Source organism: Rhinolophus sinicus, chromosome 1 (assembly GCF_057876585.1).
Source record: "Rhinolophus sinicus isolate RSI-liver-muscle chromosome 1, RSI-T2T, whole genome shotgun sequence".
NCBI lineage: Eukaryota > Metazoa > Chordata > Mammalia > Chiroptera > Rhinolophidae > Rhinolophus > Rhinolophus sinicus.
The window spans coordinates 203,103,633-203,247,811 of record NC_142501.1 but is presented as its reverse complement, the minus strand read 5'-3'; positions in this window follow the sequence as shown (position 1 = coordinate 203,247,811).

Below are 144,179 nucleotides of genomic sequence, written 5' to 3'. Positions count from 1 at the left end.
GTAAAGTTTGATTTTGTTAAAACTTCTGGTTTTAAGTTGTGATGTGTTTGTTGTACCATTAAGTGTGGACATTCTCATGAACATAACCAAGTGTCTGAGTGCTTACCTTTATAAATGTTATATATTTCATGGTGGCTTCATAATTTATAGATGAATATACTTATTTTTGAAACTAAAAGTTATTGCAGTGAGATATTATGTGAGGCAAAACCAAATGTGGATAAATCTTGAAATACTCTTTTTTTGCTATCACCCTGAAAGAGCAGAGTCATATCTTCAGCACAGAACACATCCTAAGAACAGGGAGGAAATTGGAGTCTCAGAATCAGTGAGACCATGCAGGACTTATGAGAATCAAGTAAAGAGGCTTTGAATAGATAGTAATTGAAACACACATGATCCACGTAATATTAAAGAGCCGCTGATGTCCTAAGTAAAATTCCAGTACATCTTGAATCTATGATTCAACGAGGATTACTAGATATGCCTCTAGAGGAGCTATTCAATTCAGTTCAAAAACAGGTTTAACATTTGGCAGCATCAATTTAAAAAGCAGTCATTGACAACTCAATGTACTGGGGTGGTTATGAAAATCATCTTACTATGTAATTATAAGGTATAGTTTCAATAGTTAGGAGTTCAAAATAAAATTACAATCATTTTCATATAAAAATAAATATTTATCCTACCTTCAATCCCCCCAGTGAGAAAACTGCATATGCCTTTCCGTTATTCTTCCCTTTCCTCTGACTCACAGATCTAATTTAAATTACCTGGATGCAAATCACTCTATTAAAAGGACTGTATCCACTGATGGTGCCATTGTCACCAACTTCAACTCATCCTGTAATCCTCAGCTTCAATGTCACTTCTGCAAGGAACTCTCTCATGACCTTCAAATGATGATGAACTCCTCAGCTGTGTCTCTCGTACCACCCTAAGATTCCTCTTGTCCCTTTTCAGCGCAGCCCTACCCTTGTAATTTTGTTCATTTGGTCAGTCAAGTTGTTTACCGAATGTTGATTACATGTCAGGCATGTTTTTAGGCTCTCGATATACAATGATGAGTAAGAAGGACTAGATTCTTGTTCTCATGGAGTACACATTCTAGTGAGGGTATTCCAAGCCATCGGGGATCTTAGTGGCTGTTTTTTTTTTCCTCTTGATGTTTGCTAAACTTCTATAATAGCTGTTCATATATCGTAGGTGCTCAATACATATTTACTGAATCAATGAATGAATAAATGGAAGTTATGAGGAATAAATGAATTTATAAATGAGGTATTGATAAGTGCTCTGTAGAGAATTAATACTGGGTGAAAGCATTACTGCTGACTGACGTATCCAAAATTAATTGTTCATGGAAGACATCTCTGTGATCCTGACATTGAAGCTGAGATATTCATGATAGAAAGAGTTAATTTTATGTACTACCTGGAAACAATCATGCTCTGAGGAGTCCAAGCAGTAACGAGTGGCCTGGAGTTTGATAAATCTTAGAGGGAAAGCAAGAAAGAGAAGGGAGAAAGGGGAAAGGGAAGAGGGGAAAGAAAGACGAGAGGAGGGGAGGGAGGGGAGGGAAGCATCAAGATGTACCAAGGCAACAAGCATGAGTAAAGAAGCCATTTGGAAGTGGATCTTCCCCCCATAACTGTCACTATGTAGATAAGAGATGAATCATCTGAATTCCTTTCCCACAAAATTGAGAGCAAGGATAAAATGGACGTGTTAAATCACTGTGTCCCAGAGTTGTTTCACAACAACAAGTCATTGAAACGTGTTTTTCGTGGTCACTAAAGCATCTACAGAGCTCAGTTACTGGCCAATACTAAGTGAGAAAACAAAACTGAAGAAAGAATAATTACATGAAGTGAGGAATCACATCACTAGCTGCTTCTTAGACTCTCTAAACTGTAATGTCTTCACATGGAAAGTAAGGATGCTATATAATTTTATGAGTGCTTGTGAGTGCTTGAGAGAATTAAATGAGGATATATATATATATATAATGTTTACTACTGTGCTTGCACACTGTAGTTATGTAAGTAGTTGAAGTACTTTGTTCATTTCATTTGCTGTTTGAAACACAATTCCTAAAGCATCATCTATCACATGGAGTCCTCGCTAGTATTTTTTTTAATGAATGAGGGAATTAATGCATAAAGTAATCAATCAGGCACTGTTCAAATCCCTAGGACCATAACAAATAAGAAGCTCAGTATTTTGCAGTTGCTCTGGATATGTTTGAATACAACTGACTGAGCCAAGAATGGAGCATCTGATTTTGCCCGGAGAAAGTCAGGAAATATTTTCCTAATGTAAGGACTTGGAGTCTTAGAAGATGCCTAATTGCTCATTATGAATACATGAAGTAAGGACATTCTTAAAAAAGGACATTTTGTCTTTGAAGAAAGACAAAAATTAGACTGATATGTGACATATCAAGAGATTCTGAGGGACTTGATTATTGAACCTGGGCACAGGATATACTGGGGCTGCCAAAAAATGTATACAAGTGGACACTTGGGTCAGTGTTGCTCAAGCAGTAGTTTGCCATAATCAGAAGTATCTGGACACTGATTGTAACCACTTTGAGCACCTCTTGCCCTTGCAGAAGTCAAATGTGACTTGTATTTATCTTTGTTACCTGTATATATTGAGTATTACAATTTTAATATAGTTTTCCTTTCTTAAAATGTGTATACATTTTTTTTGGCATCCTCTATATGTGGGAGAATGACATGGTCATCAAATAAGCTGAAGTCAGATGATGAAGAGCTGTGTATGCCACAACTTTGTTTGACCTACATTGTTTAGGCAATAGACAGACTGTCACACATTCTAGTCAGGGGTCTGGCACTCTCAGACTTGTGTTTTAGGAAGGTTACTCTAGCTCATTGTGAAGTATGGATGGGGAGGCTTGACAGGATCCAGTCCAGCTGAAAGGCTGTGTTATTACAAGGAGAAAGATGGTACTGAGGCAGGTGATTAGTGAATAAGGACAAGTATGGATAAATTTAATAGGGGTCATTTGTAAGACCTGGTTGACTATGGAAGTTGAGGAAAATCATGGAGTCAAAAATGATTCATTTTGATTTGTATGCCTGAGAACATAATGATACACAGAAAATACATTTAGCATAATTTGGATATTGTATAATAGTAATCAGATATGGCCTTCCATGATAGTATATAACAAATAACCTAAAAATCCCAGTGACTAATGAAACAAACATACATTTTTATTGCTCACATGACTACATGTCTACAAGGGATTGGCTCAGCTGGACTGCAGACTGTGAGTAGAGCTCAGGTCTGTTCTATTGTCATTCTCTCTCCTTAAACCAGAGGCTTCCTGGAAGATGTATGTCTCATAGAAAATGCAGGAGCCTAGGAGAATAAGCAGAAACATGCAGGGACTCTTAAGGTTTAGCTACATAGCCCACACACCACCATTTCCATCTACATCCCATTAACCGAAATAAGTAAAATGGCCAAGGCCAAGGCAGCAACATACATTCTGATCATATCAGGAAACACGACATAGTCATATCATGAAATACATGGATATACAATTCTAACATATGGAAGGGAGTCAGGAACTGGAAACAATGACCCAATTGACCACAATAGTCATGTTGGTACATCAACCAAGTATATCCACGAGTAGAGCTGGAGGGAGAAATATTAGAAATTTCCATACTGAGTATCTTTCTTGCCACAAAGCTTAATTATTCACACTTCATGGTACTTTGAAATCATTACTTCATGGAGCTTCCATCCTATACTAAGTTAGTTTTCGCATCACATTTGATTAATTTGGGAGATATTCCATGTAAAACAAGAGCTGCCATCATATATATATATACATATATATATATATATATATATATATATATATATATATATATTTTATATATATATATTTCAAACCAACCTTCTCCAATACTGATGAACTAACATTAGCAAGTACAGATGAATGTTGACACTTAACAGTCTTAAAGGTTAGTCCCTAGGAATAACCTTTTCCAAGGAAATCAATGCCATTTAGGCTTCAAGCAGCTGCTGTTTTTCCCAAGGCATAACTTAGGACTCATAACTGTTCTCTTACTGCCTACAACATGATGAGTACAATGAGGGAGTAGACAAAATTTTGTTGAGGGTTCAGTAATGACAAAAGGTAAACAGTGGAGGAAAGTATCAAGATAAATCTAACTCCTCTTCATTTCATGATCCAAGCAGAGACCTTTTTATGTGGGTCCCTCTACCCAGCAAAGGTAGTTATATATGTGTACTGGAGAGTTCACCAAAATTAGTTGAACTTCATAGTCAAGAGAAGAGGACCCAGAGGTTCTTGGTCAACCTTTCTGGTAGACAGAGTTAGGGTTTCTCAAGAACGTTTGTGTCCTAATTGCCAGAACCTTTGAACATGTTTGGTTACATGGCAGTGGGGGAATTAAGGCTGTAAATGTAATTAATTTTACTAATCAGCTGACTTAAAAAATCAGGAGATTATCCTGCATTGTCTTAACGTAATCCCAAGTGGGTCCATTAAATTAGAAGACAAGCAGAAGAAGAGATCAGAGTCAGAGAGATCTGAAAAGCCTGTGTTACTAGCTTTGAAATTGGAGGAAATGTCCACAAACGAAGGAATGCAGCGGGTCTCTAGAAGCTGGAAAAGGCAAGGGCCAGATTATCCCTTAGAATTTTCAGAAGAAACGCAACCCTGCTGACACCTTGATTTCAGCCCAACAGGATCCATTTCAGACATCATATCTCTAGAGCTCTAAGATAATACATTTCTGGGTTGTTTATAGGCTGCTGAATTTGTGGTAATTCACTACAGTAGCAATAGGAAATGAATGCAGCCTCCAAATCTTTGGCTGATGATCGATACTAGAAATACCAAACCCCATTAAAGACAGAACTCTCCAACAGGGCATTAAAATTATCCTGTGGATAACTATATCAGAATGCATTAAGATAATTAGCTTTCTGAGAAAGATACAGCCAACAAACTAATATAATTTTCCCCCTTTAAACCATTTACCATCTATTCTTCTAGAATTTCTGCAAAAATACTGACACTGAGGCAAAGACAACAAAAATGATAGCCATTTATTGGTTTTCTTTCCATCTGGTAGGAGATAGGATCTACTAGGGGAAAAATCCAATCTTCTTCAACTAAGGTACAAAGTTAATTTACCCTATGGGATTGTAAACTACGCCAGTTGAAATAAATAAAAATATAGATTGCATTTTTGTATGCACCACAAGGCGCGGATCTATGCTTTATGCACAGTGATAATATTTATGTCTTAACACCTCAATATCATCGCTATTCTTATCTCATTTCACTGTCAATGAGCTCAGATTGACCGTCATTTCATTTCTGACTCTCTAGAGTCCAACAAACAGGCCTGGCATAGAATGCCCACTGAATAATTATTGCTGGATTAAGTAATTAACATTAAATGCTTGTTGAGTCGCCCCTTAGCACTTTCTGTTTTATAAACAAGCCTGAGAATGAGCCTTTGCAGACCAAATCCTTTTGAAAGATAGTCAGGTAATATGGATAAGGCTGTTAGCAATATTAACGTATCCACCACATTAAATTGCAGGGAAAATAAAAGATAATAACTAAAGGGAGGAAAAAAAATATCTGTGGGCGCAGTTTTAAGAACAGGATGATTTATTAGACTATATTAAAACTGATTGGCAATAAGTGTTTACATAGAGCATTTAGTTACTTTTAACTTTTTTTTTCCATTTTAATTCATTTTCTTTGTGCAGTATTCTAGAATAAATTTTCAGTGATTCTTTTTTCTTTTCCTTAGAACTATGAAAGGTAAATGAATATAATCAATATGCTCAGAGGACTAGTTAGTGATAGATATCTTCAGGACATTCAAAACTAAAAATACTACAATTGAAAAAGTGAATATACTGCAAGTGGTATTCCAGGAGTGTTATTAGAGGAAATAAAAGCCATTTAAAACAGACTTTTTGGCAGTTGAACACGCATGGGTTTCATCTATTTGGTTTGACTAAGTTAAATTTTCCAAGTACAATAAAGACTTGGCTGACATAATGTACCCCCAAGTTCTCATTTGCTATTTCCAGTCCTTGAATGTTTCAGGATCTATACAACTTACAGGACTCACAGTAAAATACTAGATGGTAAAAGCAGGTAATGGCTGCCTGGGAATCATAGAGCGATTGGACTTGATTCTAATAATATTACTGTGGCTGAAACATTTACATAAAATGAATGCAGTTAAATTATTTTAGATTAAACAAAACTATTTCTGACTTTGTATGAGGGATGCTGCGCCATACTCTGTAAGTCGAGCGCTCCCACCCGATGAGAAAAAAGGAAGACATGCAAATATTTTGGAAAGAGAGACATAGTCTCTGTGCTCATATACAACACATGAACAAACCCATCAAAGATTTCAGTAGCAAAGACATGGACTGGCCTTTTCTTTTTATTGAGGTTGCAGCTGTCCATCACCCAGTCGCTCACAATCTCTCACAACAGGATGTGAACAGCTGAGGCTCAAGGGGGATGGCACCAGATTGAAAGACACAGTGGCCAAGATTTAGTAAAACAAGGTGATCTGTAGATATCTGTGGGGGCTGAGACCTGGGAATGGAATCAGAAGAAGTGGTACCACACGGGCTGTAAAAATGACAGTGAAATGGGGAGTGATACCAATGTCATTGGATAGTCTCCTCAGATTTTGCTTAAACAATGTAGAGTATGTTAGTAGAAAGGCATTAAATGGAAGTATGGAAGTGTGTGTGTGTGTGTGTGTGTGTGTGTGTGTGTGTGTGTGTGTGTGTAATCACCTTGGCTCTTGACTATATCAGTTTGTAATTTGGGCAGGTATTTTAATTTCTGTTAGTCTCATGAGAACACTGAAAACTAATTCTCAGAGTTGGATTTTGCCAGAACCTGGAAGAATGTTCTAATTATAGCAGTGACCTAAGAAGCACAGCTGGTTGCCAGTGCATATTTTGCCATCAGAAATGGAGTAAACCTGCTGGGCTAGAAGGAGGGAAGGAGACATGTTATTTCTCCTCCATTTTCTGCACATCTCAGAGACTAAAGGACTGTGTGTACTTTTTTTTTTTTTTTAGAAGGTCAGAGTATAGTATTCTTTCTTTTCATCAGTACTTATTGTTCTAAGAATATTTAGTGACTTTCATTTTAAAAAAGAAAGAAAGAAAGAATCTCAGGATCAGAAAGAGGATTAAAGGAAGGGACTGTGTCTCATTGCTTCTTGAAATGTACATTTCCAGAAAAAAAGAATTAGTGAAGCAAAAACCAAAACCATTCTAGAAGTAGTGTAAGCTGTGGAGTGTAACATGAAATTCATATTTCTATGTGTACAGAATAAGAGAATGGGGATAGAAAATGGTCCCTCTTTTATTTAGAAAGTCTCCTTTAGATAAATTTATTTTCCCCGCCCCCAGCTTTTTTGAGATTTAAAGGACAAGTAACATTGTGTAAGTTTAAAGTACACAGTGGGATGACTTGAAACACATATATATTGAGAACTGTTTACCATTATAAGGTTATTTAGCACATCGTTTACCTAACATAATTACCATTTTGTTGTTGCTATGGTGAGAACATTTAAGATCTACTCTTACAGCAACTTCCAAGTATACAATTCAGGACTGTTAACTAGAGTCAGCATGCTGTACATTAGATCCTCAGGACTGATTCCTCCTCTAACTGGCTGTTCTCCACTTTGACCAACACGTTCTCATTTCCCCCACCCACCTCTCAGCTACTGGCCGCCTCCATTCTACTCTCTGCTTCTATGAATATGAAAATTTTAGATTCCACATACAAGTGAGATTGTACAGTCTTTGCCTTTCTCTTTCTGATATATTTCACTTGTAATAATACACCCTAGTTTCATTCATGTTGTTACAAACAACAAGATTTTCTTATTTTTTATAGCTGAGTAGTGTTCTGTTGTGTATATACCATTTTTCTGTGTCCATTCACTGTCAGTTCACATTTAGGCTGTTACCATGTCATGCTTCTTGTGAATAATGCTGCAGTGAACATGGGGGAGCAGATATCGTTTCCATATCCTATTTTCATTTCTCTCTGATAAATACCAAGAAGTGAGATTGCTGGTTCATAAAGCAGTTCTACTTTAAAGTTTTTCAGGAATCTCCGTACTGTTTTCCATAGTGTCTGTACTAGTTTACATGCCCACCAACAGCGGACAAGGTTTCCCTTTCTCCACAGCTTTGCCAATACTTATTGTCACTTTTCTTTCTAACAGGGGTGAGGTGACATTTCACTGTGGTTTTCTGTTTGTTTGTTTTTGTTTGTTTTTATTAGTTTTAGGTGTACAAAACAATGTAATAGTTAGACATTCAGCAAGGCTATCGTTTAAAATTGAAGGAGAGATTAAAGAGCTCCCCAGAAAATAATAAGTAAAGGAATTCATTACCACCAAGCCAGCATTGCAAGAAATGTTAAAAGGGCTTTTTAAGCAGAAGAAAGGGGAAAACAAACTAACAAAGGAAGATCAGAAATACGAATAACAAAATGGCAATAAATATGTACCTATCAATAATCACCTTAAATGTGAATGGACTAAATGCTTCAATCAAAAGACATAGAGTAACTTCACTATGGTTTTGATTTGCATTTCCCTGAGATTAGTGATGCTGAGCACATTTTCATGTTTTTCTTGGGCATCTGTATGTCTTGTTTGGAAAAAAAACAAACATTTATTCAGGTATTTTACCCATTTTTTAAAATCCAATTATTTGAGTTTTTGCTATTGATTGATATGATTTGCTATTGATTGATATGAGTTTCTAATATATTTTGGATATTAACCCTTTATCAGATATAATATGGGGCTATATCTGATATGGAGTTATATCAAATATAATTTGCAAATATTTACATTCCATAGGTTGCTTATCATTTTGTTGATTGTTTCTTTTGCTATGCTTACTAGTTTGATACATACAATCCCACTTGTTTTAGCTTCTGTGGCCTGCGCTTTTGGTGCTACATACAAAAAAATCATTGCCAAGACCAATATTAAAGATTTTTACCTATGTTTTCTTATAGGAGTTTTATGGTTTCAGGGCTTATTTTTAAGTTCTTAATTGATTTTGAGTTAACTTTTGTGAGTGGTATAAGATAGGGGAATTTTCATTTCATTCTTTTGAATGTGAACAGTTTTCCCAACACCACTTATTAAAGAGCTATACTTTTCCTAATGAGTATTCTTGCCTCCCTTGTCAAATATTAGCTGCCTATGTATGCATAGATTTATTTCTAAGTTCTCAATTCTGTTCCATTGGTGAATGTATCTGTTTTTATGCCAGTGCCACATTTTTTGATTATCGTAGCTTTGTAATATAGTTTAAAATCAGGAAGTTGTGATGCTTCCATCTTTGTTCTTTCTCAGGATTGTTTTGGCTATTTGCAGTCTTTTGAAGTTCCATATGAATTTTAAGATCATTTTTTTCTATTTCTATGAAAAATGCCATTGGAATTTTCATTGAGATTGCACTGAATCTATAAGTAGCTTTGGGCATTACGACTATTGTAACCATATTATTTCTTCCCATCAATATGCATTGGTTATCTTTCCATTTATTTGTGTCTCCTTCAATTTCTTTCAATACTATCAACATCTGACAGTATTCAATGTATAGATCTTTTACTTCTTTGGCTAAATACATGTCTAAGTATTTTATTGTTTTTGATGCTATTGTAAATGGGATGGTTTATTTTATTTCTTTTTCATACAGTTCACTGTTAGTGCATAGGAAGGCATCTGATTTTTGTATATTGATTTGGTATCCTGAAACTTTACTGAATTTATTATTTCTAAAAGTTATTTTATGGAGTCTTTAGGATATTCTATGTATAAGATTGTGTCATTCTTCCTTCCCTTTTTGTGTGATTATTCTTAGGTTTTTGTTCCATTGTATTGCTGAAAATAGACACATAAGCTTTCCCAGAACTGTTTTCATTCATGGATAGCTGTCTAACTATTAATCTTTGTGGAGGACAGTGGCCAGGGTTTCCTACTCTGCTCTCTTGGTAAATTTATTCCTGATGATTTCTATAGGACTATCTTTTTAGTTGAAGCATCTTGCATCTGCAAATCTGAAAAACCTAAAAGGCTAGTGGAAAGTAAGGTTGATAAGTCCTATGCCATTCTCCTTTTATGCAGGTAAAGTATTTTTCAGACATTACTTTGTCTATGGATCACCTATGGATCCAGCAAAAATACAGACCTTGGAGGAGAGCCTGAGGTGGAATATGTCTAATAAGCTTCCAAAGTATGGAGACCATACCTCGGTGTGGGGAGCCACAGAAAATTAGGTGGACTCTCTTTTAGGATGAATGAACAGAAAAAAAAAAATAATTAAAAAAGAGGAGGGGGGATATGACCAAGAAATATTGTTGGATAGAGGACACAGTACATGAGAAATACTTAATTTATTTTCGAAAGAGGTAGAATGTTAGAAACTTAAAAAGTTAGAAAGTCCGGAAGGAAGGAAAGCTGTAAGTTAGGAAGAAGAAGAAGAAAAAAGAGGACTAGAGGGAGGAATGGAAAGAAGATAGGGAAATTATATCAAAAAGACCAAGGGAAAACATAGTCTGGAAGAAACAAAAGACAACCCAAGGAAAACTGTACCTTCCTAAAGAATAGTTCATTAAAGATTAGAATTTTTTTTTTAAGGTTCTGATCTAAAATAAATAAGCACTGCACAGTGAGATGGCAAATTGAGAAAATGGGTTGAAAATAGTGACTGCAAAACAACAAAAAATTAACATAAAATATTACTACTGAACAAGGGTGTCAATTAGACACAGCAAGGGGCAGAATGGACACGAGCAAAACAAAACAAAACACAGTACAGGACGTGTAGCTGAACTCGCCTTGACTTGAAACCTAACTCAACCACTAACTAGCCGTGTGGCCTTGATCTAACCTCTCTGAGTCCCCATTTCTTTCTCTGAATCATGGCAATAAGAATCGCAACTTGTTCACTGGGTATGGGGGGAATTTTAAAAAGAGCTTCCTGAAGACATATAAAAGAGTAACTGAAACATGAAGTCCATCCCTGTCTGTCACTCCTTTGCTTACAGTTCCCCATCACCTCAAGTACAAAGCCAAGCCCCTTCCCCTTCTGAAGGTACTCGCTCCCTCATTCTGCTTCAGCCAGCGTTGGCCTTGCGTGCCCCAACTCGAGGCCTTTACGCGGATTTTTCCCTTTGTCTGAAACGTGCTTCTCCTGTTGCACACATGGCTCCCTAGCTCATCTTTATGTTTTTGCACACAGTTTATATTTTCACTGATGGCCACTCCCTCTAAAACTGCAATTGACTATATATTTCTAAAATTACAGTCTTCCCATCTTTGCCCTAATGTTACTCTGAATCTCATGGACCTTCATGTATCAGCATAGTCACAATACTGTGTTCATATTTGTTTATCATCTGCCTCCCTTTCACTAGAATATAAGTTCTAGGAGGTTGGGGCTTTGGCTATTTAGGTCACTGCTGTATCTCTGGCACCTAAACAGTATTTAAGACTTGACAGATATTTATTGAAAGAATAAATATTATGCATAGAGTTAGTATTAGGATTCAAAACGAGAGCACACTAAACTTTGTCACATACATACACACACACACACAAAGACATGGTCATTTATTAATGACCTAACACGTGCTTCTCGATTTATTAGATACTGCGCATATAATTTGGTTTAATTTTAACAGCAAATCTGAGACAGGGTTTATTGTCCCCATTTTTCAGGTTTAGAAACTACGCCTCAGAAAAATGATGCCACCTGGACTGAGTTGCACAGATAACAGTAATTCTTAGAACTGGGTCTGTGAGATTCCTGCCCATTCTGCTCATTCTTATACCTTGCCTGATATGCGCATCTGCACTTGATCTAAAAATGAGTTAATACATCTACTCTGACTCTATAAATGAAGTCCGTCCAATTCACACGACTAATATGCACCCATTTAAACGTGAGTCTTGCTTAATTCCTGGCATTGTCCTTGGTCAGCAGAGCTCATCACCTGAGATTGCCTCCACTGCCTGACCAGCTTACTTTCATCAGAACTATCTAAACAGTTACAAAACAAAGCAAAAATTGGCTTTTTTTTGGGCAATTGTTTAGGTAGCACGTACCTATTTTTTTGAAAACGAAATACATTATAAAACAGCAATTGTCATTTTAGTGTAAATTAGGTACAAGTAATAGTTCAGTAGAAAGATTTAATTGTGATCCATTTCTTTTCAGCTTATGAAAACTCTCAGCATCTCACTCTGATTTGATTTGGGCCCTTGCTCACTGACAGGACAGGTTGGATGATCACGTGTGCGTATTCCAAGACCTTCCTGTTTAACAGAAGGGCACTGTTCCCTGGAACACTCCAGTCACCTCTCATCCACTGACCTTTCCCCTGGAAACATTTATCACCCGTGACACTGACTGATGAGCAGCGTGACCCCCTGACCTCCAATTTATTCATGTTGATGGTCTTGACACTCCTGAGTCTCCCAGGCTCCACACAGCTGCCTGATACCATCAGTGGATCTTTACTTCCCAGAAATACTTTCTATTTCCTCACTGTAGGACACTATTACTTCCTTCTCCATCCAGCATGAACTGTCACTTTCTTTTTTTTTTTTTTTCCACTTATTGCTTTTCAAAACCTTCAGACTCCCTTCCAGGCCCACTGACATTGCTCGGTCTCTCTCATTTAGTTACCTACAGTTTGTCTGTCTTAGGGGGTCATTTTCTAGGCAAAGGGGTATTCTTCCTAGTAGAATATCATCATCTATTGGGTGAGGAATTCTACATAAGTAATAAAGGAACGATTCAACTTAATAAGAACCCACCCATTATAATTACCATTTTCATGACCTAACTATTGAGATCTACTGTTATTAATTCTGTGTCACTTCCTGAAGAAAGTTCAGCAATTCATTCTGCTAACAAATATATTATTACTATTAATAATAGTAACTACTATTTTTTTAATTTATTTTACTACTTTTCAAAAAAGAATGAAGAAATAAAGAAGTTTAATATTATCAATAATCAAATACCTTTCTGGAACACTTACCATGTGTTAGAGACTCTGGTCAGTAGTTAGTATTATCTCATTTAGCCCTTCCATCAATCTGATGACGTAAGGATTATTACCATCCTTTTTTGAAAACAAGGAAACTGAAACACAGTGAAGTTACCAATAGGCAAATAATGTGCCCAAGGTCACATGGCTGGTCACCGGCAGAACTAAAGTTTCGTTAGGTAATTCAGCAATTATTAGGGATTAACACATTTGATCAACCAAATCTGGTTCAAAGAGGAAAGGCTATTAGTGATATTGATGATAATAGTAATGATGATAATGATAAGGAAATACTACTAATAAAAGCTGCTCTATTTAGTTCTTAAAACAAAAGCACAAAGTAGTCATCATCAGGCCTAGTTTTATAGCTCTTGTAATTGAAAATTGGAGACGTGAAGTATTTCTCCTGAGTTAGTGGAAGTGATTCTAAGCAGGTCACTTAGAATCACATAGCTTGTGCTGGTGCTAGTGGGACAGAGTACGGCTCATTACAGTGAGGAAAACGTTTACCAGCAGTAGCCGCTGATGGGCAGTTTGATCAGGTAGGTATTAATTGCCTCATCTTCCCTTTAAATAGACTGGAAATTTCTTGACAGCAAGTACTCTGTTTTCTGAGAATCTAGTCCATTTACTCTCAATAAATACTTGTTGAGTTAAATGGACTGAAGGAAGGAAAACTTAGGGAGGGTTAGGGACTTGACCAGGCTCCCGCGCTGCGTGGTGGATGAGCCAAGACCCAGGGCCCTGACTTGGGTTCTGATGCAGTCACCTGTGACGGATGTACAGATGGAGAATTAAAGTAAGAAATGGAAAATATGCTTGTGTGGTAGCTTTTCAATGGTTAGAAGAAATCAGAATATGGTCTCCTAATTTCCACTCCAGTCTTTATTTCTTTACTGTTTATCTACAATTAATTATTAAACATGACATTTATCCTTTATTCATAAAATATTTATCACTTTTCTATTTCTATGTTGTCTTCTCCTTCAAAGCACTTTGTCACAGCTCCTTAATTATGAAAAATATAAAAATGCATTCATATATTTCTAAAACATGTGGCTTATTTAAGTGTCGATTTTGAAAGACAATAAATCTGATATGTGTTGCATATTTTGAAAAAAAACAACACAAACTTTCCCTTTAAATATTTTTCTCTTTGGAATGGATGTAATAAATGAATTTGTCAAGTATCCCAAAGATGCTTATAATCTCTTGTGTGATCACTGCTGATCACATTGTGAAACACACTGATTGTTTTATATTCCCCCAGAGAATTTCATTATACCAATGACTGCTTTTCATTGATAACTAAATACTGGGTATTCTACATTGTTTCATCCATTGTAAAACATAAATGTTTTGTCTTAAATATGTCCTCAAGTATTTAAATATTAGGATATGGAAAAATTCACATTCATCAAACCTTATTTTCCTTGACTTTTCAGAAAGCACTACTATTATGTTCTTAATATGTATTCTGCTTATCTTGATCCTTTCATTGTATAGTCCTCACATCAATTACATTCCTACCAGTAATAGTTTTGTAAGTCTTGATTATATTTCATACTTTTTTCTTCCTTAAAAATTGCCTGAGAAATGACATTAACAAAACGGTGGCATAGTAGTTGCTAGTGCATGTCTGCACCCCTCCCCTAACATCAATTTATAGAACTATCCACACATGAAAATACATTCACAAGGGCTAAGGATTCTAGGTAAAGGATTACAACACCCAGGTGAAGCATAAAAATAAGAAAAGCTGCATTGAGGAGGGTAAGAAAGATATATTCAGATATCCCCATAACGCCCCACACCCAAACCTGGGAAGCTCAGTGCAGAGAGTAATAAAATAAGCATTTGACTTCACCATTGACCCCAGAGCTGGGACATCTCTGCACCATGCCAACTCCCATTATACTAGGTGGTTTCTTGTGGGCGCCTGTGAACCCAGGCCCCCAGCTCCCCCCGGTACTTATAAACTCTCTTGGCCCCAAGTGGCTCCCATGACATTAGGACCCTGGAAAACTCTAGTAATTCTAGGCTTCCAGTCTACCACAGTGCCAGCCAACTCCTGTGCCCTGGGTGATTCCTGGGGTCTCAGACTCCCAGAAAGTTCCCACAAATCCAGGCTTCCGGCCCACTCTATCATTGGCTCACTCCCAAAGCACCAGTCTCTCAGCAGTCTCCTGTCAACCCAGGATCTCAGCTCATCCCAGTGCTTGCTGGCTTCTGTGGCCCTGGGAGGCTCCACTGGCACCAGACTCCTGATGGGCTCCTGGTAAGCTCCCATGCTCCAAACTTCCAAATAGTCTCCATGAACCCTGAATCCAGGCAGACATCCATGAATCTAGGCTCTTGGCTAAGACCAGTACCAGGCCTACTACCATGGATCCAGGCTTTCAACTCGTCCCAGCACCAGGATGGATCCCACAGACCCAGGCTCTGGGCCTACCTTAGTGCAAAACAAATACAATACCACAATGAAAAGATAACACACCAGGATCAAGCAGAATTTGTCTCTGGAATGCAAAGATAGTTCAACATTAACAAATCAACAAATATGATGTATCACATTAATTGAATAGATGATTAAAATTATATGATCATCTCAATAGATTGCAGAAAAAGCACTTGAAAATATCCTTTTAAGACAAAAAAACTCTCGACAAATTGGGTAGAGGAGAAATATACCTCAACATTATAAAAGTCTTATATGACAAACCATAGCTAACATCACACTCAATGGGAAAAGGTTCAGTTTCCCCACTAAGATCCCACTGAGATGTGTGCCCACTATCACTACTTTTATTCAACATAGTACTGGAAGTTGTAGCCAGAGTAATTTTGCAAGAAAAAGTAATAAAAGGCATCCAAATCAGAAAGGAGGAAGTAAAATTGTCTCTAATTACAGATGACATGATCTTATATATAAAAATCCTAAAGACTCTAGAAAAAAAATATTATTAGAACAAAAAAATTCAGTAAAGTTTCAGGATACAAAATTAACATACAAATATTAGTTCTGTTTCTAACACTGAACTATCTGGAAAAGAAAATAATTCCATTTACAATAGCATCAAAAATAATGAAATGCTTAGAAATAAATTTAACCAGAGAAGTGAAGGATCTATATACACTGAATACTATCAAACATTGATGAAAGAAATTGAAGAAGAGACAAAAATGGAAAGATATCTCATATCTATAGATTGTAAGAATTAATATTATTAAAATGTCACTACTACCCAAAGACTATAAATTCAGTGTAATCCATATTAAAATTCCAATGACATTTCTCATAGAAATAGAAAACAAAAAGGTGATTCTAAAATTCATATGGAACCTCCGAAAACCTCAAATATCCAAAGCAATCCAGAGGAAGAGGAACAAAGCTGGAAGCATCTAATTACTGATTTCAAACTTTATTATAAAGCTCAAGTAAAGAAAACAAGATGGAACAGGCATAAAAACAGAAACTTTTATCAACAGAACAGAATAAAGAGCCCAGAAATAAACCAATACATATACAGTCAACTAAAATTGCACAAGGAGCCAAGAAACTGAATGGGGAAAGAAGAGTCTATTCAATAAATCATGTTGGGAAAACTGGCTATTCATAAGCAAAAGTATGAAACTGAACCCCAATCTTATATTCTCTTATAATTAACTTGGTATGTGTTAAAGACTTAAATGTAAGACCTGAAACTGTAAAACTACTAGAAGAAAACATAAGGAAAAGTTTCTTTGACATTGCTCTTGGCAATGATTTCTTGGATATGGCACCAAATGCCCAAACAAAAACAGCAGAAATAAACAAGTGAGATTGCATCAAACTAAAAAAAAACAAAACAAAAAAAAAAACACCTTCTACACAACAAAAGAAATAATCAACAAAATGAAAGCTAGTCTTGGAGTGGGAAGAAAATATTTCCAAACCATATATCTAATAAGGAGTTACTAAGCAGACTATATAAACAACTCATGTAATTCAATAGAAAATAGACCCTGATTTAAAAATAGCAGAGGATTTGAATAGACATTTTCCCAAACAAGATATATGAATGGCTAAATGGCACATGAAAAAATGCTGAACATCTCTAATCATCAGGGAAATGCAACTCAAAATCACAATCACCTATCACCTTACACCTTTCAGGAACAGCTATTATCAAAAAGACAAGAGAGAGAAAAAAAAAAAAAAAAAAAAAAAAGACAAGAGACAACAAGTATTAATTAAAATTCTTATGCACTATTGGTGAGAATGTATATCGGTATAGCCACTATGAAAAACAGTATGGAGATTCCTCAAAAATTTTAAATTAGATCTACTATATGATCCAGCAAACCCACTTCTGGGTATATGTATGAAAGAAATGAAATTGTTGTTTCAAAAAGATATCTAAACTCTTGCATCCATCGCAGCATTATTCTCAGTAGCCAAGACATAAGAACAAATATCCATCAACAGATGAACCATAAAGAAACTGTGTGATATATATATATATATATATATATATATATATATATATATATATATATTACAACCATAACAAAAAAAAAGGAAATCCTACCTTTTGCAAAACCATAGATGGACCTTGACAGAATTATGCTACGTAAAATAAGACAGATAAAGATAAATACTGCATGTGTTTTAACTTAAATGTGGAATCTAAAAATGCCAAAGTCATAGAAATATAAAGTACAATGGTGGCGCCAGCGGCTGTGAAATGGGGAGATATTGGTCAAAGCATACAAACTTCCAGCCATATCAGGGTAAGTTCAGGGGATCTGACATACAGCATGGTGACTATAATAAACAATGCTGTGTTATATAATTCAAAGCTGTTAAGGGGATAAATCTTTAACACTATCACCACATATAAAGAAATGGTAATATGTGAGGGGATGGAGGTGTTAACTACCCTAATTGTTGTAATCATTTCACAATATATATGTGTATCAAACCATAAAATTGTATACTTTAAACTTACATATGTCGTATGTCAATAATAGTTTAATATAAAAGCTGGGGAGAAAAGAGAATTACCTGAATAAAACTGTATAGTTCCATTAACCTATCCCACTCAAAATCTACCTGCATATGTATCAGCATGGCTTCTCTATTTCATTTTCCCAGTTGCACTCCTAGATCTTGATATTCTCTCAGGGACAATTAAACTTCACATGGAGCCCTTATGCAGCACAATGGAATTGATTAACAATGATTATAAATTACAGAAGGAACATTTAAATTAAGTGATAGTATGCTTTTGGAGGTGATGCAACATAGAAACTTAATGTGCCTTGTCTTTGTCATTTGGTCTTTATTGGTCACTATAAATACCAGGTGTTATTCTAGGTGCCAGGAATATAATAATGGCTAACACTCTCATTGCTCTACAGAAGTGTATACGCCAAAGTGGGGGTGCAAACACATATACAGAAAAGTTCAATATGAAGTGAAAATTTGTATGTGCAGGGTGCTTGTTGGGAGATTTAGCAGTTAGCATCTTAGGCAGGTTTTGGGGCCAAGAAGTGTTCCTCTGATAATATATTACCTCTACCAAGTTATAAATAGTGGTTAGGAGATAGCAAGCTGAGAAGGGTTGGGGAAATTAATCTAAGTTGAGAAAAGCTAAAGGTGGAAAAGCTAAGCAATAGAGAACTGGACATTTCACGGGAGTTTTGAGTAGATCTGACCAGAACAGACAAGGGAGGAGTTAGGGTTTGAAGAGAGCAATGGAGGGAAGGTTATTATGCAGGCTCCATTGGAAATATAACCAAAGGTAATAATGACCATGGAGAATGTAAGTTAGGAAGTGACTCATTGAGTTAATTTGGATTAACACTGTAGCACATTTTTAAGCAAAATATTACTCTCACTGTAATTTAGCATCTGATAAAAGCTTTTTGTGCAATATGATGGCAAAAAAACATAGGTATCTTGGATCCTTTTTTTCCTACTTTTTATGTATACTTAGCATGTGAGGATGAAAATAGGAAAAAATACACACATCTATCCAAAATCTAAGAATAGAAATATAGTAGAAACAAAGAGAAATCAGCCTGTTTTAATTTAATCATTCCACAAATATTTATTTAGTTTTCATTATGTGCTAGATATTGTGCAATGTGAGCATTTAGTGATGGACAAAGCATGTTATGTCTTCCATTCTCATGGAACTTACAGTCCAGTCAGTGGGAAAAAGAACCATGGATAGGTGCTGTATATAGCAGGCTCTCCCATAGAGATGAGGACGTTTACTGGCAGAAAAGCAAAACAGTCACAAATTCCAATGTCCACAGATGTCAAGCTAGGTAACGTGAATGCATGAACAGCCCAGGGGCCAAGATTCTTTTACTACCATCAAGACTAATTCATGTCTAATAATATTGTTGTTTGAAATACCACACAAACTAAATAAAAAGTCAAATCAAAGCCTGCTCCTTACCGGAGTTCTAAATTTCCTGGCTGTATGATGTGAGAAAGATCTTACAGAGCCCATCGTGGAGGGACCATGACCCTAGGTCATTGAGATTGGAAGACAGAAGTACACAGAAGCCCCCAAACTCACATTGATGGAGAATAACTACCACATCACTCAGAGGAAAAAGGTGCAGTAGAGGAATATGTTTATATTATACTTCAGCTCAAGAGGGCAATTGAGAAAATAAGATTAAAAAATAACCATCTAGTCTAAGACAATAATCATGAATTCAGGCAAAAGAGAAAAACACTTTCTACACCAGGAGATTCATAACAATATTTAGAATAATAAGTGGAGAAAATATAATAGTCTGAAAATAGTGACCTGATGAGCAATGTACAGTAGATACCCATTATGAGATATTAATATTATGCCAGAGTGGAAACTCTTCAGCTCCAAATGCCTTTAGAATAGCTGGGATGTTGGCAACACTTCTGTTGGTAGCCTCATTTTCTAACCTGCACCAACTTTCTTCTTTTGAAACTGTTGGATTTTGTTTGTTTTGTCTTGTTCCTGTTTTCAGTAGCGTTCACCCTGCACTTTTCTCTTAATCCTCTCTGCCCTATATCCTGTTGTTCTATCCTTATCTAAATCCCTCTCCTGAAAGTTAAAGACTCACTTATCAGTGACTCATAATGACTTATCTGCTCAGAGAGAATTACATCCTAATGGCTATTCAAGTCTTACGCTTAAAATGGCAGCATTTGAGCCATCAAGGAGTAACAGGACATTGATTTCTGGAGATGAGTCTATACCATTGAACCTGAAAGCACCATAGCGTGCAAGCAGTTTTACACACAACTGGCCACCCTTACTTTCCTTTTTGACCGTCATTCTGTCCTCATTTTATAGATGAGGGAAGTGAGGCACAGAGAGGTTTAGTACAACTGAGAGCCAAAGTTAGGTAGTGTGCTTACAGCTTGTATTCTCCGGCCCTACACAGTGGGGCCTCCCCATCATTTCTTTTGCAATCATTTCTGATTGCACCTTACTCTTCAAATGTGCTATTTGGTGTTGGGTACCACAATCCTGTTCACCATATTTCAGATTTCCTCTTTTGATCCGCTGCTCGGGAATGCTACAGGCAGTGTCTATCCCTGGACATTTCCAACTCTAACATTCTGTGTCTGAAGTCAAGTGTCTTACATTTATATTTGTTCTGATCGAGATTTTGAAAAGGAAATGTTGATCTCTTGAAGAGAAACATCATACCTTTTATATGTTGCCTGGGGCCAGTCTGATTCAGTTCAGATTGAAATCCTTTACTATCCATCTCAATAGCTTTTAATTTCCAGAAAATGACTAACAGCACTATAGAATCATGGCCATAAAGACGTTTTGGCATTTTCAGTACCCAATTATAGTTTATTGAGTCTCTAATATTTGTTTCTTCTAAAAACTGCTGCCTGAAATTAATATTCATTCTAAACGAAAACTGTAGCATCATTTTGATAAAGTAAAATATATCAAATGGTGTTTCTAAGTCTAACCACTGAAGCCAGTGTAGAGGAAGACCAACTTTTACACAAAAAGAGGCCCTGTGGAGTGGCATAGAATGGTTTCCTTGGTAAGAAAAGAAGATACATCTCCTGAGACGACATTAAGACCATGGAAATTTAAGTAATCTCTGTCTCCATTTGGAATGCGTAGTTTTTCATCTCAGGCTTACTTTTATTTCTTTTTCAATTAAATTATTATCTTTTTTTCAGGGTTAAGTTCAAAATCAACTGTCTCCTTGTACCTTTTACTATCATTAAAAAGTGCATCCTCACATGAATGATTTAGTAATTGCTTTTATGTCCATGTTAGCCTGCATTGATTAACCTTCAAGATGGAGACTATTGATTCTGGTGCATGGCAGATGTTATGAGCAAACACTGGAGATTTTTCTCCTTCTGAGTTCCTAAGAAGAGTGTATGTTCCTGCTCCTGAGTTTGGAGTGGCCATAGGATTATTTTAGCCAGTAAGTTTTCAGTAGAAATGACATATGTCATTTCTGGGCCAGAGTATTTAATTGCAAGTATGAGACTCTATAGTGTTCTCTTGCCCTGGTATCATGGGTAGTTATGTGGAGATGGAATAGCAAGCGGATGTCCCTGGCAGGGTATGACACACAGAGTCCCCCTGGAAACCTACCTACATTAGACCAAGAGAAAGAGCAAGATAAAAACCTGTATTTTATTGCTTGTTTTTGTTTGTTTGTTTGTTTTTTGTTTTTTTTTTTTTACTTTGTGTTTTCTGATCAAGTACTATTGTTTTTGTTGTTCAGGCTATTCTGAAATATATTGGCTCACCTTTGATTTCATTATAATACAACATTTCATCAGTGCTTACAAAGGGTAAGCATTCAAGACATATTTTGAATGGAATTTTTACTCACATGTTACCATTGCTTATTTATTAATTAGGTTATACGATGTACTAAATTTTAGGGCAGGGCATTTGTTTTGCAAACTTTAAGAGTATTATCACCATTAAAAGGATTATTTTTTGAATGCCATAAACTATATATTAATTTATTTTGATGTAGGCACATGGTCTTCTTAGACGGTGTGAGAATGTTACCCAGGCATTTTTTTTGTTACTATTTCCTTGTCACCTTAACCAAAAAGAGCAGCTAATACTTCAATTTTTTGTATTAGAATCCACAATTGTGACATTCTTTTTAGAAATAAGAAAAAATAACTTTATTATAAATCAAAATACTCTTAAATGTTCATAGCATTTATTAGATGTCAAAATATTCCACAGTAAAATTCAGCCTCACTTAATGAAACATAGCGAAGGCTGCACTCCAAATTTTTTTTTTTTTTCAGTCACGATTTGCCTTAAGAGTTAATCATATGAGGCTAAGAAAAACTTCATCCAACTGCGGAGAAATGCTGGGTGCACATGTGTAGTTAAAAATAATCTTGATAAACTTAGGTACTCAAATACTCTAACAAGACCTTCGCATATTGTATGTGGGAGGTAAGGTCTGTCTCACTGGAGTACTATGTATGATCACCAAATTCACAATCCCATAGGGATAACATTTATTATCATAAAAAGTACTATAGCATTTGAAATCTGAGGTTAAACATTTACTACCAGGTTTACGAGGAGACTATGAATCTCATGTGAATTGACTGCATGAGAAAAGTGAATTTATTATCAAGGGCATGAAAGGAATCAGTCTTCTGAATGCTTAATAACTCTGTTAAAACCTCATAATAAACTGGTCACCTCATTGCATGCTATTCCAAAGTCTGCAATGCACGACGTGTCTAACCTCTAAAGTAGACTCCTTTTAAGGCCCTGCCAATAAGGTAACTAATTCACATATATTCATTATGAAAAAAATCTGCCAAAGAATACTCAGCATTATACCACTGATGTTCCTAAGTTACTTGGTAATAACTTTTACTACGAAGGGCTTCCCTTTCAAATATGTAGTGTATATCACATACAGAGTGTTTTAAATCTCAAAATATCATAAATTATCAGATATAAAGTGATGGGTGGCGTTGATAATTTTTCAAAGCATCTTGGAGGGTGCAAAAACCATTCTGGATGGTTCACAAATACTAAATTGGTTACTACATAATGTGCTGGATTTTAAAAGATATCATTTTCTCCAAACTTCAACCTTACCACAGAAAATATCAATGAAACTGAACTGGCGATATTATGAAATATTTGCTGGAATCTAATTAGCATTAAGTTCACATTCTGAAAACATTTTGTTAGACTGACAAGAGAGTAGAAAAGAAACAGATGATATTTGAGAAAGTTCTTTTCCTCCTAATATATATGTATAATTTCCAGTATGTATAATTAGAACTTCCTACATGGAACAGTGAAAGAATAAACCAGAACATATTTTCTTCCTCCAAAAGCAGCATTTTAGCAGCAATAGAACAGACTGCTAAGGTCAGGAGGGTCCCGGAGCTAGACAGTGTTTGAGAAGCCAAGGAACAGGTTTTAGTGTGAAAGAAATTCCCCGTGGCCAAATGATGGAAACATAAGGAAATTATTCTGATGAATATGAAACATGTTAAGCATTATTTACTTCTTATCATAAGACAGTATAATGGGCTTTCATTTTACGACATGTAGCTTTGGAGACATACATTTCCTCAACAAATAACAAATGGAAAAGCAAGTTGGAATCAGGCAAGCCTTGGGGATGGCAGAAGGGAAAACGTCCACCCAAGCTGTGAGCTTGCCACTGAGTTGGTGCTGCTATCAAGTAAATGAAAATCAGAAGCTGCGAGGAATAAAAACACTGTAAGTACATTTGTTTAGATGATACTTATTTTGGTCCCTGAGTTAGAACCAAGCATGTCTTTTTCTTTAGAAACTCTGATACCTTTTAACACAAAGGCAAATGGAAAGAAAGCAGGTGGCAGTATGTTCAGAAAGAATAAGGAGACGCTTCTTACTTATCTGACCCTCCAGTACCAGACTTATGTGCTAATTGTTCTTATTTCTAGAAGAATTGTTATGACGTCTATTGCAGTAATTGTTTCACAGACTTTCTCCCCTACCCTCACTCAGTAGTTTTCCTTCAGAGGAGAAGCTGTGTTTTATCTTTGAATGCCCAGAACCTGATACAATAACTTATGCACAATAGACCCTCAACTATTGTTTGTTAATCAAAATAGATTATATCGATTTAATCCTTCGATTCTAGTGCTTTGGTAGACAGCAATGAAAATACAGAAAATATTAGTGTCTTGCATCCTACAAACCTTTGCACTTTATACTATTTTTGGTATAAAGCAGAACAAAGGTTAATTAAATGAGTAATGAGTTTAAACAAAGGAGGCATTTTAAAAAACAAATCCAAACAGATTATTATGAAAAAAGGATGGTACATTTTTACAAGGAACAGTTTTTTATTAAAATTCTGCTCAAAAGCAGCATACCCTACTGAATGCTGTGTGGACAAGGGAAAAAAAAATGCTGAGCGCAAAATGAGAGAAAAAAAATCTAAAAGAATAAAATGGACAGACTGAGACTAGTACTGGTAGTTGGTCAGAAGAATCAGCAGAGCACCTACCTAGTATGTCAAGATAATAAAAAATGAAATAAAAGATAATCAAGTAATCGACATTGGAGTGTTTTGAAGAACTGGAGACCTAAGCCTTGTTTTCAGGTCATGCAACAGAAAAAAAGTGAGTCTCAGAGAAAAATATTACAGGATTTTACTAGGTAGGTATTACAGTATACTATAGCCTACTTTACATAATAGAACTTCAGAGAAACAAAGTTTACAAAGTGTGAATGGACATAAGCAAGACTGATGTAAAGAACATGCATATATTTGGGCCCAGAGTTAGAAATGGGTATAAAAAGATCTGAGAAATAAGAGTAGAGAATACCCAGATAAAAAGTGCAGAATCAGAAACATCTAGAAGCCAGACCTGTGGAAAAGTAAGAGTAGATAAACACAGTACCAGGGTTAAGCAGAAAACTCAACAGTTGGAAGCAAAAGGCGACATGAGTGCAAGTTTATTGAGGAACACACACATAGGAGTGGCAGAGGTCGGCAAGTGCACAGACCACCTTGTCCAGGTGCATTATTCTGGAGATGTGACTTTTGCCCCCATCAGTGTTTTAAATATTGGAGGCTGGAAAGCATGTGGATGTATGGTAAATGACTTATAGATGAGTGGTAACTGGCAACACCCCATTCCTCTGGCTTGGGGGTAGGTAGGGAGGGAAGAATCTAAAATAAGGTCATGGAGAGAATGATGAAAGCAGGTTGAAGGTACTGCGTTTCCCCGAAAATAAGACCTGGTCTTATACTATAAGACCGGTCTAATGTAATATAATATGATATAATACCCAATCTTATATCAATGTTTGCTCTGAAAGACGCATTAGATCTGAGTGTCCGGATAGGTCTTATTTTCGGGAAATACAGTAGTGTTGGAGAAGCTGTCAGAGTGATGTACATGTTAGTTATAGAGCTGGCCATGAATCGGAGATATCCTGATCTAGGAAAAGCAGAAACACTAGTCTAAAATATTGTAACATATTTTGCATGTTACTCTTACCTGTTGGGTTATTCACAATAGCCAAGACGTGGAAGCAACTTAAATGCCCATTAAAGGGTAAATGGATAAAGAAAATATAGTATACATATTCATACACAGGAATATTGTTCAGCCTTAAAAATAAGAAAATCTGGCCACTGTGATAACATGGGTGAGTGTAGAGGATATTACACTCTGAAATAATCCAGACAGAAAAACAACTACTACATGTTACCACTTACGTGAGGAATCTAAAATGGTCAAACTCAGAGAATCAAAGAGTGAAATGGGGAGGGGGAAATGGGAAAGTATTAGTAAAAAGTTCGGGTTATGAAAGATGAATGTCCTAGAGACCTATTCTATAGCATAGTTTACTACATTGGATACTTTAAAACATGCCATGAGAATAGATCTTATGTTCAGTGTTCTTATCCCAAAAATAAAAATAATCTGAGGGCAAGAGGAAACATTTGGAGGTTATAGATGTCAGAGGTTATGGTGATGGTTTCAAAGGTGTATATTTATCTTCAAACTCATCAAGTTGCATACATTAAATATATACATCTTTTTGTGTGTCAAAATTAATACACATTCATCAGGAAACAGAACTGTTCTAGTCATATAAAATAGGAACATTAAGGAGTATTAGCTGACCAACCAGTGTGGAAGGAAGACAGTCCTAGGGTGGCCCAGTATGGGGCATAAATTCTGCAAATCCTTAGTACAATTGATCTTCCGAACACTACGCCTAAACCAAACCAGGATCAATGGTCTAGACTTGAGAGGGAGAGAAACCAAATCTATAATGCTTTTTATAATTTCTTTCATCTAATGGTTTTGCAAATTTCTAACACTTGAAAATACGCCATTAACAGTTTGGATGATTCATGACATAAATCCTTCCTTCCCTGGCAGTACTGGAAACATAAGGTGTCATGACTTACACAGCCTATTCGAGGTGAATACCTTGTAAGTGCTGAATTACCCCGACAGTGGAGAATTTATATGCAGAGAAAGCAGAAATCAGCCGAAGGTCCTGGCACTCATAAGATGCAAATGAAAAGGAATCATAAAACATACCCATGTTTCTCCAGGGAAATGATCCTTTGGGTACAGAGGGGAAATGTCGTGGTTGTTGAAATTTTGTGCCTGTGTGAAATTATTAATGCATGATTGATTAGGGAAATTTTTCAGTGAAATTATCAAAACTTGTCTTGGATATGGATTTTGGTTGTCTTGGATATGGATTTTCGTGTGCTAAGGCTATGAGAAACATGGCTGAACACATTTACATTTTGTCATTTTGACTTTCATTTTCTCCTGAAAATCATTAATTACCACAGAAGTTTCATGAAGAAAAGTCAGATCTCTGACCTCAATTCCTCAAAGGAGTAGGCAGGGTAAGGTTGTGGAATATCATCCTAAGGTTTTTTCATTTCTAAAAATTTATGTTTCCTCCCTGGAATCATCTTGTAATTAAGACTGGGCCGAGGGGTTTAAGTTTATTGCCATAGATAAGAGGCTGGCAGACAGCCTAGGGGGGAAAAAAAAAAAAAGTCAATGCTCAGCATTGAATTTCCAACTAAATGCCCCAGGTTGAGTTCTTTGGAAACAGATGTTGAGATAAAGTTTAGCATGTGAGAAATTTATTACGGATGAATTCACACCTGTGGAAAAGAGTGAGAAGAAGAAGGGATCAGGCAGAGGGAGAAGTGGAATTGCCATGCAGGTCAGACAAAGCCTTGGATAGGTCAACCCCCAGTGAGCTGTGGGTGTAAAGCCCCCTCAGAGGTTTATGTGCAGGCCAACCCATGAGAGTAGGGCAGCTCCCTGCAGCCCAGGCAGCTGCTGACACATGAGGCTACAAATTTTTCCTTGAAGAAGAATCTGACAACGCATCGCTGAGTCATTCACTAGGCTTTTATACAAGCTCAACTGCAAAGTTTACAGCCACATTTTCAAAGCATATAAAGGGGGATTTCTTGGGCATCCTAAAGCTGGATTTTTACATATCAATAACCTAAATTTAGAGGATTAATTTCAAAGTAAGCCAAAAGCTAGGGGAAATGCCAGCTTTAAGGTGGAGAAATTTACCTCACCACTGATAAAGTCTGTCCAAGACTCACGAGGATAGCTGAGCCCAGGGAGAAAGAAAGAGTGAGGATTGAACCATGATCCTCCCTTGGCTAGAAACTCCAGTGTTTTGGGGGAATCTCTCAAAACTTCAGTGCTAGTTCTCTGCTTCCTGACCTAGACTGGAGATGCCAGCAGCCCTTGGGACAGTCCTGCTTTGTATGGCCTGGGAATAGTAGAGTTGCCTTGGCTGGAGAAAAGCCTAGAACTGGACCCAAGGGCTTAACTCGCAGGGAAGTGCAAACACCAGCCTCTGTAGTAAAAGCAGGTGAGATTTCTTTATTCTCAGGAGTGAGGAACCAGCGATTTTCCTGTTTTATTTTTTTGTGAAACAGCAAATGTGAATAGGCGTGGGGTCAGAAGACGGTCACTCGCCATAGTCAGAGGCAAGATCCACAGTCATGAAGTACAGGTATTAGCACAATTTCTAACTGATTGGGAGAACTACCACTCTTCAGCAAATACCATCACCAGGACCCTAGGTGACCAGAAGGGCTAATTACAAAACATAGACTGGACCTAGTTACCAAACACAGGACTCAGGAGAACAGAGGCTGAGTTCCAGAAACGAAGGATAATGGCACACCTCAGATAAGGACCAGGTGACATTCCCACAATACGATGAGGATACACACACAGTCCTCGCATCCCCACTACACTCTAACTCTCAGATGTTATCTTGGTGATAGGACAGAAGAAGAGAGGACAGGGACAGTAGTGAGAACAAATTCAGAAAGTCTTAAAATGGGTTTAAAGGGAAGAAAGGATAGAGAGTCAAATTTTTATTGTTGTTAACTTAGTTAAGGATCAGCTTATGAAGCAAATAATAACAATGAGATCCCTTCTTGGCCATTAAATTCATATAATACAATGGATAAAGCAAATATTTTCTTTTCTTCTTTTTTAGAAAGAGCAAACTTTCTCATACTTAATTTAGTTCCCCAGTCCAAATAATACACATAGATTTTGTTTCTCAAGTTTATAATTCTACCACTACCACCTCCGTGAGGTTCAGATTCCTATATCCAAAACCTTTCATTTGTACTTCAGAACTTCAAATTTAAACTTCCCGAAATAGAATTTCAGAATTCCACCCCCTGCCCCCCCCCCGCCCCCCCACTCCAAGGCCTATTCCTTCAGAAGTAATCTTCATTTTATTATTGTCAGAATAACCCATTTAGTAACTCAGGTCCAACTTTTAGGACTTACTTTTAATGCTCTTTTCCCTCACCTCCTACATTATCCAGCTCACTAAAGCCATGTTGGCTGTCCTTATAAAATAGCTCCCAAATTTAACATTCTTTCCTTATTCACTACTACTCCTCTAGTCCAAACCACCATAATCACATTTCTGAACTTCTGCAATAGCCCCTTAGTTCTCCTTCTTTCATTCTTGTCCTGTTTTAGTACCTCTTCCAGATAGCAGCCAGAGTGATCCCCGAGAAAGGTAAATCAGATCGTAGTTTTCAACTGCTGAAATGCTTCCAGTGCTTCCTCACTTCAACTGGAATTTAATTCAGCTCCTTTTCAGAGTCTTCAAGACCCTACTTGTCTATTCATCTCTCAGCCCCAACTTACACCATTTTCCCCTTCATTGATGTCTTTTACTCACACCTGATTTCTTGTTATGTCTTGAAAATACCAAGCTCTTTTCCTGCTAACACATTTAACTTTCAAATTATTATTATTATTATTTGCCTCAAAATTCTTCTTGCCACAGATATTTAAATGTTTGGCTCTTTATTATCACTTTTTAAGGAAGTGTCAGAAAGACAAAGGAGACAGTTTGAATGGACTTTCACTGCCCAAGTCTAGGATAATTTGAGCATCAAAAATAATGGAAATAATGGATTATAAAATTCATGTGTCCATATTGAAAGACGGAAAGAAAAACAGAAAAAGCTCTCTTTTATACTGAAATGCCAACAAATGCAGAATAAATGGTAGAGTTTGAAAATTTATCATTTTTCAACTATTCACAGAAGAACTGGTTGCATAAAGAGCTAGAGAAGGATGCTAAAGCTGGTAGTAAAAGTTTGACAAGAAACAGGATAATTCCATAATTTCAGTGTATTTGCCACAAATTACTTGTCAATTACAAATGGTAAAATGACGTTAGAGTGAAAACCTGGCAAACATCACCTTAATCAAGTTATCCAAGTTAACTTCACCAATAATGGGTGAGACCTATATCATGTGTTTTGTTATAAGATGCACTAATAATAACACAATACAACATTTATTTTATATGTAATTGGTCAGTATGCATAACCTGAATCTCATCTCTCATCACAAGGAAGCAGCAAACTCAAGCTGATGAACATTCTATAACACAAAACAAAACAAAAAAATTACCTGCACTCTTCAAAAATGGTAAATTTCGTGCAATAAAAAGAAGTCTGAGAAACTGTTCCAGATTAAAGGAGATCAAACACATATGCAAAAGAAAAAAAAAAAAGTGGCATTCTGTCTACAGTTCACTCTGAAAAGGTCCAGATATGTGTATATCAGAATAATTGTGAATTTCAAAAAAAAATTGCTTTGGACTCAGCTTCTCAAATTCTGCCTTGATTCATTTGAACCACATTTCCCACCTCCACATCATACCTTACCTTTTTCTGGGCAGATTTCTGATAATTCAATAGGCCTAATGCATGTTCTAAGAGAAGTTTTTCTATTATAAAATGATTGATATGCCAGAGAGGTAAATCAAAAAAATGCCTATGTATCGAAGCCAAACATATGGCAACCACCTGAAAAGGAGGTCAAGAAAGTAATCCCAAGTGTGACTACTGCTACAAGAACTTTAAAACTATCAGTATTACTTTCTGGCCTATAAAAATAATGAAGGTTGAAAAACTCTACAGTAAATATTTTGATGATTGCTCATACAACTTTATAACCCTATTCTGTTTAGAACTTCAAAGAAACTGTTTTGCAGTTTGCAATGTTTGTTTGTTTTTTCATATTTTACCAGTTGTAAATGAAATTCAGCTTTTCTATAGAAATTGCCAAGCGGCTAGATTATAGATATTTGTATGTGCTAATAACTACATTGAATGTTATGCAATGCTGAAGGTTTGATTTATAAATATAACATAAAAATGTAGTTTAAAGATGTACTCATTTAGAAATCAGATATTTTTTTGTTAAATTGCTGTGGAAAATACATAAGAAGGTTAAGAAAACTAAATGTCTAATCGATATTATGATTTAATTATTACAATGCATGTTATAAGACATAATATGGTATGTACTTAACACAAATGTTAATCACCAATTATGTGATGAGCTATGAGTTAACTGTGACCTGGCATATATGCGGCTTTCTAAGCTGAAGACGAAATTGCACTTTAAGGCCTAGAGGAGAAGATGAGATGCTTTATTCTTAAATGACATTTCCATTTTCCACTACAAAATTCAAAATTTTAAGGAACTTAGGCAAATAGAAAAATTCCTGTAGAACACCATTCCTTTGTTTACATACAAATGTTGACACAATAGAGTGAGAAAATGAAGCCATGTTTCTGTTTATATCGTGCTATTTTTCAGACCTTTCAGGTTTGGCAAGATAGAGCACGTGGTCCTCTAAGCACTTTCCTTCCTTAATTTTTAAACCCAGACATTTTTCAAGGAAATTCAATCCTTATGCTCTTCATTCCTTTCCACTTATCTCATCAATGAGTGGCTGTACATGAGATATTTGACATTCAGTATAAATTTTATTTTATTTTTTCTTAAACATCAGAAGCTGTATTTTTGCTATGGGTAAACAAATCAAAATGTTTAACTTCAGGTTGATTTCATCAAGTGGTGTATATGCTTGCGTGCCTATTGTGTGTATGCTATTTTTGGCGAACCAGATTTCTTCCTCTGTTCTAAAAACTTTATTGACGTGGTAACAAGTGAATGGAAGAGTAAGGAAAGAAAGGATACACGTGACGTTCAGCATGAACAAACGTAATCATTCTTGAAGAAATTGTCGAGAGAATGTGTACAACACACATAAATAACAGATTCATCTTGTAATCTATTTCCTCCACTGCTTAAGTTTTATTCATTGGTAGTAAATAATTAATAAAAAATTCATGTTTCAGGAAAAGTAACATCTAATACTTAATAGAAACCATCCATGGTATTTGTTTGGTATATTCAGATTGCTTAATTGTCATATAATCTTGAGAATTAAGAATCATTATTTACATTATACAAATGAGACATTTAAGGCATTAAAAGTTTACCTGTCTTCCTCATTTGCACACTTATAATTAGGTGCTTGAGACAGGATTCATAGCCAGTTCTCTGGATTGTAAAATCGAGGAATTTTAGAATACTTTATACTTTCTCATTCTACTTGGCATATGAAGCACTATTGTTCTCTAATTTATTTAAAATAAATAAATAAGTTTGATTTGGTTCAATCGGCATTGCACTTCAGTTCACCTATATTAGAAACATAAAAGATCACCTATTAGTAAAATTTTATGTTTCTCCACATGATTTTAAGCAGCTTGTGATAGCATCAAAATGGGATCGATTTAAGAACTGTTATATTTAAGCATTATTCTTCTTTGCCAAAGATTAATAACATCTTGAAGTTAAAGAAATCTATTATTAAACTTACTAATAAGATATCTGAAATCATAAATACTGAATGGACATGACTGGTAAGGAGCCAAGGGAGTTCACTTGATAAGCATTCCTTATCTAGAAGTTCCCATAAAAAAATTACATGAAAGATATTTTCCATAATATTTCTATTTAAATGTGATTAAGCAACTAGATACAGAAATCATCTTGCTATTAAAACTTGATTTTGCTACATTTGATTTTCATAGTAGAAACTTAAAAAAAAAAAATATATATATATATATATATATATATACATTGACTATAGAAAAGTTGAGGGCACTTGTTCCTCATAGAAATGAAAATTGAGTTGGGTAGGGTAAGTATGTAGAGAACTTTTTTCTTTTCTTTTTTTCTTTCTTTCTTTTTTTTTGCCAATTTTTCACAAGAGCATGGAAATTTTTTTTCCAAAAATTAAATGTTAGCCTTATTAGTATATTAGAAAATCAGAATGCGATTTCAGCTCTCTCACTGGTGATGATGACGCAGTCAATGATATGCATGAATATGCATATCTGAGTATGTGACAGAGTTTACAAGTATAAGAGACTAGCTTTAAGATACTCATATAGGCAAAACAAATAGATGCGTAGGAAGGATAAAGCAAATAGAGTATTTAGTGCTTCAGTTTAACACAAAATTTAGCATCTCCTGCTGAATTTCAACATTTTTCATTGTGGCTGAATAACATATTTGATAAAATTTACAAAGAGAAAGCTTTCAGTTAAACTTTGAAAAGATTATTTAAGGGAATAGAGCCACCCAAAAATAAGAAAAAGGCCACTAGGGGTATATATCTCACCTCCAAGAATACCTGTATTTTTTTATTATTTCCATATTCCTACTACAGTACCAGTTGCAACATATTTTTGCAATTGTTACTTCTACCTGCTGGATCTGTCCGTTTTTGAGAGAGGGTGCTGATACATCCAACAGAGTGGATTCATCTATTTCTCCTTGCAGTTCTATCAGTTTCCCCTCATCGAGTTCGATGCTCCATGGTTAAGCACATCTATAGTAAGAGTTATGTCTTCTTGAAAAATTGACTGCTTTACCATTGTGTAGAGCCCTTCTTTATCCCACTGAAGTTTTTAACTCTCTGACTTGTCCATTCTCAGCCTCTAGCAATTTGTCAGTTACAGTTCAGACTTTCCTACCCCAGCGTTGGTCCCGTGGAGGCTTCTGCTCTTGAGGCTCTGCTCCAGTAAGTGAAAACTCTTTGTATTGGCATGGCTATCTCTCCAATTGCTGATTTTTCAATCTGTTCAGCTTTCTACTTTTTAGGATGGAGTGGTTACTTCCAAGCTCCTTACATGCAAATCTAGTAAAAAGAAGTCCGTTGGTTAATCCCAAATCTCTTTAATAACACTGCAATTTTCCAAAGGACAATCACCCTGTTTTATTCAATGGAAGGCCACCACCTTATAAAAGTTGTTCAAATTAAAGAATTATGGTTAATTATAGTTGAAGAATTAAATTGCTAAATCATAATTATGACTTCTTCCTTCTACTTGTCACACATTATGACATCATCCTCTGTGAATGGGATGAAAGATTGGATGGACAAGAAGTACTCTGGAATATCATAGTAAGGACTTCCAAATATCTACTCCTCCAGAAAAGCAACAAGAATATTAGCAAAAATGTCAAAATTATGGCTGACTTCTTAAATATATTGGATGCCAGGAAAGAAAGGAATGGCATCTTTAAAGTTATTGGTGGGGGTGGGGTGGGAGGAATCTCAACGTTGAATTCTATATCCAGTGAAAATATCCTTCAAAGAGATGGTTGAAAAAAATGCTTTCCAGATAAGTGAATATTGAGTGAATCTGTCACCAGCAAACAACTGGAGCATAGTCATAATAAATGCTCATATAACTCATCATGCAAAATAAGAAACTATATGCTTATATGAGTAAATAAATGGATACAAATACAAATGCGAAAGAAAGGAACACTTTTTCTTACAGTATAATGCCATTAATATAGAAAGCATGATGAATTAGGAAATCATCACTTGATGCTAAAATTTGTTGGTGAAACATTAATGAGAAAGAGGATAATTACATAGTCTTGTGATCTTCGTGGGTTACATATTAACACAATGAGCAAACCAGTATCTATATATTGGAGAAAATTTGCAGACACCTCATTAACTACATTAACAAAGTTATTACCAATATTGGGAGGATAACAATCCTGTGCCTCCTACTATTATGTACTGAGAAAGAAATGTGCATATAACTTCTGTGGCATTTCTTCCAAAAATGCATTTCTTTAATCTCAACTTGAGAATACATCAGGAAAGCTTAAAATGCAAGACATCCCATAAAATGGCCAACCTGTAATCTTAAAAAAAATATATCAAGGCGATGAAAAATAAAGCATGAGGGTGTCCTCCAGGTTAAAGGAAACTAATGAGACATTATAGCTAAATGAAATGCATGATCCCAGATTACGAGATCCCAGAGCATATATCCTGAACAGGGGAGGCAGGTAGCTTTATATCTGCAAAGAATGAGACATCTGGATATCAACTGTGGATTAGTTAAGAGTATTTTTTCAATGCCATATTTCCTAATTTTTGTAAATTAACTGTGGTTTTGAAGGAGAGTGTCAGAAAATACCAAACTATTAAAGGGTAAAGGGGTACAATTTCTCCAATTTATTCTTAATAGTTTACACACACACACATTTTCAATATGCATTTTAAACTGTCAAAATCTACTCTCGAATAATATCATACCACTTTATATATAATATAAAACCCGACAGCGATATACGTTGATGTCTGCCCTATTCTTTGTATTAATGCTTTTATACGTTTAACTTCTATATATCTGATAAACTGCATAATTCATCAACATCATTTTTGTTTTAAATACTTATTTTTAATGGTATTAAAATTCAAAAGGAATTTTTTTTTTATCTACTACACATTTATTATTCTGTTGCTCTTCTTTTATTTGTGAAGGTCTGAGTTGCATCATGTAGCATTTTTCTCTGTCTGAAAACTTTCCTTTAATGTGCTCCATTGTGCAGGTCAGCTGATGATGAAATCTTTTGTCTTTTGCTTGTCTGAAAAGGCCTTCATTCCACCTTAAAGTATCAAATATATTTTGATGGACGTAAAATTTTAGGTTGATGTTTATTTTCCTTCAGGACTTGAAATAAGTCTCTGGCTTCCATTTATTTCAATGAAAGGGCAACCATCATTCTTACGGTTGTTGTTCTTTGTGATGCTCCTCCATGCTTGATCACTTTGCAGATTTTTTTCTTTATCACTACTTTTCAGCAATTTGATTATGATGTGCCTGGGGTGGTTTATGTTTATCCTGTTTAGGCTTTACTAAACTTCTTAGATCTCCAAGTTTCTAGTTTTCTTCAAATTTAGATATAATTTCAGCCATTATTTCTACAAATAATTATTTTGCACTCCCTCCCACCTGCCATTTGACCCTGGGACTGCAATTACATATATATTTGACTACTCAATATTTTTCCACAGGTCGCTGATTTCCATTCCTATTCTCCATTGTTTTCTCTCTGTTTCAGAAAGCAGTTTCTAAGTCTTTGTCATCATGTTCACTGATCTTTTTAGCATTGTTTTATTTGCTTGTAAGCCCATTCCATGAGTTTTCTTATAAATTTCATTGTACTCTAAGCTCTAAATGCTAAATTTGCTGATTTTAGTTTCAATTTCTCTTCTAACTGTATGTTTTCCATTCATCCTTGAGCATATTAATAATAACTGTAGAAAGTTCTTTTCTTGTAGTTCCATTTTCTCTGTCATTTCTAGTTTTGTTTCTATGACTGTTTTGTATCCTGACTTTGGTTCACATTTTCGTGCTTCTTTGCTGGTTTAATACATATTGGTTGGGTGCCAGACATTGTTTGTTATGTTACTGAATACAAGTATTATGTTGTTCCTTCAAAGTATGTTGAAAGGTTTTTTTCTTTGTGGGGGATAGATTCTTAAATTACTTACAGATCATCTTGATTCTTAGGAAGTTTGATTTTAAACTCCATTAAGAGGTTTCTAGCACAGCTTTTGCTCTCCTGCTACTTTAGACTTACCACCAAGGTGTCACCTTCCAGGATCTCTACTGAATTATCTGAATATTAATACCTTCTCTCTACCATGACTAGTTGGAATTCCAATGTCTTCCAGCCTTGTATATGTTTGGGGGATTTTTCAGGTAATAGTTCCTTGATAGATTTTGGTTGGTTGGTTGGTTGGTTTTGCCCAGCCTTGTAGCATTTGTCTATGCACATGCAGTTTAGTATTCAGACAGAGACTCAAGGGGGCCCCTCAAATTTCTGGAACTCTTTCTCGGAGTATCTCCTTCATCTCCAGTACATTGTCCCTCAAATTCCAAATCAATGGCACATTTGCTAAAAGGTATTATCGTGGCTTAAACAGTGACCTCTTTCCTCCTCACTTAATGACTGTCTTAACCTCAGAATGTGACTTCATTTATGTCTATAAAGAAATAGATGCTTTGAAGATACAATTAGTTAAGGATATTGGGATAAAATATTCCTAGATTTAGGGTGGATCTTAAATCCAATGACTGGTGTCCCTATAAGAAGAAGAAAGGGAAAAAAAATAAAGAAGAGGGGACAGAGACACACCAAAAAGAAGGCCATGTGAAGATGAAGAAGAGATTAGAGTAATGCAGCAGCAAGTCAAGGAATTGGTGAGGACCATAAGGAGCTGGGAGAGGCAAGTGACAATTCCTTCCTAGTACCTTCAGCAGAGTATGGCTCTGCTGACATTACTTTGATTTTGACTTCTAGCTATGAGAGGGATGAGAAAATAAATGTCTTGTTTTAGGCCACCTAGTTGTGGTAATTTGTAAGGGAAGCCCTCAGAAACTCATATAGGTATGTTTTAAACAATTCTTTCATATGCCCATATTAACCTAAACATCTCTAAAAATCACTTACAAATATATTTCTGATGACAAAACATAGAACAAATATGAATATTTCTAAAGAAAGAATTAACTAAAACACAGAATACATGGTCGACTTAAATTCTGACCACATATCCTGATGTGGGGTTTTGATATATAGCTGATGTCTGGCTGATTTTACAGCTGAACGACCATGGTGGACCTATGAAAATGTTGAGATTGCCATTCAGTTACCTTTAACTCTTTGTTCTTCCCCAAAATGATTTATGATGAGAACTCTAATTACAGTCCATTTCATCATGGGATTTTTCTGTGTGGGCATTTTATGTGTGAGAGAGGGGCCATTCTATTTTTCCCATCTTTCCAAGAATAAAGAACTCTGTAATTGACTCAATAGACTTAAAATTACTATATCAAATACTATGGCTAAGTGCATCCATATATGATACTATTTGAAGGAGAAACTAGATTTTGCTACCATCTTATTATCTGCAGTGAAGTGATCACCATCCACTAAAATAACATTACTTAAATTGAAAACTCCACAAGATAATAGTAGGCATTCCCTCCAAAAAAGGGTTCTGTGGTGAAAAATCTGTAGTTAAATAAATTGAAACATGTTTCTTTAAGAAATCCTTATCGTCTTTAAGAAACTAGTATGTACAATGAATCTTTATTTAGAAACGTATGCAATATTTTTCAAATGTGTTTGCCCTTTTAATAGAATACAGTTTGCCCTTTTAATAGAATACAGTTTTCATAGAACACAGCAACTCTGGGTATCTGGGGAGTATAGTTTGAAAGTAACACTCCAATGATTGGTGTTATCAAGGGCTTTCACAGTAATAACGGCATGATACTTACCCTAACACAGTACTTTCTTACTCTTTAATCATAATGCTAACTCTTACATTCTTTGTTGCAGGCACTGTTACATTCTTTGTTGCAAGCACTGTTCTAGGCATTTTACTTTCATGATGTCCTTTAATCTTCTCAACAATCTCATGATGTAGGTAATATTAATATCTCCATTTAACGTATTTAAATAACACACCCAGTGTATCACAGCTGGTTAGTGTTAGATTAGGAATTGGGAATCCCGACATTCTAGCTACAGGGTTTGTAGGTTTAACCTGCAACAAAACTCTTGGGCAAAAATTGAAGTCTGATAAGGCAAGAATAAACTAAGACAGAAGCAAATCAGTGTTTCTTAACTATTTTTGGTCATGGGCTCATTTGGGAATTCAAAAAAAGCCACAGAATCTATCCTCACAAAAATGTATACACAGATATCCATATACAAGTATAACATTTCCAGAGCACTGACAATCTTCTAAAGCAGGGGTGTCCAAACTTCTCTCAATGTTTTTCACCAAGGACCATATGCGGTAAAATACACAAACAGCCAGGCCACTCACTCGAGGTGAAGTACGTATTGCCTCACCTGGTTTATTTAAGTAAACTAAATATATTTTTGGAATTTGCTGCGGGCCAATTAACAATTGATCACGGGCTGCAGTTGGCCCGCTGGCCATGGGGTCAGGAATGGCTTCAAGACTGATTTTGTTGTTTGCTCTGACAATTCCTGTCCCTTTTCTATTCATTTTTTCAAGAATTCTTTGGATAACTGATTATCTTTAATCTGAACCAAACTAAATGTTAGTGATCTGATTGGATAGGATAGACCTCTGGTTTACTCTTTTACTGTGATTTCTTTAAGTCTATGTGGCTTGTTTTATTTGATTTGACTTGGTTTATTAATTTATTCTTATAGGAAAAATGTAAGTTAAAATTCTGATGCACTTTGCAAATCAAAACACTAAAATTAAGTTCAGATAAAATTAAATAGGTATTTTTCGATATTCAATTAAGGAAGGGATCCTAAAAATGAGTTATTTTAATTTAAGTGGATGTTTTTGGAGAATAGGACTTGACTATGCCAAAAACATAATTCATTTATGGTAGACTAGTTAATATTTTTGGAAGAATGGCTGAAATGTGGATTATTTGAATGCAGCCTGCCATTGTGAAATGACGTGGAAATTGGAGGAAGACAAGCCTGGGTTCAAAATAATTTGTCTGTTCAACAAATATCCTTCAAGTATGTGTTGGGTGGAATAAATCTTATGCTACTGAGAGCGAGATTACATCTTGTTTTCCACTGTATCCTTCCAATATCCTACATTTAAATAGTTTACCATATATGACCTGTATTTCCTGGGGAAAATGACTTGACTGCTTAATGATCTCTTATAATTACTTGTTTATATAAATCACATGAAAACATACAGCAACTCATCATGGTCTAGCACCAGGTCTGTGGTTCAATAAGAATATGCTAAATAATTGTATAAATGAAGAAATATGTGGGTTTTCTGTGAATTGATAAATGTTAAATGTGCTATGGACTATACCAGTACCCAGGGGATAGTAATTGCTGAAAATGTAGTTCTTATTTTTTGCTCTTTTTCTTTCTGTATAATTTTACAATGCCCAGAAAATCTCAAGTTAAAAATGGGATTTCATGTGCATGATAGTTACTAAAGTTGAGGTTAATGAACACCTCAGGGCAAACAGTATATTTTTCTGAATGTCACTTCAGTGCTTGCTTTCCTCTTGTATGCAGTGTTCCCATATTATATGTTCATGTGTGAAAGAAACAGTGATTTATCAAGTGCCCACTCCACAAAGGACATTGTTTGGAGTGATATTAGCAGTTACAGCACAGAGACGACCACGTTCCTCTCAAAAGGAACAATAGTTTAGAGGAGCAAAACAAGGTTAGTCCTCAAAAATCCTAGCTAAAGAAAAATATAACCAAATATGGCTTTGTAGAGCTAAAAGGGATGCCAGAACACTGAAGTGCTTGGAACCAGATGAACTTATCATGGAAGAGATTAATGGAGATGAAACTGTTTCTTTCCCCATTAAATATGATATTTATGTATTGTGTAACTGGTGCAACACAAGGTGTTTTATATATGATACTTTGTTTAATTCCCACAATAACCACAGTAAGCATTCCTTTATAGATAACTAAACTAAAACTCAGAGAGGTTAAATCATATTTTCGAGACCACATATCTTAAAATAACAGAGCCAAGACTTGAGCTTGTATTCCATAACCATGCTGCAGCCATCAGCTTTGCTTAGATGCTTACAGTTGAATATAAGTGGAAACCTGCCTCAAACTAACATATACAAATTTATTGGTACTACAAATTGGGATTCTGGAAGTAGGGAAGCCTGCATGACTGGTAGATATAACTGGCTTTGGGATGTCATAAAGGATCCAGTGTCTTTCTTCCTCTTTGCTCATTTGCCCAAGGTTATTTTTTGGTGTCTTTTTTTTTGTTGTTGTTGTTGGTGGTGGTGGTGGTTTTTTTTTTTTTTTTTTCCTTGTGTTTGTAGGATGATTGACAGCAGCAATCAGTGTTAAGGTTTTCAGAGATAGAGATAAAGAGAGAGGTTATGTTTCTAAGACCACCTATAAAAGCCTTCAGTCTTGCATTGCTAAAATCACCGTTGAACAGATTTTTACGGCAAAACACATACAGGTTGCTGATAGTCTTAGTTCAAGAGACCTGAACTAGTCACTGGAAAGGTAGATGGGATTACCTTAATTGTTTTAGACCAGTGAGAGTTCACCTCTAGATTTGGGTGTACGCTCAATCCCACCCAACAGCAGGGCAGCTACACAATGTGGAAAGAATGAAATGGAGGATAGGGAAAGAACCACTGAACCACTAAATCCACTACAGTGAACACACAATTTGTTCTTATTTGATTAGTTGAAAAGTTTGCAAATTAAAAAAAAATAATGAGAAATTATCTCTGCTTTAATTAATAAGTGTTGTTTTTTTTTTAATCTCTCTATTTCATATGTGGAAGACTTTCAATTTCAATTGGCATATCAAGAATCTAAAGCAATCCAGGTCTCTCCACATATATCAATAGCTACAGAATTCATAAACTTAATCACATGTTTTGGGAAAAAGATGAAAGAAATGATAAGTTTACTATGCTAAGGAGGAAAAGGGTAAATCTGAACACCCTAGCAAGATTGAAAAAACAAAATTTGAGAAAGTAGATGTGGTAAGCACATTATTTAATTTACACCATCCTGAGACAATAGTATTTCCTCTGGGTTACTGACAGGAGTACCGATACGGCATTTTCCAGAATACAGATGAGTTGGATGTCATAATGATATAGATTCAGATATGTCTGTGCTTGAGTTCTTACGATGCCATTTTCTAGCTGCATCATTTTGGACAGGTAACAATTTCTCGCTCCGTTTCCTCATTTGTAAGGTGTTCCTAATAATAGTAGCTGCTTTGCACTGCTATAAAAACGATTGAAGGAGATAATATATATAATGCTCAGTGAAATGCCTGGATGCTTGCTATTAATTTGCTTTGCATTAATCAATTGTTAGACTCTGTAAGATTTTAAGCAAATTTAGTCTGCAGAGCCATTTATCTGCTTGTTATTTCTGATATGATTAAATTATTCTTATTCAGTGTCATTGTTTCTATCTGTGAAGAATTAAGAGGAGTGACAGGAACAAGGATAAACAAGTTGTTTTGGCATCCTTCTAAATAAACTCTCATCTTTGATTTGCTTTTCTGTTCCAGGCATTTTTTTTTATTTGCATAAGGACAAAAATAAAAGCCATTGAGGGCTGACTGCCATGCAATCAGAGGAAAAGTTGGCATGGCTTTGAAACTGAATGATCAAAGCACTGGAAATGCATGACAAGGGTGCCCAAGAATCTTTAGTTTTGTGAGGAGCTAACAGTGGTTTGGTTGCATGTGATGTCAAAGGGCTTTAATTTAAAGGCACAATATAACATGGACGAAAGAGAAATCCAACATAACATGTTGAAAGGTACTTGATCATTCTTATTTATCATCACATGAGGTTACAACCACTACTGACCTTCAAACACAATGAACTTCAAATACATAGGAAAGCGTTGGCCAGTTTAGAATTCTCACAACAAAAGAGACCCTTTAGAATCACAAACAGCAGAGTCTTCTGCTTTTGTCATCTTGGGTAAGCTGTTCCACATCTGTGAGAATTTGTAGCCGCATCTGACAAAATGGTATAATAATACAGATCTCAAAGTTTTCTTTTCTTTCTTTTTTAAGCATTAAGTATATATAAAGCGTGTTTGACATTTGGAAGGTACTTGATAACACCCAGGTTATTTTATATATATTTATTTGTTCATTTGTATACTTCTAAAATAAGAGACTTAAGGCAGTCAACAAGCTTATTTTACCTTAAACAATATATGCATATACAGAATAAACTTTAAGAAGAAAAAAGGAAAGAAAGGAAGGACCAAATGGAGGCAAGAATGATATTCATAAAAAAATGCAAAATCGGAATTCCATGCATATTTTCTAAGGGTAGGCCGATTTCAAATGTGTCTGCCAGGTTTCTAGTGCCAAAGGAAAAAAGGAAACATGATCTACACAGTAATTCACAGAGCCCGTTACATAAAAGAAAACAAGTCACTAAAGCAAAACTCTTCCCTTGTTAGGAGGTCATTCTGCCTGTGAGGTTGCGAGAAAGGTGAGGAGGGAACCCCTGGTAGCACCCTCAGAGGATGTCCCACCTGCCCGTTCAGCTCTCTCTCCCTCTGTGTTCTGGTGCCCACTAACCACAGAGGACCTCCGGGCAGTTTACTCTTTATTTTGTTTTCTTTATAACCTGTTCACACCTTTGTAACTAGTCCTGTATCAATTAGCTCCCACTAGATTACACTGAGGTAAAAGAGAACCCCCACATTTTAGGGGCAACGAGGACAGTTTGTTTTTCAGTTCCTTTGCATGGAGGCCACTGCAGGTTGGCTGCTGCTCTGCTCCACCTGTGTTCTTATCCCAGGCTCCTGTCCAAATTATATCATTTTTGAGGTATAGAGAAAGAATAGAAGAGCATCCAGAAACTAACAATGGTAAACATTATCTTTACTACATAATTCATTCTTAAAGCTCTGTTCAGAACTGGTACAGCCTCTGCTCCACTCCCATGGAATATGGCCCTCCCTGACAGTGGGGCGGGACCTGTGCTCCTCCTATAAGAAGGGTCCTCAAGAGACAGGACCTGGGGTATGGTGGGGTTTTGGAAGTGAGGAGATGGTGATGACTGTACAGTCCTTTTACAGGAAAGGGGATTGCGGGTCATCTAACCTTTATTAACACTCCTCACATGGCCCAATCAGAGTGAATCACTTGCTATGTCTCAGCATCCCCAGATTCACTATGTTGTTTATGGGGAAAAACAAACAAATAAACAACAACAACAACAAAAACCCAGAAATTCCGATTGGGCTCAATATTAAAGAAAAGTCTTTGGCTTGTCACTAAAAAATATTGGCAAAATAAATATTCATCAGATTTCAAAGTTGTAAACAAAACATGACAGGTATGCGTATCATCGCTTGGTAAATTCCCTCTCTAAACTATCATGATTTTTTCAATTATTTTACCAATACCTCCACACTATTCACTTTATAGAAGAGGAGATTTTCTGAGGCTGTTACACATTGTGATCCAAAACAACCCAATTGTTTTTTGTTTTTATTAATTATTTACATTCCTCTAGGTCAGTAAATATACATCAGTCTTTTTAAAAAAATCAATGCCATTTATTTGTTTTGATATGTTATAATCTATAATTCTTTTCACCAATACCCTATTCCATTCTTTTTGGGTTATTTCTAAATTTTTAATATTGTAAATTTACTATGCATTTGTCAAACTGTTTTCTTTGGATACATTTTAAAAAGTCACATCATTGTGTCCAAGTTTGAACTTTTTATGTCTCTTGATAGGTCCTCTAGAAAATAGCAATTTTCATTTTCCTTTGGGATCCTTTTCTTCATCACCATTCATTTTAATCTGTGCTAATCTGAAGATGAAACATGCATATATTTGGTTTCTAGTGAGTTGACTGTTTCATAAATATATCTGTTCATATATTACTTCTCTTAGAAGTATCTCTTCATGTCCTTAGCCCAACACTCCAGGATGCTGTTGGTCTTAAAATATTAGCCAACACCAGTATTCCATTTACTATCCATATGGGAGGTAGGCTCTGTCCTAAGAATGTTCTGGACACTTAAAATATGCCAGGAATCCTTACAACAACCCTAAGAGTTAAGGACAGTTAGAAGCCTCCTTCTACAGAGAAATGAAAAATCAGAGAAATAGACTGGTTGAATAAATTGTCAAAGGTCTTGTTATTAATACATTTTACATGTTTGCTTTATAATTCTGTTGATAGCGTCACAGTATTTTTTCTTATAGAGTTTCAAAGCATAATCCTCTTTGACATTTTGATCTTAAGGACCAACTAAATTGTACAGACAACCTTTTTTTATCCTTTAGCGCATCACTGAATTACCAAAACTAAGAATATAATTAATCCAGAATTTTAAATTTTAAATAGGGACTTAATTTTACTTCTAATTAAAAATTAGCCATATCTCCAGACACCATTTATCAAACTATATTTTATTCTTATAAATTTAAACATCATCTTTACTACATAATTCATTTTCTCATACTTCAGTGTTTTCCTTGTATGTTCCTTTAAGCTAAGTGCATATTTTCCTGCTAATATCACATTTAAATTTTTATCGCTTTACATCATGTTTTTATAACTTAGGCAAATCTTTTTGTCGCTTTTCTTTTTAACTGTTTTCCTAATTTTTCTTCCATATTCATAGGCTGAAATGAGCTTTAAATCCAATTTATCAAAATTTATTTAAACTATAAAATATTTTTCAATTTTATTAAATGTATAAATTATTTTGAGGAGATATGACACGTATATTATATTGTCTTCCTGCCCATTTGCCTAATATTTATGTTCACTGAGATGGTATAATTTTTCATATTGTCCACATTTGATGAAGTTAATTATTAGTTTTTTATTTCTCATTTTTATTATGCATCTGACAATTTTCATTAAATATAATATTATTATCAATTTATAATAAAGAAAATGTATTATTGAGCAATTTTTGAACACTACCACTGACTTACAGATATTACTCTTGGTGAAAAACTATTAGCATTGATGAAACTTATGCTTCCAACTCTTCTATTTGAGTAAATTATGCTGTTTTTTTTTCTTTTCAACTGCAAGGTTAAGAAATTCAACTAATTATAAATAACAATGATGATTACAGTTTTCCTTTTATTCTTTATTTTACTGACTAAGATGCTTCAGGTTTTTTGCCAATCATTTGGTCCTTGATTTAAGACATTTTTATTAATAACGTGAAGGAAATATCTGTATATTCTTATTATATTATACATTTATTTTATTAAAAAGGGGAATTGAATTTTATGAGAAGCTTCTGAATTTAACAAAACAACTATATATTATTATTTTTTTAATTCTGTATTGATCATGAAGCATGCTTTTGATAATGGACTGCAAATTGAATCAAGATAGCTTTCTTGCATGACATCGTTGATTATTTCATTACTCCTTCATTTCTTGAACTCTCCTTGGACTGATATGTCTCTCCATCTGCACATAGATAAAGACCTCGAATCTTTTATCCTGGACCTGACCAAGTTTGTGGGGATGAAGACGCACTAAACACACTTGAACGCAAGGATCACATTGCTGGCAAGGAGCATTCCTATTTCGCAGTGGGCTTGAAATAACAAGGAAGTATAGTGAGAGATGGATAGGGAAAATGTGTAGTGAGAAAAATAATAAGATACTTTCACCTCTAAATCACTATTGGTTCCAATATTGTCAATATCATATGGCGAAGAAATGTTTGTCCTTTCAGATCATATTAACTCCTTTGAGACTAAGAACTAGATGCCTGCACATTCCTTGTTTTATTTACAGCTCAAATTGAACTCAGTTAAGTCCAGCAGCCTCATTGAGAGTGTTCTGAATTCTCTTAATTCACCAAGACTAGAAGATCTCATCTCTTGTCTGTTCCCCTTTGAGTTGTGTACTTTCAAAACAAATACGAGGCCTCTCTACCCATCTGGAATGTGTCCATTCACTAACAACTGTAAATATATGTGTAATAGAAACACTTTTTTGAGAATGGGGGGAGGTGCAATCAAGGGTGAATTGTAATTTTACTCTATGCAATTGTACTCTACCTTATGTCTCCATGTCTCCTAAAATCATTGGAACACCTAGCCCTCTTAACACCCCCTGCTTACTCCTTATTCTGTTCAGTGTTGTTCTTCTTTCTTTAGTGTGTTGAGTGATCTTTCTTCTGTTATCAGATGGATTTAAAATGTTCCTACTCCATTCATTGTTGCCACTGATCTTCTCACTGTTTTTACCATCATTTCTATCACTAGACTGGAAGTTTCTCTCTCACCAATGTCTAGCTTTTTGTTCATTTCCCAAAGGACATGCAAAATCTTCTTGTGCTTTATAGGCTCTTCTCTCCAGAAAGTAGAGATGTTTTCCTCTGGGGCAGTGTCAGAGAACTATATATGACAGCTTACAATCAAAAATCTTCCTTTTTCAAAAGAATAAGTCGGTTTTCCAGGAGCAGCTCAGGTACCCTGTCAGTATCTGACATATGACAGTATTTCATTAATATCTGCCTTACTCTTTAAATAGATATATTTAAATAAATATCTGCTCCAAGGCTTGGTGCCTTTTCTTTGTTTCAAAAGTTTAATTTCTATGTCTCAGTCCCTAATCATGATCTCAATGTCCTTTTACTATTTCTCACAGTAGGCTCGGGTCTTTGTGCAAGTAGAATACATACTGGCCCTCCAGGATATCCTAGGGTTTCCAAAGTGGATGGATCTATCAAGTTCCATCTTCTTTGCCATTATTTTACTTTGTGTTTATGTTCTTTCTGTCTCTAAGGGAACATGTGTACCATCAGAGTCATTCCTGCTTTTGAAAGCTATTCTAAAAGTCATATATATCCATTGATAGATTAGGTAGGCCAACAAAGCTTAATATGGGATGCAGCTCTGACAGAATTGTGGTTAATTTGATGATGATATGGATGTACTGTTTGAAAAACATACAGTTTAGACAACACTTTCATAATAATGATCTCATTTGATCTTTATAAAAGCCCAGCAAATTGTACTGCATTTTATAAGAGAAAATCTAAGGAAGGCTCAAAGAAACTAAATGACTTGCCAATAGTCACACTGCCAGTGAAACAACCGGGGTTTCTCATCAGTCTTTTTGTCTCTCATTCCTGAATAACTCAATTTCCAAAGTGGATTTCTGAGCACGAGTGATTGTCTTGATTAATTCACACATTTCTTATTTGATACTATATACATATTAATCAACTCACCCTTCCATCCCAAACTAGTTCCTTCTCTTACATTATCAATTTTCTCCTAGAAATGAGGAGGTTTAATCTAGCCCTTTACTACTCCCCTATCATCCTCCCCCGTACACACATTTGTTACATCCTAATGACTCCTAAGTATTTCTTGACTTTTTCTCTTTACACAATACCCCTCCTTCCATTACACTAGTTAAGAACCTCATAACTCTTCATGGAAATCATTGCGCTATCTTCCCAACTTGTCATCTTCTCCCTAAAGACTTCCTGTCACCTACACAGCATGGTCAGAGCTTATCAAAATTGATAAAAGACCATCTATAACTGACCCCTTTCTATCTCACCAGTCTTATCATTTGGAATCCCTTGTCTATGCTTTTATTAGGTTAAGGCAAAAGTAATTGTGTTTTTTGCAATTCTTAACCTTTTAAACCACAACTACTTTTGCATCAACCTGATAAGAAACACTTTCCCAGTTTACTTAGCTTTTTCTCATTTGTGTCCTTTCTACATACTACTAGGTTAGAGAGGTTTATCTTTTTCATCATCATCATCACAAGCTTCATTCAAATTTGTTCATGCATTTCCTTTCTTACAAAACATTCACAAACACCTCTAATTTTTGTGTAAGGGACTCATGTTGTTACAATACCACATACCCTGTGCATACATCTATTCCTTAGACAATTACTTGATATGATTTATATTAGCTCTTAACTGGCTTTTATTATATTTTTATCTCTATATCTGATAATTAAATATTTATGCCAGATGTCTTATCTGTTTATATATTCTCTCCCTAATTGAATTACAAGATTTTAAAGAGTATTATTTTTATTCGCTCTTTAGATTGTCTAGCACTCTGAAGGAGCTCCTTTATAGATATAATGTAAAACCACAAATATATTTATAATTTATCTATCTTATGAAATTTATAAATAGAAATCATGATCATTAATGAATACATATATTCATAAATGTAAATACACAATATGCATATAAGTATATATACACACATGCATACATACATGTATACATACAGGGCACATACACAAACATATATATATATATATATATATATATATATATATATATATATATATATATATGAATGATATATGTTTGTGTTTCTCTCCCTGACTAACTTGTTCTTTGAATTTTCATGTGTGGAATATGAAGATTTGTAGAATTATTTTACACGAAATTCAACATCTGGTTCTAAAATCGAAACCTCATTGTATGGGCCAGTGAAAATGTGTGAGTCAAACATGAATTAAGATGGCAGTTACATACTAAACACAAACACATACATTAAAGAGTTTTAGAGTATAAATTAAATGAGTAATAGTGTTTCAAGTACTTAATATTATGCAGAAATACTTTGCACATTGTTAAATAAGGGGCTAAGGCATTAAATATCTTAGAAAATATTTAGGTTTTTGAATGGGATGTGAATGTATTATTCTTTTTCCCATTTATGTGCTGCCGAAGCAAGCACACTTTTTCCCATTTAAAATGAAGGCATACATGCTTCCTCAATATGAAATATTGCTAACACCTTTTGGAAAAAAAATTAGACTTGGATATTCAGAAAAATGCACACACACATATCATATATATGTGTAAGTGTGTGTGTGTCTGTGTGTAATATATATATTATATATACGAGTATATATAAATATAAATATATATATCACATGATCCAGGGTCTTATCATAATTGTACTGCATTAATACTACTTTCCTGATTATATGGTATGTTTCATTTCACTGAAAGTCTCCTTACTTTTTATTTTTATATCTTTAATTTTTAATTTTTTTAAAAAGATTTTATTAGGGAAGGGGAACAGGACTTTATTGGGGAACAGTGTGTACTTTTCCCAAGTCAAGTTGTTGTCCTTTCAGCCTTAGTTGTGGAGGGCGCAGCTCAGCTCCAGGTCCAGTTGCCATTGCTAGTTGCAGGGGGTGCAGCCCACCATCCCTTGCGGAAGTCGAAACCGGCAACCTTATGTTTGAGAGGATGCGCTCCAACCAACTGAACCATCCGGGAGCTCAGCCGCAGCTCAGCTCAAGGTGCCGTGTTCAATTTTAGTTGCAGGGGCCGCTGCCCACCATCATTGCGGGACTCGAGGATTCGAACTGGCAACCTTGTGGTTGAGAGCCCACTGGCCCATGTGGGAATCAAACCAGCAGCCTTCGGAGTTAGGAGCATGGAGCTCTAACCATCTGAGCCACCAGGCTGTCCCTCCTTACTTTTTAAACGAACCTACATTAGAACATTGTTCTATTCTAGTATTATATTATTAGAATATTACATATATCCTAATCTTATATTTTTATATTGGTGTATCTATTTCATCATTTTTTCTTTGTCTCTTTCAATAATAAGGGGCTAAGGCATTAGCTTTCATGCTATTATTACCAAAACACCTCAATTTAATTATATTTAAAGTATCCAATACACTGACTTTTTGAGGTTATTTTAAGGCTTTAGAATAGGGTTTTATGTTTAGGAGAGTAGAAGTCTTGGTATCCCTCATTGTCTTCTCCATATGTGTGGTTAGAATCTGCAAGGCCATCCAGCTTTCTGTCAGACCAGAATTCTGCATATCAATGACAGGTCCCCCAAGTCAAGAGTCTCACTGAATCTGAATGCCAAGCACCTCATCTGCTAATTAATGGTATCTGCAGATCCCAAGTCTAGAATTTCCTTTGATTTATTTCATGTTCAGGCTTAAACTGTTCTTCAGGGAAGTAAGCATCCTCATTTCATCAATCCTAATAAAGCCCAATTAATTCAAATCCCTTGTAAGAACTTGAGCATCGGCTGGCCCGGTGGCTCAGGTGGTTGGAGCGCCGTGCTCTCAATGCCTAGGTCGCCGGATAGATTCCCACCTAGGCCAGTGAGCTGCATCCTTTACAGCTAAAATTGTGAACAACAGCTCTCCTTGGAGCTGGGCTGCCGTGAACAGCCAGAGGTTGGCGTGAGTTGCCGTGGGCTGCTGTGTGCTGCCGTGGGCTACCGTGTGCTGCCATGAATGGCAGGTGGCCAGCGTGAGTGGCCGGCAGCCAGCGAGAGCTGCCTTAAGCTGCGGTGAGTGGCCAACTGATGACCGGCAACCAACTGCCTCAGCCGGGGGGTGGGGGCACAAGGCTCATAATACCAGTATGGTCCAGGGAGCTTGTCCTACACAACTAGACTGAGAAACAACAGCTTGAAACGTAGTGAGGGGAGGCAAAAGGAGAGGAAAAAAATAACAAAGAACTTGAATACCTTACATTGAAAACACAGTGATTATTGCTAGTCCTTGTTAAGCAAATCACTATAACCATCACATTTCTGACTTCGAGAGGAGCATATTCAGGGTTGAGGGAATTCTTTTTTCCTAATTTAAAAGTATCACAGTGTAATGAACCTAGATCAGTGGTTCTCACACTATAAGAACAGAAGCATCAAGATAACATATAAACAGAAGCATCAGGATAGCTCACAGAACCCTGAATCCCGCACACACATTATCAGATTCGGTAGGTCTGGGGTGGGGCCCAAAATGTGCATTTCTAACAAGTTTCTAGGTCGTGCTGATGGCTGCTTTTACCAGACTGCACTTTGAGAACAACTGCTGTAGATCAAACACCTGACACTCTTGTTTCTTATTCTTTGCCATGTATTAAAGATTTCCCTCTAACTTTGTCCCTTACTCTCCCCAAGCTTCCAGTTTCTCGTCAGGCCTTGTAACATAATCTAATGCTCAAAAGGACAACGATACCTGCTAGGTAGCTGAGCTGAGAGACAGGGTGCATACAAACAGACACTGATCGTACCACTGCAATAGCACCCCATCAAACACATATATTGAAATTCTAACCCCTGATGTGATTGTATTAGGAGATGGGGATTTTGGGAGGTAATTAGGTCAGGAGGGTAGAGCCTTCTCCAATGGGATCACTTCTCTCATAAAAGGGACTCCAGAGACTGTTCTGGCCCCTTCCGCCATGTGAACACACAGTGAGAAGATGGCTGTTTCTGAGGAAGCGGGCACTCACCAGACCCTGGGTGAATCAGCTCCTGATCAAGGAGCTTGGACTTCCCAGCCTCCAGAACTGTGATAAAGCACTGTTTATTGTTTAAGCTTCCCAGTCTATGGTATTTTTGTTATAGTATCTGAACAGATAAAGACAACCTTTGACCCCAAAACTGCAGCAACCAGTCCAAGAAGTCAAAGCACAACCTCTGTACCAATTGGCACAGAATGTCAAAGCATGAGCAACAATTACCAGCTTTCCTATTTTTTGCCTCTGCTCCCACCTCAGGACCAACTAGAGAAAGATGACCTCCAAAGCAATCACAGAAGATGATTGCTTTCTAGTTAGCCTGCCCCCAGCTTCCCTGTGTCAACAGTTTCCAATCCAGACACAGCTGAACCTCCCCCTTTTTACACTAGAAAGCTTTCCCATTCCTCTGCTGCCTTTCAGTCTTTGCTAAACACAAGCGACCGGGACTGACCACCTTGCTCTAGTAAGTTCTTGATCAACATCTTCTTTTTCTTCCCATTTGGGTGGTCTTCTTTTCTTTCCACAGCTAATACTGAACTAATTACACCTCAGTAAAAAAAACAAAACATATTAACTGTTTCTTAAATGTAAAATGAACCTACCCTATAACATAGCTATTCCAATCTTAGATGTTCACACAAAAGAAATGACAGCATATGTCCATATCAAATATGAGAATGCTTATAGAATATTTATTTATTCTTCTCAGAAAACAGAAACTCTCATGATGTCCTTCAACAAGTGAATGGATAACACATTGTGCTGTACTTGTGGAATGGAATACAACTCAGTAACAAAAAGGAACAGTTCACTAAAATATACAAGAAGGATGAAATAATTACGTAGGCCAAGTCAAAGACGTTAGAGGAAGACAAAGAGTACAGGCTACATGATTCCACTTATTCCAATTCCAGAAAATGCAGAATATCCTACAGTGATGGAAAGTGTATCAGTTGTGGAGATGAGACAGGCTGGAGGCAGGGAAGAGTGGGAGGAAAGGATGATACAAGGGCTCAGGAAACTTTAGGGGTTGATTGATTTCTCTGTCTTGATTATAGTGTTTTCACCTGTATACATGTTACAACATATCAAAATGTGCATTTTAAATATGTGCAATTTATTGTATATAAATCATAGCTCAATAAAACTACTAAAAACAAAACAAACAATTAGAAAAATAAAGCCAAATATGATGACGAGCCCAGAGACTCTTGCAAATTATCTGTTTGATCTTGATTTAGCATGCTAGTGTACCAGTCCTCAGATTTAGAAAAAAAATGTCTTTCTACAGTTGTTTCATTTCATTCCACAGAGTAATTTTTGACAGTATATGTTTAGTAAGAGTATTTACAGGGAATATTTTGTAATATTCTGTACGTTAAATCACTCTTCCCACAGAGAAGACGGAACGTGAGAACAAGGCAAAATAATTAAGTTAAATATTTACATTATATCATATTACATGTGTATGTTTCATATACATATATTTTATATACGAAGGTCAGACAATTAAGTTCGCAAACTCATCCTAGAAAAAGTGCTACATATCTCATTGCTGGATATCACTATGGTCACCTTTGAAGTACTCCCCTTGGGAAGCTATGCACCAATGCCAGCACCTAGTTCACCCTTCAAAGCAATTTTGGAACTCTTTTTCTGGAATGGTCATCAGAGCTGTCATTGTATTACCCTTGATGTCCTGAATGTCATCAAACTGTCTTCAATATTTTCTTTATGTTCAGTTAAAGAAAGAAGTCATTGGGGGCCAGATCAGGTGAGCAGGGAGGGTGTTCCAATACAGTTATTGTTTACTGGCTAAAAACTCCCTCACAGACAGTGCTGTGTGAGCTGGTGCATTGTTGTGATGCAAGAGCCATGAATTGTTGGCGAAAAGTTCAGGTCATCTAACTTTTTCATGCAGCCTTTTTAGCACTTCCAAACAGTAAACTTGGTTAACTGTCCAGTTGGTACAAATTCATAATGAATAATCCTTCTGATATCAACAAAAGATTAGCAACATCACTGCAACACGTTCATGAACTTAATTATCATACCTTCCATGTATATTTTATATGTGTATGTTTTAAATATGTGTGTATATATATTTACTTACGTATTTAGATTTATATAGAGACTCCACGTGATAGATAGATAATGCTCATATTTTGAGAGTATGGAGATCAAATAGTAGAAGAGAAATCAGCTTGTTATTTTGTAAACTCATTATGGAAAAATGCATACTGAAGACATAGGTATTACCTAGTAATTCATGGTTTTTCATAGAATAAAAAAGAATTACTCTGCTTAATTACAGATATAAAAACATCTTTACCATAAAACATGTCCTCTTTAAATAGTATCTGCCATTAAAACACATACAGTACTGTGTAAATGCCAGTGTGTGCGGTTAATGAAGCATCGTGTTTCTCACCACAGAAGCCAATGAAGAAAGCCATGTAGTATTCAAAATTTTCCCCAAAGTTGTTATTAAAAGTTATATCCCGCAGTTTAGGCACTATAAAGACAGCAAATAAAGAAAGGAAGAGAAATGTCTCCTTGGTCCTTCATTCCCCACCCCCACCCCCGACACACACGCACACAGACACACACACTCGACACTAATAGGTGAATGGAAAGTGTTTTAATTAAGTTGAATTGTGTGTGAATAATCGAATGCTCATTTTCTCTGCCTTCTGCACTGGGGCATGAGACATGCTTGTCTCAGTAAGAGGCAGGTGTTTTATGCTTTCCCTTTGTTGATATGACAAAGGACGCAAGTTGAAACCTGGGTATCTTTCATGGACAGAAAGGGTACTAACCAAGGTGTATGGGAGGCAAGCAGAAAGTGTCAAAGCTCTAAAACCATTATTCTTAAGTTAATGTCCTTTTGCTATAGATGGAAATAGAGGTCCTGAAAAGGGAAGTGACTCCTAACATCAGAGAGAACATTAAAGTAAGAAATGGAATTTATATCACCTCTCAGAAGGCACCCAACTCAGTTAAACTAGTAGAGATCTGACAACAGGATCTCCAATAGTCTTTATCCAGATATTAATACATTAAGAAAAAATATATATCCCTAAGAATCCCACTGCAAACCGATTTGCTCAAATTAGAAATAATGTACTTTCAATTCCCTTCAACTATTGGTGATTCCTGAGAAGTGTAGATTGATGGGAGTTAAATCAAAGCTCCTCAGACTCCATATCAGTGATGTTTTGGGCTAGATAACTGTTTGCTGCTGGGGGCTATCCTGTGCATTGTAGGGTATGCCTGTGGCAGCATCCCTGGCCTTCACTCACTACATGCCAGTAGTCCCTCATTCCATTGTTGGCAAGCAAAAATGTTAAACATTTTTAGACATTGCTAAATAGTCCCTGAGGAGGCAAAGTAATCCCTAGTTGAAAATTAGTGAGAAAAACCATCCTTAGGTATTTATTTCTGATATTGCCTATTGATTTAAGCTTAGAAATACCTCTACTCATTCTGAGATCTCAAATTTTAATGTCTTTAAATGACGTGACTTTCTTCCCTATATTTGACATTAAATTTTATCCATACTGGCTATTTGCAGAATCTCACTTTGGGGTATAACATAAAATATTTTTCTTCTGATCATTGCTTTCGACTATGTTATGTTCATCAGTCCTTTCCTGCAGAAAAATGGGTTGTTTAATGAAAGCTCAAGCTTATTCCATAGTTTTGTGGTCTTTTTTTTTTAAGGGCTTTATTTTTTGAGCAGGTTTAGGTTCACAGTAAAATATAGGGAAAGGCTCAGAGATTTCCCATTATCTCCATTCATCACTAGAGTGGTACCTTTCTTACAAGTGCTAAACCACATGCTTAATATGCATGCAGCTTCCTCCCCGTATCAGACCCAAAGTTCTTCTCTATTATCCCTGCTTCTGCAAGTCCACGACTGGCCCCAGTGGCATAGGGAGTGCATTAAGAGGACCAGCATCTCATCTCACACACACACACATACCCCCCAAAGAGAGATAAAAGTGGGTCCTTACTTGGCAAAAGACGTTCACTCCTCCCTGTATTTATGCCTCAAAGAAATAGAATGTAAGTCCTTGTGTATGTGTCTTAATTTAAAGAAGGAGTGGCCAACTACCCTTGCTCTTGTGGGTCCCTTGGCCCCTTAGACGATTAAGCCCTATTTGCTCCTAAACCCCAGAAGCCAGTCTTCCTGGATAGTCCTCTGATTTTTATATTCTTGGCCATTGATGTCTTCCCAGCAAATCTGTGGTTCACATTTTCAGCCACTGTCCATAACCCTCAAGTCAGAGCTTGAGGACAGATGACTGATTCATCTTCTTAGGACCCGGAAATTCGAGGGATGGCCCTACACCTCTTTCTCTATTAGACCATCACACCAGGCATCTTTTCCCTGGCCTCTTTCTCTAATTCTTGAAGCATTAGGCAATATGCCAGGCCAGTGATAGGAGATAATTACATCCCTTTATTTGGCAATAAAGAGGCATTTGTACAATCCTAACCTAAAAAGTGACTTTTCCCCCATTTTCTCTCCCCTTAGTTTTTGGTTTTTTTTGGTAGAACATTTTGATGCCTTATATTAGGATCCAAGATATATACAGGCATATTTTAAAAGTCATGGCATCCTAATCATTATCACCGTGATGACCATGTTTCAAATGGTATTACAATTCGCTATGTTTGTAATCTTCCTTTTCCAATATTTTGTGAGTTCCATGAGGATATATGAACCTTCAGCACCAAATACAATTCCTGGAATATAGTGTGTCAATAATTATTGAACAAATAAATACATAAACAAATTATTTAGATAGTCTGTATATACGTATGTTTGTGTGTCTCTTGGGTTTTGTGTATATTTCTAATTCTCACACAATTACAGTGATTTTATTAATGGACTTTTACAATATCTTTAATAGCTTATATTGTCTTGGGACTCTATTTTAACAACGAATGGCATCTTAATTTTTCTTGTATTTATTTCCTAAGTGCTATTGATTCACTTTTATCAAGTTATAAAAGCAAAACAAATTAACAACAAAAATGGAGATGAGATTTTGTGGTCGGTGTCCATATTGTTTACTGAGTGTTTACTACGCACGCCCCTGGCCTTATGCTAAGTACTTTGCATTCATTATCTCACCTATTTCCACAAGAATTTAGAATACAGACTATTAAATTCCTATTTTACTGATAGGCAAAGTCATGAAACTCACATGTGTTAGAGAGAATTTGATTACATTTTCTTAAACAGTAAAATATATATTAATAGCTTTAACCACTATGCTGTACAATTTTGAATTTATTTAAATTCATAAAATAATCTGGGAATAAATGACCTGTTTTCAACAATAGCTCTCCCATCAAAGTACATTTTACTTATCTGTATTTACTCAATCTGCATTTTTTATCTCTCTGTGGAATGCTCTTATTTCTTCATATAAATGAACATAGCCATTACCAAGTTTACTTATGGTTTAATTGCCATGGTGAAAGAGATCTTCTTTACTTATTATATTTTCTATCTTATAATTGATTGTTCTACAGAAAGGCATTAATTTTTTACATTTACATTTTGTGTCATGTCATCTTAATAAAACATCATTAATTGTGAAAATATTCAAGTTGAATAGCTTGTATGTGTTTATTTTTAGGTATTTAAACATATTTTCTGGAAACAATAGCAATTTAAAATGATTTTTCCCAGTAGTCATCTATCTTATTAGTATTTATTCATAATAGATATCCATTATGAAATATATTTTGATTCCCAAATTTGTAAAAAGCTTTAAAAAAGAATGGGTTTTACATTTTATCAAATAAGTTTTTTTGTATCTATCATTACCTAAAAATTTTAGGATACATTATCTTGATATATTCACATAAACCCTAACTTTAAAAAGAAAATAATAATATTTATCTTAATTAAAATATTAGTTTTTAAATCTTAATTAAATATTTATCTTAATTAAAATATTGATATTTTAATTTTCAATCATGGAAAATAAAGAAAAATATAGGGGATAAAAACAAAACTACAACAAACACTAATGAGTCTTAATCCCTAGAGAATCACTTCTAATGTTTTTATGTATTTCCTGTTCTTTATGCATATAAGTCTCCTTTTCATTACTACTTTGTGTCTTTATTGATTCTTGCTTTGTGGAAAATGTGTCCTATCCTACGAATAATATACATCTCCAAATTTTACTTAACTATTCTCTTTGTGGAATTCATATTCTAGTTGGTGTGCGTTAGCAGGAAGATAGAGATAAAGTAAGAAATAAATATAATAATTAAATGTTATAGTGTGTTGGGGGGATAAGTATTATTGAACAAAATTAGAGCAGGTATAAAGAGGCTAAACAGTACTGGAGTTGGCATTGCAATTTTTAATAGGTTGCTAAGATTGGGCATTGGAACAGGGATTGGAGGAAAGAGGAAGTGAGACATATCCACACAGAGAACTTTCAAGGCATTGGGAACCTCCTAGGTAAACACCTTGAAGTGGGAGTGAAGTGAGTGTGAGTGGGAAGAACAGCAAGGAGGTCAGTATGGTTGGAGCTGAGAGAGTGAGAGGGATATGAAAAATAAGAGACAAGTTCTTGGAGCAAACATAGGTTCAAATTGCAAGGCCTTCTAGGCCATTGTAAAGAAATTGAGGGCAACATTTCAACATGTGGGAAATGGAGAGGCATTGGAGAATTGAGAGCAGTGGAGTGACAGACACCTTCTTCTATAAATCTTTAATCACATATTTAATTGTCTTATGGAAAAGTCTCACTAGGGAATTAGTGGGTCAATGGTATGAATATTCTAAAGTCTCTTTTATAATATTAATATTAAATTAATTTCCACTTATGTTGTACAGTAATGAAGCCTTCCAAGACAGTACAAGATTATCTAAATGGCCCCAAAGCTGTAGAGAGCAAAAAGGTGGAAGGTTGGAATCTAGTAGACTAGGATTCAAATGTCGGCTTTATATGCTTCATCAAGATAATTTAATCTAATCTAAGCTTTTTAGCCTTATTTTCAAAATAAGTTAGTCACAGTGGATACCCATTGGGGCTGTGGGGATTGAACAATACAAACAGAAGTGCCAGACACACATGGCACTCATGTAGAAACATTGACTTTCTTTCATTCCTTCCTGCTGGTCATCTCCGTATTCCTATATAAAATCAGTTTTGGAAAATTCTAACTTAAAAAAAAAAAGTGAATAACTCTTCCCACAGACAAGTGTCAAACATGGAGTTAAAGTTCACAAAAATAGGAGGATATGATTTCTTGAGTAGTTATACTCAACCTCGTAGATTTTATTGGTAGACTATCACAAAAATATCTATTACTTATTACTACTAATTAATATAATAAAATTATATTTCCAAAGTGTGTGTATTAATATAATTTTTCTTTTACATCAGCTCAGCACTTAATTATCATCCAATAATGTAATGTATAAAATACTTAATTTCAAACTGATTTTGAATAGTTATGGTAAAAGTTCAATAAATGTGAAAATATTTTTTAACTGATACTGTTGAGATAATTTCTATGTAAATTATATCAATTAGAAGTGAATGAGTGGGGTTCTTTCAGCTTATTTCTTAGTTTAAGATAAGAAAAGTTAAATTTTTACTTTTTGTATGGTGAATATAGCTACTTTTGAATATTTTGAGTAATTTTAATGAGTCTAGGCAACATAGAACTTTTGAAACATACATTCTGTTATTGCTAGGCCTATTCCTTAAGATCAATAAGTCTTTTCAATTTCTATCATTTACTTCAATGCATGTAGAAGAGAGTTGGAAACTGGGACAGACAGATACATTGTCAGAGACAGACAGTCAAAGGAAGAGCATGAAAGAGATGAGTGAGAATTACGGAGGTCACAAATACACATAAAAAGAGGACAATTTAAATAGTAAAGGGATTTTCCCCATCATTCTAATGAGTGAGGATTTGGAGTCTTTATGAGATACAAAAGGGTATTTTGTGCCTTTGCTGTTCACTTTCACATCCTCTGTGCTTTTCATAGTATCAGTTGACCACGATGATTTGATTTCCTCAGGACTACGAAGTATAAGCAGACTACATGGAACTACAAATATTTAAAAAGAAAAGTGAGGCATTCTAGGCAATGCTTTAAAACATATGAAGTTGGATAGCAGAGCTTCCAAAACATTCCAGTGCTTGATGTGAAACATAAAGTAGCTGGCTCTACTCAGCATAACCTATGCAGTTCTAGTCAATCTTAAGAGCTGTTAATAAAAATATTATTGTATTTATTTTAAGTGTTGACGTCTGTTCCTCAGCATCTTACATATCTTACATCGCAGTGTCCATGTTTTGTGGTTTCTTATATACAGTCTTTCTTCTCTGGGGTTTTCTGCTAGTATTTATCCCACAGAAGTTCATTTTGGTTTCGTAATCTATTTCATCTCTCCTCTAATGTTTCATTCACTTTCTTTCCAGGGTACCTCTGAAATCTTACATATGGTTCAGCCATTTTACACTTCCTAAAACATTTAAACCCTTGATTAAATAAATAATCTGCTCAAAAGAGCATAAAATACTTTGATTAAGTACATAAACACTCAGAAACACATACAGTTCTTATAAACACTTTATGTACTGTATTAAGTTTAAAATTGGTGACACATGTTTTATGTCACATTTGAAGAAATTCAAAGCTTAATGTAAAAAAGACTAAGTAAATACATGTCAGAAACACACTTTTTATAATGGAGCACAACCTGTCAGTAACAGTATTTATAAATTATTGGGTATGGTTTGTGTGATTACTCATTGCTCATTATTTGGAAAAGTTTTATAAAGTTCATCACTAATTTATCATGAAAAAATTAGCAAAATGGAAATAAAAAGTCTTTACTTTGTTAAAGGCATTCACTGATCCTTTAGAAATATCATGCTTAAATATGACATATTGGAACTAATCCTCTTGAAATTGTTCAGAAAGCAAATATGCTCACCATCATCCTTACTATTGAACATAACAGAATCATCTAAACAATGCAATAGTTTATGTAACAGAAAACTGGGGATAAAATTACCATTTATTTTCAAGAAATAGGATTTAATTCATAGAAAAATCCAAGAATATCTATAAATTATTAAAAGTAATAAGATGACAATAAGAATGCTGGGAACAGATAAGTGTACAAATCAGAGTGTTCTCCTACACTGTTAATAGCCAATGAAAATAGGTATAAATTATAACACATTATAGCAAGAACTATCATAAAGTACATACGTAAATCCAAAAAATTAAGAGTATAAGAATATTACAAATAAAATTTCAAATTTATGAACTCAAATTAAGATTAAAAAAGGATTAGCTAGACTAATGTTTATGAATAATAAGAGTCAATATCATAAAGATGCCAGATACCACTAAATTAATTTGTAAAATCAATGCAATTTAAATTGAAATCTTTCCAGGGTTTACTGCGGAACTTGACAAGTCAATCCTAAAATTCCTATGGAACCATAAATAGCTAATGATATCTAAGATATATTTGAAGAAGAACAAAGTTGGGCAATTGGCCCTCTCGTATATCGAAACTATTTTAAAAGTATGTTAATTAAGACCATGTGATATAGAGGAAATAATAGACAAATGGGTTACTGGAACAGAATAGAAAGCCCATAGAGTCTCCCAGTCTCTCTCTCTCTCTCTCCCTCTCTCTTCCTCACACACACACACACACACACACACACACACACACACACACAATTACAAGCAAATGAGGACTAGTCATATTGCTCATTAAATGGTGAAAGGAACATTGTTTTTCTTTATGGAAAATTAGATCTCTATGTCACATCATGAACAAACATAATTTCCACATGTGTTATTAGGATTATTATTAAAATTAAACCATCAAACTTTTAGAATAGCATGTAGGAGAATAGCTTTATGGTAGTACTAGAATAAATTATTGCATGAAAACAAAGAACAATTCATAAAAATTGGACTGATAAAATAAATAACTTCTAGTAAAAGGACAATATACACAAATTTAAAAGATAAGTTATAGGCTTTGAGAAGATATTTGCAAACTATGTGACAAAGGTTTAGTGTTCATAAAACATTATACCATCCTGCAGATTATTTTGTTTTTAAAGACAAACATCACCCCACACTCAAACACAAAATAGGTAAAAAATATAAATAGATAATTCATAAAATAATAGAATAGAGTGAATAAAAAGTTATGTAAAGTACACAACCTCACTAATAATCATAGAAAAGTGAATAAAAACAGTGAAATACTGCCTCATTCATCAGATTTACAAAAATTAAAGAGTTTGTTGACACCAAAATAGAAGTATGAAGAAAAGAAATCTCATGATCGCTAAAAATTTACAGATGTACAGACCTTATAAACTAGTGATTCTACTCCTCAGTTCAATTATTCAGAGTAAACGCAACATATCTGTATGTTCTAGTTTTCCAAGGCTGCTACAACAAACCACCACATATTGGGTTGCTTAAAAGGAACCCTTGTGCACTGCTGATGGGAAGGTAAATTGGTACAGCAACTATGGAAAACAGTATGCAGAGTCCTCAGAAAATTAAGAACTACCATACGACCCAGCAATCCATGTTCTGGTACCTACCTGAAAAAATTGAAAACATTTATTCGTAAAGATATATGTACCCCTATGTTCATTGCAGCATTATTCATGGTAGCCAAGACATGGCAAAGACCAAGGTATCTTTTAATGGATGATTGGATAAAGATGTGAAATGTATATATACAATGGAATACTAGTCAGCAATAAAGAGGATGAAGTATTGCCATTTGTGACAACATGGATGGATCTTGAGAGTACCATGCTAAATGAAAAAGGTCAGATGGAAACACACAAGAATCATATGATTTCACTCATATATGGTGTATAAAAGAGAAAGCAACAAAAAACCAAACAAATAAAACACACAAACAAAATCATAGACACAGACAACAATATGGTGGTTACCAGAGAAGAACGGGAGTGGGAGGAGGATAAAGAGAATTAAAGGGGGTCAGATTTATGATGACAGAGGGAAACTAGACTTTGGGTGGTTAGCACACAATGAAATATATAGCTGCTGTATTATGGAATTGTACACTTGAAACTTATATAACATATTAACCAATGTCACCCTAATAAATTTAATTTAAAAAATGATAGAAATGTATTCTTTCACATTTCTATAGACCCGGAGTCTGAAATCAAGGGTTCATTCCTTATGGAGACTTTGAGAGACAATTTGTTCCATACCTTTCTCCTAGCTTCTGATGGCTCCGTGCAATCCTTGGCATTCCCAGCCCTGTAGATGCTTCACCCCAATCTTTTTCTTCATCTTTACATGGTGTTGTCCTCTGCGTGCATCTGTGTGTTTGAATTTCTCTATTCTTACAATGACATGGTTATTCTTTTAGGGCCTGTCCTAATCTAGTATGATCTCAATTTAACTTGATTAAGTCTGCCAAAACCCTGTTTCCAAATAGCCACATTCTGAGCTTCTGTGTGGACAACTGGGGGGACATGATTCAACTTAGTACACTACACAAGGATACATGTATAACAAGAAAGCCTACCGTGGTACTGTTTGCTAAGGGGAATCATTTAAAATCACGAAGTGTCCATTGGTATATGAATGGATAGTAATGGAAGAGACATACAATGGAATTATACAGCAATAAAATGAATGACTTAGACCCATGACTATCAAAGTTGATAAATCTTAAGAACATTTTATTCAGCAAAAAACCAAAGTTGTAAGATACTTGTATGATATCTGATATATAGGTATGACAAATCTACAAAAACAGGATATAGATTTTGATACATACATTTTGATACCTAAAATAAAATATACAAATATGCCAGGTTACCTGCCATCAATTTTGGGGGATAGTGGTGATATCTAAAGAGGGAAGCTGAGAATGAGATCAGGAGTAAATGAATGTTTCAAATAAATTTGTAATATTTTATGACTTAATGGGTGGTGGGGGAGATTTGGAATGAATGTGGCAAAATGTTAATATTTGATACAGCTGAATGGTGAGTATAGAGGAGAGTTTCTCAAGCTCTGTACTATTGGCGTTTTAGACAATATTCTTTGTTGTGGAAGTTTCCCTGTGCGTTGTAGGATACTTAAATGTTTAGCAGCCTCTCTGGCCTCCATCCACTAGATGCAAGTAGCAAACTTCCTCCCTCCCCCAGTTATGACAACCAAAATGTTGCCAAACATTTTGCTCTGGGAGCAAAAAATCAACTGGTTGAGAATCATTCGTATAGACTATGTATTATATCTTTCTCTTTATTTTTCTACATGTCTGAAATATTTTATGATGTATTATAATATAAAAAGATATAAGCATATTTCTTGCATAGTAAGCTTTCATTAACTATTATACACAATTGTCAATACACAATCATAATATATGTCATGCTATAAATTAGAGAGATAAAAAAGGCTTAAGTAACCCATCGTGATTAATTTTGTCTGAACTGTTTAGGAAAGATGACCCTAAAGAAATAATTTTGAGTTTCATCTTAAATGGTGTATAGAATTTTGTAAGTTTGAAAAGTGGTAGAATAGCATTATACGTAGAACAATCAGCAAGACAGTAGAAACTGTGTAATAATTTTACAGAATGGAGAGTTCTGTGAAGTCAAACATGGGGCGGAGGTGTCCAATTTTAATGCTTTCAATGGTGGTAGCATGTACGTGTGAACCAAATAAGTGTAAGGAATTGAGAGCGGTGTGCCTTGAAAAATTGGAGAGGGCATCTAGAGTGAAGATTCAATCCATATGTTTCATGGTCCCTGTTTTTAAATGTATGGAGGGGACTAACTAGATATGAGGCTAACAGGGAAAGACTGATGTCATTGGAAAATAAAATTAACATTCCTGTAGAATGCTGACATGTTAAAAATTAGCTTGAGAGTCAAATGACTTCATGGATTTGGAAGTCTTCGTACAGTTAATATCTCAATTCTCCACAAATTGATTTACAGATTAAATGCAGTCTGAAATACAATACCAGCAGGATGTTGTTTAGACATTGACTAGCTGATTTGAAATCTCCATAGGGAAATGCAAAGTATCTAGCATATCCAAAGAAATTTTTTAAAATAACCAAGTTAAAGAATTTATACTACATGTTTTTGAAAGTTGCTATAAAGCTACACAATCAAGAAACAACCAAAGTGTTCTTTGATAAATGATTGTATAAAGAAGATGTGGTACATATACACAATGGAATACTACTCAGCCATAAGAAAAGATGAAATACTGCTATTTGCAACAACATGGATGAATCTTGAGGTTATCGTGCTAAGCGAAATAAGCCAGACAGAAAAAGTTGAAAACAAGACAAACAAACAAAAACTCATAGACACAGACAACAGTTTAGAGTTTACCAGAGGATAAGTGTGTGTGTGTGTGGGGGGGGGGGCAGGGGAGGAATGGTAGAAGAGGGGAAAGGGGGTCAAATATATGGAGAAGGAGAACTTCTCCATGTAGAAAGAGAACTGACTCTGGGTGGTGAACACACAATGCAATATATAGATAATGTATTACAGAAATATACACTTGAAACATATACAAATTTACTAACCAATGTCACCCAAATAAATGTAACAATAATAATAAAAATAATAAAAGGAAATGTGGTAGTGGGGTAGGGTCAGCTTATAAATCACTAAAACAGAATAGAGAACCCAGCAATAGACCCACACTCACTCCGTCCTTTGATTTTTCTACAAAGGTGTCAATGTAATTAGATTTTATTTTGCTTTTTCAACAATTATACTGGAATAAAGGGATTCTATAACTTGACCTTTACATCACAACATATATAAAAACTAATTCAAGATGAGTCATAGATCTAAACATAAAAGCTAAAATCTGCATAACTTCTACAGCTCAATTATAAAAAGACAAACAAACAAATTGAAAAGTGAGCAAAAAAGGTAGACACTTCACAAAGAAATGTATAGGACTAGCCAATTGACACTTGAAAATATGCTAACTATCACTATAATCTGGAAAACTGTAATTAAAAACACCATGAGACACCAGTATATACCCACCAACAATAACGACAAATGCTGGAAGTAAGTGGATCAGTTGGCATTCTCACATTTTGTCGATGAGAGCGTAATATTGTACAGCCAGTTTAGAAATAGGTTTGGTAATTTAAAATTTTTATTTGTCTAGAAATGTACTTCCTATTAGAGAAAAGTAAAAAATGGGCTCCTCATTTCTGCAACACCATGAATACTTTATGTATACCACTCAAAGACTTTTCGCAGCCCTAGTATTGTATTTAACATGTTAATTTAATGCCTAAAGTCATGCCAATTATAAAATGATGTACAAGCCTTTGGTGCATACTTGAGTTTTCATATATTCTGAAAGGTGCCCTATATAGGCACAATTAGAATTACATTTTTCCAGGTAAGCAATCACATCTGTACTATTATTTTTATCCATACACTGTAAAGAAATGTTGTTAGCTACAACACATATGTTCTCTACTATATGTAGATAGCTAAAGTATGATAACTTTTCAGTTAATGATGTATGTCTTGGAATGAAATTCCATGAGGGCAAAACTGCTGTGTTGTTTTTATAGTCATTTCCCCAGTACCAGGAATAATACCTAGCATGTGATAAAATCTCAGTATTTGTCGAATGAAGGAACACTCTCACAGTATAATATTTGTGAGACTATGAATGTTTATGAGTATACTATCTATGTGTCTTCATAAAAATTGACACTTTTAAAAGGCTATGTGACTTGCTGAATATCTACAGTTAATATATATTATTTTGCTGGAAATTAAAGACTTTTTTTTTATCTAGGTAGATTTGTTTAGGTGCTTTAGAATTTTACTTCAAATATTCTGGAAAGCATACATTTGTATTTATGTCTTTTACTAACACATGCTGAATTACAATTTGGGCATGCAAAGGCTAATGAAAATGCTTGGTGAATTTTATGTTTGCACATTTCCTATTCAAATGATTTTCGCAGCTTATGGGGCCTTCAGTTAGATGCAATCACTCTTTATGTTTCATAGCTGAAACCTTATTCAGGAAATAAGATCTGAGAGAGATGTGTTTTTTTCTCCCACCAATTAATTTCTTCTCCCTTCAGGTCAGCATTGTGTTTTTCATAGAGTGAGATTTACATTTTCTCATTGCTGCTTTTCCATTATATCTGTTATTTTCCAATGTATGATTAAGATTTTGATTCTTACTCATATATTAGGTAATTTATATAGTTTTCTTGGGGACAATTTAGGTGATTTTCATATAATAGGTTTTCTTTGGCAATTTCCCCTATTGTGGCTGAGTATTATATAGTGATTATAGTGTTTTCCAAAATTAGATAGTCACATATCAGGAAGTCCGTTTTTCCTTTATCACTTTTTGACGATTATGCATTTACAGGGTTAGAATCTCACTTTTAAAAGTCAAATTCTGATTCTGCAAGTGTGTTTTACCTCCCTTCACCTGATCAGCGAAGGTTTTTGGTAGAAAGCCAAGAAAGGAAATGACTGCTTTTATGTTTTCAGATTTAGGAAATGTATATCTGGCTTGAGAGTTCCTCAGTAATGAATCTGCAAATAGCTCTTACAGTTAGAAGAAAATAACTTAACGACAGTGTTTGCTATAATTACACTTCAAAAATCAAGTTTTAAAGATAGCATGTGTCTGCTAATTTAAGCATGTTCACTATAAAAAATGGGAGGGGGAAGAAAGAAAGGCACAAGAAGAGGATAAAAGACCCCAGACGAATCTACTGTTAACACTTGGGTACCTCATCCCATTATCTATCCATTTATCTGGCAAATTAATATCATAATGATTTACTATTTGCTATCTGAATATATTGTTATTCACTTAGCAATAAGCTCAAGTGATTAAATATTCTTCTGCAATGTGATTTTTAATGATATTTTAGTATTCCATTAGTTAGATGTAGAAACCAACAACTGGACATTTTAGCTGTTTCCAATAGCAGCGAATATCCCTGTCTCTACGTCCATAGTTGATATCCTTTGGATAGAATATTCTGGAGAAAAAAAAAAATGGCAACTTTTTATTAGACTAAAACATTAACAGGAAGAGCTGATAAAGATTATTATTGTGATGTAATAGACTAAGCTGTGGTATGACCCTGGTTCTGATCCGGAGAATTGGATCAGATAACTTTTATTCATGAGAACCTAAGGAAGTTCAATTGTCTGGGACTCTGTTTCTTCTGTAAAGGAGGGAATGGATTGGGTAATTACTGATTATCCTTCCAACCTAGTTTTGTATGCTTTATAAGCTTCAATGGCATAAAACTCCCAGTACAAAGCCGGGGGCATTTCATCTAAGCTTTTAGAATTATCTATCTACCCAGTCTTAACCCACACACTATTTCATGCTTTCTGACTCTGAAGACCCTGGCAGAGCTAGCATTCCATCTTTAGGGGTGTGAATGAAGGTGAACAATCACAGACAAGTCCATCATACTGCTCTCATCCGTACTGAAGGGCCAACCACGAGGACTCCGACTCCTCCACAAGGGGAACCTCAGCAAAGAAAGCAGGACAAGATTCAATGTCTTCTGTGCCTTTGAACATTTACTTGCCCGGCTTTACGTTCCCCACTTTTGTGCTCTACTTATTTTTATTCTAAGTTGTACTTTACAATGGGCAGCAGGAGGCAAAGTAGTGGGACGGGTACAGTAAGCCACAGCTCAGTGGAACCAGTATGTACTTCACTCAAAGCATGCCCTGAAGCAGTCTTTATGTATCTCACACCTATATTCAAAAAGCATGTCTTCAGGTGATGAGCTGTGCTGCCCCGTGTCATTCTCTTCACATGGTATACTCCAATTACTGAAACTGTGATCTTTCTTAACATCTTCTATCACTTTGTCCTTATGGGAAATGTTTATCTATTAATAATTTTTTTATCTATTAATACATTTTATCCATTAATATATTTCATGGTGACAGATTTTTACACATTTCAAAGCCATTGGGTTTTCAAGGCTGATTGTGTCAATAACAAATCAGGAAGTCCCTGACTCTTTGTGTGCCTGCTGGGAAGTTTTTCTAATTGTCAGGAATTTTACTGAGTAGCATAGATCTCTCTAGAAAGAGGAGGCTTGTGAGTAGGAAGTTCCTATTACCATCAGAACATGGACTTTCTTCATCTCTGGGAAAAGGCTTGTGACAAAAATGAAGAGCTGAGATGAGGTCTTTCAATATTTTTGTCTTCACAAAGAATAGTAATTATTCTTCCCACGTAATGTCAGAAAATATGTTTAACTTAGTAATAGTCTAAATAGTAACTGAACCCTTAGAGTACCCTAATTTTTACTTAATTTTACTCTCAAGGATGGACATCTATTAGAACCCACTTTAGTATAGGTGACCTGGGTGTATATTTATAGATATGCCTATTTCAGAGAAATGGTTAGATGTAGTGTATCTTGGCCTTAGAGGGGCCAGCTAATCAGAGCTAGGTTGAGTCATTCTGACCAAAACAGAAGCTTAAAAAGATACTTTGAAAAATCCAAAGATTGTTCATTATAACCTCTTCTTTTCATAAACACTCAAGATCTCTTGTTTTCCTGGCTTGGTAAAACAATCACCTTGGTTAATTCTAATGAATACCTACTTTGTCCTTACACACGCAGATGAAAAGACTGAAGAAAATACAAGCATATAATAACTGCTTTCATTTTACATTTTTGATCCCTGATCTTGGCACTTCTGCTGTCCAACAATAATACTCTATTTCTAAAGTCTATTCTTTCTTCAGATCTTTTAGATATTATTTTCTACCTTCTTAAACACCCAAGACCTGCTCCCCCATCATTACTCACAGACGATGATCCTGTTCTCCTGTCACTTAGACAACTGTAGGCATAAAAAGAGAACATCTGCAAGCTCCCAGCACCACATTCACACATCGACCTGCTTCTGTGCCCAGACACTTTGTGAGGGAGAGCCCCACGATCAATTACACTCACTTTTACACAAAACTTCCTCTCACAGATAAAGGACACCAGTAATTCACCCCTTCCTCCCACATCATAAATTCTTCCCTGCTACGTTGTTGATATCCAAATACACTGTCATTTCTCCCATCTTAAGAGATCTTCTTTTTGTTTTGATTCACCATTCTATTGCCTCACTTCTCTTTCTTGCAGGATAAATTCTCAAAGGAGTAACTGATGTTTCCAACTTGCTTTTCCCAATCTCTCTTGAAACCACTTCAACTGGGCCTTTGTTCTCACCATTTCTTCAAAGTATTTCTCTCAAGGTCATCTACTGAAGTTGGTGATAAGTTTTTAGTGTTCATCGTACCTGATCTATCAAGCGTTTTATACAGCAGGACTCTATTTCTTTGTTGGCTTTCCAGGACCTCACATTCTTGGTTTTCCTTCTACATTGTGGTCATTAGTTCCTCAGGGTTTGATCTTTGATTGGACCTGCTTTAAAGTCTATGCATGCTTCATGGTGACAACATCTGGTTTCATGGTGTTAATACCATCTATCTCTCTACCTATACCTACCTATGTACCTGCCTACCTACCTACCTACTTATCATCTATCCATCCCAGATCTCTGCTGAATTCCAAATTCACACTTCCACTGCTTACGAAAATTTCTCCATGTAAATATCTAACAGGCAATTGAAACCTAACATGTACAATTAAGTGCCTATTTTTTTTTTCTTCCCAAACTTGCTCTGGTTCATTTCTTCCTCATCTCGATTAATAATTAAACCACAGGTCAAAACTTGAGTTCATACTTGACTCTCCTTTTTCAAATTTTACATTTAATCCATCCACAAATCTTGTAGCCCTGCATTTAAAATAAATCCAGAAAATAATCACTTTTCAACACTTCTTTTGCTACCACCCTTTCCTACACTACAAACTCTCTCTCTCTCTCCCTTTCTCTCTCTTTCTCTCCGACACCTGCATAGCTCATATCTTCACCTCATTTTCATTGAAGCTTTTTCCCACCAACCTATTTGCAGTCTCCTCTAGCAATCTCTACTCTGTTGCCTTCCTTATTTTTCTCCCTAGCACCAATTTTATTCTACCATGTTCTATATTTTAACATTTCAGTCATTTTCTCTCTCCATACAAGAATGTAGGCTCTTTGAAATAGGATGTTTTTCCTGTTTTATTACTAAGCGTACAATATAGATTTAATACATATGAAAAAATATTCATCTAGAATACAATTTTTTGTTTGCAAATAAATAATATTCTTTACCTAGCATCTAGAACATGGGCCAACTGGATATTAATATCAAGCTTTACATAATTCTTTTCATATAATACGTTATGAGAAAACTAGAAAACACTCATTCCTACATTCAAGAATTTTATCTCTGTCTCTCAGGGGGAAAAAATGAATTATTAAGGGTGTTTTAGCCATCACTCTTATTTCTGCTAATTTCAGGAAGATATCTGTTAAGCTTCCTAGCTCCCTTGACTAAAATTTCCATCTTCCTTCCGGTCCTAATTCAATTTTATGACAAGTTGGACATGATTTGTCTTAACACTTACATTCCCCCGTCAAGGCAAATGCAGTCTGCTCAAACATATGGTCTCTTTTAGACAATATTTTAACTTTAATTTATTCTGCACACCCCTATGACTTGGCAATCTCTGGGGACCTTGAACGCCTGAATTGGAGGCAGATCTGATGAAGGCTTTCTTGGACTCAGTGGCTAATGGGTGAACTGCTCACCATTCTTTCAGAGACAGCAACATGAATTTAAAATGAAAAATTCGTCACCAGCATTTATGGTTCTGAATGGTATCACATGGTGTTAATCTGGGGGGAGTTTTACCTTTACTGTTAATCTATAGGCCAGGGACCTAAATATTATTAAAGTGAGAGAACCTCACTTTTAACTATATGAATCTTATGGTGGCTTTTCTTTTTAGGGACAGAAGGTCAGTGCCTTCTTGGCATAGGTACCCTAGAACATTTCTATTGCAATTTCACCATTGCAAGAAGGAGGATGAGAAGTTTAAGATAAATATAGGTACTTATTTTCAAACCCTATTAATGACCCATGGTTGTATTTTCTTCCCATAATGATGATATTTTGTAAGATAAATTAAATGAAACACATAACAAACTCATTTCTCAAAATTACATGTAAGACATGATACATTTGGAAATATCATCATTCTATATTTTATGGACACATTTGAATTAAAAGAAAAAATAACCAAAGAAATCTGAAGTGTTATTTGGTGATCAATCTAGGTAATAAATATGAGCAAATAGGTATGTTCATAATTTTTTTTTTCCTTAAGATGACTCCCTAAAATGTATTAAGCTATGGCATAATCATCAGAATAAATAAACATTTTACTAATTAACCTATTTTGAAGAAATGCATTCATACAAATTTTCACATTCTGGGCTGTTTAATAATTTCACAGTAATATATAGTAATTCCTGTGTGTTTTCAAAAAATAATATTCAAAGATGTCTTCTTAAGATTGATACATGTATTATAACAATAAGAGTTGATATTTGTTATTACTTTTCATATACCAGAAAATATGCTAACATTTTGATATACATCACTTATTTTTCTTTCAACAAAAATGTATTGAATGCTCACTCAATGTCAAGTACTGTTCTAGGAACAAGGGTTACACCAGTAAACAAACAAGCAAAAAAATTAAGGTCCCTACTACCATTGAGTATTAGAGTGACAGAGGCTTGCAGGAAACAATAGACATAGACTATAACAGACTAAATCAATTTTAATATTGTTATGGGCTGAATTGTATCCACCTAAAATTCATGTGTTGAAACCCGCAGGCCCACTACCTCTGAATGTGACCCTATTTGGAGATAAAACCACCAGAAGTTAGGTGAGAGGCATGGAACAAATTCTCTCTCATGACCCTCAGAAGAAACCAACCCTACCAAACACACCAATTCCTGACACTTTGTTATGGCATCACTAGCAAACTAATACAAGTATGCAAAATGGTGTGGCAGAACGTCTTTAAAGATGGCCACCAACAACAATTCCTGTTATCTCCATTGGTAGATGCTACTCTTCCCTTCATGAGGTGGAGTTTATTTACCTTTGTACCTGGACTGGTCATGTGACTTGCTTTGAACAACAGCAGGAGGTGAGGTGAAAGTGAGGTTTTGCCAGGACCAGGACTAGTCTGTAAAAGACTTGATATGTTCTCCCTTCACTCTCTAGGAACCCAGCTGCCACGCTTTAACCTAGAAGCCACGCTTTAACCTAGAAGCCAATCTAGACTTCCAGAGGCAGAATGGTAACATGAAGTACACTTGAAGCATCGCCAGTGTAGCTAACACCAACTGACAGACCAGTAAAGTGGTCTTTCACATTCTAGCCCTCAGCTGCCCCCCACTGAACGCAGTTTCAGAAGCAACCTGAACCAACAGCACATGGAACAGAAGAAGCACACAACTGAGCCTCACCTAACCCACAAAACCAGAAGTGCCACATCAATTGGTGTTTTTCAGTTTCTAAATTTTAGGGTGATTTGTTACATAGCAATATGTCATTGGGAAATAGATTGATAAGCTCCAATAAAAAGATTTTTAAAAGTAGGGTGAAGGGATTGAGAGAGAGTATGTGTGTGTGGTGGTAATTATAGGGGAAAGGGGGAGGCTGCTATCCTTACTGAATCTTCACAACAATTCATGAGATTGATACAATTAATATCCCGTTTCCCAGACAAGCAAATGAGGCTTAAGGAGCTTAAGCAACGTATCAATGGTTACCTAGTGAAATCCTGATTAAAATTCAGGATACCTGTCTACACCACTCTATCAAACAAATTATTGGGAGTGGGAAGAGAATAAGAGATCATTGGTGGTGATGAAGTGTTATCAGAGTAATTTCGCTCTCCCAGATAACAGCCTAGAAAACATTGTTTTAGAAAAAGATTTCAAGGAAGGTGTGATAGTTAATTTTACGTGTCAGCTTGACCAGATCAACATTATTCTGGATGTGTCTGTGGGGGATTTCTGAATGAAATGAACATTTGGATTTGTAGACTGAGTAAAGCAGGTCGCTCTCCCTAATGTGGGCGGGCCTAATCTATTCAGTTGGAGAAATGAATGGAATAAAAAGGCTGACCTCTTTCAAGTCAGAGAAAATTTTTCCTGCATGACTGCCTTTAAGCTTGGGCATCACTTTTTTTCCTGCCTTTGGACTTGAACAGAAGCATCAGCTCTTCCTGTGTCTCAAGCCTACTGGTACTTTAGACTGGAACTATTATACCCTCACCTCTCCCGGTCTCCAGCATGCTGACTGCAAATCTCGGAGCTTGTCAGCCTCCATAATTGTGTGAGCCAATTCCTTATAATGAATCTATAAATACACATCCTATTGAACTTGTTTCTCTGGAAAACACTAATACAGAAGATATTTTCCATTTCTTCTTATTAAAAGAAAAAAATAAAGGTGCCTATTAAGGTTGAATAGAATGTCAGTGCTTCCACCCTAAAGATAAAATATAGCTGGTATGGGTTTGAGAAAGAAGTATTGTTTTTGCTATAGATGATGGATAAATACGACATCTGGGGCTTGGAGAGCAATTTTAAAAACTCCAACTAAAACAACTTTTTAAAACGATATTAAAAAGCAAAAGAAAAGTAAACCTATGGGACATGGCTTACCAATATGGATATGGTATAGCACAGAAAGTCTGCATGAGACTCATTATATCTCAACTGAGTTTTCCATCTAGATGTTGCTATACTTTAAAATATATTCATGGAAAATTGAAAAAAAACACACAACATCAAGAGAAATGAACTCTATCTAAGCATGCACATTAGACGTTTCACGTTTTTTGTCATGTAGTTTGTTCTTTCATAACACATTAGTTGCATTTGTAAGCAAAATTGCCTGAGAAAAAAATAAATTTTAACAGAATAAAATGAAATTTTTTAGGGAGCTTCAGATTTTAAATAACAAAGGCATGTGTCACATCTTTAACTGTATTTTGTTATGCTGTACAAAAATAACAATTTAAACAAAATTTTTCCAATAAATAAGGTTCTTTCCTTTGTCCTTCAATTTTCCAAATAGTCTGAGTTTTTGCTATTATCTTTTACCTTGACTTCATAATTTCGATTGTGGCATTGCACAATCACGAAAGATAAAACAAAAGTAAAATTACATTAAAGGTTTAAATAAGAAAGGTAAAAGGAGACGTTAACAGAACAACATGCTCAAAAATACCTCTGCATTCGTATGTTTTCCTCCTGGGTAAATAATATTACTGTTCCCACATTCCCTAGCTCCAGGTCTTAATTGTACGGCAACTAGCAGTAGTCTGTGGAATTCAAATAATGTTTTCTTATTAATAAAATTTCAGTTACCCCATTTACTCTTTGAAAACTCACACTGTAGGGGAATTGCCTCCACTTAACATTGTACAGCATTTCTACCGAAAAGGAAGCAATTTTTCTCCATACATTTTTAAAAGAATTTGAAAATATATGATTGGTGTTTTTTGGCCAGTACTGTTCATAAATTGTGTCTTACCAAGTGGAAAAACAAACAAACAAACAAACAAACAATAAAAAACATCACTTTCTCATAGAGCCTCCTCCTAAATGTAAAATTGTGTCAGTATTACCATAGGAAGAAGGCATGTGGGTGATGAGGTAAGAGATTCACGCAGCTTCATTATTAATTTGCTGTATGACTTTGCTCACGTTATACCAATTTTTTGAACTTACATTTCTAATAATAAAAATGATAACAATAATACTAATACTAGACTATAAGGGTTTTGTGGTGGTTAAAGGTAAGATATAAAAAATTACTTAGTTCATCTTGAGTGTTTTGAAAACATTAGTGGTTGTCTGTGATACTACTTCCCTTTTTGATATTATTACTATTATTAGTATTCTTCAGTAGCAAGAAGAAAAGTCTCATCTATTTTAATGACCTCAAGGAAAAAACAGGAGCACTCCTGATCCCGAGATGACCTGGGAATATCGTAGGTACCACATGTAGTAACACATTCATGATATAAGCACTAGCTGGCTTAATTCCAAAATTCACACCTTCCATCATTGTAAAATTGTTTTTTATGAAGAATAAACATTTATACAGAATAAGAAATGCCGTAGTAGATTTTTTTCCATGTAGCCTATAACTAATTGGGCCATAATTTTAATGAATGTGCCCTGGTGACCCTGGAACAGCCATTTATGCTTTCTGAACTTCCGTTTCTTCATTTTGAAAAAGTAGATGGTGATGTAAATTACATGAACGTTCACATCACAAGAGTATAAGCAACTGATAAGATTTTATATATATATATATATATATATATATATATAGATGTGTGTGCATGTGTATATATATATATATATATATATATATATATATATACATGCACACACATATGTACATATAAATGCTTTACAAACTGCAAAAATGGTCACACAAATAATAGTAATGGCATATTATAACAATTAAATCATATATAATACAAGAACTTATTCAATTATATTAATATTCAATACTTGAATATGAAATAAGTTTTATAAATTATGCATTTAAATAGCTTTAAGATTTTGATTCTTATGAGAGATAAACACATAGGTTTTCCATCACATTACTTTTCTGTGAAATTGTTTTGGGAGGTACTCAGGTTTTCACATTATCCTTGTAGATACGTATATTTCAGCCCCTTATAAAATTTTATTTCTATTCAGATATAATTTTGTGAGAGTTGTTAATTTGCCTTATATACTCAGCCATGTGTGTAGAGACTGTGACAGGTTTTCAGCAAAACAATCTTTGCACTCATGAGCCGTGATAGCTCTTAAAAATGACACTCCTGTGACATTGTTACTGGCCAGATACTAATCCTTACCACATGGAAAGTTTCAACCCGACCAAAGATTTTATCATTAGTTACTGACTTACTGGGGAAAGCCAGATTTGAGAAAAGTATATAAAAATTCTGACACCCATCTAAATAAATTATACATACATGAGCAAATGTGGAAGCCATTTACTGTAGTACAAAAATCATCATAACTACATCCAGATAGAATTTTGAAACCTCAAACCAAAAACCTGCCATATATTTTACCTGGATTTTGGTGGTATTTTAGGCTTGTTAGCAAAGATTGTTTCTATATTTACATGTAACTTATTAGTCTCAGCAAATCTGTATTCCAATGCTTAAAAAGTTTCTTTGGGATAAAGTTTTCTTAGCAATTTAGATTGATCTAAGGAACCATGGTATTTGTTGTTAGGATTAAAATAGTAAGTTGGTCAAGCACTTAGGACTGTGCCTGGTACATAGTAAGAACCCAATAAATTATACATATTTTTGTTATTAATAACCCAAACTATATTGCAAACACTAGAGAGGTAAATCTCACTTCTACCAAACCTTGCTGTTTTCATGATAGCTAAATATCTTAAACAATATAAACTATGAAAGTGAAGTTCAGTTTTCTTATTTGCAAAATGGTGACTACTTTAGAATGACTCTAGGAAGTGTGTACAATAAATATCGTTTAATAAAAACAAAAAACTGAGGCTCAGAGAGGTGAAGAAATTTTCCCAAGATCACAAAGCAGGTGAGTAGTAGAAATAGAATTAAACCCATGCTTTTTCTCCTTTGTCCTGTAATGTTATTTCTGTACCTTCTCTTTCAAATAACAAAACTGTGCAATGACTAACTCACACCAAACACTATGTAATCATTCCCTGACTTATATAATTAGGGCATTACTTGTATTCACCAAACAAGGTTGTTGTGAAGATAAAGGTACAATGTAGTTCATATAAGGCTCTTAATGTAATGCCTGATATGCAGAAAATGCTCAATTTAACTTATCACTAATGTTACTGTCTGTTACTATCCATGTCATATGATCTGTCCTCCAGATTCCTCTCTGATTTTTTTTTCAAGTTCTAAAATTCATCACTTAGACAGTTACTTTTGCATCCTGTCACTTTACTTTCTTCTGCCCTCATCCTGTTAGAAGGCAGAGTAAACCAGAGTGAGGATGTTTTCTGAAAACAGGAAATGTATAAGGTGACCAATGGGTTGTTAGAAAGAAAAAGACTCTTTGGCACCCAATGGTTTCACATCCAAAGGGAGTGATTTTAACTCTCCATCGGGCTTTATGAAATATGTGGAGACATTTTGGTCATCACAGTTTCTGGGGTTACTGACATTTTGTCCCATAAGCTAGAAGTGCTAACTGCCTTGCACTGAACAGGACACTTTGTCCTAAATGTCACAAATCACAAATGAAATCAACACCCTGAGCAACACAGCAGAAGAAGCATGAGGCGAACTCGAAGGGGATATGGAAAAACAGAAAAGAATAAGTTCTTTGCTCCAGTCATAAACAGTGTAGAAGCAGTTTATATGAATTTGAAATATAATCTTATAATATAATGTAAAGATATAATTTATGTGACCAAGGGGAAATTATGTGATACTCCCCAAAATGTCAAAATTCATCAAGAATCACATTATTTCCAAGTTTAGAATTTAAGTGAATGATATACTGTACTTTATCCTTGCCACAAGGAAGGGCCACTTATGTGTTAAAAGAAATACCAATAACCCTTGTGTGCCCACAACGGTTATTTATCTGTATTGAAATTTCTACAAATGCTTTGGTGACTCAAGTTCTGCACTTACTTTTTCACTATTATAATTTAAAATATTTTAAAATATCCTATAATACTGCCATGTAAAAGTTAGTGATGATGCAATAAAATGCACTAAGAAATCAATAAGTTGGAAAAGAAGTTAAACGGGATAAAAATGCCACAAAGAAACCAAAACAAGCTTCAAAATATGCCAATACATTTAATTTTAGAGTGAGTATTCTGAGAAGTATTAAAGATAATTCCAAGGAAACATAAAAGTATCCGGAAAGCAACTAAACCTTTAATTTTCCAAAAATAGTCATGTAAATGGGCAAAGATAATGAGAAGATGCTGGCTGCAAGATCAATGCTACAGAAATGTGCTTCTAGCCCAAGTAATGATCAGTCCTAAAGTACAGAGTAGTCTTGATGGTTTTAAAGGAGGTGGTGTATTTCAATATAAATATTTTTGCAATGTTTATTGTGCAATATATACATATATATGCAAATATATATTACTATGCTTGTAGATGTATGTGCTTCAGAAGACGTCCCCCCTTATTTATGTTTATTCAATGAGAAAAGTAGCTTTAAATTTTTTCAATCTATTATCATATTAGGTCTTTTGGAGTCAGACAGGCTTCTCCATTTTAACATTGGAAAACTGTGAACTATAAATCTCTGAGATCTGTTTTCTCAAATGCACAAGTGTCTGGAGTTGACTGGAGAGTAGATAAGACAATGTGTGTTAAGTATTTAGTAGAGAACAAGCTCTCAACCTTTGACACATATCATCAAAATGATGATAGCAGACGTCCCTATAGCACTAACTATGTGACAGCATCTGTTCTAAACGTCCAGTAGTATATGTTAACTCATACAGTCCTCAAATGATTTATCTGACTTAGACGCTATATCATCACTCCCATTTTACTGAGGAGGATGCTGAGCAACAGAAAGGTGAAGTAACCTTTGCCAGTTCCCATAACTACAAAGTGGCTAAACTGGGATTTGAACCTAAGCATCTCAGTTCTAAAGCCTGCATGCTTCTTAATTTGAGTCTATGATCCACAAACACTGGCCCTTGATATAGTCCCGAGACACTTAGAAGCAAAATGTCACTTCAGTCTAGAGTTTCATTCCTTATGTTGTCCAGCCAGCCTTCAACATGAGACCAAGTTAGATATTCAGCAATGACACTGATGAGTGAGTGTCAGTATATAAGTCACTAGTTTGAGTTTGGGATGATTTCTCAGCCAGATGCATGCTCCAAAGATAACCATGTCTTTAGGTGTTAATGGAGAATAGAAAGAACCAAAAACATAAGGTAACAGAATAGGCTGTAATGTAGTCAAAAGAATGAGTCCCTCCAGTGGGGGTTGGGGTTGGGGGTTTGGGGAGGTTGCAGTAGGCAGGACCCAAGGAACATCTCCATCCTAACAACATTTTAAGACAGCTAAGAAAAAATTAAGGCACGGGCAACATTGTGCATGAAAACTGCCTGGTGTTTTGTTGGAGAGGCTTTTCTACAGTTAGAGAATCCTGAAGCATACAACAGCTGGCCCAGAGCCAAAAGCACGTGGCCACCCTATGCTGTCAGCAACAGTAGGGTTGTTATTTCTACCTGGGGCAGAGCTGACCAGAAAAAATGAAATCTTTTAACCACTTTGCTCTTTAAATAGTGTTTTGGGGTTTAGACTCAGAGTGAACTCACTAAACCACCTGTGATTTTATTTTACTTAAACAAAAATGCTTTTTCCAAACTCAAATTAAAATCTGCTGTTTATACCGCCCTTTAATGTGGTGACTACAGCCATGGAGTATGCGATCCTTCCATGTCTCGGTGAGCTGTTACTGAGAGAGAGGAGAAGAATAGAAAGAAAAACAAATGAAAATGTTCGTTTCTGCCTGGTAGTAAATATTTGAAATCATGGAACCTGTATCTCAGAAAGGCATTAAAAGTGGAATTGATAGGTGTTTGACCTTCTTCAGAATTGTTGGAGGCCTCCTTCATTCTGATATTATAGAAGGCAAAATCTACTGGTATCTCCCCCAGCACAACACTATACAAATTCTTGAAATTGTTTTATTTCCTTATTAGCCTTACAACCACATTATGCAGAAGTTAAAGGAAACATTCCTGAAAGTGACCTGAGTATTGAGATGGATTGATATGGAGCGAGATATGAAATGTCTGGTATCTACAGAGCAATAATCTCAACTCCTGATCTCCCTAAGCCTAGAAATCTAATAGCATAAGGAATAAGGGGCACCTGAAATCTTGTCTTGGCTCTATTTCCTGCTAGCTCTGGGACACTTAGAAAGTTTCTTAACTTCTCTGTGGTTATGAAGCTACTGTTTCCCCGAAAATAAGACCAAGCCGTACCATCAACTGTAATGCGTCTTTTGGAACAATATAAGACTGGGTCTTATATTATAAGGTTTTGCTCCAAAAGATGCACTAGAGCTGATGATCTGGCTAGGTCTATTTTCAGGGAAACAGGGTACATAGGAGTGTTGGAGGATAGAATGAGATAATATGTACAGAACTCTTAGGGATTCTAAATAAATAGCATCCTTTATGGTTTAGCTCAACTCTGTCTCTTCTATGAAGTCCTCATGGCCATCCTGCCACCTATGGCCATTCCTTTCTCCACTCTGCTTTCTAAGTTGTTTACGCTATGTAATTAACCAGAGAACAAACATGATGCTACAGTCTAAGGAGAGCAATATCATGTGCTCGTTTGACTTCTGTGAAGTAAAAAAGAAAATACATTCCCCCTACCACCAAAAAAAGAGGTTAAACTAACAATGTAGACCAGGGTTTAGCCAAATAGGGTTCTTGGGCCAAATCTAGCTGCCACTTGTTTTTGTAAATAAAGTTTTATTAGGATACAGTCATGCTCATTTGTTTATAAATTGTCTATGGCTGCCTGAGTGCTATAAGTGCAGCGTTGGATAGTTAAAGCAAAGCCCACATGAACAACAAAGCCTAAAACAGTTAGTATGGGGTCCTTTCCAGAAAAACGTTTGCCGACTCCTGGGGCAAACCATTCTACTTAGCATTCCACTCGATGATTGTATGTCCCGAAGTGGGCCTAATAAATTATGTGAATCTGTAGTTGGTTTCAGTTCTATTCTATGGCTTTAACTGGTATTCTAAAGTTTAGAGGTAGAGCAAGGGTTTTTTTACACAGCATGACCATTAAACACAGAGCAGCTCCTTCATCTGGTGTCAATAAAAAACAGCAACCTGTTCACAGCATAGGAAGAAAATTGACTGTTGAATGTATTGATAGATGGTTTGTTGGCCTAAGTGCACCATTTCTCTGAGGAAATATAATGATAATTTCAGCACCAAAGTGATTTTCACCTTAGGCACTGATGATTGAACTTGACCCATGCCCCCTACCACCAATATAAGGTGTGACTTGACTGTATAACACAGCACCTCACATACACCTTGATCTTCCTTCAAGCCTTTACCTGAAACGTTTCATAGAATTTTTTGTTGTTCCTATTTTTTTCTTTTTTCTTTTTTAGTGGAGTCTATTTTGTTTAACTGTGCAAAGACTTTTTAATTTTGTTTTGTTTGTTTGTTTGTTTCTTTGTTTGCTTGTTTAAATTGGGGATGAAATATCTTGGACAGTACTGAAATACCCTGAGGATACCGGAAAAATAAAATAGAGAGTTTCTCGATTCCTGACATGAACTTGCAAAACTAGACATAACTGTCATGTGCAGGTGAAATATACTCTGGTATTTTTGAAGCCACTGAATTTTGGGTTCCTCTTTTATGCAGCAAAACCTACTTTCCTAGGGGAAGCCAGTCACTACCCTCATAGAATGTGCATTCAAGCAGCTGAGGTAACTGCTTGTCAACTTACTATACCAATGAATATAAATATAATTTAAATTTGAATTTATTCAGGAAACTTTATCGTATAAATGCATATGTTATCAAAAGGATTTGATCAATACAGGGTAGAGGAAAATATTAAATCCCCTTCTAACATATGACATGAAAGTTCTAGAATTTTGTACATATTTCTCAGGGACTTGCTGTTTCTTCTGCCTGGTAAGCTCTTGCCCTAAGTACAGCATATACAGCTACAGGACAGGATGTGCTCCCTTATTTCCGTTAGGTCTCTGACCAAATATCACACGACTAGAAAGGACTTCCTAAAGATGTTACATAAACGCGTTCTTCACGGCACTCAGTACCTTAAATACTCTATATCCCTCTTTACTTAGTGCCTGCCCTTTCGCACTCATAAACTAAATAACATACTCCAGGTAAGTACATACTGTGTTTGTTTTGTTATCTCTTTCTCTGGAGTGAAGAAAAATATTTGGCAGAAAACAGACCCTTGATAAAATTTTGCTGAATTATTGAAGGAATCAATGAATAAATGTCAAGAAGACCTGAACCCCTAGAGCACAGTGAGGGAGTGAGCAGTAAATGAGATGAGCCTGGAGAGATAGCCCCACCAGTTCATGAAGGGCTTGGTGGGTCACATAAAGAGTTTTGTCTTTCTCCCATGAGCAATGGAAGCCATTAAATGGTTTTAAAGGGACCAGAGTGTCCCATGGTCAGATGGAGAATTTGAAGAGATCATGCTCTCTGCAGTATAGAAAACAGATTAGAAGGCGGTCATAGTTTATTAAGGGAGAACTGTGATAGATTATTATAGTTATTTAGGGGAGAGAGTATTGGTGGTATAGCAAGGCTAGGCTTTGGAAAACAGGCTGGTCATTTTCCAAGTTGCTCTCACTTCTATTCCTCACCCTCTCTCTGTTCTCCTCTGTACTGGTCTTATGTTCATAGGATCTGTGCACCAGGCTCCCTTACTAGCTGGCTGGGTGCACCAGTGGGAAGCACTGGCAAGAGGCTGGAAGTGAGAGGAAGGGAGAAATAAGGTATTTTTCCCACTTCTCCCCGTCAACAATTTTTAATGCAGTGACTGCTTTCTCCGTGGTTCCAGTTCTCACTTACCTCAGCTCATTTTTCCATGGTTTCAGCTTCAATGGGGCAATCAACCACCATGGATCTGGAACCCACAGGGTCTCCTAAATTCCTAGCAATGCCATGTCTCCCATTCTCTCCCATCCTAAGGGTAGTAGCTGCTTCCTGCTGTTCATAAGCCTCTAGGTGGCCTCTTAGTCCCCTGTTTGGTTTCTCACCATCACCTAACTAATTATTTCTATCATCTTACCTATTTGGGGAAAAATTTAGAGCATTTCTGTTTTACTGACTGGACACTGACTGATACAATTCTATATATTCTGCCATATAGCCACATTTATCCAAAAATGCATTATTACAGAAATGGTTATTATTTTTCATGTAACACAATTTCCCCCAGAAATAAAATGCTAGTTTTACAATGATAACTAGCATTACAGGCTTCTTGGAAACAAAGTTTACATCCCTTTATCTTCTTATTTTCCAGATGCCAGGTTCAAGTTTATTGCTTACAGTCCAGAGCAATGTCAGAGATACGATGGCATCGTGAATATGGATGCCAGGAAAATTTCAGTTTCTTTTGCTTTCTGTCGTTTACTGTCATCTCGCTGAGTAAAATGGGCACTATCATCCTTTTATGTTTTTCTCTTTCCCATTAAAAATGATAGCTCTTATTACATTATATTTCTGCGGCAAATTAGCTTAATAGCCGTTATCACAGTACATCACTGGTGTGGCCCAGCTGCTATTGTTTTCATTGCACTATTCCAGTGCCTCGGGGTAATTACCTTTGAGACCTCAAATGCATTTTCATACCTAAAACCTATTCTTTTCGGTTCGGTATTTTGAGGCATATATCCTCAGTGTTTGTTTTATTTTCCCTTATTTATTCATCCACAGTGACTATTTCATAATCAGCTTTAGATGTTCTAATATAATCCTCAAGGAGCACATCCAAGGGCACACAAAATGAACTCCGTGTCTTTCAGAGCTGGGGAGGAATTTAGCACTTTGGCAGGAGTTTGGGGCTGTGTGGGAGCCGTGAGTGATGATTCCAGCTCCTGCCTTTGCATGCATTAACTGCTGGTCGCCTCTGAATAATTGGCTAAGAATATTGGTTAACACGTCAAGTGAAAATGTATGTGGCGGGGCCTGTCTCCATCGTCCCAGGAGAACATCTGTCCACTTCCCAAATCCACTGAACAATTTGGCTCTCGTCTGCGTGACTGGCAGGCTGTCCCAGGGAGGCCCTTTGCTACAAAGCAGGGATGGGGGAAGTTTGGGCTGAGTTGTGTTGGCAGGTTTTGTTGAAGCACTTTAGAGAGTAATTTTACAAAATCTGCCCGCTGGTGATATTAGCCCTTTATTTTTGTGAAAGTCAGAGGGAAAAAAAGAAAGAAAGAAACACAACTCTTTCTGTGCATAGAAATTGCTTTGGGAAGTAGCCCTTTGGTTCTCTTCAGGTTATTCTGTAAATGTGTATTGAGCCCCTGCAGGCTAGAGGAATGACCCATGCTCTGGAGGAATTCAGTTTTTTCATGGGGACCAAAAAATTAAAAAAAAAAAAAAAAAAAAAGATGCATGCTCTTACAGTAAAGCATACAGAAATTCTGAAGGAGGAAGTCATTGTGTGCACGTGGATAAAAAGAAAAGCTACAGAAAAGCCCAACATATTAAAAATATTAGAGCACAATTTGGTTGAAAGGAAATAGAATAAAGGATGAGTTTTTTTTACCTGATCTGAGATTACAGATCAATAGTAAAACTTGGAATTTGCAGCCCAGAGAGCCCATTTTTGCTTTATTTTGTTTTGTATATACCACACTACACATGAACATGCTGTTACAATCATGAGGCTATTGACTCCTCTTTGAGATGGACATAGACCAAAAAATTATCTTCACTGCTGGAGTTGGCATAAGGAATTTTACACAATTCACCTCTGAGATTGCCCATCTATATTTTCGACTAACTTTGGGAGCGTCTTCTGTATCACACATTTTCCTCCCCATGCTTTCCCTTCCTTAATAATGCCATCTCTTTGAATAAAATGCACACCATCTTTTTATGTTTTTCTCTTTTCCATTAAAAATAACAGATCTTATTGCATTACATTTCTGCTGCAAATGAGCTTGATAGCAGTTATCACAGTACATCACTGGCACGGCCCAGCCGCTGCGGTTCCTACTGCACTATTCCGGTCTCTGTATTATGAGCTTTGAAGTCACTGTATATCTTAGGTTCTCTAAAAGGAGGAAGAAAGGCGCAGATCACCAGCTAAGCTTTTCATCATCTTAGCCTGAAATCCTCGTCTTCAGCCCAAATTTCTGTGTTTTTACAGACGTGGGGCTCTGTGATCTCCAAGTCTTCCACCTTTTTAAGGAGATGGCCTTTTCTCTTTGTGGGATAAATTTCAGACCTTAGTGTAGACAAGTAGTGGGTCAACCTCTGCTCACCCTTCCCCCGCCCCTCCGTAAAAACCGACTGGGACGTCAGATAATACTCTGGGGACTGCAAGTTCAACTATATTAAAAATCTTAAAGGTTTTAAAGGAAAACATTTATACATCTTCTCCCATTTAAGGAAAAAATTGATAAAGATTCTGAATGAACTTAAAGGTATACAAACTTGAATCTAGATAGAGTAAAAATTTTGTTAGACGCTCCTAAGATTGGTTTGCAAATGCATCAATTTATAAACGTAATTGGTCACCCAATTTTAATATTGTGTCTCTTTTGTTAGAGTTGTCATTCAACAGAATTCACTATAGAGATCTAGCACAAACAAATGGCATCATTCTTTCTACCACCTCATCAAGTTTCTGTGCTATATAAATTGATCTTGAGCAACATCAATTTATATAGCACAGAATATGGGTTTGATCCATGCAGGTCTACAGCTATGCAGATTTTTTTCACTAAATACATACAGTAGTGTAAATGTATCTTACTTTTTCATGATTTTCTTAATAACTTTTTTCTCTAGCTTACTTTATTGTAAGAATACAGTACGTCATACAATGCAGAAAATATGTGTAATTGACTATGTTATTAGGACGCTTCCCGTCAATAGTAGATACATTTGGGGTGAGTCCAAACTTATATGCAGGTTTTCGACTAAGTGGGGGGTCAGCACTCCCTACCCCCGGGTTTTTCAAGGGTCAACTCTACCCCTCCTAATTTATGGAAAATTAATTTTTCTCTCACTCTCTCTGCATCCTTACATACATTCTGGTGAACCCCTTGCAAAATGTGTTCTACCCCCATGATTTTCTCAGAACTACTGCATTACAGTGGTAAAATACACAGTCTTAGACATTCATTGTTGTTATCTTGACCTCTCTCCAGCGTTCATCACTTGCATCATTCCATTCCTTTGTGAACTCCTCCCTGAATGCTCACATTGGGGACTGTACTATAGGTATTTCCCTAGGTCCTATTTGAACCCGCTTTTCTGTCTTCCTCTAAACTCTACCTCTGGGATCTCATCCGCACGTGGTCTTTGACATCTTCTACCTTGACAGGTCCACATTGGTTTCTCTGCCAAGTAACCATCTCCCCTGCCCCTTTCTAGCTGGTTGCTGATCATCTCCTGAAATCCTGCTGGCATCTTTAACTCAACATATCAACCACCAAACTCATCCTCTTAAGACCCAGAACTGCTATTTCTGCCTGGCCTCTATTTCTGTGAATGTCATGGTCTTTCTGTCACAAAGGGTTAGACCCTGGGATCCACCAATAGCTCCTCCTGTTCTCTTAGTCCACCACGGTCCGTGAGAGACCCACCCTGGAGATGCTGCCATAACATGGACCACACGCAATCCTTTCTACACACTCTGCCTCAGTCTAGGTTCAGGAATTTACTCCTGGGGATTATTCCAGCAGCTTTCTAACAGCATTCCTTATCTAATATATATAAGCTCTTCATCCTCCCAACTTTCTTACCTAACACTGACAGGTTAATTAAGGGAAGTTCCAAATATTGAAATGATTTCCCATCACTCTCTAAATTATTTTCTCATCTCTGGTCATAAAATATTTTCTAGTCATTTCTTAAGGGTTTCTCATACACACGCTCTACATTTGTGCTAAATTGGACTACTCACTGAACCACAAAACTGTACTGTGCCTATCTTACTCAAGCCGTTTTCGCTCACTTAGTAAGCCACACCCCTTCCCCTGCCTGTCAAATATTACCCATCCTTCAAAGACTAACTCACATGTCACCTCCTTTGGGAAGACTCTGAAATGTCCACAGTCAAATCGTGAAGTGCCAAGAGAGTCAATATCTTTCTGTTACAATCCTACCTTATCATGCTGTTATTTGTATAATTAACATATTTATGCAACTGAATTTTGTATTCCTCAAGTTTGAAACCTCACAGTGTTTGCTTTTGTATGATTAGCATTATCTGGCACATATGCCTCTTGTTGAGTTAAATGAAGGAGAAAAATTCCTGATATAAATAAGACCAATGTCTACAGATTTGACAATACCATTTTCAGATTTTAGTTGAGTTACATACATAATAATTACATTATTTTAAAAAAGATATTTGAGTCATTTTTGGACTTCAAAGATAGGATGTAATAATTTCATGTGACATGGATCAATTATCTTAGAAAATGAGTAATTTAATTCAGCCATTTAATTATCTCCCTTTTCTCTGGCTTAAAGATTTGAAAGCTATGAGCTATTCATATGTAAGAAACATAGAAAGACAGAGATAAATAGTATAACACTGATCAACAGTCACTGTCAAGCTCATAAAAATAATCTAACTTTTGGCCCAAGTGGCTACAATTGTTATATCAGAAGACAGAATAAGGTGTTGACTTGAATGAAGCTTCGGATTTCTTCTAAGCTCTAGAGTTCCATAGAAAAGTAGTGGTTGCTTAAGACACATCACATTCTCTTTAAATTATGTAGCTTGTTCAGTATGGGGACTGAAATGACTTTAAATATTAAAATTTGATTCATTATTGAGCACATAAAAATAATATCTAAATCATATGGTTGAATGGTTCACTTGTGGCCTACGTGATGCCGGAATGAATGGCCTAGTCTTTAAAATAACTTAAAAAGTAGGTAGGGATACTAGACAAAAATAAACACATAACTGAATGTTCCACTATCAATTTATTGCATTGGTTTTACACAGATCTAGTCAAAGCCTGAGATATGTCACCTTCATGCCATGAAACGTGTTACATGCCACTGGGCATAATTTAAGAGAAGCAAGTCCAGACACTAAAAGCAGTAAAGACAGACTTTATTCAGGAACTATTATAATAGGGGAACAGAGACTAAAGTAGAGAACCAAACTCAATTCCAAACACAAGGACAAGTGGAGGAGCAGGGTGATAAAATTACTAAAAGGGACATCAAGGGGGAATTCTTGTTAAGCCAATTTAACAGGATTCTTGCTGAAGGCAGGTCAGGGTAATCAGATATCAAGGGTTGGGGGATTCTTGCTAAACTAATTTGGTAGGAGGCAGGCTGAAGACAGCACCCAAGGACGAGGCTTAGCCAAAAAGAAGGCCCAGATGAGCCTGTCTAAAGTTTGGTCAAGAAGAAAGTCTTTGTTATATCCCTGCTTTTTTCTAACTTTCAAAAGAGAAACAACAGTGTCACATGGTTTGTTCAGGTGGTTAATACCTACAAAAAGGTAGTAACCTCTTATTGCAGGATGAAAATAATGCCTCAGAATTTTAAATGCCAGATCATAATTTTTTATGACGAAAAATAAAAGAAGCAGTATCTTTAGAAAAGTTCTACCATATATTAATTATCTATTGCTGCTGCAAAAAACTACCACACATTTTGCTGCACAAAACAACACAAATTTATTATCTCAATGCTTTGTAGGTCAGAAGTCTGACACAGGTCTCATTGGGCCAAAATCAAGGGGTCATCACGGCTACATTTCTTTCTGGATGCTCTAGAGACAAATCTGTTTCCTTGCTTGTTCTAACTTTAGAGGCAGCCCACATTCCTTGGCTCATGGCCCCTTTCTCCCGTCACCAAAGCCAGCAAGCAGGATGGTCTTTCTCACGTAGCATCACTCTGACTTTGTTTACACCGTCACATATCTTTCTCTAATTCTTCCCTTCTGCCTCCCCCTTCTACTTTAAAGAACGATTATATTGGACACATTCAGATGATCCAGGATAATCTCCATATGTTAAAGTCATCTGATTAGTGACCTTAATTCCCCTTTGTCAAGTAAGGTAACATATTCACAGGATCCAGGACACGGGCATCTTTAGAGGCCATTATTCTGCCTACTACCTAACATTTGTGCAATTGAACTATAACCCCATATGCCAAACACAATAATAAAATTAAAAATATGAAACAATTTAAAATAAGTGAAATAAAACAAGATCTGCATGTTCTATGGAGCTAAATTACACTCTAATTTACTGTAGTCCTTCATACAGAGTGTGAAAATAACTAAAATATAGACCATCTTTTAGAGCTGATAATCTCATGGCAAAAAGCATTTCAGGAGACAAGGGTTCTGATTTCAAAATTTTTTTAAAAAGAAAAAGCTATCATCCCATTTATGAATGCCTAGCATTTATGTTTTACACTTTCTGTCCCTTGTACTGGACTGCCTATGTTTGATTATATTTAAATAGCATAATCAGGACCCTAAAGCTAGTTTAAGAGATCTACTAATGGTACTTTCTATCCATAGGGGAGGTTGCCCTTGGCAATACCCTCGCACCCCTTTCCCATGCGTCAGGACCATCTTCAGACTAACCTCAAATCAGACTCCTGGGTCCACACCTTGTTCTATGGGCAGTGAGCTTGGTGTGGGGCTTCCTGCAGGCACCTCTCTGCTTTGCTTCCTTCATGGAGATTTTCAACACATCTTAGCATCTGTTGCCTCATCTGTGATGGAGGATCGCAGTGGCTTACAGTAGATTCCATGAAGTTATTCGTAAAAATAGCTCAGGACTGATCATGTCACACAGTAAAAATGCAGTATGTGGTGCTTATATTTAACATTCTTTTTTTTCCCCTCCTCTGCCTCATTGAACTCAGGGTGCACTTATGTCCAGCATTTCACTCTCAACTCCCTCTGATCAGCTTTATCTTGGACTCACTTCTGCCTTTTGCAGCTCTGAACTGCCTGAGTAGTTCAGGCCCCTGGGAAGCCCAACTTTGGCATGAGATACTTGCCTATTATCTGAGCTGGTTTATGTTCTCCCTCCCATTCTTCACGGGGGATGTGAGGATTAAGAATTATTTGGAGTTCAGCTGCTTCATAAATCACATTGTATTTCAGCTTATTCAATATTTTTATGAATAATTGCGGAGACAAAGGAAAGAAGGACACTTGTATTATTTAAGCTACTTAAGCTGCTTAGGGACGCCTGTGAGGTTGGCAGTTACACTGAATTCAGGAAGAGTCAACCCTGCTCTCCTATGTCTGTCAGATCTGGACAAAAGATGTCTGTCATTCCCATCTAGATGAAAGAAGATCAGTACCAACAAGACGTGCACATTTGGAGTTCTCAGAAGCCAGCGCATTCTGTCTTTGTAGCCAACTCTGAGAGAGCAGAGGGGATCTGCTGTGCCAAACACGTGGGACACACAGACATGCTCCCTGAGTACCATCTCCAACCTGCTGCAGTCTTCCCCCAGCCTGAACTTTAGACCGGAGCTATGCAGAAGTGTTCCTGTACCAGCTCCTGTTCCGTCTCCCGCCATCAGCCTTGCTAATCCAACCACTGAGTGCAGCGCAGTGCACGCAATGCTCACTTTTCCTGAGCTCCAGTGGGAGAGGCTTAGGGTTGGGAACACACGACTCCCTCACATCCTGATTCTTCCACTTCAACAGAGGAATGAAACTTTCGGAAAATATCCCATGCCTCAGTTTCCTCACCTGAAAAACAGAATGTTGAAGGTTGCTACTTTTTAGAAAGGTTGTGAAAAGTCAGTCAGCATATTCATGTAAAATGCCTAGGACAGTGCCTAGCACACAACGAGAGCTTCTTCGTAAATGGAAGCTGGGCTCTTTCTTCTCACGGTGAAGGGCCTATGCAATCCTATTTGATACAATTCAGAATGGCTTTTTCTGGACAAAACAGATGGGAGAAAAGGGAGTCCATAAGTGTTGCTGGCGACGGCCACACTCTGAGTGATGGCTGCTTTCTCCAATTTACTACTCAGTCCTCAGTACTCCCTATGCACGGTGACTCCCAGGAAATTATCTGAAATTCATTTGCATTAATATGAAACAATCACTAGAAACTCAAAGTGAGACCTCTTATAGGAAGAATAGTTCCTCTTTTAAAGAATTAATATGAACTTTGGGGGGAAAAAACAACAACTCTAGCTGGAATTTCATTCATTCATTCATCAAAACGTTTTTAACATCTACCATAGTCAAACACTCTGCTACCGTGTTTCCCCAAAAATAAGACCTAGCCATACAATCAGTTCTAATGCGTCTTTTGGAGCAAAAATTAATGTAAGACCCACTCTTATTTTACTATAATATAAGACCGGATCTTATAATAAATATAATATAATATAATTAATATAATATAATATAATATAATATAATATAATACCAGGTCTTTTATTCATGTTTGCTCTAAATGACGCATTAGAGCTGACTGTCCGGCTAGATCTTATTTTCAGGGAAACAGGGTAGGTACACCCAGATACAGAGAAGACTAACACAGGGTCTGTCAAAGCCTGGTGGGTACTTTATATCTATAATTACATAGCTATGTTATGATATAATGGTTGCTACAATGACTTATGTGTAAAAAACTTCAAGAGTGCGAATGGAGGGACTTCCTTTATTTCCAAGAAAAGGGATTGGGTTGGAGGAAATAATTTATATATTCTAAGGAGTATAAAATCAAATCGCCTGGGGAGTCATATACTTCTTTTAATTAAAGACTGCCTTTGGATATCTGAGAGCTGGAAGCAGAACTAGTACAACTTAGAAAGTCAAAATGTGTATAATCCATTGCAATGGTGGTTCCAGAATGTCTTTTATTTTCTCCGTAAAGGGCTTTCAGGCACACCATCATGTTGGAAAAGTGGGCTGGGGGCTTGTCTTGAAGCTCTATTTGCCTAGCGATCACCCATTTTGTTTAGATTATACATTTATTTGGGTTGATTTGCGGTGCTGCTGAAGGTCCCAAAGTTCTACTAGACTCCATGACACCTTCACACATGTCCCTCATTGGACAGATTGGGAGTTAGCAACTAAACACTAGATATTCCAGCTTCAAGCAGCTGAGCAAACTACTTCCAGCTGGCTGATTTTTGTTTGTCAGTAATTCATAATTATATTTTATATTGTTTTCTTTAAAACTAATTATATTCCATATGCTTTCCCTGAAAGACTACTAATTATGCTGGTTATTGGGATACAAAGATTGTTTTAAAATGCTTTGTTAATAAACATAATTCCATATATTATGCCCCTGCTTCTCTCTAACATAATTGTGACAGTGGTATCACTTCCATTTTGCAGACGGGGAAATGGAGGTCCTGAGCAGTTAACTTTTGTATGCAGAGATGTACAGCTGGTAATTTGGAGGTAGGTTTGAAACCCAGGTTTTCTGAGTCTAAATTTTCTATCTGCTCCCTTAAGATGAATTAATTACATTTTATCAAGGAATAAAACTAAAAAATTCAAGAGGTATTACAGATTATGGAGTCTAACATACTAATTTTACCTATAAGGAAACAGGTTAAGTGACCAGTGCCATAAAGTTGCTCCGTATCAGAGGCAAAATCAGAACTTGTATCTCCTGTCTTTCCCATTACACTGAGTTGCCCACCTCTTTCTGACCATGAAGTTTAGACACAACTGAGACAGACTTCCTTTCCCTCAATTTTATTCCACTTGATTTCCTCTCTGAGTTAGCAACAGCTTAGGTAAGAAGAAATTCTGGAGCCAGTTCACGACAACTGTTAATTATTTCTCCGAATTTATAAGAAAATTGAGATCAGAGTGTATAAGTGAGAGATATGTAAGATGTTTCCTCTTGTTGCTTAAATCATAAACACTCTCATTGAATCATCTGCATTTGAAAAAAGAAACTTAGACTAGAACTACTACTGGAAACCTGTGGCCCAGGAGAGCTTGGCCTATTTATTTAGGATAGCCTCACACATTCAGAGTTACAAAACTGAGTTCTAAGGAGGCCTCGTATCCTGCAGCTGGGAGGGGAAGGGCAAAAGGTGAATTGTATTTTTTAAGCCTGTCACTTTGAAAACTCCCTGCTTCAAAATGCATTTCCAGGATTGTCGGCTTCACAGCAGCGGTGAAGCGGGACAAGCAAAGGCATCTTTGGAAGTAACTACACATCGCAGTACTTAATCTCTCCCCAGGCTTGTGAGAACTTGCTTCTCTGGCAGGTTTTTCCAAGCATGCTCTGCTCTGTGGACAATAGAGTTGGCAATCTGGAGATTGTCCCTCATAATAGAGAGGCTTTGGGAGAGAGGCTTCCTTTTAAAGGGATCTAAATGGATAAGTATTAAATGACTTCCCTGCAAAAAAAGTTCAAATAATTATTGAATAGATTCAGGTTCCATTCGGATCTCCTTCTTTGAACACTTGGACCCTTTTGCATTGTGTATTATGCTGCAGTTTTATGGTAGGTTAAATCATGCCGCCACGTGCATTGAAGTTATTCTTAAAATGGTTATTATAGCATTTCTTACATAGCATTGAAGAGTTCGTCAAGAATGACATCTTTATTTTCCAACCATTTTTTGAAGTAGCCTGTGGTCTATAGCTAAAAGAGCCCACATGGCTAACCTGTATTCTGGTTACAGTTGTGCCACAAGTGAACTCTGTTGTGATTTTAGTCAAAGCTCTTAACTTCAGAAAGAAATATATCAATAAAAGCCTATGTCAAGGCCAATGTGATTTGGAAGGAGTTGAAACACATGTGAAGAAGTTTTGTTTTGTTTTTACAAGAGGTTTGTTTTGTGAGAATGAAGGGGGGAAATCACAGAAAACTTAGGTTCTGTTGGGCTGCCAGGAAAGCGTTTCACTTGAGATTTAAAGATGAGGTGACTTATGAATTAATATGGATAGTGTTAATAAGCTATTGTGTGCCCCAGTACTATGGGTAGAAAAAAAAAGCGTATCTTTTATCATACATATCAAGAAATCGAAACATATTTCAGTTGTACATAATTTTAAAACTTAATAAAATCACCAGAGACGGAGGCTCTTTTCTTGCTTCCACACTATCATCTTCAGTGTGTAGGCTGTGGTCCACCTCAGGTTGACAAGATGGCTGCAATAGTTCTCGACATGATTTTCTTTACCTAACACCATCCAAGGAGAAGAAGATCAGTTTTCTTATATTTCTTTTAGACCAGCCTGAAACTTTCCAATAATCCCCCACATCTTCTCTTGGGGTCTCTTGGTGATGATTGGGCCACATGCCTACTCTCTAGCTACAAGGGAGGCTGAGGAAGTGAGTGTCTGGCAGCATCAGCCTATAGAGTAAGAAACTGCTCTGCCAGAGTGGAAAAACAGAAGGGAGAGGGGACTTGAGAAATCAGCTAGCAAAGTCGGCCATTGTTTTTTTCTTTCGCAGAGACCACCTCGATGTTTCTGTAGTTCTTTCTCTTTACATGAACTTATGATCATTTTGTTGTGCTTACTGTGCACATGGCTGTAAGCTGATAGTCTCCACCCTTGATTCTTCAGGAACTGCTCATACTTATTTAGCCTTTGTTGCTCAGTGCTCCAATTTCAAGTCTCTGAAATTCTTGATAGAAGGAACTTAATGACCTAACTCACCTCTTCAAGCTAGCTGATGAGTGATAAGTGAATGTCTTGGTTAGATCAAATTGGTGGAGGATGGACAGAGTACTGCCATGTGGTCTAGTTCAGATTCAGCAGAGTTGGAGGTAGTGGTGCCAGGTATGTTTAGGGTTCTCTGAACGTAGATTCCCAAGGAATACAGGTCCACCTCATCTTCTAGGATCCTGGTGATTTCATTGTATATTATTCCAGTTCTCAGCTACTTCATATCCTTATTTATTAATATCAGCATCAGTCAGTCAAACAACCCTTATACTGCTTATCAAAGAGCATTTTTGCTAGGTATAAGTATCCTTATAAACACCATTATGTAATGAATATGAGTATACTTTGAAAAGTTAAAAAAAAAAACCAAAACTACTACAATTGTAATTTATTCTAATGGCATAATAAGAATAACTATTTCAATCATCCTAAAAAAATTCTAGATTAAGATACAGGCTCAAGCATATTTGCCTCAGTGTATGGCATGATAATACAGAATATACAGGATCTGCTGCTTTTGCATCCTTTAGCATAAAGGTGTTAGTTGTTAATCAGTAAGGATCAATGTCTCTTATATTAGGCAACACATTTTCTATAATTCAATCTGGCTAGATTGGTAATATAATTAAAATAAAACCACAGTAATGGGCTTATTATATTGTATACTTAAAAGTTAGAGTTGTACTTCAAGACATTAGGGAGAAATAATCTAATAACTTTACAATGTATGAATATTTCTCTGTTTAAAGAATTCAGCTATAGTTTATTGTGAAACATAAACATTCTCACTCTGCTATAAATATTATCTATACCTTACTCTTGAGGAAACTATGAACCCTATAAAAAGAGTTTCTAGAGAATATAACATAGCGGGAATGTCACAGTAAAATTATAGGATCTATTAAAGTCTGTTCTTAAATGAAACCAGCAAGCACCTCAAGATCTAGAACTGTAGTCTAGCCATCTTATGGCATCAGAACCTAGCAAAGCATATTGCTAGATTGATGCATATTGTTGAACTGAACTGAAAACAGTCCATGATTTATACATTAAATTCACTAATCACTATGCCTGGCAAGGTCCAGTGCTAGGCTATCTTGGGGGTTCAAAAGGTAAGATAATATTTCTGCTCTCAGTGGTCTTTCAACTTGGGTGAAGAGATGCCTTGTGGATGAATGAAAATAAAACCATAATCAAGACTGTTTATGGGAAGAAACAAATTTGTGATGCTTAAAATAAACATTAAAATTTCCAGAGAAATTATTTCCTGTTTTCTGAAGGATTTAGAGAGGTGTAAGAATTTTGTCTCTGTTCTAGGTCAAAAAAGGTTGTAATAGGACATTCTAAAGGTAAAAGGGTCATGCAAGCCACATGAAAAATAAAGCATAGCACCAGCAGTACTATATTTCTGAACTTCTCTCTCACTCATTCCCTCCACCTTCTATCCATCTCTACATCCATCTATTATTATTTCTCTTTCTTTACATTTAACTATGATCAACTATCTATCCTTTCATTTTTTATCATCAACTATTTGGGCATGTGATGACTTTAATAAACCTTGTAACCAGAAAAATGTGCATATTTGCATACACAAAACTTATATTGCCATAAAGTCAAGAACAATCTGAATCCTACACATGCACCTCCATTAGTTCCATTCCCCCCAGATAGCAGAACCTTGGTAGAGTAGAATTTTGATTGGAACAACTGGTTCCAATAAGTGGTTCCAATAGCTCTGAGTTTTTTCATATCCTTAAAGAGAGTATATGATAATATGATCTAACCCAACATAACCTACTAAAAGCCTAATTTTTGAATTTTTTTTTAAAGAAAGTCAAACAAATTTTGTGATACATACTACATATATACATATAGCATAACATAAAGATCATACTGTGAATTATTTACCATCTAAAAAAGTCACATTTATCTTATGGCTTTATGTACCATCTTCACATTAATGAACATCACCACACACACACCCGATGCTTTGCCACCCATCTTTTGAATATAAGAACTAAGTTGGAAACTACTTGGCAAGGACTAACTTCAGATTATGCTAAAGTTTTCCTCCTTAGCCTGACAGAAAGACTCTTTTATGATCTGACCCTTCTCTGGTTATTTGTCTTGCCCATCCCTGCCTAACACTGAAATATCTACTCCAGTCTCAAACTACCTCCAAAACTCTGTCCACTCTCTGCTCCATGCCTTTGTCCACACTGTACCCACTGCTCAAGTGTCCTTATTCCCTTCCTACTGCCATCTCCCATTCATCCTTTCAGACATGTCTCAGTGTCTCTCCTTTTAGAAGCCCTTCTTCAACCCCTAGGTCTCCGCTTGTCATTATGTTTAGCCACAGCACATTGATCGTCTCTTTGTGAGTCTGTTTCTTCTGCTGGCCCCATAATCCATCTGCATATCTCTCATGTGTCTCAGAATAGCGTACGGAAAGTAATGGATGCTCTGTGAATGTTGGTCAAAGTCAACTTAGCTGAATATGGTAGAATTCACATGAAAATTTCCAAAGACAATGCTGACAAGAGTAAGGAATGTTTTAAAACACATATTCTGGAATTGGGGAACGGGTACATGGGTGTGGGAAGAAGCCAGGTAAACCAATTAGGAAGTTACTATAATTGTTTAATGTAATACAAGTCACCACTATGGTGGAAATAGTGAAGATGAAATGGAAGAAACAACTTTAAGAATCAAGCCTTAATGTGAGAATGAGGCAAAAAGAGGGTCAAAGATGCCCCTGAAGTTTCTAGGCTGAGTGATAATTAGATCGGAGGAATCCTTAGTTTTGTTCAAAAGATCTTGATTTGTCACTTTGGAGGAAGAAGTGATGAACAGAAATCATGCCAAAAGGAGGGAATAAAAGCTAAACTCAGAAATCAGCAACAAAGAAGCCCCAAAAGATGCTGAATAGCCAAAGCAATCCTAAGAAAAAAGAACAATGCTGGAGGTATCACACTCCCTGACTTTAGCTTGTACTACAGGAAAATAATAATCAAAACACCATGGTATTGGCAGAAAAACAGACACACAGACCAATGGAATAGAATTGAGAACCCAGAAATAAACCCATATAAATATGGACAGATAATTTTTGATAAAGAAGCCAAAAACATACAATGGAGCAAAGACAGCCTCTTCAATAAATGGTGCTGGGAGAATTGGAAAGCCACGTGCAAAAGAATGAAACTGGACTGCTATCTATCACCATGTACCAAAATTAATTCAAAATGGATCAAAAACTTAAACATAAGAACTGACACAATAAACTGCATAGAAGAAAACATAGGTACTAAACTTACGGACTTTGGGTTCAAAGAGCATTTTATGAATTTGACTCCAAAGGCAAGGGAAGTAAAAGCTAAAATAAATGAATGGGACTATATCAAACTAAAATGCTTCTGCAGGGCAAAAGAAACCATCAATAAAATAGGCAACCAACAAAATGGGAGAAGACTTTTGCAATTGACATCTCTGATAAGGGGCTGATATCCAAAATATATAAGGAACTCATACAACTCAGAATACAACAGAAAAACAAACAATCCAATTAAAAAATGGGCAGAGGACCTGAAGAGACATGTCTCCAAAGAGAATATACAAATGGCAATAGACATATGAAAAAATGCTCAACATCACTAATCATCAGAGAAATGCAAATAAAAATCACAATGAGATATCACTTCACCCCAGTCAGAATGGCTATCATCAACAAGACAAATAGTCACAACTGTTGGAGAGGCTGTGGAGAAAAAGGAACCCTCTTACACTGTTGGTGGGAATGCAGACTGGTGCAGCCATTATGGAAGGCAGTATGGAGATTCCTCAAAATATTAAGAATACAATTACCATATGACCCAGCAATCCATCTCCTGGGTATCTACCCAAAAATTCTGAAAACATTTATCCATATAAACATATGTGCTCCAATGTTCTTGCAGATTTATTTACAGTGGCCAAGACTTGGAAGCAACCAGAGTGTCCTTCGATAGATGAATGGATAAAGCAGTTGTGGTATATATACACAATGGAATACTATACAGCAGTAAGATGAAATAGTACCACTTGTGACAACATGGATGGATCTTGAGATTATAATGCTAATCGAAATAAGTCAGACAGAAAAAGCAGAGAACCATATGATTTCACTGATATGTGCTATATAAAAATGCAAACAACAAAAGAACAAGACAAACAAATGAAGAAACAAAAATTCATAGACATAGACAATAGTTTAGGGGTTACCAGAGGGTAAAAGGGGTGGGGGGCTCTGGAAGAGGGTAAACGGGGTCTAATATATGGTGATGGAAGGAGCACTGACTCTGGGTGGTGAACACACATTGTGAGATATAGATGATGTATTACAGAATTGTACACCTGAAATCTATGTAACTTTACTAACAATTGTCACCCCAATAAACTTTAATTAAAAAAAAAAAAAAGAAAAAAAAAGCCTGGTAGCTTCAACACTGGTAGGAAAAAATAAAGGCCACTTGCTAAAACCAACAGAGTTCCACTGTCAGTGAAAGCCAAATTCAAGGTAAAACTTGTGACAGCAAGAGACAAAGCAGGTAGCCTCTTGGATTGAGTTCCATTAGGCACTATAACACAACCACTAACAACCAGTGAGAATGAGTCTAAGATTGCTTGGGGGTGGAACCACAGAAGTTTCTAGTCACACCCACACTCTCAAGGCACAGGTCAGCAAGAAGTATCATTTCTAAGCACATTTATAGTATCACCACTTCTTTTTAATGCTATAACATCTGTAAAATCTAATTATTAATTTCTCTTTGTTTCAATGCCAAAAATTTTAACCACCAACTTAGTTGTATACTCATTATTATTACCTGTATTCTGTTTGGGTGCCACGATTCCAGGCCACTCCAGTTAACAAGAAGCTCACCCAACTAGTCTTACCATTTGCACTGAACCAGTTCAACCCAGAACATCGTTCCTTTTATGGCTAGTAACATTTTTTAACTATAAACTAAATTGGCTGAGGCAAAAAAACAGGCGTCTCCCAAGGGCTCATTCTGAATGGCAGCTCTTGCCTATTACACGTTAGGACGTCAGCCTCTGCTAACAAACTCCTATGGGCCCCTCTCTTGCCTGTTTCCTGATCATGTCTTCTTCCCTCCTGGATTTATTAACAACACTCTCAGCTGGGGCTTTTCTTCAGCAAGCCTGTGCCAGAGGAAGCCTAGACCTGAGGCTGGACAGTCCCTAAATAGATGGAGTGACAGAAAACAACCATAAGTGCCTTGGACAGACTTGTATTTGTTCACTCATTCATTTATCATTTTTCATTCATACGTTCATTAATTCTCTAACTCATGTATTCCTCTTTTCAAGTCAATATCTCTTGAGTATTAAGTCCCAGGCATTATCGTCATAATGTTTGACTGACTTAAATTAAAGCATAAGGAAGAATAAGAGGTACATATAAAGAGTGTAAGAATGGATGAAACAAAGTGGTACTCAAGTTATGGTCTGTGACAGATGACCTGAATTAACATCACCTGGAATGCTTTTTAAAAATTCAGATTCCTGGGCACATTCCACAATCTGCTGATTCAGAATCAGCAGGATGAAAACCCAGAAATCTTCATTCACAGCCCAGTGACTTCACTGTACATTAAAATGTGTGAATCACTGCAGTAGAGAAAGAAGTGTATATTTTGAATATTCCTTTGGAAGGCGCTAGTGTGATTAGGGAAGAAATTTGGAAATATAAGCTGAGCGCACCAATAACATGTTATGTAATGTTTAATCATATACATACGTAGAAAAATCATGATCATGTGTCTTCACAGAAATATAAAGCAGGAATGGATCCTCTTATGTTATATATGAGGTGAGGTAATTTGTTGAATGTCATAGTACTCTGACTTCTCATAATTTGTTTCCAAACAAGAAAGAGATCATTCCTGGAAAACTATTTTATCATCTTATCTAGAGAAGAACTACCAAATACAAAAGGGTACATTTAATTATTGATACATCCTTTGTACTTATTTTTTAAATGTCTCCCATAAATAATATAAATACATATATTAAAATATTTTGGACTCTTTGCCTAAGGTTTCAAGGATATAAGTTTCATTTGGAAATGCATGTGAAAAATGGCATTGTACTCTTTTTTAGTCAGTGCACAAGTGGATATCACTCTGATGTTACTGCTTGAGGTGAACTCAGCTAAAACTTGATCATTTATTAAAAACAAAAAGAACAACACTAAATGAGAACTATTCTAGTTTCTGGAGATGTAATGGTGATTGACTCATGGTCACTGGCTTAGGGAGGAGACAGATAAACAGGGAAATAAAATACAATTTGTAAATAATATGATAGGATATGAGAAATCGTATGATTATGAGAAATCATAATTAGATGGAGTTAGCCATGGAAGCCTTCTTGGAGAATGTGCTAGCTCAGCTGAGTTTTGAAGAACAAGTAGATATTAACCTGGAGAGTTGGGTGTATGTCTGTGTTGAAGGGGGAGTGTGTGTGTGTGTGTGTGTGTGTGTGTGTGTGTGTGTGTGTGTGTGACATGGAGGATGAGCTCAATGGCAGAGAGCAGTGGAATATTCCCACCATATTCCATCTCTGTTTTCAACCTCTCTCTAAGTCAGCTCACCTACTCTTATGTCATAGTCTAATGCAGCTCGTGAGCTTGGCACCAAAACAAAAGCAACCACAAAATGTGTGGTTGCCTGGGCTCCAAACATTCTCATTTTGAAATCTGCCTCATTGGTGAGAACTTCTGTCCTCAGTTCTGTAGAATCTTCTAAACCTTGTCTAGACTCCCAGCACTCCAAGGCAACTGACTGCTGCTTTTCTGGATCCTCTCTGGCTTCTTGTCTACTTCTGTTTTCTGCTTTAGTCTTGGGTTCTACCTCTAGTCATGTCTATTTTTTTGCTTTCCGAATTCTGCTTCAACCAAAGGTTGTTTATATTCCCAACTCCTATTGTGTTGTGGAATATGAAGTGGCAGCATTCACTTTCTGGCTCTTTCTGAGTTAGGAATGAAAGCAAGAAGATAATTTTTTCCCCCTTTAGGCATGTTGTTGGATGAGTTCACTCATCTTTGTTCCACTTCAAGCTAGTCTGTACCAGGCTTCATCCGATTACTTCATTTTGCAAGTGAGCCAAATACATAATTGAGTAGGTGTAACCACTGAGTTGCTAAGACTGCAGGGATTGTCAAGTCTTGGGGGAAACGAGAGAAATGCACTATTGAAATATAATGCACAGGATTAACAACACATACAGTGGTCCTTCAACTCTTCTTTTTCCTCTCTGAAACAAAACCAAACACATCAAGATGGCTGCCTCAGCTTCTTGAATGAAGTTGGATATAAAGAAAGACAATCAAGTTATATTAATTTCTACTTGAAATGGTCAAACCATTGAACTAACAAGGAAAGCATTCGTACCTGCTCCTTTGCCTAATTCAGCCACCTCACTGCTGTCCAAAAGTAACAACTGTACTGTGCCAAAGTGCATATTTGTCATTTTAGAAGTGGAGAGCCCACCCTTCTTCTGGTAAGCTCATCTTCCTCACTCTCACTCTTTGAGTCTGGGACTTGGATGGACTGACAATTCTCATTTTTAGTGACTGAATCATAGGTCAATATATGACCAAATTCAGGCTAATGAAAATCACAATTTTATTTGAATTGTTAAGAAAGAACTATTTTGGGGTGGCTGGTGAACACAGTTGGTTAGAGAGTGGTACTCCTAACGTCAAGGTTGCCAGTTTGATCCCTGCATGGGCCACTGTGAGCTGCACCCTCTTTAATAAAAAAATAAATAAATGCAAAAATAAAAGAACTACTTTGTTATAAACTTGGAGTTGGGATTCATTATGTTGCTAGAAAGCATTCTACCTGAGAATGGATGGCACCAACACAGACAGAAACAGAGAGTCAAGAGACAGGGAGTCCTGAAAATGACTTTGAGCCTGTAGATCTGGCCATCCTTTGAAGTCAAAGATTCTTCCGGCATGTGAAACATTGACTTTGTTTTCTGTTTCTGTTTTTGTTTTTTGAGCCAGTTTGATTTAGATCTTTTTAAAAAAAAAAAAAATAACCTAAAAGAGTCATGCTTACGGTGCTTGAGAAATGTACTCCATCCTGTCTTTACCATGGTATGATCTCTTACCTTGGTCTTAATCGCCATTGCTGTTGTATTACTGTGATGTGTTTGGCTGCTCTGTTAGAGCGTCTTATCTAATTTGTTCTATAAGATAGCTGCATTTTCATAACCCAGCTCCAGTAACGTCTGACGATTTGGTGAGAAAGGACTAGGCACATTCATCAACCTCTATGCACAGCAACAGCCATGCATAGCTTGAATAAACTAGATGCTCTCCAAGGGTTTCTTCAACTACAATAAATTAATTTATTGAGCTTCAATACCCAAGATTGAGTTTCAGTATCTGACTTGATGAGAATCACTGCTGCTTAATTCTGTCATTTATTGTTAATTTTATTTCCAGAAAGTCAGGGCTGGGATTTGAGACTATTTCTCTGAGTTTTTATGATGGAGATGCACTTATCAAAGGGGGGTGGGAGGCTGTACTGTCATTTTGAGCAACTTATCAGAATCAAGGACTATCAGGAGTCAAGATTGATTTTCAAGAACAGGAACATAAAAGCAGAACTCAAGCTATACTAACCTTAAGGACTCAAGAGCTCGCTCAGATTGACAACTAACAAATAATATAGATCTCATTTATGGGGAACTTACTCTGGGCCAGTCAGTTATATATATTATTTATGATGCCTAAGGTAACACTGCAAAACAGATATCATTAATCCCATTTTGTATGTGTCAGTTAACTTTTGCTGCATCACAAACCACTCCAAAAATCAATGGCTCAAAACAACAAACATCTCTTATGTCTCAGAATTTTGTGGGTCTAAAGTGTGGATCTTCTGGTGTGAGTTAATTTAGCTGATCTCTGTAGTCAGCTGATATCTGATACGAGATGGTCTTCAACGGCCTCACTCACACGTCTAGTCCTTTGTAGGCTTTTGGCCAGAGCCCCTCAGCTCTCTTCTACATGACTGTGTTGTTTCCGCTTGTTAATAGTTCTAATGTCTTATTGGCCAAAGCAAGTCACACAGCCATGCACAGATTTAAGAGGTAGAGAAAGAGAGCCATGTCACGATAGGAGGAGTGGCAAAGTTGCATTTCAAAGGGATGTGCATATGGTAAAAGGAGGCATTATTGTGGTTATTTTTGAAAAAAAATTAAAAGAAAATCTACCATGGGGGCAGGGGAAAATAGTAACTCATCTAGAGGTGTAGATCTCAAACCAAAGCAAGAGTTTGACTTAACAAACAAACATACATGGTATTCTACATTGCATGAGACTGACTCACATACTGAAACAGCTAAGGGAAAGCTGAAATTCATCCCATGGAGAAGATCCTCACAAGTTTGCTCTTCTAAGCAGGACTCCTTCCACTGCACCTGTGTTTATGCCTTCCCCGATCAAATGAGAAGCTCTACATCCAGATCATGTTGTTTGATTAATACCTCATCTGTGATGTTGTTCAGTAGCAAAAGTTCTATATCAGACAGACCCAAACTCAAATGCCTGAAGAAGCCAGGCAGGTAACACACAGGTGTGAGCCTGACTGGACAGAAGATGACAGGGGGGATGTAGAGTCTGGACCAATATGAAGCAACAGCCCCATCCCAAAGTATTCCAGTTTATATATATAAACACTGTGCTGCTCCCCCCAACCAGCAAAAAAAAAAAAAAAAATCTGTCTCAAGGATAGAGATAGCCAAGAACTACCTATTTGTGACCTCTGCAATATAAATACCTACCATCTTCATCTGGGATTAGCAACATTCCAAGAGGAATGATTCCCCCAGAGTCCTGTCCTTCTATAACTGAGACAGGGGTGTGTTAGAATCTCTTCACCTTTTCAAAAGGAATCCCAGTGGCTTTTTGGTGGTGAAGAAATCACGGGCATACCTGACTCTTCCCAGGGTCATGGTGTTTGGTGCACCCTGCAGAGAGACTGTCTGTCCAGAGGTCTAATGGGTGCTCAGGTTGTGTAAGACATTATTCTCAATCCTGGAGGTGAGGGGGTCGGGAGGCCTGAAACCTGCCAGGTGGAGGAAATACCCACAACAAAAAGAACGAGTTTCAGTTTGTCGGCAGTCAAAGAGCAATGGAAAGCTGTATTTTTTTTTTTCTCTCTGAAACAGAGAGAAAACCAGGCATCTAATATCGTCATTGCAACTTCAAACCCATCAAACATTGGCAGTTTGGGATTGTTTTATTTTGAGGCTTTAGCTTAACTCCACGGGATAAAAGCCTTTCCAAACTGGCTTTAACTAAAAATGTCATCATTCCCAGCTGCTCACTGGTTAGCAGAAACCGTGGCAACAGAAGGCCCCTTCTGATAGCCCTCTTCCATAATATCATCCAAATTTGCATGGCAAAGATGTGGGAGCTATTTATATGTTGATTATTACAGTGCTGCAGTTTATATTTTTCCCAGCAGAGTTGAAAATTATATTTAGAAAGGCTGACATCATCTTTAACTATACATTACAGCTCTCATTCGGTGGAGATGAGCTGTTGAAATACATGCCACCTACTCAACTTCGTAGAAAAATGGCATAGATATTTCACACATGGTTATATATAAATGTGCACACTGGCATAGAAATGCACTGGAACCTATAGGACTTAGAGGGAGTTCTGTGGGCTCTTGTTTTTACCTTCTCAGTTTGTTCTTTATTTTTAAAGAAAGCTAGGGAATGCAATTTCATTGTAACAACTCGGGTTTTGTAGCCAGAAAGTTCTGAATTCCAGCTGTGCAACATAGTAGATGTGTGATCTTAGAAAAGCTATTTATCCTCTGTATTTCTCAATTACAAAATGTGATGGTGACTGCTCACCGGCAAAATATTAGAAATAAATTATGCAGTATCATTAATACTTAATGAAAAAGAATGATTATCGGTTTTATGCATGTTCCCCGCAATAGAACATGTACTTTATATACAGACTGTGATGTTCAATTTCATTTGTCAATTTGGCGGGCCACAGCGTGCCCAGATACTTAGTCAAACATTATTCTCGGTGTTTCTGTGAGGTTGTTTTTAGGTAAGATTCACATTTAAATCGATAGAGTAGATTGCCCTCACCGACGTGAGTGGGCCTCATGTAATCAGTCGAACACCAAATAGAACAAAAAGACTGAGAAGCAAAGAATTCTCCTGCCTGCCTGCCTTTGGGCCATCAGCATTTTCCTACTTTTGGACTCACACTGGAACATCGCCTCTTCCTGGGTCATAAGCCTGCTGACCTTCGGGCAGGAACCACACCATAGGCTCTCCTGATTCTCAGGCCTTCAGACTCCCACTGGAATAAACCATTGGCTCTCTTGTGTCTCCGGTTGTCTGGTTCACCCTCCAGATTTTGGGACTTCTCAGGCTCTATAATTGTGTGACCTGATCCCCAATAATAAATCAATTTCTATTTGATTGGTGCAAAAGTAATTGTGGTTGAAAAGGTTAAACATAACTGCAAAAACAGCAATTACTTTTGCATCAACCTAATATATCTACATATCTCTGGAGAACTCTAATATATAGATTATCCAGTTATGTGTTAAATTGCCAAGAATAGCTTGTTGAGATACAAGATACGGCTCTGTTTCATTTCCCCCAATCAACAGATAAGAAAAATGAGGCCTCAAGAAGCAAATTTACATGATTTAAGATCATAGAGGTATTACATGGTGGAAGCCAGTTTCAAAATCTGAAAATCTAATGCTCTATTTTACCTTCATAACCACTATCCTATATTGTCTACTGGTTACATGTTAGATAAAAGTTCGTTGCTTTTCCAGCCCTGCGATGTTTTCGGAAACCTGGTGTTCACAGTGAAAGAGACTCAAGGATACTGGAAAGAGAATCAGGGATCCTGGAAGATACCAGCATCCGTCAGGGTCATGTGAGAGCAGCATCACACTGTACTGTGGTAGGGTACAGAGGAAGCCATGAGGCTTGGAGGCCTAATTCTTTGGTTGGAACTGGGTCATGTTTCCATTTCCCTGGCCTATCAACCTCCACCCATCATTTACCTTGAACCTGGAATCTGACGGCTGATACCAATTAGATTTGTGTTCGTAATTCTGTGACACACCTGAGTGACCATGGCCCCAGAGAGATATCCATGACTGGAATGGCATCTAAAATGTCTTAATACTGTAAGAAAGCAAATTTAGAGCAGTATTTTCCTTATTAGCCTTTAAGTGTCAGAGCCCCAAATTTCACCAACGGAGTTTCATGTCTTAGAGTGATTAAAAATTCACATTGTTTAATATATTAGGCCGATTGTCACACGTCAGATGAGGAGAGCCAGATATTCAAGATAAAGGTGACTTTTTGAAGGATTATGTGGCCACCACATTTAATAACTTGAGTCCTCTAAATGACATGTAGATATTGTGTTTTGCTAAACGTAACCATTACGAAAAATTCTTTGAAAATCATTTCCCTGAGAATGGAAATAAAAATACAGCTGCAAGTGCTAACAGCAGTGAGATGACATTTTATTTTTTATAAGCTTGTTGGCAAAAATTCAACTTTCGTAAGCACATGTGTCTGTGTCAAGCTTTTAAGGAGTCAGTTTTATGTTTCGTACCATTCTTTCTTCTTGCCTGTTATGTACGTCCCAGTTTGAGCCAAGATCCGTTTCTATGTGAAGCTCAAAGGTAAGTCATGTTATGTAATATTTGCATAGGCATAATTGTTTCCACACACTCTATCCCGACTGCATAGATGTCAAACTAATCGGTTTGAAACCTCCCTCTCAACATGTCACACCCTTTTCAAGGAAAAGGTTCTATTTCATTAAATCAAAATGCTTCATGCTGGTGTTCACAGTCCCCAATGACCTGACCCCCACTTTCCTTAATAGTTATCATGAGAATGATGTTCTTTTTTAAAAAGGAGTGTTTTTCTCTTTGTGTTCCTTTTTGACTTCTCCAAAACAACATCTCAATAAACAATGCTATCGTGCGCTCTCTTAGTTCCAAAAAAAACTGAGAATTAAAATATGGCAGCCATAAAAATTCTGATCAAACTTATCAGCTTGACTCAAAAATAAGTAAGTAGATATGGAGAAAAATATGGCTTGTTACTGCTGTCACCTACCAGATTTTCTCTCTCCTTCATTCTAACTTAACCCCCACAATTGTAGACATGACCTTGTAGGGACAGACCCAGCCATGACTAGCTCACCACACCAAGGACAAACAAACAATAAACAAACAAACAAACAAACAAACCAGAATTTGCCCTCTTATCACAAAACTGACCCAGAAGAGTGAGAAATCGGTTATGTGAGGCTTACGGCTTCCTTCGCTCACACTCACCAATTCAAGAAGTCCACATATGGTACGTGTGAGTACAAATAAAATTGGTGTGTTTCTCATTCAATGTCTGTATTAGTTTTCTATTACTGCCTATCAAATCACCACAAACTGAGAGGTTTAAAACAACAACAATTTATTAACTCAAAATTTTGTATGTCAGTCCTCCCGCAGGGTCATCAGGCTGAAATCCAAGTGTCAGGCACCCTGAGTTCTTATCTGGAGGTTCTGAGGGAAAATCCATTTGTAAGCTCACTCTTGTTGGAAGAATTCAGCTCCTTGTGGTTGTGAGACTAAGGTCACTGTTTTCTTGATGGCTACCAGGTAGGGCTACACTCATTTCCTAGAGGTCACCCTCATTCCTTGACACATGTGCCCTCCATTTTCAAGTCAGTGGCAGTATATGTTATGTCTTGGTGTTTTGAATCTCTGACTTCTCTGTCTCTGACCTCTAGACCTGGATTTTTAATAAGCTTTTTATTTAAGAACAATTATAGATCGATAGAATTATTGTGAAGATAATATGGAGAATTCCCATTTACGACACGCTCGTTAACACTTATTAGCATATTTGGTTAGTATGACACATTTGTCACAGTTAATAAACCAAGTTGATATACTGCTATTAACTAAACTCCGTATTTAATCAGACTTCCTCAGTTTTTCTCTAACGTCCTTTTTCTGTTCCCAAATCCCATTCAGTATGTCACACATTACATTTAATCTTCTAAGTTTCCTCTTGGCTGTAACAGTTTCTCAGATTTCCACGTTTGTGATGACCTTGACAGTTTTGAGGATTACTAGTCAGGTATTTGGTATAATGTCCCTCAGTTAGGATTTGGCTGATGTTTTTCTCATTAGACTGGGGTAATGTGGTTCTGTGCAGAAGATTGCAGCAGCAAAGTGCCATTCTCATCACATTCTATCAAGGGCATACACTATCAATAAGATTCATCACTACTGATGTTAAGTTTGGTCACCTGACTTGAGGTAGTTATTGTCAGTAAAGTTACCCCCCCCTTTCCATACTGTACTCTTTGGAAGTAAGTTGCAATGTTCAATGTACATTAAAAGGAAGGAGAGTTATACTTTACCTCCATGAATATAGAGTATTGATGTAAGCTATTTGGAAATCTTATGCACAGGATATATTTGTCTCTTCTCCCCCATTTATCTATTTGTTGAGTCATTTATTTACATCAGAATGGACTCATGATTATGTATTTAACACTTTGGGTTACAATCCAATATTTATTTAGTTAGTTACTCAAATTGTTCCAGCTTTAGCCAGTAAGACCTCCTTTGGTTGGCTCCTGCCTCCCTCTGACATCCACCCAGAATATCTCTTTCATATAGTAATTCTACTACATAACCTAATCACAAGAGTGAATTCCATTACATATCTAGTCGTAAAGATTGTACAGAGCACATACACCAAGGAGCATGAAATCTTGGGGGCACTCTTATAATTGCCCACCACAATCTCCTGCCTAAGAAGAGAAGTAGAAAGTTACTAAATCATATAAAACATGATAAGTGGGACATAACTCTCCTCCACTCTAATATTATGCACACGTATTATGAAGGAAAGAGGGTTCCCCTGTGTTTCTATGCACACTTCCTTACTGAATTTATTTTTCTGCCCTTTTTCCCTGCCTTTCACTCATACCCCAGATTTAGTTTACCAGTAATACATATTGGTTCTGTTTTCAAATATATCTCCACCACTCCCCCCTATCCAATGGTCTAAGTTACCATCTTCTTTACCTGGCAGAGTATTGTGGCATCCTCGATGTCCTCCCTAGAACGTTTGTGAGAACTAGAAGGGTTAAATCAACGAAGTAAATTAGATCACATCTCTCCTCTCCTCAAAAACCTTCAATAGTTTCTAAAGCTATCGGAATAAAACTCCCAAATTTTTATCATAACCTGTAAAGCTTCAAATCAGTGCTTTGAACGTTAACTGTGGAGAAGGACCAAACCGCCCCTCCAACTCTTTGCAGACAGATGTCAGTACATGTCTCCTCCAACATGGGCTGACCAAACAAATTCAGCAACACCTGCGCTTGACCATCTTCTGCTCAATAAGCTGAGTCCACCAATCACTGTTTAAGTGTCGTGGAATATTACATTGTTATAAACATCTCCTACTGCTTGCTTTCAATTGTATAGACATGGAGGACCAGTAGTTCAGAGAGGGGAGTGGTCAGCGGACCGTACTTTGATTAGCACTGCTCTCACGATCTGATCCCTAGCCATCTCCTTTCCTTTTTTTTTTTTTTTTTTTTTCAGAGCAAAACTTAGACGTTTATCATTTATATCCCTCACACTGTGTGAACCCCCCTCCCCCCATCCCCCATCCCCCTGTACGTTCCCAAAACCTCTCACCTTCCCCTTATCCCCACCCCCCCACCCCTCTAGCAACCCTCTGTTTTTCCTCCATGTTTCCAAAACTGTCTCTGATTAGTTCATTCACTTATTCTTTTCTTTAGATTCCGCATATAAGTGAGATCATATGGTATTTGTCTTTCTCTTTCTGACTTATTTCACTTAACATAATGTTTCTCCTTTCCTTTCATTGCTGCTGTCTCTGTAGCACGCTGTATTGGTTTTCTATTGCTTTGTAAAAGACTACCAATATTGTAGCAGCTTAAACCAACACACATTTATTATCTCACAGGTTCCATAAATCAAGAGTCCAAGCAAGGCTTATCTGGTCCTCTGCTTAGGGTCTTTTATTGAGGCTGTAATCAGGTTCACATCTGGACTTTGGGACCTTCTTCCTCATGTGATTATTGGCAGAATTCTGCTCTAGGAGGTTATAGGACTGAAACCTACAGCTCTTAAAAATATCTCCAAGTTCTTTGTTAAGTGTCCCTCTCTGTGGACAGCTACAGTATGGAAGCTCACTTCTCCAAAACCAGCAAGGGGGAAGGCTTCTCACTCTGGTTTGCTAAAATGGCATCTTATAGTGCAACATAGTGCAAACATGGGCGTTACATCCTATCATGTAACAGTGTCATAAAATGTAACTTAATCAAGAAAGTGACATCTCACAACCTTTGCTATATTCATTTGTAGAAACTGAGTCACAGGTCATATGTACACTCAACAGGAAGGACTACACAGTCACGGACAGGAAGTGGGGGGGCATGGGGGCTACCTTCGTGTCTGCAGGATGCACACCGAGCTTGCCACAGTTGTCTTTGTACTTACTATTCCCCTCCCTAAAGACTGGTCTCATTTCATGCAGGTCTCAGCTCAGGTGTTACTTTGTCTAAGAGCCCTTCCTGAACCCTATTTCCTAAAACAGACCCCGCATCATTCATTCTTGGTCACTTTCTCTATTTTTCCTTCAGCGTATGGGTCATTCTCTGACATTAAATGATAATTTGCTCAAAATTTGTCTTCCCATTAGCACATAGCTGTTTTCTAAGATCTAAGAAAGGTACCTGTTATGTAGTACAAGCTCACATTTATTTGTTGAACAAGTCAGTAAAAACTTTTAGTTTGTAGCAATGGTCTTTCTGGTTTGATCCATGCATTTTACACTAGATTATGAATAATGCAAGTTGCTATTAATGTTTAATCTTTTCTCTGTTGCAAGGTTGCAAATAGAAACGGCATGATGGAATAGATACAGCACAGACTTTGGAACAGTATAGACTGAAATCAAATTCAGACTGTTACTCTCTGTCTTTGTGGTCTAAGAGGTTAAGGTTTCTGAATTGCAATTATAAGACCAGAGGAAACAGTGTAAGGTTCCCATCAGGTAGATTTGGGTCAGCTCATAGACCCACTACTAACTAGGGTGGCTGTAGACTAGTGTCTCAGGCTTCTGGAGGTTCAGTGACCTCATTTGTAAAATAGGGCCAACAATATTAAATTCTCCCATGTAGGGTGACTGCAGTTAAATGAGCGAATGCAGGAAAAGCACCTAACTTGCTCATGGGCACATTATTCACACTCAGTTCAAGTTAACTTTAATTAATATCAATGCTTTTCTATATCAATGTAATATAAATTATTATATTATCAATATCAATTCTCTGGTACACAGTATGTTAAAAAATGTTTACTTTTTTATACATTTCATTTAGACTTAACATAGAGCTCGATATAACAGTAATAAAAGCGATAACGAGATTTGTCGGCAAATTTTATTACAGGTCCTAAACAACTCTTCATAACAGGTGATCACGGAGCAGGTATTGGCATTCCATGTGGAGCTAACCATGCTGGATTATGAGGGGGAAAAGTACGTAAATTACTATCTATGAGTTTTAAACAATGGGGAGTTGTTTACGCAATGACATAAACTTTCAGTTGTGCCAGATGAAAAAGTTCTAGAGATCTGCTTGCAACTTCGCACCTATAGTTAACAATACTGTTCAGTAAATACATGAAAACTTAAGGGGGTAGATCTCATGTCATGTCTTTTTCAACCTTGTTTAAAAAGTGCATGTACGTAATATTTGCTGATAGCATCTCACAAATGATGCGTTTCTATCTGAGGATGGGTTAGACAACAAGTTAAAAGAAGCTTTTTTATTATTAAGCTGTATGAAGTACTCATAATGTCATGATTAAAAAGAAATATTTTCCCATTCCTTAATATCTAATTATGTAGAGTCCATGAAGTTCTCCATTTCAAACTAAAATATGAATTAATTAAAAATCTAATAGTCTGACAAAGAAGGAATACAAACTCTCTGAATATAGCTTGTTGCAATTTTGAATTTGGAAACATATACATGTTTTATGTATTGGAAAATAAAATTAAATGGGAATGTAAAACAAACCAACATCTAAAATTGAACATAGAACTCTAATATAAATATGGTGACTTAACCACTAAGAGGAAAAAATTATTTGAAGTGATTTTAAATTATAGTAATTTTACTATTTATCCACTGTGAAATATAATCTAATAGGACTGTCAAGTAAACCAAAACAGCATTCAATAGTCTACTATTTCTTTTAATATTGCTGCTGTTATACTGAGACCATATGTCTATGTATGTATGTGCATTCACTACAAAAATTCAAATAAAAATTATATTAATTGGGTGAAGAGTCTCAGTGTACAAAAAATAAATACAAATATAGAATTAAATGCTATAAATAAAATTATGCCATGTTAAACCTAAATTTGAAAATATCAGTACAGACTCATTTTTTCTGTTTTTTATCATTTTTGTCATCATTGTTTTTAACACGTACATCCTAGCTCTGCCTATTGGAAAAGCCTAGCAGCTATGACAATCCAATAGCCACAAGAACACCTAGCATGCAGTTTATGTTCACTATATAATAGGCTCCACTAAAAAGAACCAGTCATCGTTGGGTGATGATTGATTTCAAGTCACAAGCAGGAAATAGCCAAGATGAGTCTGAGACTTCTTATACAAAATGCACGAAAGCTCTTAAAAACCAATAGGTCAGTTCAAAAGAACCCAGACACAAGAATGATGTGTCACTTTTTGGTCATAAGTAAGAAATCTAAGATATAGTAACAATAAAAATAGTAGTAAAACTAACAAATACAACTAATTAAACACATTGATTGTAATGAAGCCTATAGTGTTACTAAGAAAAAAGACAGGAAGGAAAGAAGAAAGGGAGGGAGGGAAAGAGGGAGGGAAGGAAGGCGCTCACTGAGTACCATTAAAATTTACTAGGACATCAACTTATTTCTCTAAAAAAATAATTTTTTAAAGGAAATAAAATTAAGAATCTCTTCTGCCTTTTTTATACGAACTATATTTTGATGTCACTGAATAGCTTTTGTTGATGACAGTGAGTTCTTTCTTGTAGGAAAACAACTACAGCTAATAAATGGAGGAAGTTAGATAGAATTCAAAACTCACCATTGGGCACTCTCAAATAAAGAAGTTAATTTAGGCAATCGCCAATGGATGAAACCCTTAGATGAAAACTTTATAATGGAATCATCAGGCAGTCACTACCTGAACCCACCCATCACTTTAGCCTCACTAAAAGTGACAGAAATTGTCCTGTATGTGTCTTATTGTTATCTACCACTTATTCTTTTAAAATGAAACAAAACACAAATCTAATCAAGCCTCCAGACCTAACTTTCATTTTAAGAAGCAACTTACAGAGGGTCTGTGATAAATCTATGACATGGGGGAAAAAATTGTGAGGGATACTTCAACTAAATATAATGACAAATCTTGTTTGCATCCTGATATGAACAAAGCAACCACAAAAGCACATTTTCATGTAATTTAGGAAATGTGAATATGGACTGAATATTAGATGGACTTGAGGAATGTTGCTAATTGTGCTTAGTTATGATAACGTGATCTGTAAGGAAATGCTCTATGTTCTAGATACTCTTAATGAAATACTTAGAGGAGAAATGACATGTCTGTGATTTGCTTTAAAATACTTCAGTGCATATAATAAAAGAAACACAAAATACATAAAAGAAATGTAATGAAAAATCTTGATAATTGTTAAATCTGGGTGATATATGGGAATACTTTGAATTAGTTTATTCTAAGTATTTTCAATAATTTTCAATAAAATTAAAAGGCAAAGCAAAACCCCTACCCCTCGGGGGCATGGACTTCCCACTGGGGTTTTCTGTTCTTAGGGACCAGTTATCTGATTGGGGGACCCAGAAGCTACCCCAGATCAGCACTCCTCACATGCTCCTTTTTTTTTTCTTTCTTTTTTGCCTTTTTCTTTGATCTCAGAAACCACACCATAGCCATTGTCCAGCTCTTGCTTCATCCTGATTTCAATTCTTGACTATTCTAAGCTGTCATGAGAGAATCACAATGCCAAAACTGGAGCTCTGAATTCTCACTCAAGTGCTACGTCATAGATTGTGATAATCAAGAAAGAATTTATATGTGACAGTCAAGAAAGAATTAACTGAAGACCTAGAAGGAAAGAACATTTTGTATTTATAAAAGGGTCAGGTTTTGTCACTCCAGGTGGAAGAAGAGGGAACAACAATCACCCAACGGCCCCTGGGAGCCTAATACGCCTTAGACATAATTGAGAGGCTTAACCTGATTATTAATTAAAATAATTGTGTTAATAACTGATATTGTGTTGATTTCTACTAGGCACTGGGATGAGGCCCTTTCATTCATTACCTCATTTATTTCTTGCAATAACTCCACCAGGAGGTCATTACCAATGGTCATATTTTACAATGCCTAATTAACGTGCAAAAGTAAAATAATGACTAAGTGAGGGAGTCAGGATTTGACTCCAGCTCTGACCCCACAGCTCACATTCTGCTAAAAACTAAAGAAAATAAAATTCTCCCCAAACTGTGCAGACCGCTGTTAAGCATAGAAACTTTATTATTTTTTTCCATTTATTTAACCACTATTGGTTCATCATCTGCTGTCAGACCCTGTGCCACCATCAGGAGGACCATGATAAATATGACCTGGCATCCCCTTTTGGAGAGCTCAAAATCCAGTGGCTAAGAATGACACAGAAATAGATAATCTGAATGCAATATCATGGGTGTTAAAATTGAGGTGTACAAAGTGGATGTTTTACTGTCTTTGGAAGTTTGCCTGCAAAGTCAGACTTTAGCATAAGGGCTAAAATTGAAATGTTTCTAAAAAACGTACTGAGGGAAAAACTAAATGTCGACCTAAAGTAGAAGACAGTTTAGAGGAGAGGATACAGGGTAAGAACAAGAGTAGGACTTGAGCAGGGCAGAGAGTGGCCAGAATAAGCAAGACGGTGAGGGACCTGCAGAGGTCAGGGCTGAGAACTGGGGTGTGGAGGGGAGCTGTGAAAATGGCTGCGGACCTGTGTCATGGGCATATCTGGGACACCCCATCACCCTCAGTCTTTTAAGGCAGAGTAAGTATTCAGCCAGATATATCAGAAGAATGTTGTCAGTTTACACAAAATTTTGCAAGAATCCTTTGGACCAATGCCCAATCTGGAATATAAACATTGCAGGAAACTATGAAAAGATAACTTTTCCTTGAAAAAAAATATTTTTTTATATTAGTTATGGGTTAAATATCCATATACGTACTCTCTATTTTTGTCTTGGAATTTTAAGGGAATACAAATCACTGCCCGGATTTAGAAGTAAGTAGTCCCTTCAGAATGCCACCTGAGCCCCTTGGCAAGCACAGAGGCTGTTTGTGGTGCCAACCTTGAATGCAGCAGGTAGAGGGACTAATAGTAATTGCTGTTTCCTCCCCTTTGGAAGTTTCCAAGCTGTCTTTTTGGCATCTGTTCCATGCATGCTCCATGGGCAGCTAGGGAGTGAGGGATTTTGAAGATACTATTAACATTTTTTGTCAATTAGGAAATGTGTGATCAAATAATTGTCCTAAACTATTCAAGATGGCTCACCTCCGAGAGTTGGAATGAAGCAATGGAAGGCTGTCTATACTTCACCTTAGGAGTACAGTTTACTTATGGTATAGTGCTAAATGGAAAAAAAATCAAAAACATGAAAGATCCTTAGGGGTTCGTTTGTCCACATGGCTTGGAAAAATCTGCTAATTTGAACATTCTTTATTCAATGCAGGCTCCTGGCAAAATAAACCATTCTATTTTCTCCATATGTACCCTGGGATGCCCTCCTCCAGTGCCCCTAATGACGTTCTTCTCTCCATAGGGGAAGCCTGTTCCTGCTTTCTGAACCTTTCTAAATGTTATTTGTTTCACCCACACCTGGATTAATTCCTGGTTTTGCCATTTAACAGTTGCATGACCTTGGGCAAATCCCAAATCTTTACACCCCCGCTTCTGCATCTGTAAACCAGAGATGATAACTGTATTTCACACTTAGGATCATTGTCACACTCAACAGAGATAATGTCCACAAAGCACTTAGCACATAATAAATGCTTAGTAATCAATACCTATTAACCTACGATAAATTTTACGATATTAGCTGGCCCCTGGACACCAAGCCTGGTCCCTCTAGCCACGCTCTCTAGACAGAGTGATTTTCCTCATGCACAAATCTGATGGGGTTACTCCCTTGCTTTACTTCCTTCAATGGCAGTCTACAGTCTATCCAATCTTCAGCACGGCCATAAAGAAACCTTATAATCTTCTGACCCCTACTCTCTGTTTGTCAGCCTCATCTCTCACCACTCTCTTCATTTCATATGCTATGTGGTACCCATAGTGGACTATTTGAAATATGACATTTTGCATAATCTCTTTCCCCCTTGTTCTGTGTACCTTTCTTTTGGTCTTCAGAAAGCACCTTACCACTTTCCACTTTCGTCTAGTTAACTGTGACTCATCCTGTAGGATTCAATTTAAAGGTAACCATGTCACCTTGTTGAGAAAGCCCTTCTTGTCCTTCTTTATTTGGGTTATTGCCTTGTCCTATATGCTCCCGTGTCACCCTGTGTGTATCTATTTCATAGCAGTATTAAAATGTATTATCTTATATAGATTTCATTTCTCAGCTTGTGAAATCCTTGAGTATAAAAGTTCTCAACCACCTTATTCATCCCGAGGATTCCCTTCTGCGAGGTCCCAGACCTCCAAGGACCAGGAATCTACCTCACCACCTACCCACTCCCTGCCTCACTTTTAGTTAGTACCAAACTGTAGAAAGTTTCCTGCAGATTCCAACCTATTTCATGTTTTCATGCATTTTTTTGCGTGCAGTTCACCCTTGCTATAAAACTCATCCCAACTTTATCCTCTTAATCAATACCTAGCTTTTTACTGAAATTTATCTCAGGGATTATTTCTTCTAGAAGGCTTTATGAACACTCACTTCGGGTTAAGTGCCTTCTGTGTTCTGTGACACATATAGCATGCATGCCTTCAGCTTCGACAGTGAGTAAACTCCTTTTTTTCCAACAGAACTCTATTGACTTCCTAGTATGCACCTTATCAGGTCTTCTAGACCCTCTGCCTCCACCTTGGCACTATTGACATCTGACTAGGTTCGAAGGCTGTCCTCTGTACTGTAGTATTTTTAGTAGCTTCCCTAACCTCTATGCACTAGATCCTTATAGCACACACCCCTGCCCTGTTGTCCCATTAAAAAGAAAAAAAAAAAAAGTTCCCAAATGCTAAATATTGTAAAATATTACCTATAGGGCAGAATCATCCTAGGTTGACTACCACTGCTCTAGACCTTAAGGTTAGTACTTAGAGTTCGTCTGTTTTTTTACAGGGATGGATGGGCATTTAATGCACTGAAAACTACTTTGTGTGGGGTGTGTGATGCTATTATTGATAAAGGGTACATGATTAGAACCTAGAGAATGAATCCTACTTCCTATTTGTGTTATATTCTCTTATCTCAAAGAGGTTATCTAGAGTTAAAAAAAAATCAAAACTTTCTATTTGTTGACATATACACAAGGCAAGAACCAAAGAGTATTATAACACAGTCATTATAAGTAACAGGCTGTAAGCACCAAGAATCGATAGAGGAAGATCACCCTAAAATGTTTGCCAGAGTTGAGGATGTGGGCACGTTTCTATTGATTTATTCCTATTTTTGCATTCACATCAATAGTCTTAAATACATCTATGTTAATTAGTTATTCTTTTAAATCCTAAATCACAATATGAATTAAACCCATTTCCTTCATGATCTGGAGATGGAAACTAGGTGATTCCCAAGTTTTCAATTCAACTCGGTATGACTGAATCTTGTGCAATCTACACACATTATGAATCTTCTTCTGTGCGCCTAACTCTTGTAACAAAGTTTTAGGACCTGGCTCCAGGTACTTACGTTTTGGTAGTTGTAAGAAAGACTAGCGTTGGGGGGAAAATAAATGCCCAGGTGATTATACAGGCTTCTCAGGGGAAGGAATGCAGACAGTTGGTTTTAAAGAACGACAAGGAATCTTTCAGATAGACAAGACAATTGAGAATATACCAGAGGATGGCACCAGACTGCAAATCAATACATGCCTTCCCTCCTAGAAAAATGTCTTGCTATGAGAAACTCAGCAATGAGGGGGATTTAAATTCTGGCACAAACTTCTTACTCCTTCAAGGACTAGTTACAAATATTTTGTAGACCAGGAGGGGGTCACTGACTGCTTTGGGTAACTCTGTTACAGGTACAAAGCGACATATATGGACGAGAGTCACAACATTATTTTAGTAAACATATCCTATCAGAATTTTCAAGAATTTAAACTAGGGAATAACATTGAGTAACCTGACGGTAAAAAATTGAGAGGAGGGGGGATTCAAAAAACAAAATGCCTTTCCTTCCTATAGTGAATTGGGTCTGTATCCTCATATTTTCTTTCAAGTCAATATTTGAGTGAGGGGCATATGGGAGATCTCCATACTATCTCTGCAACTTTTCTGTAAATCGAAAACTATCCTACAATAAAATGTTTACTAAAAAAAAAAAAGACCCAAAAAGTCATGGAAATTAAAAATAGCCTGAACAATGGGAGGTCAGCCGAAGGAAACTATGGAGCAGGCAGGGCACTGCAACATTGGAAGGGGATTGGGTTCCCAGTGGTTTTGCAATTATAGATCCGTATCCTTAGCCCCTTCATGATCCCTTTCTTCACCACGTGTGCCCTTACTCTCACTTCCTCCTATTACTAATTAGGCTGTTTTATGTGAATTTCGGCATGCAATATTTCATATTTAATAACCCTGCATCAGAAGCCATGGGAAGTCAAAGAGCCTGGAATTTATTGCCAGGTGTTCTGGAAAGCATCTGGGGCATTTATAGCGAACCCACCAAATTTCTCAATACCCTGAGGAATCTACAATCCACACTTTCAAGAATCCAATAAGTTTCAGCTGAGAATCCTATAAATCCCACAGGCCAAGGGCCAGGCCCTGATCACGGCTTCTTGGCTGGCTGTTCAGGTGACAGGAAGGTCACACTCAGGGGGAGCTAGAATTGGCCTTTGCAGTTAGCACCTTGTTAACACAAATTGAGGAAGTCCACACCTCTAATCTGCTGTTAGTAATGTCAGCCTGCGAGAATCTGAACTCGGTAAGATGAGGCTGGCTTGCTAGAAAAGCTGCTTTTTCTCAACAGGAGGAAAGGCATCTAAATTTCTCAACTGAGAGGCATAGAATTGGACTCAGGACATATCTTAAACCTGCAGGCAGTTTCCAAAGCTACAGGTTAAATAAAATTGTGACGTCACTAAGGTTGATACTGTGAGTCTCTTTGATTTCTGTCTTTTTATAACGTCACTGTACGTTCTCTTGTCTTGTACCTTATACTAAGGACAAACTGATTGATATGATGGACCTAAGTAGAGCTCCTGCTTTCTTTGGTTTTTGCTCCCAATGTACCCATCTACTCAAGTACCATTTCCTCCTGTCACTAGAAGTCCAAATCCTACTGTTCCCTAACAATCTTATTCAAAGTCATCCTTTTTTAAAAATAGCCAAGGGATTCAAACTCCTATTTCTCCTTGAAGCCTTCTTTGTTCCTTCAAATATCACTTTATTTCCATCTGTGATGATTATTTTTAATGTAACACAATTTGACATTTAAAGTTTGTCATTTCATTTTCCTTAGCAAAATAATATCTCAAATTTCTCTATTCTAACAGTGCCTTTGACAGTGCTAGCGTTCGTGATGGCACTCCCAAAAAAGAAAGTCACTTTTTGTAAAGCTACCTTTTGGAGGTATTAGGATCACAATTATAAATGATGTTTATTTAAGCCAGAAATTAGCCTCTCTTTAAAAATGCCAGAGTTTGGGCCTTTATGAAGGCAACAGAAATGTTACCTGAAAAGAAATGAACAGGGACTTGAGGAAGAAGACAGCAGAATAAGGCTGATTAATAAAATTCCTCCCCACAAGCCCAGAATCTAACGAAATGAATAAAAAATATGGAGAGGAGAAATAAAGAAAAAATTTACCAACAGCAACCATACACGGAAAAGAAAACCACCTAATGCTTCAGAAATTAGAGGTCATAGAATGAAACAGAAATTTTTGTAGTAGCTTAGTGTCTTTGTATTTCGGCAGAGTTGGCAGATGTCTTACTAATAAACTGACAGATCCTGAGGGTTTTCATCATTACTCCAGCATTTTGAGAAAAGCAAAGTAAGGGGATAGCCTTAAATTTCCTCTGTTCTTACCGGTAGTCGACATGACTACTGGTAAAATAGTGGATGTAGTTGCTGGAAAACCTGGCTAGAGAAAGAAACTCAGGCTCCAGAGCTGTTGTGAGTGGGGGATCACGCGAATCACAATGGTAACTATGCAATGAGAATAGATTATACCTTACAACTAGGAGAGATGAAATTTGATAAAGGACACTTAACCAAACATTAAAAAGGAAAAAAAGCAGATAGTGTATAAAAACCTCACACCCACTATTTCAGATGACCCCTCTTCCCCAGGCCACCAAGCTACAAAAGAATGCACAGACACCAAATACCTAACCCTCAAATTACTCTTTGGTAGGGAAAACAAATTAGTCCTGGATAGGTAAGGAAAACATGCAGTATTCAAGAAGTTACCAAGCTGCCCAGGAGTGAGCAAATTACCCCCCACCCCACAAAGTATAGCAATCGTACAAATGTATCTAAGATAAACCAACGAGGAATAGCAACCACATAGCATTTCAAGAACAAATAATCAGATCTCAAAGGAAAAATAAACAAAAGAAGAAAAGAAAATTCTTCATAAGTATTACATTTAAAAACAAATAATAATTATATGAATTCAATAAGCCAAAGTCTGAAGGACATACAGGTAAACTAACAACAAATGATGAAAAGACATACTGAGAACCTGATGAGGAAAACGTCATTACTGAATTGATACATAAATTGGAATCAGCAAGGAACCAATAGAGCCAGCTGAGAATCAAATCACAACAGGAAAAAAAAGAAAGAAAAAAAAATCCTTGGTATAATCAGAAATAATGCAGGCGAGAAAGGCAAAAAAAGATTAAACCAATTAGGCAAGCATGTGTTTTCAAACCTTTCATAGCAGAACATCCCCCTGAAATGAATACAGAACGAAGTTGGCAGATACTAAGAATAGACCATATTTCAGTAAAATGAGATAGGGAACAATCAACACAATATGCGTCAGGTTTAAGTTATTGAACTTTAAGTACAAAGAAAATTTTCTTTAGGGATTTGAGCAGAAAAAGCCAATTACTCACAAGGTAGATGTAACCAGGCTGGCTTCAGACTTCTCTCCACAGGAACAGTCAATTCTGGAAGAAAGAGGCTTTTTCTGCAAAGAGCTGAAGGAAAGAAATTGTATAGTGAGACTATTATACATACATTAGTCAATCAAATCAATGGAAAACATTGTATATGCTTTCATTTCTAATTGAGATTATTAGCACCTACCTAAATGAAAACCTTGAATGATTACAGTAGGGGCCATATCACATTATATATGCAAATATTCACACATTTTTGAAAGAAATATAAGGGGTTAGTAAGTTTCTATGATTCAGATAGAGGAGATACATCTTAAAATAAAATGTGAGAAAATAAAATGAATTCCTACTAACGTCACGGTAGTTTTAGAAAGGGTATTAATGCAGAAGGTGCCCAAAAAATGTATACACATTTTCAGAAAGAAAAAAAAACTGTATTAAAATTGTAATACTCAATATGTATTGATAACAAAAGATGAATACAAGTCACGTGTATACATTGTTTTGGCTCCCCCGGTATATTTGGGTGGCCTGACAGTTCTTGAGAGTAATGGCTTTTGAGTTCAAAGATGAAGGGCGAGTAAAACCTGAAAATGTAGTGACAGAGAGAAGGCAGCTCAGGGTATGGGACCAGCATAAAGAAAGGCATGGCTGTGGAAGCTGTCTAATCCATTCTAGACAGTGTCCCTCACGTCAGGGAGGCACAGATGGCAAAAGGTAGCAACAGGAGAGGGTGACACAGTTTTATGAAAAGACTTGTGCACTTGTTAGGTTACCTACTAAGCAACATGAAACCACAGAAGCTTTAAGAAACAGAGAGTGTATTTTTAGGGTGTCTAGTTTATAATCCACTATAAAGGGTTAATATAGCTATAGTTTTTGTACTAACTTAAAGGCCTCCAATAGGGATCCTTTCATTGCCCCCAAATTTATTTTTACCTTCTTTTAAGAGGAGAAATGCATGACTTTCAAAGGATGTCCTGAAATCATTTTCAGCATTGTAGATATTGATTAAATATCTACCATGTGTGAGATCCTGGTCTTGGTGTAGGATCAGTTAATGCTTTGTACCATTTCTGTATTACAATTATTATAATCATTAACACTTAGCAAGAAAACCTTAAGTTTTGTAAGTAAAAATACTACCAGGATTAGTTAGGTAAGGGAATCAATACATTGGTTCAGACAGATTTGTCAAAATGGTTAGAAATCATAAGGCTAAGTCTCAGAAATAACAACAACAACAAAAAATCAATTATTCTAAGCATCATATTTCTTAAGTATTCTGATTTTCTGAATTCTACTCTAATGAGTAAAGCACTGTAAAATATTGGCCCTTTTTTACCCCTATGGTAGAGAATATCAACTGCGTCAATTATTTTCAAATTGTCACCCTGTGTAAAAATGGACAAGTTCTTTTTTTCATGACCTGATAGTAATATAGTATGTTGAAAAGAACACTGACTATATTTCAGAACGTAATCATTAGCTGTGTAACCTCAAACATGAGAATTAGCCTCTGGACTGTGAGTTTCCTTATCTGTTAAACAGGAAGAACACTAAGTAGTACCCATGGTCATGGTAAACATTAAGTGGGTTGATCTATAGAAAAGGTTGACAATGGTGTATTGTATATGCTGAATAAATATCAGTCAGTTACATTTTTCCTTCCTTTCACACTGGTCTCAAAATCAAGAAACCTGATTTTTTCATGACTCAAATTCACAATGGGATCTTGTACAGGCACTAATGCAATTATGGCCCTTATCTATAATATGTCTCTTTTGTTTCTTCCAGCACTGAAACCTGTTAAGTAAAGGTCATGTATAGTTGTTGTAAAGACCAGTTATGGGATGCAGGGGAATGAAATCACTTACTACTGCTGCACAAATGGCTATGAAATCTGGTCTGCCAGATGCCTAAGATATAAATCATCACATCCAAAGAGTGAGGAAAGCTCGGACACTATGGAGAGCATTGTGATTGTATATAGGAGACTTTTACTCTATTTTGTCAATTTTACTGTGGGTGATGTTCCTCATATGTGGCAAATTCACACCTCCAAATGACACTCAAGTAACCCACAGGCACAGATTTATCCATGCTGATCTGATCATTAGCTGGGGGTTATGTATCCCAATTTAGGCTGCAATTTAGGTTCTTTGGGAAATAATTATTTTGGAAAAGAACTCAGCCAGAAGCAAATTAAGAAATGGCAGGACTTCCATTTTCCATTTCTGTCTCTTTCCTCTTGCTTCTTTTAAAGAGTCTGGAAAGTGATGAGCTCTACTTGAAACGGCAAGTGGTAGAAAGTGATTTTGATTGCCATTTTGAATTTTCTCAACTCCCCTTTATCCTTAAGAATAACTGATGATATATAAACATTTTTGAGAAAACTCCATTATACCTAGGTTAAAAAAATTACCAACTTGTGGTCTACCTATGTGAATATTGATTTCAAATTTCAGCCAGACTATATTTTGCACGCCAGTTAAGAAACAATCATGCTTGAATAATAAGTAACAAGTGCAGGAGACTAAGTTGTATATTGCCTATTTAATTAGGTTTACTGGCATTCCTGCCGAGTCTCGTTCTCATGAAAGATAAATTATTTCTTCACTGGGTGGCATTGGAATCTACTTAGGCAACTGCGATTTGGATTTATAGTCCACAGCACTGTCCTACTGATTTAAATGCCTTCGTCTTATATGTAGGCTGCTCAAAATAAAGATTGGCTGTGAAAATACTTTAGATAGAAACACTAGTATATTAGAAGTATTATGAATTGTCTTGCTACATTTTCTCTAAAATTAACCCTTCGCCTCAGGAGTGTAGGAGAACATTATCACTTAAAGTTCATTTAGATCTATGGATTCAATCAGGTGACAGCAAGTTATTTCAAAAGTAAAATATCATCTGCAAAGATCAACTCTATCCCTTGCCAAACAAAATTCCATTAACTAACTTAAATTGAACTTAATAACAATCACATAAACCAATTAGTTTCCACTTTTAACTCCACTAGGAGCATTATTCATCACGGCATTTCCCCATACAGCTGTGCTTTTTCAGATTTTCAATGGATTAGATAAATATAACCTGGGGTGCTAATTATATGACGATGATGCAGACACTTTAAGATTAATTCCCTTAATATAGATAGAATTTTTGGAAGATAGATTTTTTTTTTTTTTCAGAGAACGTCCTTAGTCCAAACTGCATTATCTCATTTTAAAATTTAAAATCAGTGTGAGTCTCTAACGTATACAGAGGAGTCAGTCACCCCTTATCCATGGTTTCAGTTACCTGAAGGAGGGCAACTGTGGCCTGAAAATATTAAGAGGAAAATTCCAGAAATAAACAATTTATAAGATTTAACTTGCACACAGTTCTTGGTAGCATGACGAAATCTCACGCCATCCTGCTCCATCCTGCCTGAGATGTGAATCACCCCTTTGTCCAGTGTCTCCATGCTATAGATGTCCCCCACCTGTTTGTCACTTAGTAGCCATCTTGGTTATTAGATTAACTGTCACAGTATCGGGTGCTTGTGTCTAAGTAACTCTTGTTTTACTTAATAATGGACCTATGAAACAAGAGTGGTGATGCTGGTACTCGGGTATGCCAAAGAGAAGCTGTAAAATGCTTTGTTTAAGTGAAAAGCTGAAATTTCTCAAATTAATAAGGAAAAAAAATGTATGCTGAGGTTACTAAGCTCCACAGTAAGAATTGATCTTCTATCCATGATATTGTGAAGAAGGAAAATAAATTTGTGATAGTTTTGCTATTGCACCTCAAACGGGAGTGATAAGTACTTAGTTAAGATGGAAAAGCCGTGACATTTGTGGATGGAAGAGATGAACAGAAAAGGCATCCCATTTGATGGCAACGTGTTTCACCAGAAAGCACTGAGCCTGTAGGAAGAATTCAGCAAGGGATCCCCTGAAACAGTGACCATATTCACGTAACATATTAAAGTACATTGTTATAGTTGTTCAATTTTATTATTAGCTATTGTTGTTAATCTCTTATGTGCCTAATTTATAATTTACACTTTATCATAGCTATGCATGTATAGGAAAGAATGTATTACAGTTGACCTTGAACAATGAGGGGTGAGGAGTGCCTACCTCCTGCACAGTTAAAAATCCCCATATAAGTACAGACAATCCTCCACATATACATGTCCCCAACTGAGGAGGTGACCCTTGGATAACGCGGGTTGGACTGCATGGGTCAAGTGAACTGTGTTGATCAATTGCACTGTAATCATTTGAAATAAAATGTGCATGTAAGTGGACCCCTGCAGTTTAAACCCATGTTGTTCAAGGGTCAACTGTACATATAGGGTTCGGTACTATGTGCAGTTTCAGGCACCCACTGAGGATCTTGGAACATATTCCCCATGGATAAGGAGGGACTGCTGTAATGGGATCTACAGTAATCTGTGGGCTTTGGGGATACTCATTCCTTTCCATACTAATCCAGGTAGCCTTTTGCATTCTCTGCAAAATCCATGGTATACCAAGTGCTCTAATCTTGAGTAGTTTTGTAATCCTTTATGGCTTACAGGGGAAAATTTGGTGACTCCGTGGCTATTGCCCGGATGCTGGAACTCTACCAGTGTTAGGGTCCCAGGACTTGGTGATAAACCTTTTTTTCTGTCAACAGTACTTCCCTGTGTGATCTGTTGTTCATTGTACCCTCTCAAATCCATAGCCACAGCCAGAACCTCTCTCAGAAACTCTACACTTGTGTGTCTAACAGGTGACTGGCCTCTCCGACTGGATATAGTTAAATGAAACTCTCAGCTCTTCCCACCAAGGACTCAGGAAGTGGAGCCAGACGACCTGAATTAGTAACCTGATGAGAAGAGTGTCTGGCCCCTAGTAAATCCTCAATACATGCTAATCATCATTATTTGTTAGTGTGCTGCGGAGTTGTGAAAACTAATGGGAACTTCCAGTTTCGCTTCACTAAGAACCTCAGGAAAATCTGCAGCCAGATACAATGGAGAACATCTCTCTCCTGCTACCTAAATATCTCTTGTTATTTTGTAGATATTCTTCAGGTTTCTATCAAGTGGCTCCCCGTTTTTGTTTTCACATCACTTAGGTAGAAGCTACGTCCTGTACAAGACCCTCACTACTATTCTCAGATGTCTTATTCACTGACTGCTCTCACCTAAAGTCCAGCCTAAGCACTGAATACAAGGGTATTCCCAAGGACCAAATATCATTATATTCCTAAGAAGATGTACTTTCACCAAAATACTCTAGAACCATGGTCAGCAAAATATGGTCTGTCACTGGCTCATTTACAAGTAAAATTTTATTGTGACACAGTCAGGCTCATTCATTGTCATTGGGTCTGTGGCTATATTCACACTAAAACAACAGAGTTAAGTAGCTGCAAAGGACACCATATGACTAACAGAATCTAACATATTTGCTATTTCACCCTTTCTAGAAAAAGTTTGCTGACCCCGATCTAGAAATTTCTGTACTCACTAGCATCTGCATGATAGCTATTAGTATCATATTCCTCAAAAAAGAATTAATTGAGTTTCAATGAAACAAGTTACAAACCTGAATGCTAGTTATTTGGATTTTTATAAGTTTTGTAATTTAATTTTAAAATTATTTTGGTTCTATAGTTGCATGAGAACCATACAACAGTTTATGTTTTGTTTACAAATTCAAGTATTATACCATAAATGGTTTAGGAACATAGTAAGAATCTAGGAACATTTGCTCTTATTTAACGGAGTTCTATATTCTGAAATTTGAGAAACCCTGCACTTAACAATGATCTAAAGAGTCTGGCTACCACAGTTGTGAGCTGGCACTGGGCTATATGAGCCTTCTCTAGGCTTCATTTCTACTCTGGCTTTATAGCAGCTAATTATAGCAACTATTTATGATGAAGAACAGGCTTTTATTGTCTAATTCATCACAAACTGATACCTAAAAAATTAAAATCATTATTAGAAAAATGGTCACACACTTGCCAGTTGCATATCAAATTGCTGCAAAAATTTTCTGACTATGTACACTTGATTTCTGTACTCATCCAATCAAAGGCCAGTAAAAACAACAGGTGGGTGAGCACCAGTTGAGGGATCCAGTGGTATTGCACTAGAGACTCCATATAGGGCATGAAAGTCACTGCAAAGAGGAGAAAAAGGGATTGTCACTAAATGCAAGGATATTCAGATTCCTAGAGTGACCTGAGGAATGAATAAATTGTTCCCAGTTCCTCTGGGCAAATCTTCAGGATCCTTAAATCTATGCTTGACAGCATCTACTTTTGGGGACTAAGGACCACACCTCTTCAGCAATGCTTTTCAAAGTATATCCACTGATCACTACATTCATATATTCATTCATTCGTTTGACAAATAGTTCTCAAACAGATAAGATGTTTTAGGAACTATTCTGGTTACTGGGGATACAGCCTTGAGTAAGACAAAAATCTTTGCACTTATATATTTATATCCTAGTAAGAAAAATTAGAAAATACACAAGCAAATAAGCAAGAAAAGATTTAGACTTGTGATTAGTGTTATGCGGGGAATTAAAATAATGTGATTTGATAGACAGTGACAGAATGGCAGCTTTTGTTTGAATAGCCAAGGAAACCCTAAGATGTGAATGATAAAGAAGAACCAGCCATGATTAGGGAAAAGCATTCCAGGAAGGCAAAAAAGAAAGTGGAAAGTTCCCAGTGTAGCAATAAGAGCAGAAAGAAAGACGTTGTGGCTAAATGGTTGTACATGATAAGGAGAGTGGTAAAAAATAAAAGCATAGAGGTAACCGAGGGACAAATGACATGGGGTTCTATATGCCAGTAAAAGGAAATTGGATATTACTCAATGTTCAATGGAAAGACTTTGGAAGGTTTGAATAATATGACATGTTTTTAAAATATCACTACAGTATCTTTGAAGAGAAAAAGTGGCAGATTAGTCAGAGTGAAAGCAGCTCATACCAAAGAAGCCTTGGCCTTGGGTGGTGATAGTGATAATGAAACAAAGTGGAAATATCTGGGACATGGTTTAGAGGTAGATATCTATATGATCTTGTGGGAAAGAAGGTGAAGATGGTTAAATAGAATAGTTCTAAACCTCTGCTCCAAGAAACATGAAACCATTAACATTCTCAAATAGCAATAAGTTGGGAGATTGGCAATATAGCCCTTTTCAATATGTGCTGCTAGCAATTAGGTGACTGAAACGACTAAATTTTCAGTAACTATGTAAATTGGTAACTCATTAACACTGCCAATTTAGGAAGATAAAAATATAACCACAACAGAGGAACATTATGTCAGTTAAAAACCATGGGTTCTGCTTAACACATTGTCCAAAGGTATTATCCCCCAAAACCTTGATAGTTGCTATTTGTCGCAATACTTCTAACTCTTAATTTCTGAGTTGTGTCCTTATGATATGACTGCTGAAAGCTGGTACATGCTCTTTCATTTCACCACTATAATAGTAACTGATTGTATTGAAAACTATAGCGGATACATGTAGCACTCGTCACAACTCCTGACCTGCCTCTGATTTCAGCTGTAGCAAGAATGGGCTCAGACTCATGGCATCCTGACTGCATTTAACCTTATCCCGATACCCTGCACCCACTATGCTTTCTGCCTTGCAAGTTCTACTTTTAAAAAAATGGCTTTTATGTCACTGAGCCCATGGCCACAAGTACAGCTGAAAATTATCAGGGCATTAGTTATTCAGGGTAACGCCAACCAATGGAGAATGGAAACCCTCAGCCAATCGAGAAGACTGGATGAATACACCAGTCTTCTACCCTTTAAGTGACCCATTCTGGGAAACATGCTATTTGCTCGCTAGGCAGCCCAGTTAGGTCGAGTCCCTGATGCTCAGTGGTCAAGATTAGAATGCATCCTTGTACTGGACTTTCTTTCTTCCCTTGCATCGTCTCATTTTCCCTGATTCCTCCACTTTTCCCTCTGAATTGATCTCCCATATGAGATACCTGAGCACAAGTCTAGCTGGAGGCTTTACTTTTGGGACAGTCCCAACATAAGACAAATAACTCCATCTGATTATTAATCTGTGACATATTTTACTTATATTTTCTCTAATTCTCACCACAACCTAAAAGTCCTGTCTCGTTTTTCCCATCACATGTTAAGAAAATTAGGATTCCAAGAAATTAAGTAACTTGCCCGAACTCCCATAGCTAGGAGACAACCAGGCCAGCTTTGCAAACACATATGTCTGACTGCAGGAGAGTACAGTTATGGCGCTATACGCTAGTGATGCTACAAGATAAATTTCTTTCACTTTTGGCTTGGTATTTTGGCCAAAGCTTTCCCATTCTGGTCTTCCTCTGGGCTTTATCGCAGGTGTGCACTCTTGATTTATTCTTTCCTGGGATGTCTCTAACCCCTGATTAGGATGGCTCAAATCCCCAGAGAAGCCCCCACCACTCCTACATGACATGGTTTGGACTCCGGGGCAACCGGTGCTTAGGGAGGAAAAAGAGCTTGCCTTTCCGGGTGAGAGTCTTGAGTAAAGACTGAGATGCCTGCTTTGCATTTTTGGCTCTGGTGAGCATCAGATTAGTTCCTATAGAGACCACAACAATTGTTTTTTGTCTTTTTAGATGCTTTTCTAAATATAAATTGAAGGTATGAATTATTTTAGTTTATTATCCTGACTTAATATTGTTGAGATATTATCATTTTTAGAAATGCTCAATGGGTGTAACATTAGGAATTCACACAGATAGTGTTTTCCCCACCTCTGGATATAATAAAAAAATAGGCACTGTGGAATTTAAAATTTATTAAGTACCACCTGATGATTAATTAAATTATGTATATTTTTATCAATTTGAGGCTATGAAATTATGTTGTGTTAATTTCCATGAACTAAAAAGTTTCTCCCCTCAAATCTGTAGCTAGAAGCAGCTATAACTCATTGAGTCCTTACTATGTACTGCTTTTCATGGGTGTCAAAGGAACAGTCGATCAGTTAAACCAACACCAAACACTCATTCCTAAACTAATTTCTCTACCTCTACTATAGAAACTGGAAATAGAAGTATAGTCCTATCTTTCTTTGCCAGGGAGCCATGTGACATCCTTCTGGCTAAGATTCCTAAATGGACATCTATTGGTGAGGAGCTTCTAGAAAGGCTCTTGCTATTCCTGATGAAAAGGATGGGTAAGGCCGGTATGACCAACCGTTGCCCCCTTTTCCTATTTTGAATACAGGTTTCATGCCTAGAGCTGTGCCCATAAAGAAAAAAATGATAATCACATTTATTTTGAACAACAGAATAGTTATGAAATGCTTCTCATACATTTAAGACAGTGTGAGGCACTATAAGGAGCATAAAATAAGTGTTAGGATGACTTCTGCCCTAAAAAACTTATAATGTATTTGTAGATGTATAGAAAAGAGAGTATAGTCAAAATTTTGCAACAATTGGGTGCTATAATAACTTCCAAAGGCAGTCATATTTTCAAAGGAGACGATTCAAAGACCTTGCCAATGCAAAGCACAAAGAGCTGATATTATGATGGTCATAGCATTGGGTGACACTGATAGGTGTGTTGATTTGGGTAACCATCTTTCTCACCATTACCCCCTCTTCCTCAGGAAGGAATCTTTACTCCATGTCCCACCACTCAAAGAACATCCCAAACAGACAGACTGTGCATTCCAGATCAACACCATGGAGCCATGAAAAGGAGGAAGTCTAAATTAAAAAAAATGAAAAACACTATTATTTCCTCCAATTTCTAAAAGCTCAGAGAGAAACAATATTTTCATCCAAATTGTCTGGCTTCCGTTGTACATATTAGAGCCAGACATGTAGTAAACCAGATGCTATTTGAGACTTGTGGAATTTATTTCTCAGCCAAGAGAGAAGCTGAATTAATAGACTTTTACTTTTACTTTTGTTGAAACGAGAAAGCTGAATATTTTCCAGCATATTCTTACCAGATGGCATGCTCTATTGCCTACACTTTTGCTCCCCGCTGTGGATCACCTCCAACTTGGTCTCCTCAAAGGTAAAGAGGACAAATACATATCTGCCTATTTGTACAGTTCAAAGCAGGAGAGAGAGAAAATAGTCGCCCTCCAGCTATGGCTTAACTTGACCTAACTGTACAAGTCTTTCAGACTCTGGTAAGACAAAACATGTCTCCCTAAAATTTAACAGCAGAGAGTATTAATCAATTTTGGTATGACAAACACAGTGAATGAATGTTTAATGGCTAATGTCCTAAATATAAGAGAATGTGCTGATGTTTATGAGGCCCATGAGTGATGATGGAAAAAAAGGATTTAACATGTTGATGAAAACAAACTGAACAAATTCACCACTTTAAAGACAGTGTTTAAATTGGAGGAACCAATTTGTTACTCATATTTCCACATGGGATCTCATGGACTTTTTTTGGTGTTTCACAAAAAAATATAATGAAGAATTAGAGACTGATCATCTTCAGAGTTACTGAAAATAGTAGAATCAGAAAAGAGCATTATTGAAAGTTATAGGTAGGTCAGTTTAGATTATAATCTCACATTTTATAGTTTAAATAAGTGGTCCAGAGAAGTGAGACATTTAACAGTATTTTAGAAAAGGCAACATTTATTCAATGAATTAAACCTGAATTCTAATCTCCCCAGATAACTGGTTACTACAAGTAGCATATTTCTGGTCACCTCTACAAAAATACCAATAAATACCATAGAGATAATTTGCAGAATAGCTGGTGATTTTTCAAGATGGCACAGCTCTGTTAACCCCAGCTTTGACCCACTTTTGTATCTACCGTGTTTCCCCAAAAATAAGACCTAATAGGAAAATAAGCCCTAGCATTATTTTTCAGATTGACATCCCCCGAACATAAGCCCTAATGAGTCTTTTGGAGCAAAAATTAATATAAGACCAGGTCTTATTTTCAGGGAAACACGGTACTTGCTGGAAAAGCAAAGGATTATTTATTTACCAATGTAGAAACTGACACCAGTTAAGTACAACCAATCCCTTTACACTTTTCTCCCTGTTCCCACACTGATTTCAATGGCTAGAGACCATCTATAATTTATTTCACTTTGCCATGAGGTGTGCACGGACTTTAGCCTTCAAAGAGAAAGCACTGGAGGCAATACTTTTAAACAATGATGACTACTTGGTCCAGTATTTTATAAGCCATATCCGTGTCCATCACCTCTTTTGAGTTCCATTTCAGGTCTGTGTGTAACTCTCTCAAGTTTCAAAGACCGTGGAGTCTTTCTTGTTGGTTCGTGGGTTATCTTACCGTCCCTGGCTGTGACAGGGCAGTGAGAGTGTGTTATGATTCCCTGTAGCCCTATTCCTTTAGCGCAAAGGGTGTCCACTTACAAGTATCCTCCCCCCTTAATACATACAATGGGAGGTAAGGAGTCCACAGAAAAGTATTCAGAAGCAAGTCAGGAGAGAGGGATAGATTCTGAGAAGTCACAGAAGGAAACAGAATTCAACATCCACATTTATCCAACACACGGCAAAATTAGAACTTATAACCCCCATCAAACCCCCATCTTCATACCACTGACCTTTGGCTATTTCAGTCCCTCCATACTTTTTCACATCCTCCTAACACTGAATATTTTCATCCACAATTTGGGTCTTTTGGACTTGACCTCCTCATATGAGTATCTCTCTCTCTCTCTCTCTCTCTCTCTCTCTCTCTCTCTCTCTCGCTCTCTCTCTCTTATATAACTTCAAAAATGATTTCAGGTTCTGATTTGCTATGTTAGAAATATTGCATTTATCAGGTGAGTGGTTTGTGTGGCACCTTATTGTTCTATAAATATTGCCTTGAATGTAATTTTTCATTTAAGTTCTCCTGTCTTTCCAAACTGCCTTATCACACCAAGCAGATTTTCAGAGAATTCATTCTGGAGTAATGTCATATTACAAATATTAAAATTGTACATGTAAAAGTGCGTCAAGGCTTACTTTTTTATTAGTCATGATTCACTTCCAACAATTTATCGATATGGACATTAAATTTAATTTCTATGTATTTTGTGTTATGAGAGTACCTATAATTTTTAGCAATATTTACTGCGCAAAAAAAAAGTGTAAGTTTCTAAACTGCATAGGAAATTGAAACAGTGATTTATAGCTTGAGGGGAAAGCACTGATGTCATCAAACACAACTCTCTTTTTATAAATAAAAACCTGAAGAGTACCTTTTGGTCTCTTTAAATAAACTATATAAATGCAAAATGATGAGATTTTAAAAATATTCTTTCCTTTTTGCCATAGATCTTAACTTTTTCTTACTAGTTTACTGAAGACAGGAGATACCATTATTGTTCAGTCAAGGTCAAGGAGCCCGATCACTTCGTTTTCCCCCAACTCTTCCCCACCCCCAGATTCCCACATTCACTGTATCTTATACCCAGGTTAGTGCTCCATGAGACTCCATGGTCTATTTACTTCTCTGACCACCAAAAGAATGACACTTAACCTCATCTAAACAAAACTGCAACAAAAGAGAATCTTTTAAAATGTGGAAAAAAAAAAAAAAAGAAGGAAATAGTGTTTCAGTGGAAACGAGTGTGCCCACTTTCTTTATATCAACAATGATGAAAGCCACCTTGTAAAAGAGTCTGAACCACGCACAGTGTTCTAGAATTGTGCAACAGTTTTTTCCTCCCTTTGGCTTTCTCAATCAACAGAAGGAAAATCTCTCACTCTCCTACAAGCTTGGCTAATAAACTTTCAATGCACTGCCAAAAAAAATCTTCTCAAACAATAACCAGACATATCACAGAAAGCAAATTCTAGAATGATGAAGTGAAATCTAATCATGCTAATAAGTACGGTGTTTAGAATGGCAATATAGAAAGGTGATTTTGTGTGTGTGTGTGTGTGTGTGTGTGTGTGTGTGGAATGTTCCATGCCTAGTAAGCCATACGTAGTTTAAGTTATTTAAATATTTTTCCTTGAACCTGAATCACACCTTATACAATTCTAAGAACTTTTCATTCATTTCCCCACATGCATACCCTCATGAACAAGCACCCTGCTAGTTGTAGAATAACTTGCTTCAATTTGATTGTCATTAGTTTCTTATCAAGAGAGATTTGTTTGTTTGTTTGTTTGTTTGTTTGTTTGTTTCTCATAGCATAGAAAGACAAAGGTCAGGTACACACAATTTACCAAAGAAGAAGAAGAGGAAGGATGGGGGCGAGGAGGAAGGAGGAGGAGAAGGCTAAGAAACTTTCACTATACAAATAAAAATGATTTTATTTTATAATAATCAGAGAAATTCATATACATCACAAGAAAATGAAAATACCATTTATAATACGTCAAATTGATAAAGTTCCTGACCTATATTTTAAAAATTTCAGCTTTATTAAGGTACAATTGACATATAAAATTATAAGATATTTAAAATTTACGTCATAGTGATTTAATATAGGTATATACCAAGTTTCCCTGCAAATAAGACCTAACCGGAAAATAAGCCCTAGCATGATTTTTCAGGATGACATCCCTGAACATAAGCCCTAATGCGTTTTTTGGAGTAAACCTTAATATAAGACCTGGTCTTATTTTGGGGGAAACATGGTATAGTGCAAACATTCTGCTCATCCAGTTAATATATCCATCACCTCACGCATATTAATTTATTTCTTTAATTATTTTTATTTGGTGAAAACATTTAAGTTCTACTTAACATCTAATTTCTGTTATACAATATAGTATTGTCAACTATAATCACCATGTTTTTCATTAGATCTTCAGACATTATTCATCTTTTCCCAGTCTCTTCCTCTGCCCGGAAACCCAGCCTCTTGCAACCACTTTACTACTCTCTGTTTCTATGTTTTGACTATGTATTTTTGTTTGCTTTTGTTTTTCAGATTTCATATCTAAGTGATACCACAGAGCATCTGTCTTTATCTGCCTGCCTTGTCTTATTTCATTAGCATAATGCCCTTGGGGTTTGTCCACATCGCTGTAAATGGCAGGATTTCCTTCTTTCTCTTGGCTGAATAATGTTCCATGTTCTTTATCCATTCATTCATTGATAGACACTCAGGTTTTTTGCATATCTTGACTATTGTGAATAATGCTGCAATGAAAATGGGAATGCAGAAACCTCTGCTATACTCTGTTGTCACTGCCTTTGGATATATACTAAGAAGTAGATTGCTGGGTCATATAGTAGTTCTTTGTAGTTCTAGTTTTAATTTTTTGAGGAAGCTCGATACTGTTTTCCATAATGGCTGCACCAATTTACAATTCCACTAACAGTGCACAAGAGTTTACATTTCTTCACATCTTCACTAGCATTTATGATCTCTTATTTCTTTTTCTTTTTTTTTTTTTATGATAACCATTCAGATAATTGTGAAGTAATATCTCATTGTGATTTTAATTTGCAATTCCCTGATGATTAATGCTGTTGAACACCTTTTCATGTACCTGTTGGCCATTTGTATATCTCCTTGGAAACATGTCTATTCAGTTCCTCTGCTCATTTTTTAAAATCATATTATTCTTTTATATTGAGTTGCATGAGTTCTTTATATATTTTAGATATTGACTCCTTGTCCAATATATGATTTGCAAATATTTTCTCCTGTTCCATAGGTTGTGTTTTCATGTGGCTGCTTGCTTCTTTTACTTTGCAGCAGCTTTTCAGTTTGCTGTAATCCCACTTATTTTTTTCCTTTTGTTGCCATATCGAAAAATCTTGCTAAGCCAAATGTCAACGAGCTTCTTTCCTGTTTTGCTCAAAGACTTTTATGGTTTCAGTTCTTACTTTTACTTCCATGATCCATTTCAAGTTCATTTTTGTGAGTGTTATAAGTAGGGGCCCAGTTTCATTGTTTTGCATGTGGTTATCCAGTTCTCAGCATCATTTATTTAAAAGACTATCCTTTCTCCCACTGAGTATTCTTGGCTCCCATGTCAAATATTAATTAAATGTATATGTGAAGGTTTATTTCTGGACTCTTAATTCTATTCCACTGGTATCTGTGTTTGTTTTTATGCTAGTACCATACTGTTTTGATCACTACAGCTTTGCAATATAATTTGAAATTAGGAAGGATTATGACTCCAGCTTTGTTCTTCTTTCTCAAGATTGCTATGGGTTTGGCGGTCTTTTGTAGTTTCATGCAAATTTTAAGATTGTTTTTCTATTTCTGTGAAAAATACCTTTGGAATTTTGATAGGGATTGCATATAATCTGTATATTACTTTAGGTAATATAGAATAACAATATTAATTCTTGTAATCCATGAGTACCAATTTCTTTCCACTTATTTGTCTCTTCTTCAAGTTCATTCATCAGTGTTTTATACTTTTCAGTGTATAGATCTTTCACCTCCTCAGTTAAATTTATTCCTAGGTATTTTATTCCTTTTGATGCAATTATAAATGGGAATGTTTTCTTAATTTATCTTCCAAATAATCTGTTATTAGCACACAGAAACACAAGTGGTTTTTGTACTGATTGTGTATACTAAAAATTTACTGAATTTGTTCATTAGTTCTAATGTCTTTGTTGTTGTTGTTTTTTGGTTTATGGGTTTTTTGGGGGTTTTTTTGGTGGAATCTGTGGAGTCTTTATGGATAGTTATATAGATATAGATAGATATATACACACACAGAGGATGACAGAAAAATGTATACAGATTTTAAGAAAGAAAAAACTGCATTAAAATTGTAATATAATGAATGACGCCAGCATTCATTTGGTTAATGCCATTTTTTGAATGAATGCCATACTACACATTGCTACCATAATTCAATTCAACTTCAAAAAATACTACATAGATAATATCTCTTAAAGATTTTTTGGGGGCACCCCCAGTATATACAAAGGGTGCCAAAAAAATGTATACATATTTTAAGAAAGGAAAAAACTGTCTTAAATTGTAATACTCAATATATACCAATAACAAAAGTTGAATACAAGTCACATTTGACTTCTGCAATTACAAGAGGGGCTCAAAGTAGTTACCATCAGTATCCAGACCCTTCTGATTATGGCAAACTACTGCTTGAGCAACCCTGACCAAAGTGTCCACATGTATGCACTTTTTTGGCTATATATATATATATATATATATATATATATATATATATATATATATATATGAAATCTAAATGTGTATATATTTTTTCTAAGAGTAGAAATATTGGGTGCTAGGGAATGGCAACATATTTCCAAAATATTATGAAATATTTCAATTTATGCTTCCGCAATCAGGGTCTGGGAGTTCTTGTTGTTCCTACTTTCTGGACATTTTCCCATTTTTAATTTTTGCTGGTCTAATCATGTGGTTTCACTTGTAAACCCGGATTGTTCATAGGGCTGCCCATCCCTTCTGTCACGCAATCACTATCACATGTCAAGTGTCATCATTGGTTGACTGCATGAATTTTTTACTTCCGTGAAGTGCTTCTTTAAATTTATTTTCCTCTCCTGTTGCATTGTTCACCTTTCATTTATTTATATATAGCATTATATATAATAATATCACAAATATTAATGGTACTATACAAAATGCTTTTGCCCAAAAAACCTTAATATTTTATTATCTTTGTCTCAGAACTTTATAACAAATTCCTTGGATTGCTGTAAAGCTTCTCATCCAAATGTGGAAGGTCCTCCTTGGTACTGCAGCAATCAAGGAGCCCAATCACTTCATGCTGAAATGATTTTCTATGCTATTCTGTAAATTTTTTTTTTTTCTAAATAAATGTTCTTTCACCTTTTCTAGAGAGCAATTTACTTGTCCTCATCTATAAAAGCTCAACTAATACATCTGCACATCCCTGGCCTTTGGGATCGTCCACATTCTATTCTTAAGTCTCATCCAGAGATGAATCCTTCATTTTTCTCATTTTTGTGTTCATGGGCAGTAAAAGGAAACTCACATTTTGTATCTGCCCATTACACGTTGGTCCTGATTACTATATATTTATTTTTAATCTTCATGAAATGATGTGGTAGAACATATAATAAAACACATTTTATAGATGACAAAACTGAAACTTGGCTCTAACAGGTAACCTGTCCAAGGAGAAACAGACTGTAATTATGTTGAAGCTAAAGTTCATAGTCCTTTCTGCCTAATGCCAGTGTTTGTGTGTTTTCTGCTGCTCCCTCCCACTAAAAGTTATGGTTCTATGCCCTTCAATCTGTTAATTTACATACAGAGTCACAGAAAGGGCATCTCTACCAGAATGCTTGGTGAAGTGCCTTGAATGGTGGCCCTTAAAAAGGCATGTCCATATCCCAACCCCGAGCTCCTGAAAATGGGATCATATTTGGAAAAAGAGTCTTTGTAGATGTAATTAAATTAAGAACCTTAAGACGAGATCATCTTGTAATATCTAGTCGGCCCTAAATAACCAGTGACAGTTATTCTTACAAGAGTCAGAAGAACATGCAGGCAGAAGAGGAGAAAGCCATGTGAAGACAAGAGGCAGAGATTGGAGTGACACAGACATAAGGCATGCTGACAGCCACCAAAGGCCACCAAAAGCTAGAAGAGGTAGGAAAGGAACCTTCCCTAGAGCCTCACTCTGCTGACACCTTGATTTCAGACTTCTGTCTTCTGAACTGTGAAAGAAGAGTTCTTTGTTTTTTTTTGTTTTGTTTCTGTTTATTTATTTATTTATTTATTTTTTTTGATTGCCAGTTTATATTCTAATAACTTGCTACGGCAGCCCTAGGAACTACTATACCTGGCTTTGCAAACTATTTCACAACTTTTCTTGCCATTTAACCTAGAGCTAAATAGTAAAGCGCTCCAGGCTTCAATTTCGTATCTATAAAATGAGACTGAAAGGAGCAATCTGGTTGATTTTACAATTAAATGATTTAATTCATGTGAAGGGCTTAAACATTGTATGGTGCAAAGTAAGCTCTCAATAAATCTTCACTATTTTTATTATTGATTTATTATCCTGCTGCCTGAATTTTAAACACTTTAGAATAGGAACTAAATATATTTCTCTTTATGTTCTGACAGAATAGCCTAGCACTGCTCTTATTCAAAATAGTCACCAACTTGAAATAGGAAACAGCTGGGAACCACCAACCAATTAAACTGCCCCACAGTAATTCTAGGGATACAGGTTGTTAAGAAAAATAACCATTATCTGAACATAAACCACACTTTAGTCAACACTAAACTTTTAAGAAAACATCTTCCTAGTAATTCCATAACACAGAGCTTATAGAAAATATAGGAAGTTAAATGTAAAGAAGACTTTATAATTTCACCAGTGGACGATCTTTTAAAAAGCATGTTTTTGGAAAAATGACTGAAAATTAAATATGGTTGCCTCCCACTCATTGCTTTAATTGCCCCGGGATTATCAGTCTTTGACAAATCAAATTCAACATTTTTCATCAACATTACTGCTCAGGTACTCACAAAGTGAAGTTCGGCCTGGTTGTGCTTCACTCTGAGTGAACTTGGGAACCAAGGTTTTTTCTCACAAACCAGTCAGATGCAGCTCTTGCTGGGAGGGATGGTGAGCATAGCACAGATTACATCGTCTGTTCATTTTGGCTAGCCCTTGCAGAGTCTAGATGTTTTGGCAGTGTTGCTGTGGCTAGAGTTTCTGGTTTCACATATTAACGTACTTCCTTACCAGCAAATTCTGCCACTGTATTTCTGGCTCCAACCAAGGAGCTTGTAGGCAAAGCCTTCTTGGCCAGCAAACGAGAAGCCTGGGAAAGAGCTGCGTCTGATGGGAATCTACCAGCCTAGACAAGGAGAAGCTGCTTCACTGGATTAACAATCTCTCCTTATTATTATAGTCGTGCCTCCATTTTACATTTACATCACTAGAAATGTGTAGTAAGTATCAGGAAAGTATTAAGGACACTTACCTAGTATAGGATTAAAGGAGCATTTCTGGAGATGGAAGCTCCAAGTTCAAACCTTTGCTCTCTCATTAGGTGTGAGAATGTAGGTAAGTTACTGGATCTCTTTGTTATTCTTTTGCTTGGCGTGTAAAATGGGTCAATAACTGGACAAAAAACATAGGTTTGCAATAGGGATTCGATGAGTTAAGGAATGTATGGTACCTAAATAGGTAGTCAATAAATGTCAGCTATTACTTTAATAAATATTCACCTTGAAGGAAAACTTAGAAGATGTGGAGTTTATGTTTTTAGGCTCCAGAACAGGTAAAGTTGTCCTTTTCAGAAATGACTGAGTATACTTTTTCAAAATGGTTCATTTTAACATAGGTACAGCCAGAGGGGTCTCTAAAAAGGTGAATAAATAGTACTCTTCTTCATGAATGTATGGAACCAAGTGTTATATAATACAAAGGAGCTGGTCTTCTCCTAAAGACAAGAGAGGCGGGTACATTCCAGGCTCTCCATTTCCTAGATGTCACCTGAAGTAATTCTCCCAGGTGAAAAACTGAGTCTGAAGAACAGACCCAATGCCAGGTAGATGCCTCCTGTTAGCCTTAGTTAGGACTGCCTTAGTCTGTTCTGGCTGTGATAACAAAACACCATAAAATGAGTAGCTTAGAAAACCAACCTCTATTTTTCACAGATTCGTAGGCTGGGAAGTCCAAGATCAAGGTGCTGGCAGATTTCATATTGGGAGGACCCCCGTCCCCATTCACAGATGACCATCTTCTTGCTGTGTCCTCACATGGTGGAAGGGGAACGGAAGCTCACTGGGCTTGCTTTTATAAGGGCACCGAGCTCATTCATGAGGGCTCCGCCTGCATGACCTAGTCATCCTTCCAAAGACCTCCTGTCCAGATACGGTCACACTGAGGATTAGGTTTCAATGTATGCATTTTAGGGGGCTACAAACCTCACTCTATAGCAAAGAGGGAAGAGGAAAAGGACGTAAGCCACTCCCTGTGCCCACCCCTTACTCGTGAAAGTTATTCATCACAATTGAGAAACGTGGACCAAAGGCTGACCCTCACTACCCAGGCCCCTCTCAGCACCTCAGGAAAGGCCGGGGCTGTTCTGTGAATTAAATAATGAGTAAAACGTATGATGAGTAAGAACACTGGAAAAGAGCTTCCTAGGGACACACTGGAGTGGGCATACAGGAGCGTTTAGTCTTTCTAATGACAGTTTCACAAAGTCTTTTCTATTTTATAGACACCAAACTAATGTTAGAGAGTGGACATTTTTACAATTAAAAAATTATTAAAATAAATGGCTTATCTAACTAGTGGGCTAAAATGTATTTCAAATATACTAAAACACATGTTAAGTACTCAATGTTGATTAATAATAATATTATTGCTCTTAAAATTGTTTCTTCCCTCTTTGCAGCCTGCACAGTGAATTGCACATAGCAAATGTTCGAAAAAAATGTTTGATGGGAATATATATCCAAATAATTCACCAAATACTTTAGCATTATATTTCAAGGGCTTATTATTATACAACTGCAAGCCTTCATGAATGTAGACAATGAGCAACTCAAATTTCATTTAGGTAGTTAGGAAATTGCTAAACAAAAATTAAACAAAACCTTGCCATGAGCCACTTAAAGTTTAGAATTGATTTATCAAAAACGTATTAATCTGCATTTAATCAAGCTCAAGGCCAATGTCCCGAAATGGTGTAATTATGGTAGTCATCTCAGTTTTAGGAGGAGCCATCTCTTTAGCGAAGCCTGGACTCATTTGGAGAAACAATTTCAATGGACTTACCATTTTCCTACTGTAAAAGAGATGTATAAATGTAAGACAGAGGGAAGAAATTAGCCTGGACTTTATGCCAACCACATGCTGGAAACTGCATCAAGCACTTTCGATATTCAATCTTACTTAATCCTCACCACCACCCTGTGAGGCAGGTATAATTATCCTTTTATTTGCTTTCTTTCTCCTTTTTTTTCTTTACAGATGAGAAAATAGATGTTCAAGTAAGTACGTGAATTTTCAAGATCAGACAACTAGCAAATGAAGGAGTTGGAATTGGCACACAATTATTTAACTACAAATATCTTGCTGTTAGCAACATTGAAAGGAAGATATGAGGAGAGACAGGAAGTGGAGACTTTCCCTACAACTCAAAATGAATTTTCTGCTTCAGTAAAACTGTGCCTACACGTGTAATGGTATTTTACTAAACATGAAAATGCCATATTTAGGATAATAAAGGAATTTAAATGAGAATTCATGTGCATGTGTTATTTTATGATTTTTAATATTACTCCATAAGAAATTCCATCAGCTGGAATTTAAAATATGAAGGCAGTTGAGAATCTCCATAAAGATTAAGGCACACTAATTTAAATTCCACTCAATGATAGGTACTGCTTGGAACGTATCCGGCTATTAGTTAAAATGAATTCAGCATCTAGATTGCTACCTAG